Source organism: Onychomys torridus, chromosome 4 (assembly GCF_903995425.1).
Source record: "Onychomys torridus chromosome 4, mOncTor1.1, whole genome shotgun sequence".
NCBI lineage: Eukaryota > Metazoa > Chordata > Mammalia > Rodentia > Cricetidae > Onychomys > Onychomys torridus.
Genome location: NC_050446.1, coordinates 3,294,390 through 3,438,568, shown reverse-complemented (window position 1 = coordinate 3,438,568; position 144,179 = coordinate 3,294,390). Strand labels below are relative to the sequence as shown.

At 45.8% G+C, this 144,179-nt stretch overlaps 3 protein-coding genes across 7 annotated transcripts in view; all 3 read right to left on the bottom strand.

Moving 5' to 3' along the window:
* The window catches only part of LOC118581307 (N-acetyllactosaminide alpha-1,3-galactosyltransferase-like 1), a 14,034-nt gene extending 10,762 nt beyond the window's left edge, over positions 1-3,272 (bottom strand). Inside the window, exon 1 of the mRNA XM_036183328.1 lies at positions 3,268-3,272. Coding sequence (XP_036039221.1) covers positions 3,268-3,272 — 5 coding nt within the window. The remainder of the gene's footprint in view (positions 1-3,267) is intronic.
* A 12,020-nt stretch (positions 3,273-15,292) lies between these two features.
* On the bottom strand, positions 15,293-26,679 carry LOC118581170 (N-acetyllactosaminide alpha-1,3-galactosyltransferase-like). The gene is made up of 5 exons (XM_036183136.1): positions 26,603-26,679; positions 25,662-25,694; positions 22,711-22,761; positions 21,896-22,039; positions 15,293-15,986 (listed from the first exon to the last, which is right to left on the bottom strand). The coding sequence occupies exons 1-5, from the start codon at positions 26,677-26,679 to the stop codon at positions 15,293-15,295; spliced, it is 999 nt and encodes a 332-aa protein (XP_036039029.1).
* A 21,683-nt stretch (positions 26,680-48,362) lies between these two features.
* On the bottom strand, positions 48,363-116,089 carry Ggta1 (glycoprotein alpha-galactosyltransferase 1 (inactive)). 5 transcript variants are annotated; one of them, XM_036184816.1, is made up of 8 exons: positions 115,802-116,089; positions 77,899-78,003; positions 68,673-68,761; positions 66,377-66,412; positions 63,180-63,245; positions 61,678-61,779; positions 54,766-54,903; positions 48,363-50,207 (listed from the first exon to the last, which is right to left on the bottom strand). In XM_036184816.1, the coding sequence occupies exons 3-8, from the start codon at positions 68,750-68,752 to the stop codon at positions 49,514-49,516; spliced, it is 1,116 nt and encodes a 371-aa protein (XP_036040709.1). In that variant the 5' UTR covers positions 68,753-68,761; positions 77,899-78,003; positions 115,802-116,089; the 3' UTR covers positions 48,363-49,513. The 5 variants fall into 5 exon arrangements, with proteins under 5 accessions (XP_036040709.1, XP_036040710.1, XP_036040711.1 ...); XM_036184817.1 differs by lacking the exon at positions 115,802-116,089 and adding an exon at positions 115,502-115,774; XM_036184818.1 differs by lacking the exon at positions 115,802-116,089 and adding an exon at positions 114,602-114,757.
* Between the last annotated feature and the right edge of the window lie 28,090 nt (positions 116,090-144,179).

The following is a 144,179-nucleotide window of genomic DNA, read 5'->3' as shown; positions in this document are numbered from 1 at the left end:
AATAACTCAATGGATGGGAAAAGGAGCAGGGTTGGGGGTTAGAAAACAGTTGAATGGGTTGGCTCAGCAACAGGGTAGGGGTAGAAATAGTTCAATGGGTGGGCTCAGCATTGGGGGATTAGAAATAACTCAATCAGGTGAGAAGTACACATGATTTCTATGCAACTGCCTGTGAATGATAGTTATTTTGAACTAGAATGGATGGTCATAAAGAGGGCATCCTGTTATTTTCAGAAGAGTCTTTAAACCAAAGATATTCCTTTATATGATTTCCCAGGAATGAGCTTTTTCAACAAGTTAACTTTGCCTAAAGTTATTAGAATGTGCAATGACAAAGAAGTTTTGTTTTGGTTTGGTTTTTTAAGACAGGGTTTCTCTGTAGCTTTGGAGCCTGTCCTGGATCTCTCTCTGTAGATCAAGCTGGCCTTGAACTCAGAGACCCATTGCCTCTGCCTTCAAATGCTAGGACTAAAAGTGGCATCCAGCTATTTATATTTTTAGGCAACATGGTCTTGAAATTATTTTTTCTATTTTTCTTTAATTGAAATAGATTTTAGGCTGGGTAGTAGTGGCCCAGGCCTTTAATCTCAGAACTCAGGAGGCAGAGGCAGGGGAATTTTTGAGTTCAAGGCCAGCCTGGTCACAGACCAAGTTTCTGGACAGCCAGGGTTATATGGAAGAACCTTGTCTTGAAAAACCAAAACCAACCAACCAACCAACCAACCAACCAAACAAACAAACAAACAACAGCAAAAAACCACCCCAAAAAAGAAAATAGATTTTTTTCATATAATATATTCTGATTATGGTCTCTCCTCCCCCAACTCCTCTGAGTTCCTTCCCACCTCTCCACCCATCTGGATCCACACTCTTTCTGTCTCTGGTTAGAAAACAAACAGGCCCTTAAAGAATAATAATAAGATAAAGCAAAAACACATCGGAATAGGATAAGACTAGCAAACAGAAGGAAAAGAACCAAAGAAAAAGCACAAGAAACACATCTAGACACAGAGACACTTTTGCACACATAGTGATCTCATAAAAACACAAAACCAGAACCTGTAAGGCAGAAAAGGAGTCCACCTTTGTTTTTTCAGTTGCAGGCTCCTACATGGTTGTGAACAGTAGGAACTGGGCTGATAACAGGGCTCTGTCACCTTCTAAAGAAACTCAAGGCAAACATTGTCCTGGACAGGGATGCTTAAATTTAAGTCAGAGGCAAAACCGTTCTATGTTCAGCATCTTCATTAGGAACCACTTTCCCTCCACCGCTCTTGGAATAGTCACAGGACAGACTCTTACCAGCAGACATATATCTTCTGTAGATGATCCTTTATTCTTTAAGTAAATAAAAAAAAAGTCAATTTAGTTTTAAATCTGAAAAAATGCCTATAACTAATAAAAATGGCAAAAAATCCAACAGGTGAAATTCCTCCTCCCATCCATTTGTATGCACTAAACACACACTCTGTGCCAGACTTAAGGTTCCATCAATGAAACACATAACAAATGCAGGCATGCTAGCAGCTTGTGGGTCACTATTATCTTAAAAAAGATAACATTAAGACTATAATGCCTGGCTGTGAATCTTCTCCATTAAAATACAGTAACTCTGGAAGGTAGATAACTGTAGCTTAGGGTGCCAAAGCAATAAGGTTCACTTGAAAGACTTTACTCCCCACACAGCTGCTTTTCAAAGGGCATTTGGTACCAGTGTGTCTCTTACACTATGGAGAGAAGGATATGGAGGAGATGAGAATTTGCTTTTTTCTGTATGATGGGACATTATCATGTTTCTCTAGTGTGGCCTTGTTTCTCCAGCAGGTTGCTATTTTAGTCTGACTCACAATGATTGGAACTTCAATTTTTTTTCTTAAAAAAAACAAAACACTAAACTAGCAGCCATTGGAAAAGGTGTTTCATAATGCACTGAGGTGGTGGACGAAGAGAAATGCAGGGTGAACTAATTTCAAGATAGTGTAAAGTTAGCAGGGAATGTGGGTTTGGTTTTGTTTTTGTTTCTTTGGTTTTTTTCTTTGTTTGTTCGTTTTGTTTTGTTTTGTCTTTTGAGAGAAGGTTTTTCTGGGTGGCTCTGGCTCTCCTGGGACTCTGTAGACCATGCTGGCCTCGAACTCATAGAGATCTGTTGGGGGGGCTACCCCCCATCCCCACATTTCCCCCAGAGTGCTCTTGAGTAGGAGCAGCAGGAAATATTAGATAGAAGGATTAGAGGGGAGAGAAACAGACAGAAAATACAGGAGAGCCTCGGGAGGGCCTGGATCCCAATCCACCTGGCCTCAACTGTCTCCTCCCTAGAGTTTTTAAAGGAATGCAAAGGGGTGGAGCAAAATATCTGCCCAGCACAGCCAAGTGCAGACCATCTCAGACACCTGCACTCAGGCCCATGATCCAATCATCCTCTCTATGCAGACCTGCTGGGTGAAGCCACTAGGAAACCCAAGGGGCTCCACAGAGATTCACCTGCTTCTGCCTTCCAAGTGCTGGAATTAAAGGCATGTGCCACCATGGCCTGGTATTGATCATTACTCTTGTAAGTTGAAAAAAATGAAAGAACTAATGTATATGTTCACCAAAGAAAAACTGATTTCTCTTAAATTAAAGTGTACTTGAATGTTTTTGGGTAAAAGCACAGCATTTTAGGTCAGCTATATCAATAGCTGGGATGCATCAGGGTTTCATATTTACCTGGGGTGGTGCTTATATAATGCCAGCAATAAAGCAAGCAAGATTAGCAACAGCATTTCTCTTTTATAATTCATTCTCTCCTAGAAATAAAGAACAAAAAAGAAGAAAAAGAGATTTCAGTTAAAGATTAAAAACAAACAAACAAAAAAAACCAACCAAACAAACAAAAAACCCCAAACTTTCTTTAGTGTCTTCCGACAACAAATGAATTTGTAGAAACTTGGCCACCAACTTCAATGTCTGATTCCAGATTGTTCTACTATGGAACAAAGTATATCACAATGATAGTAAAGCCTGTTATAATTTATTACTACATGGGGGACCCAAGAGTATCCTGCGCTCACAGAGAACCATGCTGACATGCTGGGCAGATGCAGCAGGGAGTTGGTGGGTGACTCACTCCATGCAGGCATGGCAGTGGGGAGGCAGGTGGACATTCACAACCCAGAAGCTGTATTCACGTGGAAATGGTTTGCTATAATGAGGGATAAAGAGAAAGATGGGAAAAGATGAAAGGAGAGGGAGAGAGAAGAAGAGAGATGGGGGTTCGAGGGTGCATACCTCATGGCAGAAGAGAGAGAGAGAGAGAGAGAGAGAGAGAGAGAGAGAGAGAGAGAGAGAGAGAGAGAAATAGGCAGAGTTTTTCCTTTAAAAGAGATTTTTACCTCAGGACACAAGGTGGCTCCAAGGGGTGGGATCAGAATATTAGCAAAGTCAAAAATAGGCTCAAAGACCTCAGGATAAATCACCTCAAAATACATACACTGACAGGTATATGAGACTCATAGGTATATCCTTACAAAGAGTGAACATCTAAATAAAGGTACATTGAGTGTACACCGGCAGAGTTAGATATCTGCACACAGACTGTGTTTTAGCAAGTATCATTCAAAAGTAGGTCTTGCCATTGGGTACTGGAGAAACACGGAGGTTTAATTTTTTTGAACATTTATTAAATTACCAAAAGTTTTAGGTATGTACCTTGTGCAGCAGCCACCAGCCACCTGAGCAGTGAGTCTGTGAACCACATGATCTAAAAAGAGGAGTTGGAAAACAGAGTACAAAAAAGAAAAATGTGCAGGGCATAGTGGCACACATCTTTAATCCCAGCACTTGGGAGGTGGAGGCAGGCAGATCTCTGTGAGTTTGAGGCCAGCCTGGTCTACTTAATGAGCTCCAGGACAGCCAGGGATACATAGAGAAACCCTGGAGGGGACAGGGATTCAGGATATTTTATTTTTATTTTTTTAGTATTAATCAAAGTTGAAATAAAATTTTGGAAACATGGGTAAAAGAAAATATTTGACTAAAGTTCCATCTGTTTCTTTTTATCACTTTGTAGTAGTGTATCCCTTCAGATGTGTAAGGTCACATGTGACCTACATTTCTATTGGGAAGTTCCTTTGCAGAGCATACCATAGTGGGGTGCAGGTGGACACAATGCCATGTCCCCAAAACAAAGTGAAATATTCACTATTTAAATTCAAGGTCAGTTGGGACAAACTTGAGTGAAGTAAGCTGGAGGCTCATTTAGCCAGATGATTTCCTGTCTATGTGCCAGTAATGACATTATTCTCAAGTCAGGAATACATTGCTATATTGCCTATTGTTCTGTACACTATAGTTTTTAGGCCAGCATTTGGGGATGATAGCCAGCTATTTTTACCATGATAATCTAATATTTTATAATGCCTTTCCTGAGAGTCACTTTACCTTTAGTTTTGATAATGTAAATAGGAATGATGGGACAAAACAAAAACAAAACAAACAAACCCCAAGTTAGGTACTGTGTGCCCTTCTGTTGCCAAGTCTTCTTGTCCTGCTGACATCACCAAATTCTTTTGATGACAGAAACATTAGAAGCTGCTGTCACAATGATACCTGAGGTAACATGGTGTACTTGTGTGTACCAAAATCAGAACTTTATCTGATCTGGAAAACTTGAAAAATTTTTGTTTTTAAACATTTCTGATTTGAATTTCCTTTGCTGTTCTTCTTGCCTTTCTTTATAAATGCTACCTACTTATGGACATGTATTTTGAATGATGTGTGTATATGGATGACAGAGAAAAATTACAGCTATTTCCCTGTGTATTTTAGACATTGTTATCTCAGGCAGAGCTAGTCCTACCTTATTCCTTTTTAGGCTGTGTGGTGATATAATTGTGTACCCCAAAAAGCTTGCCTGGGACCAGAGGACAAAGACAGCCACTATATTAAACATAAAGGTCAGGCAGTGGTAACATATGCCTTTAACCCAGCACTTGGGAAGGAAGTAAGATGGCAGGGCATAGAAAGGTATATAAGGAGTGAGTAAACAGGAAGTCTCTCTCTTGAGGCTGAGGATTTCATAGAGGTAAGAATGTGGCTGACTTGTTCTCTTTCTCTGATCTTTCAGCTTTCACCCCAATATTTGGCTCTGCTTTTTTAAATTAATAAGACCTTTTAAGATAAGTGTTATATCTAGTGACTCAATGTTTGTGGCACAAATTCACTAAAAAGCCATTTGTGGCCTTGCATGCCCCAGCCTGGGCCTGAGCTGCATGTGGCAGGAGTCTCCACCCCATGTGGGCTGGAGTCTCTTTGGCTTCTTCTCTCCTGTTGGGTTGTAGGCTCTCTCTGGATCCTCATCTTCGACTACAACCACACTAGGTAGCCTTGAAACCTGCTCAGGCTTCTACTATTCTACAGAGAAGCAGTCAGCCTCACATCTGAATCATCATAGTTGGCAAATTTGGTGAGTAAATTAAGATATCTTGAAAGGAGAAATTAGTTAAAAGAGATTTTTTCCCAAATTAAAAAATGGGAGACATTTTTACAATGGATGTTGTTTGGTCTCTGTTTGATAACACATTAAGCAGTCTGAAAACAGAACAATTAAAGGAGAGGATAATTAATGTTGATAGGATAGATGTAATGTCAATTAAAGTATTATGTTTGATCATTTCTGTTTTATCATTTAAAAAGTTGATTAATGTGAGTGCCAAGATAAAAAAACTTGTTAAAACAAATTGTAGAGAAATTCAGACCCAGATAGAAGAATTTAATGGTGAACCAATCTCAGCATTACATTAAATGGTTATAGACAAACAACCTAAGACTTTCAAATAGTCAACCTTAATCTATCCAGTAATCTTACAAGAACTGCCAAATGCTCAAGGCTATGTATGAGCTGAATGGACTCCTGTGCATCTCTTAGATTTGAGGAGATTCAAGGAAGCTATAGTTTCATATGGTATTCATTCTCCATTTGTAAAGCAGATGTTAAACTTATGGTCAAATTACAATAAAATTATCTCTCAAGACAGGAAAGATTCGGTTACAGCTGTCCTAGAAGCTGGTCCACAGTTATAATGGAGGACCTGGTGGAAAGATGAGGCTAAGACAATTGAACAATGATGTAGGGCTAGAGGTATAGAAATTTCCCAAGATGAACTTCTTGGAAAAGGTGATTATGCTGATATACAAAGACAATCTTACATGATGACCACACCCTACTTTTATGCCAAATGGCAGCCTTGTGACAGAATTGAGGAAGTAGGAAAGAAAATTGAGTCATTTACAAAAATTATACAGGGCCCAAATGAAACCTTCAAAGATTTCTTACCAAGGGTGTCTTCAGCAGTAAATAGAATGATACCAAATTCAGAAGCTAAGCAGATAATAATTGAATCTCTAGCTTTTGAAAATGCTAGTGCACAATGCAAAAGGGTAATTAGTATTATACAATTAATATTGAATCTCATAACTATGATGATACTTGGATAGGATAGGTGATTTTCAGAGGTTTGAGGAAAAATGTTAATGTTAGGTCTTTCAATTGTGGTAAACAAGGTCACCTAAAAAGGGACTATAAACATGGCATTCCTAGAAACAATGATTTTTCAAGGAATATTCCCAAGAAAACACCCCTCCTTTCTGGAATGTGCAGAAGGTATGGTAAAGGCAAACACTGGACTAACAAATGGAGATCTACAAGGAACAGACAAGGTAATCCTTTGCCTTTGCCATTGGGAAACTCCGTAAGGGGGCTCTCACAGTCCCCCATGGCAAATTCAGTTCAGTCCTTTCCTGCCATCATAGAAGAAACTCCTTCTCAAAGCAATTAAATAACCAAATGCCTATTGTTAAAAAACAACAACAACAACAACAACAACAACAACAAAACATACTGCTCAGAGTGATAGAACAGCTATAGCAGAGAACAGGAAATTCAGGAAAAACCATAAAGCATTTTTTGGCAAACTTCTATAAATGAACAAAGACCAAAATTAAAAACATGAATAAATGACATTCTCATTGAAGATCTTGTAGATACAGGTGTAGATATAACTAACGATAATTGAACCAGAATCTTGGCATCCAAATTGGCCTCTTCAGGAAGACAATGTTCAGCAGTTAGGGGTTGGAACATTATCTCAAGTAAAACAGAATGTGAGATGGGTTGAATGTATAGGGCAAGAAGAACAGAGAGGAGAATTAAAGCTGTATGTGGCGAATATAGCTGTGAATTTATGGGACCATGATTTATCACAACAATGGAATATTCAGATTAACATTCCTCCAGTCTCAGAAATAAACTATAAACTAACATTTGTTTCTGAGAAAAATATTAGAAGGTATTATAAAGAATGGTCATTGACCATCCAGATTGTACAAGAACAGAGCACAACAGCTGCTCATCTTTCAAAGACACCAACAGCCCAATCTTTAAAATGGTTAACAGACAAGCCTGTACGGGTTCAGCAATGACCTTTAACAACAGAGAAACTATAGGCCTGAGAACAGCTGGTACAAGAGCAGTTAAATACTCAGCATATTGAAGAATCAAGCAGCTCTTGGAATTCTCCTGTATTTGTTATTAAAAAGAAATCTGGTGAATGGAGAGTTGTAATCGACCTAAAAGCAATTAACAAGGTAATTCAGCCAATGGGCTCTCTACAGTCCAGAATTCCTTTGCTTACTCTGTTACCTGAAGGATGGACTCTTATAGTTATCAATTTAAAAGACTGTTTCTTTTCAAAACTCTTATGAGAAAAAAAGAAAAATTTGCCTTCAGGGTGCCTACTTATAATAACTCCCAGCTGGTTAAGAGATATCAATGGAAGGTTCTCCCACAGGGAATGTTAAATAGCCCAACCCTGTGCCAATATTTTATATGACAGCCACTGGATGGAATATGTAAACAATTTCTTAAATTTATGATTTATCATTACATGGATGACATTCAACTGATTCAAATGTGGATACTTTAGAAAGAATGTTTGAAGAAGTAAAGAAAATTTTGCCTTGTTGGGGATTACAATTGCTCCTGAAAAGATACAAAGAGGAGATTCTGTTAATTATTTAGGATATAAAATAGGTCTACAAAAAACTAGACTCCAAAACGTGCAAATTAGGAGAGACAGATTGTGAGCTCTTGATGACTTTCAAAGATTATTCAGAGACATTTCCAGTCTATGGAATGTTGTTGGGACAAAAAAATTGATGCACTGAGTAATTTGTTCAAAAGCTTAGAGGGTGACAAGAACTTAAATAGCCCAAGCAAATTATCAGCTGAAACTGAGAAAGAATTGTTTTTGGTAGAAAAGAAAATACAGGATGCACATGTGGACCATGTGGATCCAAAGCTGGATTGCATTTTGGTTATTTTACCCTCTAAGCATTCTCCTACAGGAATTTTAATGCAAAGGGAAGATATTATATTGGAATGGATATTTCTACCAAATAAACAGAAAAAAAAATTAAAACTTATATGGAAAAGATCTTCAAGTTGATTTTAAAAGGAAAATTGAGACTTTGTCAATTAGCAGTAACAAATCCAGCAGAAATTATAGTACCTTTACCTAATGATGAAATTGACAAATTCTGGGCAGAAAGTGAACATTGGCAAAGATCTTGCAGTAATTTTTTTTGGGAGAGATTAGCAACAATTACACCAAAAGCTATAGAATTAAACTTAAAGAGAGTTAACTGGATCCTACCTCACATTGTATGGGAAACACCAATATCTGGAACCCTACATTTTATATATATATATATGCAAACAGACAAGGAAAGGTGGGTTACAAATCAGAAAATTTGAGTCAAGTGGTTCAAATTCCTTATAATTTGGTCCAAAAATCAGAATTACAGACTATTCTGATGGTATTTTGGAACCTTTCAACATAGTTACTGACTCTCAATATGCTGAAAGAGTGGTCTTCCATATTGCAATTGCAGAATTTATCCCTAATGAGTCAGAATTAACTTCATTATTTATTCAGTTACAAGATATAATCAGGTATAGGAATCATCCTTTATACATAACTCACATCTAATTCCTTATGTGTCTGCCAGGCACATGTAATGATGAGATTGATAAACTATTGATAGGAAATGTGCTGGAGGCCTCAGAATTTCACAAAAAAAACATGTCAATAGTAAGGGTTTAAAAAAGGATTTTTTCATAACCTGGCAATGAGCCAAGGAAATTATAAGGAAATGTCCTACTTGTTCTTTTTACAATCAGACTCCATTAGCAATAGGATGTAACCCAAAGGGCACTCAGAGGAATGAAATCAGACAGATGGATGTGTTTCACTTTGCAGAATTTGGAAAATTGAAATATGTACACCATACCATTGATACCTGTTCAGGATTTCAATGGACAACTGTTCTGAAATCTGAAAAGACTGATTCTGTAATCACTCATTTGCTAGAAATTATGGTCATCATGGGTATACTTGAACAAATTAAAACTGACAATGCTCCAGCATATGTCTCTGGTAAAATGCAACATTTTTTTGCTTATTACAATATAAAGCATATTACAGGTATACCACATAATCCTACAGGTAAAGTAGTTATATCCATTGAACTCTAAAGGATATGCTAAATAAACAGAAAGGGGTAACAAAACCCCCAGAAATAGATTACCTAATGCTCTATTAGCTTTGAATTTTCTCATTGCTAGTGAGAAAGGAACAACAGCTGTGGAGAGACATTGGATAATAGAAAAAAAAAACTACAGAATTAAATCAGCTGATATACTTTAAGACCTGTTGGAGTGGAAACCAGGAAATGTGTTATGTTGGGGATGAGGTTTTGCTTTTGTTTCTACAGGAGAAGAAAAGCTATGGATGCCATCAAAATTGATAAAGGCTCAATTTGAACAAGACAGATCTCTTAATTAGAAGAGGTAATAGTTCATCAACCAGCATGACCATTCAATTTAAACTATTTTATACCACTAACAAAGGCTTTTTATTTAATCAGATATAACTTGCAAAAGGGAACCTTCCCAAAGTTAGGGTTGGGGAAAGGTTTTTGGTTTTGTCCTTCAGGAGAATGAAGGTTAAGGAATCTGAAGAACTCTGGACAAGTGAGCCATCTGAAAAAAAAAAAAAGGATAAATCATCCAGAAAAAACATCCTAAGAAAAAAAGTAAATTGGTCTATTGGTAAATCACATATCTAACAGGACAAAATTTTTTAAGTCTTTCTTAATGTTTGTGTCTGCTGTCCTCTACAGACACATAATGCAAATGGTCTTTATGTAGTTCGAGTTCAATTAAAAATTAAAGCTGGGGTTGGGGATTTAGCTCAGTGGTAGAGCACTTGCCTAGCAAGTGCAAGGCTCTGGGCTTGGTTCTCAGCTCTGGAAAAAAATTAAAGCTGGCTTTGGAGTTGGAGTGTGGCTCTCTTCTTCTCTAAACCCAAGAATGCTTGTAAAAAGAAAATCTCGGCATCATGTCAGAAGAGCCATGTGATATGAGACAGAAGAAAATCCAAAATTAAGGGACTATTTTATTGCCACTAATCTCATAATTCTTTGGCTTCATTTGACTCTTTAAAACTTTTGTTGAGGTATGAATTTTATATCAAAATTAATAAGATTAATATGTAATTTTAAACTTTTGCCATGATATTAATGGTCATATAGAGTACTAATTCTAGGAAAAAGACTTCATCTAGCTTCCCGTACATGATTTTGGGTTTGAATCTCTATCAGTTTTCTGCAGGGAAACATGATCATGCCTAACAGCAACTTTGAAGTCTCCAAACAGATGATGGGGCTCCACAAGGATGATTCCACATGGACAATAATAATACCACTAAGCTGACAAATACCATCCAAAGATCAGCTTTGCACTACACACTGCTCAGGACAATTTCAAGATGGCTAGCTGAGATGATCCAGCCTCACGGACTCCTCAAACAAGGACTTCCCATTATGGGAAGACTGGACAAATGACACAGCTAATTCTCCCAGGACTTGATAATTTACCCAAAATTTTCTTGTCAGGATCCCTAAAGATGCCTACACCCCCAGACAGCAGGAAGTAATTTTAAGAAAATGATGCCCACATTCCCAAGAGGTGGGGTGGGTGGTTTTTGGTTGTTCAATGGCTTATGGATAATTGTTATTGTTTAGGATGGTTGGTTGGTTATTAAGTTGTTAATTGGTAATGGTCAGGGGAAAAAAGCTAAACAAGGAGATAGATTCAAGGTTCTTGTTTAAAAAAAAAAGAGGATATAGATAAGAGGTAGATTATTGACTCTACTCTGAAAAAAAAATATAGAAATGTTGGATAAAGAGTAGATTACTAAATGTACTCTGAAAAGAAAAAAGAGAATATGGATATGATAAGTTAAAAAGGTAGATTATTGAATCTACTTTTAGAAAGCATCTACTAGTTTTAAATATCTTACATTGGATTGGATTTTTGTATATTGTATACAAATTATGTATATGGATGCAAATTTTAGATTAATTTTGTTAGAAATACTGTACATATATTTCTAATCTTGTTCAAGGTATTGTACCTATACAGTTCATTTAACAATGTAATGCAAATTGCTAGTCCTTGAAAGTTGTTATTACCAACTAATTAGGATATAAAGAAATGCAAGTTAGTATTTAGTCACTTATTACAATCAAACTTGTAGTCATATTAGGTATGTTTTCAAGGTAAAACAGAAATATATTTTAGATAGACAAGTCATCTTCAAACACTTTAGTGATCTACAGAATATGGCATTTAACATAGATTCTTTTTTATGACTATGAGACATATCTGCTCCTGGCAGCACCAATCTACTTCAGAGAAGATATGGGCATCAAAGAAACTCTTTATGGAATTTACTTTCATTGTGGCAAAAGCTAGCCACTGGGCAAGAAAGTGCCCTTGCCTTGACTGCTGACAGTTTGTTGTTCAAAATGGATAAGCAGGATACAAAAGAAAGGACTTCCAAACCTTGCCAAGACAAGGTAGAATAGCCTTTCAGAAAACCCTGCTTCACAGATAAGTCTGTCAGATATGCTAGGCCTGTAGCCCGAAGATGGATGCCTCAACATTGCAGAGGAAACTTGGGTGACTGTCCAGGCAGCCAGCTGTTTCTGTCATAACTCACATTTTTTGGAAATTGCTTATTTGCTCTTCCTCCTTACTCAATTAATTATTTCTTGGGTCTCTGAGGGAGTTGGAGATTAGATATAGTTAGTTATTGTTTTCCTTGTTAACAAATTCAGAACATAAACTCACTAAAGAGGTGTAAAGTGTATAAGTTTGAAAGACATCAAAAGATAGTTTTGGTTGATAATACAAGTTAGGATAGAAAGTGAATTAGGTACATTTTGGACTCACCAAAATAGGATAGATATATAATGGAGTATTTTCACTGAATTTGTCAAATTCAGACTAGACATTGTTGATATGTTTATTGCCTATATATAATAGTTATTATACTTATTGTATATAGTTTTTCTTATACTAGTTATAATCTTCTATTATTTTAGACAATAAAAGGGAAATGTGGTAATAGATTGTGTACTCCAATAACGCTTGCCTGGGGAATCAGAGAACAAATACAGTCACTAATTATTAAACATAGAGGTCAGGTAGTGGTAGCACACGCCTTTAATCCTAGCATTTGGAAGGTAGAGATCCACCTGGATCTCTGTGAGTTAAAGGCCACACTGGGAACAGAGCCAGGTGTGGTGGCACATGCCTTTAATCCCAGCACTGGGAAGGAAGAAAGATGGCAGGACACAGAAAGGTATATAAGGCATGAATAAACAGGAACTTACTCTCTTGAGGCTGAGGATTTTATAGAGGTACTAATGTGGCTGGCTTGTTCTGCTTCTCTGATCTTTCAGCTTTCACCCTGGCTCCAGGATTTTTCATCTGGCTCCAGGACTTTTTTTTTTTTTTTATTAATAAGACCTTTTAAAATTCATGTTACAAGGATGTTTTCATGGTACTTATTTTCATGATTATAGAAATAACACATTTTCAGTCCATTAAATTTATCAAGTGCATAAAAGCACAAGGAAAAGATGGTAAATGTAGTCACACTATTATATTAACTGAGATAGCCACACACAATTTGAGGTTATATATACCTTTATTTTCCCATCATATTTAAAACTAATTTTGCTTTTGTTACTGAAAGAGATGCCAACATATGTATATGTATGTGCACATGATAAAGAATTCCAATATAAAAAAGGAGGTTTGATGTACATTGAGTCATCTTCTGCTTAGCCCCTGACCCTTGCCATTGTCCTCTGTCCCAGAGGGATAGTGAGGACCAGACACCATTATGGGCTTAATGGGTTTTATTCTGTGTTTTCTCTTTGTCCAGACAGGCATGTGTATTTTAAATACATGGCTTTTTTTTTTCCCACAGGGGGCTACAGATGTTTGCCTAGTTACTTTCACTTTCTCATTGGCATAGTTTGAAGACCATTCCATGACACCTCATAAGACATCCCTTTCTGTGAGTGAGCCATATTTCATTCACAAATATAATTATATGCTGGTTTTCTATCGCCAGACATTCCTTCCATGCCTCTACTGCTCTAAGAAATGCCATGCCAGGGTAAACGTTCTCTGTGACTGTCACACAAATCTGCAGAGCTAGTTTCTAGAGTTGACACGCAAGATAAATGACATCATCTTTGTAACCAATCTTAACCCAGAAACCCCCTTTTTAAATGTCCAGATGTCCTGGCCAGACCTGGTCAGATCCTGAATAGTATAGCTCCTAATATTATTTTATTAAAACTGAGTCCTGGATATTTCCTTCTTCTGTATTAATAGTTAGATATGGGCTGTTGAGACGGCCTAATGGCTAAAAGTGCTTGCCATAGAAGCTTGACAACCTGTTTAGTCCTGGAACTCACTGTGGAGGGAGAGAACTGCTACATACATGTATTGCATTCTCTCTCTCTCTCTCTCTCTCTCTCTCTCTCTCTCTCTCTCTCTCTCTCTCTCTCTCCCCCTTTCTCATGCGTGCGCGTGCACACACACACACTAAACAAACAAATAAACTTGGGGTCCCCTCTCATCTCTGCCCTCTCTTTCCACCCTTTCCACATTTCCTGACAAACTTGGAGGCTAAGGCAGAGAACAGCATCTCTGTCATGTCATTCTACTACTATAACCTCTTGTCTTTGCAGGTCAGTTCTTTCCAAGCAGACAGCTCGGCCTCAGTCACCTGCGTCATCACACAGCAGAGGCCAGGGAACAGTTGCCTTGGTATGCTTGTACTCTCATTGCATGCATGCTACTTCCCATCAGCCACTTTCAGGGCACCCCCATATTTTCACAGCCAACCCCAATCATCGAGGAGTCATACCATTCTGCATCACATGAAAACATCCACTCTGGGCTCTCCCATCACTGACACTCCTCCTCAGCCTCAACTGCATGTCTTATTATCCATTGCAAGGGCTACACAGTTGCCACTATAGTAAGAAAGTATACCATCACATACCACATAGAGATACTCCTTCAGAATAGTCCCTGAAGACACTCCACCCTCAGATGGCTCAGGCTCAGTTGTATGTATTAACCATTGTAACAGGGGCCATGCAACTGTACCTCCAAGACTCATCTTTGGTTCTAGTGTGTTCCTATCAAGGTACCAAGTGTTACAAGACTTTTCCCAAAAGTCTGCATGTAATTCATCCCAGATAAAGGAGATAAAAACAGACCAAAGAAATTATTCTATTCCAGTCTTAATGAATCAAAGCGTTTATTGCTGTTACTTAAAGAAGCATGGACAATTTATGGTCTAGTTACACTGACAAAAAGCCTCTTTCTTTTTCAGCAACTCTTAACCATTTATGTATGTTCATGGAGGCAGAGAGGAGCCTCACGAATCTCATGAGCCCTTCCCTCCTCCCATGAGAGAATGTTAATAGGTCCTGTCTTGTGAGGCCCCCCTCCCCCCACAAATGACCAAAGCTTCTCTGATTCAAGAGAGCAATGACCACAAGACCAGGTTCTCATCAACTGGGATATTTAGTTCACTTTTCTAGTTCCAGAATCTATTCTGTTCCATCATGAGCTAACACATTATGTTTGCAACACCCTCTCAAGATGTGAAATTACACCTCTCCATCTGCTTCCAGTGGACTCTCTGTGACCACTAGAGCCCTTATTACATCATTCAGATGAATGTGAGCTGAAGATGAGCTCACTGTTGGTAGCTTGCCATTTGGTAATGAATTTTTATTTGTTAAAATGTGCCAGGTACCAATTTTCCAAGGAAACTGATACTCCTAAACTCACAAATATGAGGAAAAGGCTATAAAATTATACTTGATGTCTAAGGAATTCATAATTCTTAAAATTCCAGTAGAGTTTTACAGCCTCAATATCAGGAGTCTTGTTCTTATGTAAGTCCCAGCAAAATTCTGGTGACAAGAGTTTAGTGGGTTTGTGGAGAAAGAAGTACTTGTTTAGATGGCTTTCGTCATGCCAAATTGCTTCAATATTATGTTTCTTATCATTCATAATTCCTTTGGCACACTCCTTAGTAATCTTCAGAACCTGAGTGGCTGTGCCTCCAAAAACAGCAGCGTGGTAATAAAAATCTCCCTCACCCAATGGTATATAGGCTTCTGACAACTCATTTCTCTCATACGGTACTTTGTGAGGGCTTTCCTTATACCAATAAGTATGTAACTGAGCTATGGAGTCTCCCAGGGCCTCCAAACCATAGCTGGCTTTGAATATTTGATCCACATCCATGCAAAAGACATAGTCAACCTCATACTGTATGTGATCCGCAATGTGTTCACTGATGATCTTCATGCGCATCATACTGATGTCTTGCCATCTTCTCTCTCGTTTAATTTTAAAAATTTTTAATGTCCGGCGGCGATTCAAACTTATAAATGGCATATAGGAAAAGTCATCCAACATGACATAAATGATGACCCTCTGGTCGACCATGAAGAACGTATTAGCAGATATCAGGAATTTACCCAAGTAGTACCAAAGGTATCTGCAAAATAAACAAGCAGTAGTTGAGTTTCCTCCTCTAGTTCTGGGGAACATCCACAGTCTCAATTGCCTGGCCTAGCTTATCCAGCAATGCAACTAAGCAACCAGCTAGCCACTGCTCTCTTCCAGCAGGATAGAGGAAAGTGGCATTAACAGGCTCTACAGATCATGGAAGAGGGGCTCTTCATGAGAAGGACTGGAAGTTAGTGAGGTAACGAGGCTCATTCTGAGCTGTGTGCAAAGTGAGAGACATTCAGGGTTGCAGGGAAGATGAGGGGGTCTCCGCACAGGCTTCTGCAGCGGGGTTGCTATGTGGTTGGCTATGCATACAACATCATGGTGGTCGCGGGCACTATTGCTTGCATTGTTCTGTAGTGTGAGCCTTACTGTGTAGCAGAATCACTGGGCCGAAAACATTTTCTCATCTCCACTCTTGGAAACCAAGAAGAGATTCTCGGGGTAATGAATGAACTCATTTGAGTTTGAAAGAGGAAAGGTAGCCACTTGGGGCTCCCCTCCAGTAATGCTTATGTAATCCTTAGAAATAAGTCCTGGATCTTGGTCTATGTTTTGAGAAACAGGCTAATGATAAATCATAACTAATGATCAGGAGAAAAATGTTGTAGTTCATTACATCTAATATTATTTGTATAGTATGAAAAATATTGTCGAAGTCATGGTACTGTGCTACGTGCTGTCACTAAAATCCGGGGAGCCCAAGTTGCCCCTATGTCTTATGGCACATTTCAGAAATCTTCATGCCCTATATGAGTATGAGTGTGAAAATATTCTCTTATGTCTTCTGCTAGCAGCTTTTCTTTCAGCATTGCCCATTATCTGTTTGCATTAATTTTTCATATGAAGTGGTGTTGAACATTTTTTAATTATTATCTATTAATCACTGAAAAACCTGATATGGTATCTGCTAAGAAGGTGTAGTCACCCAGTCTCATTAGAAACTACCCACTGAAAGCCAAGTCATAATCAGAGACAGTCTTAAGGTCACACACACATGATGTCTGTCCTGTCTCCCTGGGATCTTTGCAGTATGCTTCACTACCTCAGAACAACTTTTCCGCCCTCAAAAAAAAAAACAAAAACAAAAACCAGCAACCAAGCTGTTTTAGGCCATTACTGCCATTCACGGTGACCTTGGAGTACTCTTGGAAGCAAGATCTTTCTATTTCCCATTTCTACCTCAAGTTTTCTTTGTCATTTACACCTACAAGCATGTTCACTTCCCCCAGCACATCTTGCCCTCCCATGTGCCCATCTTCTCTCTTTGCTAACTGTAGAACAAATGTTTTCCAATAAAGCTGTCTGCGTTTGAATGTTATTCTGCTGACAGAAAAGCTCCACTGGAGGCTGGAGCAGCTCCCCTCACACCACCCAGCTACCCCGCGCCCTGTGCTTTTGTCAACCCAGGAGATAGTCCACTTAACATCCTGTCGGCTAAACTACAGATTTCACTCTGACTGTCCCAGCTTCATTTCTGAAGAGTCATCTCAGGTGCCGTGATTTATCCCAAGACACACAATGGCCTTAGTAGCTGCTTGCTCTCCTCTGACATGCCCCAGTTCACTTCCAACACTGGAGGTTCTAAAGATCTTCATCAGGTATTTATTACCATCTTTCTTAAGCTGTTTCTTTTCTCAAGGGTTTGCCAATCTTATTGACCTTTTGTAAAGGACTAATTTTGGTTTTAACTTCACTCCAATATTTATTTATTTTGCTTGTCTTAGGTTGTTTGCTCTTCTTTATCCAGTTCCTAAAAATGAAGGTTAGGTTATCTATTCATATCTACATATGTGTATGCATGTGTGGCTCTGGGGTTATGTATTCATATCTACATATGTGTGTGCATGTGTGGCTCTGGGGTTATGTGTTCATATCTATATGTATGTATGCATGTGTGGCTCTGGGGTTATATATTCATATCTACATATGTGTGTGCATGTGTGGCTCTGGGGTTATGTGTTCATAACTATATGTATGTATGCATGTGTGGCTCTGGGGTTATATATTCATATCTACATATGTGTGTACATGTGTGGTTCTGGGGTTATGTGTTCATATCTATATATGTTTATGCATGTGTGGCTCTGGAGTTCAAGCCCAGGGACTTATTAGACCTCTAACTTTTTTTCCCAAGACAGAATCACATGTAAGTACTACTAATTGAGCTACAATGCCAGTTTTTACCTATCAGGTATTCAAGAGTATGTCATTCAGATGAATGGACAAAGAAATATAGTTGGGTATGGTGGCGCACACATAAAAAGATTTGGAAAGGAGGACAAATGGGAAGAGAAAGGAAAATAGGAGGGAATGACAGAGAAGAGAGATGAATGTTGCATGTTTATTTCATATGCAGAATTAGAATGCAGCTAGGTAGGACGGCAAGACAGAATAATGGGAGGTGACTATATAGCACAATGACATACATGTATGAAAGTGTCATAATGAAATCTGTTATTTTGTAAGCTAAATAAAAAATTGTGTGTTCAATACAGTGTTCACATATTTGTGAATTTTCCTCATTTTATCCTATAATTGATTTAAAATTTTTTATTCCAATGTTATTATAGAACACTACCAGTAGCCATGTCAGAAGTGTAGCAGTTCCTGAAGTTCAAGGAGACCACACCCTGGTGGGCCAATCTCAGATAGGCAAGGCCCCCTGAGACCACAGACCCGGAATGTCTTTTGTTTCTGCTGCAACTTTACATGCTTGCTGTTGCTGTCTTTCTCTGGTATCAGGCATGGTTGAATTGGGTGTGGGGAGATTCCCCACTGCCTGTAATGTAATATGCTTATTTCAGGGAAACATCCCATTCCACTGGACATTTTAAATTGTGGATTAATATGAAGACGATTTCTTCTTAAGCTGTACTGTCTAATTAATAACAATAATTTAGCTTATTATTTTGATAATCAGATAAATAAACAGAATTTTGATGAATAAAAATAAATATAAGGAAATGTTACATGGCTAGAGCCTATGAGTTTCACTTAAGGAGCTGCCTAGATTGTAGCTCAAGTCAATGATTAAGAGAAACAACTGGGCGGTGGTGGCACATGCCTTTAATCCCAGCACTTGGGAGGCAGAGGCAGGCGGATCTCTGTGAGTTCGAGGTCAGCCTGGTTTACAGAGCTAGTCCAGGACAGGCTCCAAAGCTACAGAGAAACCCTGTCTCAGGAAAAAAAAAAAAAGAGAGGGAGAGAGAGAGAAATAATTGAGGCCCAGGAACCTCAATTCCTTTAATCTTAATGCTTAAAGATGCAGTCACAGGTTTCAGTGAGCATTGTTAGCTGAAACAAAGTGTTTTTACCTTTATTCTGTAGGAATTTACAGAATCACTGTATGGGATAGATATTAGAATGAACAGCTGGTTTTTTTTTTAGAGGTACCTTGATGTTGAAGAATCCTTGTGGAAAACAGTGATTGTTAGTGGTGATATTTTATTTGTACTGAAATGTGATTTTATTTGTATATTAATAAAGTTGCCTTGGGTCAGAGCAAGCCATAGCAGAAGCTGGGCAGAGAAACAACTGGGCGGTGGTGGCACATGCCTTTAATCCCAGCACTTGGGAGGCAGAGCTAGGCAGGATCTCTGTGTGTTCAAGGATACAGCTAGCATGGTGACACATGCCTTTAATCTCAATACCAACCATAGAAGACCTGGAGGTCTGTACAGACAGGCAGTGATGAGGAGATCATGTGGCTGGGTTTACAACCAATGAGAAGGCAAAAACAGAAAGTCTATATAAAAGACAGGACACAGGAAGTAGGCCTCTGGCAGAGAGGAAAGACAGAAGAAGCAGTGAAGGGTAAGGTTTTCAGCTCTCAGCTATTGCTCTGACTTCTTGGCTTTTGACTCTGCAATTGGCTCTGTGTTTCTTATTTAACAAGACAGTTACATCTACAATTGTTTTCCTGAGGAGGCCTTGCAGCCATCCCATCATGACTGGTCACAAGACACCTCAGTCACACCTGAGGTTCTCATATTATTGTGTATTGCACATGATACATAGTAAAGGACTAGAGTCATGGAGGCATGTGATGGTCTCCCTCAGTAAGACTGTAAATTAAGATTAGGGATCTTGGTACAAAGAAATACTTTGTGTAACAATCAATCAATATGCCTTGGTATAGCTGTTTGGAGTCCCAGTCCAGTCCAGTCAGTCCAGTCAGTCCATCAAAAGAGACTGGATCTTCCTGCTGTCACATAGACCTTAAAGAACACAGAAGAATAGAGAATAAAGAAGAAAATCTACAAGAGAGTGAGTGAGTGTCTTTTCCCTAACCCCTCAGATTAAAAAAGTCTAGTTCATGCCACCACTGTAGATTTTCCCTTTGTGCCCTGTGCTGCCTGGAGGCTGCCCCTCAGGCGGCATTAGAAAACATTTGGTTCAATTTCAGCTTTATAATTTATTTAAACTCTTGTGGTCTAAACATGGTCTATTTCATAAGAGAATATTCCACACATATAGAAAGAATGCTTGTTGATGGACTGTTGTACATAGGTTTTTGTGATATTAAATATGTACACTAGAAAAGAGGCTGTGAGAAGGACGAGACACTGGCATTGCTAAGTCACAAAACTGTTGAGAGACCTGCTAGCCTTGAACAGAGATGCCAAGACTGGGCCTGTCTCTCCTGAGCAGCACTGCCCACATGGAGTGGCACACCCTAGCGGCTGCTTCAGAACTCTTCGCCACATGTCGAACATTCGGTTTACACTGTGAAGTCTGAAGACTGCCTACATATGCCCAGCTTGACGTCTCTTATATGTGGTCTGCATTTCGTGTCTGTCAGATGGTCTGTGAAGTGTGTTTGCACAGAACCCAAAGCGCTCGCTCTCTCTCTCTCTCTCTCTCTCTCTCTCTCTCTCTCTAACACACACACACACACACACACACCCCAATATTTATTGTCTATAGCATTTCAGAAGACAGCAGATCAGTGCAGTGTCCACACTGTTTTATCTTTAAATGGAAATATTTCATTGCATTTGTTTCCTTTTTTGAGCAGTCTACTTTTATGGCTTTGGTTTTCTGTTTGGTTAGGAATTCAGCCTTTGTTTTAAAATTACTGGATGATTTTTCTAGTGTGTGTGTGTGTGTGTGTGTGTGTGTGTGTGTGGTGTTTTTGGTTTGGTTTGGTTTGGTTTGGTTTTTCCAGGATTTCTCTGTGTAACAGCCCTGGCTGACCTGGAACTGTCTCTGTAGACCAGGCTGGCCTGGAACCCACAGAGATCCACCTGCCTCTGCCTCCCAAGTGCTGGGATTAAAGGCATGTGCCACTACTGCCCACCTATATGCTTGTTTTTAACATTATGATTAGTGGTCAGAAAATGTAGCACATAAAAATCTTGCTGCATATAATTGCAGCTACCTTATTTGTTACATTCCTCTGGGAGTCAATATGCAGTGTTAAGTGGGATTTCCTCTGTGTAGTTCCCCCCCCCCCCTTTTTTTGAGCTGAGGATCGAACCCAGGGCCTTGTGCTTGCCAGGCAAGCACTTTACCACTGAGCTAAATCCCCAACCCCTTAAGTGGGATTTTCTAAAGGCAGTTTTATCACCTGGGGGTACATAGGAGACAGGAAATTACTGGATTAAATGCAGAGATAATGAAGAGTGGTTATAACAGAGGTATAAACTTGTATTAAGATAGATGATTGGTAAAAGAGCCATGAAATCAAGTTAATATTGGAGGGAAGACCATGACAATCAGGTCATAGAAGGGAGCTGAGGAATTGGGATGCTTTTGTGTGGACCAACTGGGTGGTGGTATTTTTTAATTATGGCAAGAATTGGCTTAGAAAGAATAATTCTAAAGTAGCTTATCTCCTACTTTCTACAATGAAAACCCTGAATGTAAAGGACACTTGACATTATTACCTACCTTCCCACTGCAAACACAATCAACCCCACAGAAACTGGATGCTTTTTATAATACTTTTTCAAGAGTGACTCATTGTAAGTGTCTGTCCACACGATGGGAGCTGACCAGTTAGTAGCTCTCATGCGCACATGTGTTGAGTTCACTCTGTATCTGTAAAAAAGACAGAATTTTAAAGTAAAATACATCATCCTAACATCAGTTACTGCCAATGTCCAAAGCCTTGTGTCTGGAGGCAGCGCCCCAGGGTGTCTAACCCAAAGCCTTGACAGTTCTGATAAACCAGAGAAGCATCATATTAGAAATGGCCAAATCATCAGGAGGATGAAATAACCGTGAAGTCAAGGTTAGCATGGGTCATCCTCTTGATGACTTTTTGTGTTAGTTTTCACTTTTCACGTAAAACCTCAATCTTTTAAAAAATATTAGTTAGTCCTCTTACAAGCTTAGAAAACAGGATTAATGACCATAAATGGGCTTATTATTTTACGTACAAGTGTGTTTCTCACACAATAGCAGATATGTCTATTTCAGTTGATGCAAACAGCTGTAGATGAGGTTTTAAGTAGAAAGACTACCCTAAGTTGGGACTGGGATGATGGTTCAATGGTTAGAGCATGTGACGCTCTAGTGGAGGACTCCAGTTCTGTTATAATGCAGCACCACACGGTGGCTAGTGCTCACAACCAGTTCCAGGAGACTCCATGGCCCCTTCTCGCCTCCTAGGTACTAGGCACACACACTCCCAACAGTACCGCTGGTGCCACCTATCAACATTTATGAATTTAACCACACAGATGCAAGGTTTGCATTCTTACGTGGAATTAAAGCAGTTTGGTAGCTGTAGTTCAGGCTCATTTTTCAGAGACCTAAAAGAGAGATATAATAAGATATAAAATTTACTTTAAGCAATACTGATGAACTCCAATAGGCTTAGCACAGAAACTGTGCTGCCCAGCAGCCTTCATGGGTTTCCATAGTGCTCCTGTGCATTCATCTAGTTCAGGGAGAATTGAAGTTCCCTCAGCTTCCTGCCATCTCACTTCCAAATTCAGCCCTGCTCTGAATTGTTTGGATTGTTACTTGTTTTGATTGAGTCAGGGTCTTACTGCATAGTCTTGGCTGGCCTCCAGCTCTCAGAAATCAGGTTCCCTAGCCTGTTCTGCCTTTTCTTGTTTTTAATGGTGGAAAGTGATCCATTTCCTTTCCTCGCTGAGGAAACATCTTGTTTGCTGAGGAGTCTTCATCTGAGACTTGACAGTAATTTTCACGAGGGCTTCTCCAAGGCCCCCTGTCTCCCCACACAATGTTTTCCTGGCACTTGACTGCTGCTTCTGGTGTTTACGTACAGCTTGAACTTCTCCATGAACTTAACACTTGAACATTCAACTGCCTTCTGGAGGTCTTGAGTATTTTACACACCATCCAGTAAAGTGTTTACATCATCATCTCACCTCTAAGTTCCTCCTTCTCCAAGATTTCTGTCTCATTAAACCTGTCTGCATTGGCAAGTCCTAACAGTGGGGTCGTTCCTGGAACCCATCATCAAATCCACCATCAAGTCCTGCGGTCAGCCAGCTCCACCCCCTGCCACCAAGTCTTCAAGCCCTGGTTGTCTCTTTCTGAGCCATTGGCAGCTTCTTAATTGCCTCACTTGCGTGTGTGTTTTGTCTGGTTCGGGGCAGTGTCCACAGCCTCATGCTTACTAAATAAACACCCTCCCTTGAGCTATCTCCCCAACCCAGAAGACTTAAACATTTTCATAGGATGAAAAAAAAAATCTCAGAGGAAGTAAATGTGAAGAGCAGAATACAATGATCTTCCATATGCCCATCTTGCAGAATTAGCAGGCTGCTCCCTATCTACCTTCCTTCCATTCAGTCCCCAGATTTCTGCTTGGCTTCTTGTATTATGTTTCATAGTGTCAGTAGCTTCAGAGAGTTCATATGAGCAGAGTTGGTGAAGGGATTGGGCAACCAGGGAGCTGGGTTGTGCCATAGATTGTATCAAAGGTAGGGTGTGACCAAGACATGGTATTCAACTCTAACTCTGACTACCATTGCCTTCAAGTGGTGTGAATTGGTGTGCTGGTTAAAGAATCCAATTCTGGGAGAGCTAATGATAATAGAAGGAATTATTGTTAGAGTGTATGAGAGTAAATACATTTGCCAGGGTGGGGCATGGTGGCTCACACTTTTAGTCCCAGAACTTGGGAAACAGGAGCAGACAAATCTCTGAGTTCAAGGCCAGCCTGGTCTACAGATTGAGTTCCAGGATAGCCAGGACTACACAGAGAACCCCTATCTAATAAATAAATAAATAAATAAATAAATAAATAAATAAATAAATAAAGGAAGGAAGGAAGGAAGGAAAGAAAGGAAAAAACAAAAACAATACTTTACATGCCAGGAACTCTATTAGCCCACTCACTGTTCCACCTTCTTCTGAGTGGACACTCCTTGAACGCTCATATCTTTACCAGGGTTAGGGTTCTGCTGCATTTGAGTAGCTGAAAGTTACTGTCCTCTGTTAGCCCTTGCTATTGAGAGAGGAAATATGCTTTTCTTTTTTTATATCCCATGCTGGCCTTAAACTCACTATGTAGCTAAGTAACACTGAACTCCTGATCTTGCTGCTGAGCACCAACTCTCTTCCTTCTTAGTATGTTACTTTCATGCATGGACCAGGTGGACCTGGTCCTCTAAGATGTTATAAGTCACAGAATCATTACGAGACACAGCACCCAGGCCCAGTAAGCATCAGAAAGTAAAGCTGCTGCTCACTACTGTGGGTTCCATGACAGTCATGGAACCCCAAATCCACGATTCTGTGGCTTCTGCAATCTCCTGACAGCCCTTTATTATCATTATTATTTCTTTTATTTTTGAGATTATATCTAGCCAGACGGTGGTGGCACATGTCTTTAATCCCAGCACTCAGGAGGCAGTGATAGGCAAACTGTGAGTTTGAGGCTAGCCTGGTCTACAGAGTGAGTTCCAAGGTGGCCAGGGCTACACAGAGAAACCCTGTCTCAAAGAGAGAGAGAGAAAGAAAGAAAGAAAGAAAGAAAGAAAGAAAGAAAGAAAGAAAGAAAGAAAGAAAGAAAGAGAGATTATATTCTATATCATTTTCTGTTTCTCCTTCTTCCCTATATACCCCTTTCTTGCTCTATTTCAAATTCATGGCCTCTTTTTTCATTAATTTTTGTTACATGCATATATATAGTCCTAAATATAACCTGTTTAGCCTGTATAATGTTACTTGTATGTATGTTTTCAGGGCTGACCAGTTGATATTGGATAACCAGTTGGTGTCCTCTTCCCTAGGGACTAACCTCTCCCACTCTCGGCATTTCTTATTTGTGTGTGGTTTTCTGCATAGGGTTGAGGCCTTGTGGTAGTCCCTCCCCCCCATCCTGCCATGTCTATTGGTGTCGTCCATGTTTAGGCAGCCATGTGGGTGAGACTTCATGGCTGTGGCTCCTGGTGGTCTTTAATCAAGCCTCATACCTGTGTGCTTGCCCAGAGCTTTCAAAGTTCCCAGGGCCTAAGTTCTGCTTCCTGCTGATATATTCCCCCAGCAATCCCCACCCTCCATGAGATATGGCACTCCGCCCATATGCTTTTTCTTTGATATCACCACATGCATTTGTAAAATGGCTCTGCTTTAATGTGACTGAAGGAAACATGGATTTATGGGTACTCCAAGCCTTTCAACTAACTTTGTTCTCAAAGGATAGGTCATACCATATTTCTAAATAAAAACTTACCAGCAATGATATGACATCTGCAGTTTCTTTGTACTTTGGAGAAATGAAAAAGCACTGTATTATTTTGAAATACATACAAAAGCTTTCCACAAGTCATCTGCTTTTTTATTAACTACTGTTGCAAAATATGCTACTGGAAGTGCATTCTTGATTGTCCAGATAATGTAGCGAACATAGTAGGGATCTTTAAATTGGAGCCTCATGTCCTGTATATTCATTTTTTCCCCCTGCCATGCTGGAGACTGGACTCAGAGACTTGTTCATGCTAGGCAATGTTTCACCACCAAGCTAGAATTTCCTACATCTTAAGAAACAATGTGTCCACTACCTAATAATTCTTAGAGACAAATAAATGAGATTAATTTCTGTCATTAGGAGAAACTTGTTGGTTAGCTAGGAAGTCTTTATATTTGTTTCACATTTATGGAGTGAATAAACATTTTGTCTTACAAATGGCGATTCAGTCACCAAAAGTAGTATCTCTCTTTAAAGATGTCGCCTGCTTCTGAATAGCAGTTTTTCTTTATCTGGTTTTAGTGATCATCACACTGCCACAGTAGGTTGTAGCTTCACACTGCTCCTCCTACAGGGTTTTGTTTTGTTTTGTTTTTTGAGACAGGGTTTCCTCTGTGTAGCCCTGACTAACCTGGAACTTGCTCTGTAGACCAGGTTGGCCTCCAGCTCAGAGATCTGCCTGCCTCTGCCCTCCGAGTGCTGGGATCAAAGGCGTGCTCCACTATGCCTGGCTGTCTGAGCATTTTAAAAAATCTTTGATTTAATTAGAAACTAAGGATCGGGACAGAGGGGTCTATCTCTGCAGAGCCATTTGGGTATAAGTTGTAATGTTTAGATTGATTTACTTAAGGGGCAATCCCAGTAACTTTCTGACTTACCAGGTTCTTATCAAATATAAGAATTCAATATTAAGTTTTCACAATTACCTGAAATGGTATTCTCTATACAGGGCATAAAGAGAAATTAACATCAGTAGCAACAGGATTAATATTTTGTATCTCATTCTTTTCCTGGAGGAAAAAGAAGATGAAAGTTGGATGAGTATAGTGCTGTCTAAAGCGTAGATACAGAGCAGTGGGGACCCGTGTACGCAGAGTAAGCCGTGGGAACCGCGTGTACGCAGAGTAAGCCGTGGGAACCGCGTGTACGCAGAGTAAGCCGTGGGAACCCCGCGTACGCAGAGTAAGCCGTGGGAACCCCGCGTACGCAGAGTAAGCAGTGGGAACCCCGCGTACGCAGAGTAAGCCGTGGGAACCCCGCGTACGCAGAGTAAGCCGTGGGAACCCCGTGTACGCAGAGTAAGCCGTGGGAACCCCGTGTACGCAGAGTAAGCCGAGGGGAGTGTTTAAGTTGGAAGCCTCTGCTTAGGCCTCACTTGCCCCCATTCAAACCCCGCCCCCTCTTAGAAAGCCCGCCAAGCCGGGCGGTGGTGGCGCACGCCTGTAATCGCAGCACTCGAGAGGCAGAGGCAGAGGCAGATGGATCTCTGTGAGTTCGAGGCCAGCCTGGTCTCCAAAGCCAGTTCCAGGAAAGGTGCAAAGCTACATAGAGAAACCCTGTCTTGGAAAAAAAAAAACAAAAAACAAAAAACAAAAAACAAAAAGAACAAAGAAAGCCCACCAAGTGGCTCCTTCCCCAGGGCTGCTCGAGACTGTGCCTACAGGATCTTTAAACTGCCTTCTAGAGAGTGGCCACGTGTTTTTATTTTATTTTTTCCCATGTCCTCTCCCTGTCTTATCTCTGGAGGCCAGGAAAAATCACCCGGGAGTTTTTTGCCAATAAACTTGGTCGTTTATTTTTTAATGCGACTTGACATGGGAAAACCACCCTCTCTTTACACCCACTCTCCAACGACTGGGTCGGCTTTGGGCCTGCTAAGTTACCACTCCAAGTCACTGCTCTAGGAGTCCAGGACCCCTCTCGACTTTTGGGGAACCTGCCAGGGCAACCTGACCCATTTACAGAGCAAAGAAGACGCTCTGCACAAAGGCACATCCCACAGGACCCAAAAGCCAGCTGCAGTGGACACATTATTTAGACTTTGGGTTCCAGCACAGGCTTAGTGAAATGGGCAGCTTTGGGTCTAAGCCAGACCCCCAAACACCCTTTGGGTGTCTTTTACAAAAATCTGTTCAAATTGGGGCTATCTGATACCATATGTCCTGAGTGCTTGGCTTCCCCGTGCACTAAGGCCTGGCCACAGTAGGTTCTTGATAACCAATCAAGATGGCCACCACAGGGAACGTTTGAATTTACCATCGTCTGTGATCTTGAAAATTTTTGCTGGCATGGAGACAAATGGTCAGAATTGCCCTTCATCCACAGTTTCTAGGTTCTGAGCTCCTGCCCTTCAGTAGCCAGTGTCCCATGGTCCAGGTCTTATTGTCTAGGGTCATGGCACCTTCAGATTCCCACTCATCTGTGAACTGGGACCCTGAACATTCATTCCATCCTGACCATGCTGCCGGAGACACTGGCTCCTCCCCCACTCTCCCCCCACAACCCTGCCACCCATCCCCCTCCTACACTGCCACAAGCTCTATTCAATGGCCAACATTCCTCCCTTTATCCACCCCTCCCCACTTCCTCCTCCTTATCCACCTTCCTCTCTTCCCCTCCCTCCCACTGCCCCTCCCTACCCTTCAGTGTGACAGCCTATGCCCTGGTCCCCATCCACTGGCTACCCCTCCCCCCAACCCTCTCTGGTGTCTTCTTATACCAGGTCTTGGCAGACTCCTGCCCTCCTCAGCCCCCTCTGAGAGGTGGCTGGAAAGGAGGGAATTGTTCAAGTCCATGCCCCCTTCTCCTTTCAGGACCTCTCACAGATAGAGAAGGGTTGAGTTCCTTCTCTGCTAATCCTTCTGTTTATATCAAGGAGTTTTGTTATCTTTCCTCTATGTTATCCAGGCCTCCATTCTCACTCCTGAGGAGTGAGGTCAAGTTCAGGCAGCAGCAAGACGACATGCAGACCACACCCACCTAGTGGACAATACACTCCCTGGGTGAAATGGCAGTGGCAGCTACAGAACCCTCCTGGGACTATCAGACAGGTCAAAACTGCCACTAGAGGAAGGACCTCATGGTCTGCTGCGTCCTTCAGGGTATGGAAATGGTCTCAGACAAAACTGTTCATTTTGATAAGCTCTAGGAGATTACTCATAGAGCTGACAAAAATCTGGCCATTTTTCTAAGTTGATTACAAGAGATCATGGTTCAATATACTTGCCTTGACCCAGCCTCCCCAGTGGGAGCCATGGTCTGGCCACCCATTTCATTTCTCAGTCAGCATGAGATATTAGAAAGAAACTAGAAAGGGTGAAGGAGGGTCCCCAAACTTCACCAAACAAGAATTGGTGAATATGGCTTTTAAGGTTTTTAACCTGCATGAGAGGAGGCAGCTGAGTCTTCTCACAGGCTCAGCTACAACAGAAGGCTGCTCTCCAAGCCCACACCTTGGCAGCTGCCTTGAGGCCACTGGCACCCCACAAGGGGGACAAGGAAAGCCCATGAGGCTCTATTCCACCAGAGCTCAGCCTAGGTCAACTCCACCAGGAGCCTGCTTTAAATGTGGCCAGGAAAACCACTGGTCTTGGTACTTGCTGGATCCCTGGCTGCCAACAAGGCCATGCCCTGTCTGTTGGCAGCCTGAACACTGGAAATCAGAATGCCCTATTGTTAGGATTCTGCCACTATCCAACTGCATGACCACACATGCACAGTTCAGGAGTTAAGCAAAGGGTCTTGCGTCTTAAGTCATCAGTGTGCGCTGACGACTACATATGTGCACGCTGCATGGTCACGCAATCAGCGCATGAGTGGTGTAGCTCCATAAGCCCGCCTGTGCATGTTCACCAGGAACCCTGAAGAGCCGTGACTCAGATCTCACCCTTTCTCTCTGTTCTGTTCTGTCTCTTCCCCCACCATCTTTCCCTCTCTCTGCACATGCTCATTTCCCAGGCCTGGTTCTTTTGCGCCCCCACCCCACCCCTTCCTCCTAATAAAGCTTTGAAATTGATACTGGGTTCTGTCGTGACTGTGACCTTTCTGCACAGTAACCAGCACTGTAACCAGCGCCACTTATCATTACATTGGTGCCATGACTCAGATTCGGGAACTCAGTGTTGGAAACCTATATTGCGGTTCACTGGACCTGTAACTATCTGCTCTGCTTTTTTCACTTGCCCAGCTGCCAGACCGCTCCGCACACACCACACATGCTGCAGTCCCTCACCATTTCCCGCGACTGTAGCCTGAGCTATATTCCTTGCGCCAGACCCCCGCCCCCACCCCCCCCACCCCGGGGGGAGGTGTCATTGGCTGCATACCACCACACATTCTATCTTGACAAAGTATTGGAATGCTGTCTGGGCTCCCAGGGGTCCTCCGGGGGACCAGGGGGTACGCCCCAGCTCTTACCCTTATCATGATGGCAGTTCAGGTAATTGGTGCTGTTAATGCCGGTCCACAGACTGCCTATTCTCAAGGAAGCTTGAAATAGGAGCCTGGGGATCCTCTTTGTTACTTTAATTTTTTATTTTTTCTCTCTCTGCTGCAGCCATGGGACATGGGTGCTTCCCTCTCGTGGTTCCACGCCTCCTCTGACAAATGCCTTAAAATATCCCCAGATACCAGTAAAATTGGCTGCATAACAGCTGCTCCAACCCTGATATTTCACAGGAATTATCTAACTTCTGCCAGCGAACGGGCAAATGAAAAGAGTCACCTTATCCCCAAGCTTTCTACCTAAGCTCTGAACCCTTCTCCATTTCTGATTCTTTCTTAACCTTAAATTATCACCTCTGTCTTTTGCCTCTGGATTTTTTCCCATTCTCTTACTTCTGTAAATCTTACTGTTACTCTGTGGCTTGCTATGTAGTTGGCTGGCCCCTGGAGTCCTCCTTCTTCTCTCATTCCTAGATCTCTCTTCCCAGATTTCTCCTTCTGCCTATCCTTTCTGCCTGCCAGCCCCTCCTATCCTTTCTCCTGCCTTGCCATTGGCCATTCAGCTCTTCATTAGCCCATCAGGTGTTTTAGACAGGCACATAACACAGCTTCACAGAATTAAACAGATGCAACATAAGCAAAAGTAACACACCTTAAAATACTATTCCCCAACACCAAGTTCTCCATTGAACTCAGGTTGTCTTGGCCCTCCCTCCCGCAATGGCCCACCTCCAGGCACCCCACACTCTCCTACAGGACTAAGCCCTTTTGAGCTCCTGTATGGAAAGTCCTTCCTCTTCAACCATCACCTCCCGGCCCAGATGCCTCCACTGGCCAGGTACCTCCCTACCTCTCCATTCTGAGGTTCTTTCTCTGTCCACATGCTGATAGGTATTTCCCTGCTTCCATGCCAACAAACCCAGCTGCCCCTGAGCCCACCCCACTCTCCTCAAGGGACTCAGTACTCCTCAAACTGCTACATCCTGAGTCTCTAGCACCCTGATGGACAGGACCTACACCATAATCTTCACCACCCCTTCATCTGCCAAGCTCCTGAGACATTAATGCTGGTACCATCTCTCTAGGCCCAAGTGGTCACCTATCCAGAGTACATGATCTTTTCAGCAACTGGGACCCCTGCCCTCCAGTTTTCCAAATTGTCCCAATGAAGGCCTGACTGCTCTTCTACCTTGCTCATTCATCTTTGTCAGTACAACCAGGGCACATCTCCATTCCATTCCTACTGACAATCTCCATTCTCCCCATGGCTAGTCCCAGTAATAGGGCTAGTGACAACAAACAATGCTCCCAGGTGATTTTTCCTGGCCCCCAGAGATGAGACAGGGAGAGGAGAAAACACGTGGCTGCTCTCTTGGAGGCAGTTTAAATACCCTGTAGGCATAGTGTTGAGCTGCCCCGAGGGAGGAGCTACCACTTGGCAGGCTTTCTGAGAGGGGTTGGGGTTTGAAATGGGAGAGAGTGAGGCTGAATCAGAGCTTCCAACTTAAACAGGGAACCCTTTGTATACAGAGTAAGCCATGGGGAGCCCTGTGTATACAGAGTAAGCTGTGGAAAATCCTGCTTCTCTTTGGCTTCATCCTAGTGACATTGACTAGTGGTTAAAGCACTGTGGCTCCTTGAATGTCTATCTACATAAAAACACAGTGGCATCGGTGGACATGCATACTGGTTGTTTTTTAGTTAGCTACAAATTAACTGGTTTCATCCGGCCTCAATGCATTTGTATTTTCTAAACTACAAGAGCTTTATCTTAGAGAAAACAAAAGTTAAAATCCTACTTCTCAGCCTAAGTCACACTGTGAGGTGTCAGTCCAAAGAGCTATTTATGAAAATACTTAGGTATATTAGGTTTGGGCCATGCTCACCTGCAGCAGCCTCTTTCTCTTTCTACTCTCTCAGCTTCTGTAAATGAAACAACAGAATACCCATACTGTGACTGTGACTCTGTAATATTTACTTCATCAAAAGAGGTTTGCCAAGTATACTTAGCTAAAAAGGGCTACTGGTGGTACCTACCGTATGATGGGTCCACATTAACCAAGAGGCCAACTCTTTCCCCTTCTCCTTCCTGACTACACCCATATATTATGAGCTACTCACATGTCATAGGACCTCTGAAGTCTGCAGAAGGGCCCCCCTACACTGCTGTGTGGGCCTGAATTCTCCTCAGAGTCCTTACTACGCTGTATTTCTCTGACATTTACAACTATCCTAACGTCTTATCTCATTGTCCCCCTTGAATCCTGAATACTGAGACTTTCCAACTTTGAATCTATAGACTTGTACACTTATAAAGGAAACTGTTAATTTGTTTTAGTCATGGTATTGTGATGATCACAGCAAGAAGGGTACAGAGACTGATAGCACCATACGATTTATGCTCCTTCTCAAGAGTAATTGAATATAAAATTGGTTTAGGGTACTGCCTGGAGGCTCAATTATAATGTATGGTTATCTGTACATTCACCTTGGATTTTAGCCTGCAGTTTACAAAACCCAGCCAAGCATGGAAGGTATCCCTGTGACCCCAGTGCTCATGGAGGCAGAGGTGAGATTATCAATACAAGCTTGAGGCCAGTCTAGAATCCACAGTGAGGTCTCAAAAAACAATCAAAAAGGCCTATACCCGAGTTCAATCTCCAGTACTCACATGGTAGAAGGGGATAACCATTCCTCCATGTCGTCTTCTGACCTCCACATATGTATGTGTACACATACCCCCCCCACACACACATGCATAAACAAATGTAATAAAATGCTCCTCCTTTTTAAAGACAGCCTCACTGTGTAGCCCTGGCTGGCCAGCAACCACTATGTATACCAGGATGCCTAGAACTCAGAGAGTTCCCGCCTCTGCCTCATGAGTGCTGGGATTAAAGGTGTGCGCCATCATGACAAGTGTGAAGTCTTTCTTAAAATGTTACAAAATTATCTTGTTTAATCCACCCCAAATAAAATTATCTGTGTACAGAAAAAAAAGAGCTAGCTGTCACTCAGTTCAGTTGACATTAAGAACAACCCCTCAACAATTATTTTGCCCAGATCATGAAATAATTCCATACAAGTTCTTCATCAGACCCTTCACATTCATGGAGAAGACAAATGGAGAATCTTAAAAGAGAAGATGCTTTGAAGTGTTTGAAAGTTAACCCAGTATGTTAGGTTGTCACTCCATACTTTTGCATTTTGACTAGTCCAGTCTTTGGAATGTGGAGGGTTTTGTTTATTCCAGTCTTTGTAGGTGATGATGCCATCAGTCTCTTGATGATGAAAGAATCAGGTGGTTGTGATCTTAACAATTCATGTGCTAGAGTTTATTTTTCATAATCAGAAGACCAGATTTTGACTGTTTGTATTTAAATGTATTTGTTTGAGAATTTCATACATAACTACTGTGTTTACATTGTTCCACCCCTCTAATGCTTTCTGTCTCTCTCCACTCTCCCTCTCAAATTTATAATCATCTCTCCTATAAATAAACATATTTACATATGTATGTAAAATCTGATTCTACTTAGTGTTGCTTATGTATACATATGTTTATACATGTATAGGGATGACCAGCTGGAATTATATAACCTGATCCCTGCAAGAAGACCGCTCCTCCCTCTCTCGCAGCTATCATTGCCTCTGGCTCTTCTAGGGGTGGGATCATGGTGGAATGTTGACTGGTATTGTCATTATATAGATCTTGTTCAGGCAACCACACTATTGAGACTTCATGGGTGTAACTTCCCTGTCATATCTAGAAGACATTTATCTTGAAGCAGGCATCCCAGTCCTCTGTCTCTTATAATCTTTCTGTCCACTCATTAATAAAGTTCCCTGAGTCTTGGGTAGAGCAGTTGGGGCTGGGTACCATGGTGTATGTTTTGGCCCATTGTGCATCTCTGTAATAACATCTGTCTGTTGAAGAAAGAAGCCTCTTCAAATGGGTGAGCTGCATTTATCTGTGGGTATAAGGATACACATCGAGAATATAGTTAGAAATTAGATTGCCTTGGGGAAAATGGCCTTAGCAAGTTTTCCTAGAGGGTCCATGACCTCTCCAGTCACAGACAGGTTTACAGAACCAGGCATGAACTCTCTCTATTGAGCAGGCCTTAAGTCCAATTAAACAGCTGTTGATTGCCCACAAGGTAAAAGTGCCACTATTATACCACTATTATACCAGTGGGAGTGGTTTATTGTCAAGGTTCTCTAAAGAACAGAACTGATAGAATTGTGCGTGTGTTCATCCCATTGGTTCCATCCCTCTAGCAAACCCTGATTGTCTAAGTCAGTGTTCTAGTGCTGTGAAGAGACACCACAGCCACTGCAACTCTTACAAAGGAAAGATTTAATTGGGGCTGGATTACAGAAGTTTACTCCATTATCATCATGGCAGGAACATGGGGGTGTGCAGGCAGACAAGGTGCTGGAGAGACAGCTGAGAGCTACATTCTGATTTGAAGGCAATGGGAAGGGTGACACTGGGCCTGACTTGGGCTTTTAAAACCTCAAAGCCTGGCTTCAGTGACGCACCTCCTCCAACAAGGCTACACCTCCTAATCCTTCTCAAATAGTGCTACTCTCTGATGACTAAGCATCCAATGAGGCCCATTCTTGCTTAAACCACCACACTGACTAACATACTTGTCTTTGTGCCTCTTTGAGTCAATGTGCTGTTTCATTCAGAAAACTGTGGATAAGATTTTAGAGAGAATAAACAAGGACTTTAAAAGCTTTACTAGAAAATATTGTTAAAATGAATGAACAAGTAAGAATTCCCAGCCACGTAACAGAAATTACAAAAACAATTGACATTCTAAAACTTTAAAGTATATATTTGAGCTAGGCATAGTGGTACATGTCTGTAATCCCAGCACTTGTGTGCTGTGGCCTCTAGAGGATTACTATGGGTTCTTGGCCATCCCGGACTACAGAGTAAGTTTTAAGACCAGCCTGGGCTACATAGCAAGACCCCATCTTTCTCAAAAAGAAAACAAATCCAAAAGTGAAAAAAAAAATATTACTGGGTTGCTACAAGCCACAAAAATATACAAGTAGAATTTCCAGTATGACAAAGCTAATACCTGGAAGAAGCCAAGGGCCTTCCAGAGGTCAAGCTGAGGCTCATGGAGCCATGGTGATATTTGGCTTTTGATTATCAGCCGTTTCCTGCTATGAGTTTCTTGTGCGCTATTGTAGCTTTTCCATCATTTATTGGGCACCATTTCCCCTCTACTAATGGAATATTTAGATGACCTGTACTGACAGCTATACACAGCCAGAACCCCAGCTCAAGCCTCCCTGTAATTATTGTCATTGGCAGCATGCAGCCAGGTCCATCCCCAGATGGAGGAAAGCACCTTATCAGAGACACCTCTGTGCTCTCTAAGAACAGAGTTAAGCATCCAGGCTACCTGTTTGAGAAGGCCTGGCCGGTGTGCCAATTAAGCTTAACTTCCTCCTTTCCCAAATCTTACCTCTAGTTCCAGATCTCCCTTTAACTATCACCAGAGGCATCTAGCTGTACACAGGTTGCCTAGCGACCGAGCACACTTTCTCCCACCCTGCAGAAAAATGGCAGATAGCTTGAACAGATAGGAGCCACAGGAAAAAAGAAGGCAGTTTTATTTTCTCCCATTGACCTAGCAACTTACAGATTCTTAGCATTTTCTACCAATCACATTTAAGACTATAGTTGAGCACATAAGATCCCTCTTCTTAGATATTACCTGAATTTAGCCTTTGGTTAATTCATTTCCCCACTGGTCACTTTCCTTTTGGGTTGCAAATGATAATTAACTATTATTGCCCCTCTATGTGATTCTTATCACACCTCCATTTGACCCTGGAAGCCTGGCTTTGCACTGCCAAGGGACTACTGCTTGCAAGTGTATATATACTGGGATTCCTAGGGCACGGGAAGACAGATAAGATTTGGAAGAATAAATGACTAGACTAAGAGCCCTGTGTGCTGAGATTCTATTTCCTGAAAATAGTCCTCGCCATTCGCAGTTTCTCTCCTAAGCCCCTGGAATGTGTAATACTAAGGCTGGACCCTCTGATATTATATAAGACTGGGTAGAATTACCAACTGACTGAGCCACAAAGAACAAGAGATCAAATAAAAGGTCAATGCTAATCATCTTACATTAAAAAGAGGAAAATAATTGAGAAAATAACTAAACAGAATTCCTGATCTAAGAGATAATTATTAAGAAGTGTAGCATATATGTAACTGGTTTCCTAGAGAAAATGGAATGGGCCAGAGAGATGGCTCAGTTAGTATGGGTGCTTGCTGCTAAGTCTGAAGACCTGAGTTCAGTCTCTGGGACCTACATGGTAGAAGGAGAGAGCTGATTCCCCCAGGCTGTCCTCTGACCTTACAAGCACCCACACAGATACATAATAAATATGATAAAACAATTGTTAATTAAAACGAGAAAATAGAGCAGAAATCAAATTTAAGCACTTTTTTTCCAAACTTGTTTATTCTCTTTAATTGTACATGTTTTATTAACATAATACTTTTATTTATTATTTGGGAATTTCACATCATGAACTCCACCACACTCACTTCTCAGTCCTCCCAGGTCCACCCCACACTTGTGACCCCCCCCCCAAAGAGGAACCTCATTGTCCTGCAGAAAGACACAAACAGAATCCCGGGCCCACACCAACACTAGATCAGGTCCCCTCAAGTGCCAGCAGAAAGATCCTTCCATTGCACCAGAGGGTGATTTGCAACAGGAGCCCTCCAGTGCTTATCTGCAGCGGATACTTCAGCAAAATCCACTGATAGAAAATTTAAAATATATAAAAAAAGGGAAAGAATAGAATGTAGAGAAGAGAGATGATCCCCTAGCCCCCCCTTTTTACTTTAGCAATATATGTTTTTAAGGTACTATGGTAGTGTTCTACTATAGCCTGTCCTTGAGGGTTATAAGGAATACCAGTCTTATTAGCAATAGAAAAATCTTGGCAGAATTTTGAAAATCCCGTACTGCTGTAGGCAGGACCATTATCAGTCTTTATGCATTTAGGCACTCCCATATAGGCAAAGGCATGAAGACAATGATTCTTTACATCCTTAACCTTTTCCCCTGAATGGGCAGAGGCAAAAATTAGAGAGGAATATGTATCAATAGACACATGGACATATTGTAATTTTCCAAAGGAAGGCATGTGTGTGACATCCATCTGCCACACATGTTTAGGTAAAAGTCCTTGAGGATTAACTCCCAAATAATGAACATGTAAAAATTCAGCACAAAAAGGACATGATTGAACTATCTGGATGGCTTGTTCCCGGGTTATGCCCGTATGATGACGGAGAGATCCAGCATTAAGATGATAACGTTGATGCAACTGAGTAGCCTTTTCAGAGGCAGAACAAATTAATGTGACAGCCATATGAGTAATGGCATCAGCCCTCTGATTACCTTCACTTAGAGGTCCAGGCAATCGGGTATGAGCTCTAACATGGCCACATAAAGGTTATGTCAGCAGGACCATATGAGTCCTTGCACTTGAAACAAATATTCATGAATGGAGAAATGGATGGTATGTAGGCTGTTGTCTCCAAAGGCATCATTGCATGTGCCACATATTGGCTATCAGTATAAATATTTACACACTCATCAGAAAACATCTGTAAAGCAAGCAACAGTGCCTGTACCTCCATCTGGGCAGAAGTGCCTTGGACTTTCATTCTCTTCACTATGTTACCAGAAACTACCACAGCAAAAACCCTGTGAAATGCCATCAGTAAATGCTACACGGGCCTGAGGAATAGGAGTCATCTGTACTATCTTGGGAAATACAGCAGGATGCAATTTCTAAAAATTGACACACATCATTGGAGGGGTAGTGAGTATCAAACTGACCCTGCATGGAGCATGTCAATATGGCCCAATCATTATCATTAGCTTGCAACCATGCTATTTGAGACTGGGCGTATGGGTTCACCACAATATCTGGCTCCTTACCAAAAGTTTGAACACTAATCTTGATTCCTTTAAATATAATCTGAGCAACAGCCTGAGGATAAGGAGTGATGTTTTTTGCTGGAGAAGCTGAGTAATGTACCCATAGAACAGGACCTGTCTGCCAAAACACTCCAGTAGGTGAATGAGAAACACAAAATATCAAATACAATAAGGGAGAAGAAAGATCTATATATTGCACATGAGCCTGTTCCAGGGCCTCTTGTGCACATTGTAGGGCTGTGTTGCTCCCATGAAAAGCATGGTTTTATTTACAGCTCTAAGATCCTGTAATAGCCTCCATTTTCCTGACTTCTTGTAAAGGCCAGTTGGGAATCTCAGGATTCTTGTGAAATTATAGATATATCCAGCACCAGAAACCAATAATTTTTCAATCTCAATCCCATATAATTTTATTTTTAATTTAAGATGTTTATCATTGATAACTGTTCATCAAAACACCTTTTCTCCTGCACTTCCAAAGCCTCCAGTTCTACATATAGGCACCATTTTGCATTTAAAATATGAAAGCAATAATAACTGAGCAATTCTATCACCAGCTTCTATTTCCATAGTCCTTTTTACATATGTCAATTATAAAAGCATTAAATACAATCTCTATAGGATTTGAAGAGATAACTTTAGGTAATACTCTGGAGTATTTTTATCCTTTTTTATAGGTTCCAAGTAACACATTAATGTAAATTGCCAATTATTAACAATGTGGACCAAACAATTTACCTGCATTTTATTTACTGGAAAAATAATTTTGTAACCTTTTTTTATCAGTAAGAGATTTTTTTATGAGTTTATCTTAGCAACAACATTATTTAATAAGCTAACAACCCAATCCATTTCAGGTGTTATTTCTATAGAATTCTAGAAAGCAACTTAAAGATCAGAGCCAAATTTTCAGTAATGATCAATAGACAAGAGCATACTTAATATATAGTTCAAAATTATGAATCCTGTTCCTTTAGTTTATCTACCATGAAAATCAAACATTCATCCAAACATTTATTAAGACAATCAAAAGAACAGAACATCCTTTATACAATAGATGATTAATATCCATGGAAATTCAAACAGCATTGCCTTAGCATTCCATATCCTGACCAAAGTTGGGCCCATTTAAACTTTTAGCACCTGTCCCTCTTCAGGCCTCTGCTTGCTTGTCCGCCTGCTAGTCCCTTCCCCTTGTCAGCCTTGTGGCTCCACCTCCCTCCTGTGGGTACCTGCCTGCCCACTGCCCTGACTATCTCACATGCAGTAGCATGAACCTTTGTCTGCTGTGCTGGGCACCCGTGCACACTCACTCCCGTTTAAACTTCTTACTCCCATGAAGGGACTAAGATGAGTTATTTCCACCATAAGGAAAAACAGAAAAACATTTCCCTAAATATTGAATTAGTCCCACTCTGAGAGAAAAAACAAAAAAACAAAAAAACATTTAAACCAAAATTAAGCAAACAGACAACAAAATTTCTAACCTCTGGGCTTGCTTGTTCAGCCAGCAGCAATGAGGCCCACCTGCCGACTTCCTGCAATTCAGATGCTGCCACTCTGCGCTGGCAGGCAGAAAGATCTCAGAGCTCTAGTTATCCTGAAACTTCTACATCAGAAACAGCCCTTCTTCCTCCATCGCCACTGGGAAGAGGCTTTTCTCTTTCCTTCATCCTTCCTCTACAGGGCCCCAAAAGCTTTAGGCCTAGTTTCAAAATTTGTCCCCTTTTTACCAGGAAGATCCTTTTTTTCTTGATTAAAATGTTCTCCCTTTTCTAACGGGAAACTTCCTTTCCTTCCCTCTTCTCTATTGGGAAGATTTAAAATCTTTAGCTGTCTTGCTCTTCTTAACTGTGGTGCCCTCCTGCTGCACCTCTATCAAATAACCCTTATCTTCTGTTTTCTTTTCTTTAAAATGCTGGCCAGCCTTACCTTTGGGTGTCCATCAACATGTCCCTTCTTTCTCAGATCCCGGTGGAACCTCCAATTGTTGCGGTAACACCCACGCTACCACCACCCCTTCACCATGTCCAAGCAAGAGGCTGTGGATCAAAAAACAGAGACAAGAGACAGTGGGTCATTCGCCTCAGCAGAATGCCAAATGCTGTTTATTGAAGGAGGGAGGAAACCTTAAATACAGGCTTACCGCACAATGGGAGAACCCCGGAGGGCAGAAGTTCGCTACTGATGTTTCCAATCTTACATCTAAGCTGTTAACACCCAATATGCAGGATTCACAAACAAGGAACTTCCCTTAAGCATTCAGGAGGGTGGAAACTGGCAGGGAATCCGCACGGGGAGGACATCTGGTCTAGGCCAGCAAGCAAGGCAACAGCTACCCAAATGCCGGCCAGGGCCCTGCACGAGTCCACACAAGCTCCAGGCTGTTACGCTCTACCGTAGTCTTCTCTCACACCAGTCATGTGTGATGCATCTCTAGTTCTGCTTCTCTCCACTGCATAGCTACTCATCTCTTCCTCCACCTCTCCATTGCATATTTGTTCATCAAAGTGGCACTGGAAACTGCAATGTGTCACACACATATTTTCCCAAATGGTTTTACATGCAAATATTCATTGCAATGAGTCACTGGACTGGTTCAAGGTTTCTGGTTGCTGAAGCACCATAAACACTGGACCATTGCTGATACTCTTGGATATCCTGCCATTGCCCAGAGTCAGAGTGATCTTGCAGCTAGGCGGGGCTACTGGAGAAGGCGGGGAGCAGGTTCCATTTGAGCTCCAGGCTACCACATACCTCACATACCTCCCTTCCTTGACATTGGCTGCCCCAAGGCTCAAGACATGATCTCTGCATGTATAGGCTGCCTGCAGCATCATTGCAGCACTCTTGGTCTCCCAGCAGGGCAAGCATCTCAAGCTGCAGCTGGGGCAGCTCCATGATGGGGGCAGCGGTTGGGCTGTATGGCTGGCCCTATTCCATGATGACCTGTTTCTGCGGGAGCTCCAGGCCACTGCACATTTCCCTGCACCTGGAGCTCATCCAGCATGACCTCTGTGCTTGCCACCTCTGGGCTGAGGCCAGCAGCAAAGTGTTTAGTCCGTGTTCTCCACTGCATACTGCTCTGTTCTGTTATCTTCCCTTTCAATTTTGTGAGTCCACTTTCTTCTTTCTTTTTTCTTTTTTTTGTTTTTTTGTTTTTTTGTTGTTGTTTTGTTTTTTGTTTTTTGTTTTTCGAGACAGGGTTTCTCTTTGTAGCTTTTCACCTTTCCTGGAACTTGCTCTGTAGCCCAGGCTGACCTCGATCTCACAGAGATCCACCTGCCTCTGCCTCCCAAGTTCTGGGATTAAAGGCGTGTGCCACCAACCCCAGGCTGTGAGTCCACTTTCTAAATGCGACTTCCCAACTGGGCGGTGGTGGCATAAGCCTTTAATCCCAGCACTTGGGAGGCCGAGGCAGGAGGATCTCTGTGAGTTCGAGGTCAGCCTGATCTACATAGTGACAGGCTCCACAGCTACACAGAGAAACCCTGTCTCAAAAAAACAAAAACAAAAAATTTAAAATGAAAAAAAAAAAGCATCTTCCCATAAGACTTGGGTTTCTTGTTTTGTTTTAAGTTGTTTCGGAGCCCTGCAGACTCCTTTTCCCATGCTGTGTCTCCCTTTGGAGACTCCTGAGAGGCCCCTAAGACTCCGATGCTGCTGAGCCAGTGACCCCGCCATCTTTGTTTTTAACAGTATACTATTTAAAAACAGCCCAAATTTGATTTATAAGAAGTTATTGGCTGAGAAGCTCAAGAATTTTAACAAATCTCAAACAATAAAAATACAAAGCCTGAAACAAAACAACAAAGCAAAACCAGAAAATGCACACAGAGAGCAATCACTGTAATGTACAGGCAGTTCCTTCCCAAGCATCCCAGCATAAGGGAATCACACAGGAAGGTTTTAAAACTCACGATGTTCAAGTCCCACCCCAAGGTAGCTGAATACCAATCTTTGGGGTGAGACCCAGATATAAATATTAGCAATCCAGGAAATTCCAAGGTGCAGCCAAGTTTGTAAACAAATGCTGAGTGTCCTCTGTCACCAAGAAAGACAAAAACTCCCTTGGGCCATCTTTGGATTTTGGAGGTAGCATCCCACAGGTGTGAATGTCCAACTGCTTTCCATCCACCAATAAACATAAAAGGCAGCAGACCCAGGCTACAGACGAGTTACCTTGGCCTGGTGGATGCTGATGGTAAGCATTGCCTACATAGTTGAGTTAGGTTTGAGGTCAATGGAACGGGCAGTTGAAGGCTATGGCTCACCTTGGCAGAACACTTGAAGCAAGGACCACTGAATTCCAGTTCACTTCTTTAGTGCTTGCTTCTCAGTGTATGCATTGCTACCACACAATATTGGAGTCTGGGTGCTCTACAAAGGAAAAAAATTGTGGCTTCTAGTTCCAGAAGTCCAAGAGCATGTCACTGGAATCTGCTGAGTTTCTGGTGAGAGCCCTGCAGAGGTTCAACTCACAACACTAAATCAGACGAACTTTGTGTGGAAGAACATAAGTTTGAGAGATGGAGGGGAATTGGCAAGGTTGCTCACTAACAACCCACCTCATAGAAACCGCTCTCCAGAGCAATGGCTCACTCAGAGAAAGGCAATAATCCCCATTCAAGACCCAACATAACTCAACACTGCCCCACTGGGCTCAGACCCCAATGTGAGCTTTACCTTTGGAGCAGAAGACCAATATGTCTCTCCTTTAAATCAGCATGGCTGTGATGGTCTCCCCTTTCCTCTATGCCTTTTTATTAACTGTAGTATATTTAGAAGTGACTTAAGCTTACTGTTCATGTCACAAACTACAGAACACACCTGCAGCTGTCCAAGCAGGGCACATGGGCCCCTGCCTTTGACCATCAGACTTCTGAGACAGTGCACCCTAAGGAATTGGCACATCCTCCATAGGAATCTCGTGTTGAGAAAATAAAAAGGCTGAAGACTGGTGCTCACCAGAGGAGGAACCATCTCCTGGAAAGAGATTCCCCATGGTTCCATAGCATATCAGGGCAGGCTGGAGCAGGGACGCATGACAGTAACACCTCACCGTGGCCAGGAGTACCTAGTCATGCATACCCCTTACTTTCTCTTAAACATAAACCTCATATCAGAACTCCTAAGAAGGGCTTGAGGGTGGCTGTCACTGGCACTCTTTATTTGTTCCTCTTCCTAATGTGGCCACATTGAATAAATCTCCTTCCTGTGATTTTACCATGACCTGTTCCCTCAGTGGAGGGGTGAGAAGATGTGGTGTCAACAACACAGACATTGGGAGTGTCTTAGAAGCAAACAGCAGACTCATTTATTCAGTAATGGGGAAAGCCTTAATGACCTATTTCTTTAATTAGGCTAGTGGGGATATGTGGCCAAGCTTAGCTAGCTGGACCTGCCAGAGCCCAGACCTCTAAGAAACCCTGATCTATCTGTAGGCATCCTGTATCCTGCTGTGCGAGGGGGCTGTTGCTGAAGTATCTGGGTTCACAGCCAGAAGTGGCAGCCACTTCTCAAGGGCAGACATCCAGTTACAGCCATAGAGCTGGTGGTCACACCTACAGCAGCTCTCTTAGGACAGACATCATTGTTTTCAGCTTTGAGACCCTCCACGTCCTTGGTTCTTGCTCATGTCCTGGTTATAGAGATGTGATTAGGAAGTGTTCACAAGTGATACAAAAAAATGATACAAAAGAGAGAGGAGGGCAAAGGAGAAGAAAAGTGGCTTACTGGCTTGCTGATTTCTATGAGGGCTTCAAACGCCACAGTGACATCACCAATCACCGGCTCTCACAAGCATGCTAGTCACCTCTCCCTTGCTTCCATAGATCACTGCACCAGTCCTCCAATCATCTCCTGTGGGGCTTAAACAGATCAAGGCTGCTCCCGGTCTTCATAACCAAGCTGTTTAGCCAAGACCATAACCTCTTTGCCCTCTGGACAGTTATAGCCAAGTCATTGTAAATGTGTAGCTAGAGTTTTCCTGCCTGGCCCACAGTCAGGACAAATCTCTCTTACCCACCAGTCCCACAGTCGCTCAGACCCAACCAAGTAAACACACAGAAACTTATATTGCTTACAAACTGTATGGCCGTGGCAGGTTTCTTGTTATCTACTTCTTCTATCTTAAATTAACCCATTTCTGTTAGTCTATACTTTGCCACATGGCTTGTGGCTTACCAGTACCTTTACATGTTGTTTTTCATGGCGGCTGCTGGCGGTGTCTCTCCCCAGCCTTCTACTTCCCAGAATTCTCTTCTTAAGAATTTTTCTTTTTTGCTATGACTATGAGACATGACGGCTCCTGGCAGTACCAATCTACTTCAGAGAAAATATGGGCATTGAAGAAACTGCATATGGAGCTAACTTTCATTGTGGCAAAAGTTAGCCACTGGACAACAAAGTATCCTCAAATCAACTGCTGACAAACAGGACAGACAGGACATGAAACCAAGGACTACCGATTCTTGCCAAAACAAGTGTGGTTGTGGCTTTAACAAAAGGCATCTTCTGAAGCCAGGACAATATGGCACCATCCCTGAAGTGAGTGACCTTTGTAATCTGTAAAAGGTACCGTGCCCTTTTCTTCAAAGGCAGCTGAACAGGGAGTGGGCCAATGGCTTCTGATGTGCAATGGAACAGCAGATGAAACAGTTATTCTTGAAGAATAACTAAGCTCACCCCTCTCAATAGTAGACTGGTGTTTAATAGAGGGATGTGGAGAAGAACAGGATGTCAAGATGAAGCCACATATACACAGCCAAGAAAAATGGACAGCTGAATTGAAAAAAACATCAATAATTTCCAGAATTTAAAATCCTGAATCATGACATGACACTAATGGAATTCAGGTGTTTCTGGTACATGGACTGCTCTCACCAAATGTGAGGTCAAACTGTTGACCCTGTATACATCCTAGTTCACAAAAGTGTCTGTCAGATACGCTAAGCCTATAGGCTGAAGATGATGCCCCAACACTGCGGAGAAACCTCAGGTGACTGTCCAAGCAGCTGGCTGTTTCTGTCAACTCACATTTTTTTTTTGGAAGCTGCTTGCATGCACTTCTTGTTTTTATTTTTATTAGGTAGTATTATTTCCTTCTTGGGTCTCTGAGGGAGTTGAAGATGAGTTAGTTATAGTTATAATTATCTTTGTTAAGGATTTCAGAAAAACTCACTAAGAGCTGTAAGTCTATAAATTTGAAAGACGTTATAAGACAGTTCTGTTAGCTATATAAGTTAGGATAAAAAGTGAATCAGGTACATTCTGGACTTACCAAAATAGGATAGATAATGGAATTATTTTCTCTGAATTTGTCAAATGCAAATGGACTAGACATTGTTTAGGTATTTATTGTTTGTATATATGGTATATATAGTTATTGTACTTTTGTATATAGTTTTTTTATATTAGTTATAACTTTTTCCTTTTTTTCTTTTTATTAAAAAAAGAAAAGGGGAAGTGCTGTGGATATCGCTCTATGTAAATAAAGTTCTGATTGGCCAGTGGCCAGGCAGGAAGTATAGGTGGGACAAGAGAGAAGAGAATTCTGGGAAGTAGAAGGCTGGGGAGAGACACCGCCAGCAGCCGCCATGAAAAGCAACATGTAAAGGTACTGGTAAGCCACAAGCCATGTGGCAAAGTATAGACTAACAGAAATGGGTTAATTTAAGATAGAAAAGGTAGATAACAAGAAACCTGCCATGGCCATACAGTTTGTAAGCAATATAAGTTTCTGTGTGTTTACTTGGTTGGGTCTGAGCGACTGTGGGACTGGCGGGTAAGAGAGATTTGTCCTGACTGTGGGCCAGGCAGGAAAACTCTAGCTACATAAATGTTCTGATTTTTGCATACTTTTCACAGCAACATCCCTTAAGCTTGTAGGGCTAGTTTTTTACAAGCAGAATTAACACCATTTCTACAAATATGCCACCTTCAATAGCACCAAACAGTGTTTTTAATAATGTCAGAAACTGGTTATCTTTGGAACTCCTGCCCTCTGGTGCCCATTAGAGGGAACCCCTCTGTATGTGCTCTAGATTCTAGGGAGGAAGTGAGCGCTCCAAGTCCTGAGGCTTAATCAGGTAATTTCCCACACAAACAAAATATTTCTGTTAGTGAAATCTGAGACTGGCACTAACGATGTTTCTTGGGGTGGGGTTCACCATCCTGTGCATCTGTGCATTGTGAATCATTTGCAGTGTCCCTTGTATCTACACACTAAATACCAGTAGCACCCACACTCACAGACCAGTTGTGACAAGCAAAAAATGCAGATATTGTCACTGCCAAATAGTTGTGAGGGCAGGGAAAGGAGCGAGTCCCAAGCTGAGAGCCACTGATTTGCTGATGGGCAAATGCATGCCTACTGTTCCCAAATTGTCACCAAAATCTGTCAGCTCCAGTGTAGAGCCTCAGCCTGAACATGAGCCACAATCCTTGAGCTCCTCACCTTGTGAACCACAGGAAATGGGTTCTGTCTGTCAGACTGTGAAGGAGGAAGTGTGGCAGCAGGGACATGAGGTGGCTGTCACACTGTACCTACGGTCAGGGAGCTGCTGGGGCTCCACCTGCTTTCTTTTTGTGTTGGTTAGTCAGTCTTGGACCTCATATTGACAGGTGCCATCCAGTCTGAGTGGGTCTTGTTACTTCAACTAACCCAATCTAGTAACTCCCTTATGGACAAGCCCAATGCCTTTTACACTGGGAGTGTAGGGGCCGGGGCATGCCTCGGCTGGGAAAATGGCTGAGTTTATAAATTTGATTCCGGAGAGCCCACATAAAGTATCTGGGTGTGAGAACTTAAAGATAGGGGAACTGAGGAAGATAACAGTATCAACCCCTGGTCTCCAACACACACACACACACACACACACACACACACACACACACACACACACACACACACACACACACACACACACACACACACACACACAGACACAGACAGAGCTTTATAACTTGAGAGTGACAGTTAAGCCTGCTGTTTGTGGCCCTGTCTCTGTAATAGGGCAAGTCCAGGAGGTGATGACGGCTTTTCTAAGCCTAAAGTCCTAAAATTCTTTATCATTATAGACAATCAAAATTGATGCTTTTGAACATCTCTGGGAGAAAATGCATAATCCATGACCAGACCAGAATATACTGAGAAAATAATTTATTCAATTGTAAACCAGAATTTTTATTTTAAAAATGTTTAAAACATTACCTTTAATAACATTCCAAATTTACTTATTAAGGACTTAAATTTAGATGAATTTTTAAAAATCAAGAAATTCCCTCAAAATTTCTTCAGCCTTTTGCCACACTTTCAGTACAGATCATTTCTTTGGTTCAGGACTTCACACATCAAAATCTCCCTCTTCAGTCTGGATCCAGCACAACCTGAACGACAGGGAGGTGGGATTCTTAGCCAGTGTGTGGTCTCCACTTCCTTTTAAAAAGCTCACTAATTCAGGAAATTTGTGAGGTTTTTTGTTGCTGCTGGGTATATGACATTTTTTTAACAACTGAAGAGTAAGAGGTGGTGTAATTGGACAAAATGTAAGACCGTTTTTTATTGAAGCCCTTCACACTATACTATGAGGGTGCAACAGCTTTTTAAATAAATTGCTTGAGAATGGAAACAGACGGTACAACTGGAAGACAAACAAAATAAATATGCACATATGGAAATATAAATATATGCATACATGGAAATATGAGCCAATAACCCCCTTACACCGATTTGCTTACGTTACCATATAGAGCAGTGGTTCTCAACCTTCTTAATACTGCTATCCTCTAATATAGTTCCTGCTAGGGGACCTCTTTCTGTATGCTGTGAATAGATGTTGTTCCCATTGGTTAATAAATAAGCTGCTTTGGCCTATGGTAAGTCAGCTTAGGGGCAGGTGGGAAATCCAAGGAGAGACACAGGAAAGAGGAAGGTGGAGTGAGAGAGCCTGCTGCCCACGGAGCAACATGCCAGCAGACCGGTAAAGCCACAAGATAAATGGCAAAACACAGATTAATAGAAATGGTTAATTTAAGATATGAGCTGGCTAGCAAGAGGCCTGCCATAGGCCACATAGTTTGTAGAAATATGAAGCCTCTGAGTGATTATTTTATAAGCAGCTGTGAGACTGTGGAACCGGGTAGGACCAGAGAAACTTTTGACGACAAGTTCCTCATGTTGTGGTGGCCCCAACCATAAAATTATTCATTGGTACTTCTTAATTATAAATTTTGTTGTTATAAATCATAATATAAATATCTGATATGCGACCATTGTAAGGGTCACGACCCACAGTTTGAAAACCACTTACAGAGATGTTAAGCTTCTCTCAGAGAAGGGAGCTGAATGTTTAGCAGCTCCATTATGGTGACTGGGTAGTCAGTTACTATATTGCTATACTACCCATTGCTATAGTCAGTTACCCATGTTGTCCTGTACATCTGTCTGGCTATCACACTAGCATAGTGCAGACAGAGCCGGGGGAAACAAGGTCATATGATGGAGGGCTTTCTCTTCATGTCAGCCCTCCAGGCTGGAATATGATGGGCTGAGGAACTTTGTGGTTCAGAGTAGGTGGTAGGACCAGATGATGGCCGAGTGTCTTCCAGCGGAAATCGGGTCTTCTCCTTCCATAATGCCACCAACTCACCTTCTATTCCATTCCTGCTATTAGTCATTGTCAAGAACACTGCCTGTATTTGCACCTCAATTCAGGCATCAACCCCCATGCCATGTCCCTCCAGCATAGCACAGTCTCTAAGTGGTCAGCCCCATATTTACTGGGACTCTGGACATGTGCCACCATGACACCTACCAGTGCTCTCTACCTTCTTCATGCACAGAAGCCAAACAATAGCCTAATGGGGTCTGGGCTGCCAATGGCCTGATGCCAGCAGCTGTAAAAAGCCTCTGAGGACCACGCTGGTGTCCTTACACAGTTCTCTTCTGCAAAGTCTCTCTGTGTTGCTTTAGAATCCCCACAACCAGGAAGGCAATGAACCAAGGGGACAGTGCCCCCCACTCCAATCTAGCCCATTTTGTTCCCAAATATTTCTCTTAGCACTCTGTTCTCCAGTAAGCTATCTGGCATACTGGGCAGAACGTTCTGGCTTTTTCTTTACTTATGGCAAATCAATTTTGATTTCAGATTATATAGTATTTCCCCCAAACCCAGAATATATAAGAAATTACTGAGAATTTACATCTGATTACTTACCATAGACTCTTTCTCACATATTACAAGGCTCAAAGTTATGAGGAGAAATAGTATGTGTTTGCCATGTTGGTGGGTTTTGGTTTTGATTTTCAAGTTAAAAGTTAACTGTTACTACTTTTTTGAGGAATTAGCCAGAATAATTCTGTCAAATTTAGAAATCTACCAGCACAATTTGAAGTCAGACATTACTTCTAACCAAATTATACTCCTTTGTCTGCCAAGCTATCTTGACATTTTTAATTTCTGAAGGCAAGCCTATCTGATAGTCCCAACAGTACTCTGGGGATAAGATTTTAGTGGGTTTGTTGAAAAGGAAATATTTGTTGAGGTGGCTTTCATCATGCCACTCGGCTTCTATGTTGTTTTCCTTGTCCTGGAGGATCCCCTCAAAGCACTCCCGGGTGAGGTTGAGGATGCGGATGGGTGTTCCTCCAAAAATGGCTGCATGGTAATAAAAATCCCCCTGTCCAAATGGGATGTACGCCGCTGACAGCTCCCGCCTCTCATAGGTAAACTCGTCATGATTGGCCTTGTACCACCAGGCCTGGAGCTGAGCTACCAGCTGACCCAGAGTCTCCACACCAAAGTTGTCTTGAAAGACCTGATCCACATCCATGCAGAAGAGGAAGTCGACTTCATGCTGTATGTGGGCCAGGATGTGCTCCCCGATGGTCTTCATGCGCATCATGCTGATGTCTTGCCACCGCTTCTCAGATCTGATCTCAAACACTTGTAAGGAACGCAGAGGACTCAGGCGTACAAAAGGCATTTTGGAGGTATCATCCATCATGACATAAAATATGACCCTGTGGCCAATCATGAAATGCCTGTTAGCAGACTCCAGAAAATCTTCCAAGTAATGCTCAATGTACCTGAAAGAGAGGGACATATTTAACCGTGTGCTATTACACTCAGACGGTCTGTATTTTATGTTTAGGAGGGAATGACTTCTCCACGCACCAGTTATGTGTTCTCATGTAGAGGACACGTTAGTAAGCACCCTGGCTATTCTCCACCAGCTGGTCTCCCAGTCCTTGAGGAAAGTGGAGTAACCTCTTCTGCTGCCAACTTTGTAAGAACTGGGCAGGCACAGCCCTGTCCTCTTGCTCTTGGAGGCCAGCCAGTCTGAGAGTGTATTCTCAACTACTCTGCTTTGCACTAAGCTCCATGCTAAGGCTCTGTTCTCCTATTTAGAAGCCTGATGACAAAGAAAGTGCAGCTCTTGAATAGCCAGAAATGGCCAGTGTTGCTACTCCCGGGCCAAACACAAAGTATGGTGCTCAAGTTTACTGAGGATTCATAACGTCCTTATCTTCTCTGTGTTAGGTAAGTCCATCCACCAGCACTGTTCCATGCCCCTCTGTGATACAGGGAACAGTGCATAGAATGTAGATCTACTCCCACATTGCATGGTCATTCTACAAACCTCCCATTGGTTGCCCCAAATGCCAGTGTATCATCCAGACAAATATGAAGTTATGAATCCATCCAAATACTTGAACAGTTTCTGATTTCACCTCCTTTTAACTTTTTTTTTTTTTTTTTGAGACGAGTTGTCGTGTATACCAGGCTAGCCTCAAGCTCACTATGCAGCCAAGGATGGCCTTGAACTTCTCATAGTCCTGCTAGGATTACATGTGTCATTGCATCTGCAGTGCCTGGGATTAAGCCTAGAGCTTTGCATACTTCATGCAGTCAACCATCTAAGCTACAGTCTGGCTGTATTTTAACACTTTCGTCTTTTTAAAAAAGCATTCTTGAGAACAATTTTGAATTCTGAGCAAAACGGAGTGTCGTCCATATACCTCCTGCCTAGACAGCCTTTCCTGCTGGCACCACCCACGCTCCAAGAGTCGGGTCTGTGGCGACTGTTGCTTCCACACCGATGCATAGTTTATACTAAGGTTCACTTTGGGAAATGTGCAAAAGCACAATGTCAGGTGTACCCACCACTGTGGTATCATTCAGAGTAGCTTCACTGCCTTAAGAATCTTCTAGGCTCTTCTTTTTCCCTTCTCTCTCCCCCAGCTCCTCAGTCACCAATCCTATTCCTGACACTATAGTTTCACCTCTTCCAGAATCAGAATCAGAAGCAGGTCAGAATGGACCTGTCCTAGGGTTATGTTGCTCTGGTAGAACACCAAGAACAAAAGCAAGTTCAGAAGGAAAGAGTTATTTGACTCACACCTTCACATGGTAGCCTCCAGAAGCCAGGACAGGAACTCAAGCAGGGCAGGATCCTGGAAGCAGGAGCTGGTGCAGAGGCCATGGAGGGGGGCTGCTTACTGGCTTGCTCCCCATGGCTTGCTCAGCCTGCTTCTTATAGAACCCAGGGCCACCAGCCAGGGATGGCCCCACCCGCAGTGTGCTGGGCCTCCCCCATGGACCACTAATGAAGAGAATGCTCTACAGCTGGATCTGAGGAGGCATCTTCTCAGCTGAGGCTGCTCCTCTCTGATGACTCCTGCTGTTACAGGGCCAGCAGTGCCAGCACAGGAGCCTTTCCAGATCGGGTTCTTCACTCAGTGACAAGTGACAAAAATTTCTCCGTGCTTTCTGCGGCTTCACAGCTCACTTTTCAGCACTGAATAACATCCTGTTGTCTGAATTGACCACAGTTCATTTTTACATCCACCTGTCAAAGGAAAGCTTGTTTGCTTCCAAGTTTTTAGCAATTATGAATAAAGCTCCTAAAAATATCTATGTAGGTGTTTGTGTAGACATGTTTTCAACTCACTTGGGTCAATACCAAGGAATTTGATCACTAGATTATGATAAGAGCGTGTTCAGTTTTGCAAGCAACTGCCAAAATTTCTTCCAAATGGCTGCACTGTTTTGTATTCCCACTAGCAATAAACAAGGGTTCCGATTACTTCACATCTTTTCCAACATTTGGAATTGTCAGGGTTTTTTTTTTTTCCATTCTAATAAATGAGACATGTCAATTTAACTATTTACTCATTCAAGTGACATTACAATGATGCTTCTACGAGCTCAAACTACTTCCCAAGTCACACCAAGGAGACTGCAGAGATGAGAAGCATCACCTGGGCCTTTTCGAAACCTCGAACTTACACACAGAGAATACAGACCACAGTTAGTTACTGAGCACACAACTAGCCAATCACAACGTTCTGAATGCAGTAATGACTGGCATTTTTTGTTTTGTTTTGTTTTGTTTTTCTTGATGCTTGGGTTGCTCTTTGCCATTGAAATAAATCGCACTTTTACTGTTGGCATTGGGAAGCCCCAGGGTTTCTAGTACTGATTCTTTACATGAGTTAATACAGCTCAGTGGTAAAAGAGGACATGGCTGGGGGTCAGGACAGACTTCTGTACTCTGATCTTTAAGGAAAACCAGTGTGCCCTGAAGCTTAGGAAACAATACTTAGGGGTGTGTGGGGTGGTGTGACTGTGACACCCAAGGATGTTTAAGAGGTTAAAGTACCACAGTTAGCTCTAGGCACTGAAATACAAACAAAGCAAATCTCACACCTCCCTGAAGGTCTGGATGCATTTCCTCTGTGATTCACTGTTGCAGACTTGCCTAGCAGGGAGCACAGCCTGCCTAGCAGGGAGCACAGCTTTCACCAGGAGGTGGGAGCACAGCTTTCCTAGCAGGGAGCACAGCTTTCACCAGGAGGTGGGAGCAGCCTGCCTAGCAGGGAGCACAGCTTTCACCAGGAGGTGGGAGCACAGCCTGCCTAGCAGGGAGCACAGTTTTCACCAGGAGGTGGGAGCACAGCTTTCCTAGCAGGGAGCACAGCTTTCACCAGGAGGTGGGAGGGACTCAAGGAGCTCTTTTGTTGTTTTGTTTTCCGTTTTTCTGCAATGTTGTGATGGGATGGTGGGTAGTATCATGGGACAGTGGGTACATTCTGTTCTTTGGGGAACACCAGGCAGGATCAAATCAATGTGCAGTGTGGCTGTCTTATCCCTTCTGTGATGAAAGCTTTGCTGAGTGGAGCCCTGAATCCCACTCCAGAACAACACAATCTTATTCTTCTAGTGAAATGTCCAAACTGCATACCACCATTCCCAATGGCATGCCATTAGGCTCGGGGTCTCAGCACACGGAGCAATGTTGGAACTTCCCAAAGACAGCCATGGGCACTGGGAGTCCTGTGACAGCCTCATGGTGCCTTCTTTGAGGTCCTTGTCAAAGCCCAAGCTCAGGCCAACCTGCCCTTCTGCTCCATTTGAGCATGGCAGGGGGCTGGGTGTCCTGCATACTTTGTGGCTTTTTCAGAAGAGGCATCAACACAGAGGCCCAGAGGGTAGATAAGGAAGCACGTCCAGCAAGCGTTCCCAGTACATAAAGGTATTTGCTATCAAACCCAGACTTGAGTTGGATCCCAGAACCCGCACTGTGGAAGAAGAGGGCCGACTCCAGACAACTGTCCTCTGACCTCCACAGGCATGATTTTTTTAAAGCACACGGTGATTCTCTCAGAAGCCCACCCCCACACTCTCCAGCATGTCTTACTTTGTTGCTAGCTCTCTCATAACTTCACTCAGCCTTTCTTAAAACTTGGGCGTTGGTGGTGCACGCCTGTAATCCCAGCACTCGGGAGGCAGAGGCAGGCGGATCTCTGTGAGTTCGAGGCCAGCCTGGTCTAGAGAACAAGTTCCAGGACAGCCAGAGCTACACAGAGAAACCCTGTCTCGAAAACAACAACAACAAAAACCCTTAAAAATGAAACTCTGCCTCAAGAAAAAAAAAAAGAAAGAAAGAAAGAAAAGAAAAAATTTAGAAATTAAACCTAATGTTTTATTTTAGGGGAAAACATTTAATTCACTAAGAAAACAAAATGGGTTATACTGTAAAAGCGATGATTCAACTCAAGCTTAGGTAAGAATGAGTACAATTTTCCTGCATCACATGTTCTGAATAAGGAAACAGAAGCTGGGGCAGCCAGAACCTGTCCAGTCTTAGCAGGCTCTGCCCACCCAAACACCAGGGTCAAATCCTCCAGGATGATCAGGTAGACAGGACCAGAGGAACCCATGGAAGAGCAACATCCACACATCGGCATAGAGGTCACGGTGCACAGAGCACACTCCTGGAGCTTATGTAAGCCCCTGTCCATGGCCCTGGGCGTTGCGAACACAGGAGGAACACTTACATCCCAGCCAGCCAACAGCTGGCACCTGCCGCCTCCCTAGGAAAGCCCTGGAGGTCAGGGAGGAGGGAGCAGTAGGTATGCTGTTGGCTCTGGGTCCCAGTGGTACTGAAGACAGTTTCTCTTCCCTCTGTGGTGGGAATGGGTGGACTCACCTACTGTTGATTTTGTCCTCAGCCTTCATCAGAAAGGAGATAGAAGTCTCCTGTCTAGTAACTATGACAAAGTAAGGCCTCTGTGTGGCTGTGGGCCCCTCACCAAGACTTTGATGGTAGAACAAGAAAAAAAAAAGAAAGGCTTTGCTTACTTTCCCACAGCAAAAACTGTCAGCCCCACGGTGATTCTCTGTCTGGCATAATACTTTTCCAGCACGGCTCTGTCGTAAGTGCCTTCCCACACGATGGGTGCCTTCCACGGAGTCAACGACAAAACTTCCGGGCGGTTCCTGGAGACAGAACATGCAGCACCATGAATCAGAACCTCTAGGGATGGTAAGAGGCTGGCCAAGGAGGAGGGGGCCAACAAGGTCCATGGCCACCGGCCCTGAATCCGGAGTGAAGCTTCTCCTCAGTGCCTGAACAGGTGTGACTGGGCATGGGAAGCACCGGGCACCTCTGAAGGCTGCTTGGGAACCTTCTCGGATTCTTACAGTCTAATGTAACCAAGGCTGACCTCAGACTCCCTATGTAGCCAAGGATCACCCTGAACTACTGACTCTCCTTTTTCCATCTTCCAAGTGTGGGATTACAGGCATGGACCACCCCTTTAGGAGGTGCCAGGAACAGAACCCAGGTTCTGTGTGTGCTTGGTAGACACTCTACCAATTGATGCACATCCCAGACACCTTTGTGTTTCTCTCCAGCCCCTAACTGACATGTTTGGGTTTTTATTTGTCAGATGTGATGCAGGGGGATGAGTGAAAGCAGTCGGAGCTGAGAGAGAAAGGCCAGGAAGGGCCCCAGACTCGGGATGCTGGTGTCACTGTCCTGTAGGATGAAGAGACTCCAGAGACTGCGCGTCCCCTCTCTTCAGCTGGCAGGCTATTGAGACAATGTCCTTTGAGGACCGGGGACCTCAGTCTCCTGCTGAGGGAAGAGAGAAGCCCAAGCTTGTACGGGGGGGGGGGGGGGGGGGAGACTGTCTCATTAGGAAGAGGTCTCACAGTCCTAACCACTTGTGAAACCACACCGCAGGACAGGCTGCTGTGGTGACAAGGACGGGTCAATGCTGGGCAGTTAGTTATGCACACCACTTGCCAGTGCCTAAACCTAGGCAGTCAGTGCCCCAAAGGCAGAGCTGGGGGTCACTAGACCCCCTTATGTGTCCCCCTTCCCAATGGACACAGCAAATGATGCCTCTCCTCTCATTTTCACTGTTCTCTCACTTCTTCAGAACTTTAGAAAACTGCGTGTGTGGGATGCATGTATTCGCATGTATGTAAGTGCAGCGAATGCACACTTAAGGTTGATGTTGGGAGTCTTTATTCGCCGAGACCAGCCTCTCAAATGAACCTCGTTTGTCAGCACAGACTAGACTAGCCAGTTAGCTTGCTCTGCAGAATCCACTCTCCAGCTTCGAAGCGGTGGGATCACAGGCAGCCTGCCACACCCACCTGGCATTTTACATGGGTGCCGGGAATCTGAACTCAAGCCTGCAGAGCAGACCGAGCTTATCCACAGGCCATCTCTCCACTCCCTTCTTGTCTCTTTAACTAGTGTATAGTCAGGGTTGCCCTGGGGTCATGCTGGTGTTTCCAACTTCATTTTATAGACAAGGAGGCAGAAGTGCTCAGAAAGGAAGGACTCTGGAGCACAGCACAGCCAAGGCTGGAAAGCAGGATTCTAAAGGTCCTTCCCCTGCCCGCATCGTGTCTTTGCTAGGAACACAAGAGGCTTGTTTTCATTACTCAGAAAGCTTGAATGAGACCCAGCAACACCAACACAGGGAGCCAGGCAACAGAGACTCTGAAGGCTGAGTGCAGGAAGGGCAGAAAGCAGCAGCCGAGCAGGGGCGGAGTCTAGGCAGGGGTGCAGACTCATACTGGGTCTCCAGTTCACGTGGGACAGACTGACCCACCAAGAGGGTAGGCCTGGCTGGGTGGAACACACTTTGACCAAACTTACATAGCTTTGCACAGTGTTCGTCTGCTATTTAAATCTAAAGCTCACTGGCTCCCATGCTGGCATCCCGCCATGTGGCCCGGCCCTTCCTTCTGCTTCACAGGGGAAAGCCACCCAAGCCGGGGAGGTAAGTGGGTCTGCAGGGAGACTGTGACATTCTGACCCTCCCTGCTTCGAGCATGTGGCCCTGCTATGAGCATGTGCTGCTGCTGCTGCTGCTGGGAGCTAAGAGGAACGTCCCCTGCACCTTCCACAAGCTGACGGGCAGAGTGGAGAAGGCATCCATCACCAGGCTCTGCTCTGACTCTTGAGGTGATCCTGCCCCCTACCCTGTGTTGCCTCTGCCTGGCCCCTTTCTTCCCAGGACAGCTGGAAATCTCTCCTCTTGGTGGAGTGGTAGGGTAGGGAAGACCTACTGGCCACCTGCTCTCCTGGCCACCTGGTGCCTTGGGGCCAGCTGCTTGGAGTCTCCGACTGAGACTCGGCTCCATCTTTTGCACACCAGGTGTGCCTGCTGCAGTGTGGGCACACGTGCTCGGGCACACGTCAGTCATGAGAGGTGCCAACAGTGGACTCTGTACCAACCCTAGCCAGGTTTGTCCTTTTCACGTGCCTGTGACATGTTGTATCCATTATTTAGGCATGAAAATCAAGGTTCAGGGAACTTATTAATTTGACCAAAGATATGTCACAGATGTTGACAATTACCTAAACGATCATGGAGCACTTCCTGTGAGTTTTGGTACCATGTGTTCTTCTGAGACAGGGTCACATCTGAAGTCAACTGTACCCACTATCTCATTAAGCAATATTATCTGCCAGTGCCCTGAACCAGAATCTACAGAGGGTTACCTTATGTCAAAGTCGTGTGCAAGTAACTAATTGATTCCTAGCTAATCAATTAAGAACTTGTAACAGGAAGGCTAAGTAATTTGCCTGAAGTCACACAACTACTAAGTTGGAGAACCAAGACTCGAACCCGAGAGGCTTTCTCTGGAGGCCAGTGCTTTGAGCCCCAGTCTCTACTGCTCTTTAGATGGATACTTGCTGTGTTAATAAAATCATGTTAAACCCCAGATTTGTCTTTGTCCCTTCAGTAGTTACTGTGGCATCTCGTCGGGTTTTAGGTGATCGCAGGCCCAGCTTTGTGGGTGCTCACTTGTAGAGCCTTGCCCTGGATGCACATTTAGTCCTGTTGCACTCTGGCTTTACGGAATGACGGGATTTCAAAACAAAAGGGGAAAATAAACATACACACATTCTATTTCTCAAAAGCAGCATTTGTGAGCTTCACCTCCCTCATGTATCAGCCAAACTGAAGTTAAACAGAAATGACACCTAGTCCTTCCTTCCCCTTGAGAACCTCTGAGTCCCAGTGGGTGTTACAACCTGCCAGCACTTCTCAGCTGCATGGCCTCTCAGGCCCTGTCTTGTGGAAACTGAGTAAGAATCCCAGCATCCACTGGTTACTTGAGCAGGAAGATAAAACGGCACTATTAAAAATTAATGCTAAATTAAAAATTGAAACATTCCATTTCCCAGCAGTTAATTGTTCAGTTCCATGGACAATCCCAGCATGTTGGTAACCCTGACTGAGAAGCCAGAGGACAACCTGGAGTGCAGGTACCAGGAGGTGGGAGGGAGGCTGGGGGAGACCAGCTTCCAGGAGCAATCTGTGCCTGAAGCAACTGAGTCATCAAATCCTACCCCAACCCCCAAGGAAGCCGCCGTGATAGTCAGCTGCCTTAAAAGAGTGTCATGATCGAGCTCCAAGGAGGGTGGAGAACTGCCAGCCAAAGGCCACTCAGGCGGCTTCCTTCTGAATGAGACTCAGCTCTGTGCGGCCGACCTCCGGGCGCCCGGACCCACCACACAGGACAAAAGCTCCTGGAGTAAAGCTTCTGGGTCTCTAGGTTACTAGGAGTTGGTTTTCAATGGTATGTCCGTATGCACAGGTACATTAATGGTATCCAAGGGCTAGCTAGAGGAAGTATTAAAATTCTGTGAATTAGGCCAGCAAGAGGGCTCAGCAGGCAAAGGCACTTATGGGAAACCTGACATGTGAGTTGATCCCCAGGACCCACCCAGTGGAGGGAGAGAGCCATCTTCCGAAGGTTGTCCTCTAACTTCTTCACGAGTGCCTGGTCACATGCACACAAATGAATAAGTTAACATTTAAAATGTTAACAACCGCACACTAGACTGAAGGAAAGATGTGAAAACACACCCCACCACCAAAGAGCTGATGGCAATGTGAACGGGGTGGCGGCTGCGGAGTAGAGGAAGGATGTGGACAGGATTTGGGAGCAAGAATTGATAAAAGAAATAAGACTCGTTGGACAAAGGAAAAATTCTCCCAGACTGCTGAGACTGAACTGTTTGCTGAGACTGGAAGTGAGAAAGAACAGGGCGAGGAGGAACTGAGGAATCCGTGGGTCGGAAAAAGCACACAGGGATGTCAGGCAGGCGGGCAGGCTGGTACAGGTCAGGGCTCAGAAGAAGCGTGTGAGCGAGACTCAGCTGGGAGAGTCAGCCTCTCCATGCTGTCCGACCGAGGCATGACAGAAAACAGAGCAAAAGAGGAGGCGCTGCTTGGAAATGCCCGGAAAGTCCCGGGCAGGAAGAGCAGATGCCCTCGCTGAGACTGAGAGCAGAGAACAGCCCGGAGGCCAGAGGGCTGAAAGCGGGGAGCACGTGTGGAAACATGCGTGCACTGGCTCTGTGGCAGTTTACGGGAAAGGACACGTTCATGGGACATAAAAATGCTTCTTTGCTCATCCATTCCTTCATGGCCACTCACTCAAGAAATAGATTTTGGTGCCTTCAGAAGGCATCAATGTGCTTCAAACCAATACTCTTTATTTGTGTATGCGTGTGTGTGTGTGTGTGTGTGTGTGTGTGTGTGTGTGTGTGTGTGTAGACCAGAGAACAACCTTGGGTATTTTTCCTCAAGTGCCAATCAGATTTTTGTTGTTGTTGTTGTTGTTTTGAGACACAGTTTCTCACTGGCTTCAAACTCACACATTAGGACAGAGTGGCTGACCCTTGGGATCGCCTGTCCCTACCTTCTCAGGGTAAAATGGTAAGTGAATGCCACCACACATGGTTTGGGTTTGTTTTGGTTTTTACATGTAGTCTGGGGACTGAACTCAGGTCTCCTGCTTGCAGGTAAGCACATTACTGACAGACATTTCCACAGCCCTCAGGCAGTGCTCTCTATCCATCTACCTGCCACTCCTTTGGAAGCTGGGTGTGAGGGACAGTGGAGGAAGTGACAGCTGGTGGCTGTGGCCTGTTTCTTCTCTCAGCCCACAGTCATTCACAGTGCAAGTGCTACAGTAAAACTGTCCCATCCTCTCCAGAAGGGTGCTCAGCGGCCATCCCTGGCTGTCCAGCCCTGGCCCTCATCTTCATCTAAGAGACATAGCAAAGAAGTGGTGCTTGCTGCCAACTTTCTACACTCATAGTGTCTCCCAGGCGGCTACCCCACTGCCCAGCCTATCAAAAGACACAGACTGGCTGGAATTCTCAGTCCTACACAGTGGGAACTTTTCCTATTCCAAGAAATAAGTGGACTTGCCCAAACAAGCCCAAGATCCTTCCAGAGGACAAGGCAGGCTTCTCCCTTCCTCTGCAGCTCCTCATCCTGTTCTCCACCATCTCCTCCAGTGCGAAGACAGAACAGATCTGTTCCCAATCCTTCCCCTGGATGACCTCAGCTAGGACTGCAGGTCCTTGTCACCTGGACTCTGACAATACCTCATCCCAGTCTCCAGTTGACACCTTCAGCCAAGCTCAGGAGCCCCTGAGAGTCTCCATTCATATGCCCCTTGACACATAAAGCATACAGTGCCACCCCTCAATTCCTAAGCCTCTGTCCTTTTCCTAGACGCCACCATAACCACTCACAACTCTCCCAGGCCCCGCGGTCACCCTGGGCAGCTCTGTTCTTAGTCACTAAATGACAACTTTCCAGTCAGTTGATCAAGTGACCTTAATAATTGTGGCAAATACTAGTTTTACATCTACTCCACCTTCTCCCCACTTCCTGCCCTTCCCCTCCCTCCTTTTTGTATCAGTACCTGGGATTAAACCCAGGGCCTCATGCATGCCAGGCATTCGCTCCACTACTGAGCTATACAACCCCAGGCCCAACACAGAAACTTCTTAAATGTATCATTGTCCCCAACACAATGCCTGCCACAGTATTTTTGTAAAGCCATAATTTATGGTGAGAAATACAGATTTGGTTGTGACCAAGTGGAGAAATAGTTTATGTTATATACAAATACATACATATATACACACAGAAACAAATTCCTCTTATTAGTACTCATCTTTAGTGTGATGCACTTTGATAGTCCATTTCAATCTTATGTGTACACGTCTGTGTGTGATGTGTATGTACTACATGGGCATGCACACTGCACGCACCCATGTGGAGATGGGCAGCACTCCCCGTTTTTGAGGCAGGGTTGTTGTCCCCGCTTCCTCCACCTGGCTGCTGGCCCATGTCCTCCCGGGAATCCTCTTGTCTGTGTTTCCCATCTTGATGTAGAGCACTGGCGTCACACATGCATGCCAGTGCACCTGGCTTTGCATGGCCACACCCACACAGCAAGCCCTTTATCCACGCCGACAATGCCTTAGTACTTACTTCATTTTAAAAGCCAGTTTAGGCTAGTTTCTGAAAACACTGGTAGGTAATGACCAGAAGTTCGGGGAATACCCAGCTAACATATCCTAATTTCTGATAAACATTTGCTGTTTGCTTGTGTAACAAATTCATTCACAGCCCTGAATCTCTTAGCTCCTGATTCGTACTTCATGGATGAGTTAGTTACCTGAATCTAAAGTTTTCTTGGCCACTCCAGATCATGCAGATTTCCACAGCATCTTATGTGGCCTGTGTGCTTTACCTGCCACTGGCCACATCCTGTTGCAATTCCCATAGTGCTCAGTCTGTTTGGTTTCTCAGCCAAAGCCCATTGATGAAGAACTAACAGATGCTAAGACACCCCCTTTCCCACAGGTGCCGCACTCAGCATGCCCCAGGGTGCCTGCCTCCCCCCAGCTCTGTGCTTGGTCTCGGTCCTTACTTTGGATTAAACCAGTCCCACAGCCGAAGCTCCTCAATGCTGTCTCCATTTTGTTTCTTTTCTCTGCCTCTTCCTACGCCCCCTTCTCGGGAACTGTGGGACCTGAGTACAAAGAGAAAAGAAGCTGGATGAAGCAGTGGCCAGGCAATGACTCTGTCTCGGGCGGAGATGCCTTCTCCATCGCTTACAGCACTAAGCACCGATTCTACATTTCAGGTAAAGGCAGCATTTGCCTCTCTTGCCACTGTGCAGGTCAGCAGTTAGGTTCCAATGACCCTGTAGCCCTTGGTTATTCCAGGACATTCCTCCAAGGAATAGCCTGCTGAAATGTCTATTCTGAAATTTAAACTCCAGCTGAACTTCACCCTTAACTGGGGAAGGGCTCAGGAAGGAGGAGGGAGCCGGGGAGACTGACTCAGAATTCCACTTAGAGTCCTCTGAACTGGAGAGACTTCAGAGACACCGCTTGTCATGAAAGCCTCAGAATCTGAGTTTAATTTCTAGAACCCACAGTGGAAAGACAGAATGGTCTCCCGAAAGCTGTCTTCTGGCTTCATCTGTATGCTGTGGCACACATGTATCTGCATGCATAAACATATCACACACACACACACACACACACACACACACACACACATCATATATACGTACATCACATTCATATCACATATACACATTATACACACATACACATATCACACACACATCACACATACATATGTCACACACATCACACATACACATATCACACACACATCACACATACATACATCACATACACAGAGTAATGGAATTTTCCCAAGTCCCTGCCCTGAGAAAATTCCTCCCAGTGTCCCAGGGAAGATGCTACATCCAGCATGGGGTATCCGAGGGAAAATAATCTACGCACACCATGCTCTTTGTCTGTTAATTTTATTCCTCTATGAGAAAATTCTGTCAACACAGCTTCAGCTCATCTCTGTGCCCAGTTTTCCTGTCCTCATAGTTTTTTAATTACCTAGTGGATCAGCATTTGAGAAGCTTACACTGTTCGCCAATACGGTCTAGCAGTGTATGGGCCCACAAAAATTTCACAGCAGAAGACAGCTGAAATATTAAAAGCTAAATAACACCAAATATTCCACGATAAATGATTTCCTGTAGAAAAATACCTTGAAATTTCTAGGTATAGCTTTAATACATAGCTGGATCTCTATAATATATTCCTTGTGGCCTGCAAGAAAACAGTACATATACCACACACACAACACAACACACACACACTTACACACCACACACAGACACACAACACACACACATACACATCACACACAAACACATCACACACATACATATACACCACACACAGACACACAGCACACATATCACACACACACAATAACAATAGAAATTAAAAATGACAACAAAAGAGACTCCTTAAATGAGTTCAGTGAGGCAGAAAGAGGGAGTGAGAAGGCCGTGGCTCTGAGTCAGGGGTGGACGACCCCGCCCTGACCCCTTACCTGTTGCTAAACCAGCTTGGGAACCACCAGTCCTTCTGCCTGCTGCTGTCACCAACCTCTGGAATTCTAGGAAATGAAAAAGAATATAAACATTTCTAGAAAATGAGGCAGTCCCCAGGGGGAGGGAGGGAGTTTCCAATGCCTTTTTAAGTATCAGATATGACACTTGGAGTGAACCTCATGCTGCCAGTTCATAAAACAAGGAGAAGCATAAGCCTGAGCTAAGAGGGAGCAGGCAGGCAGACCTGACGAGCCTCAGCCACCCCTTCCAGGAAGCCCCCAGCACCCGCCTCATCCCGGACTCCTGAAAGATGAGGTGCAGGAAAAAACAATGATTGGCCTTCAGACACATAAGCCTGCGGTCCAGAGCTCTGCTTGCTAGTGACCAATGAGACAGCTGACACGTGAGAGCTTGGTGAACTGGACATGGCTGTAGTGCGGGGTGATCCTAATAAAAGCAAAACCCAAACCAAACCATTCACCTTCCTGAGAATGATAGTGTGAGCGTGTGTGCGTGTATATGTTACAAGGGCCAATCTGAGAAAAATTTCAATCGCCCAATCATTGACAGCTTTGGGAAGTCTGAGGACTGCCAAAGGAGAAGTTAGAAAACTAGTTAGAAGCCATCTTAGCCCCAATTTAAGATGGTTTGCATGCTCTGCCATTGATGAGTACAAAGGGAGAGGTTGGGTAAGGTGGCAAGGTAACCCTGACAGAGAAACAGTATGGGGAGAGGGTCCTGCTGTGTAGCTCAGGCTAACCCTCCCTCTTGGCCTTTGGCTGAGATGAGAGGCACACTCCACCACTCCTGGCTAAGAAACCCATTACAAAATTCATCTGGAAGTGTCTGAGATGATTCATGAACCAAAGGTGTGGTTATAAGAGGGAAACAACCTAAGAGTAAAAATCACAGGAAATAAAAGAAAGGCCAACACGATGTCTCAGTGGGTAAAGAGGGGCTTGCCACCAAGTCTGATGACCTGAGTTCAATTCCTGGAATCCATATGGTAGAAGGAAAGAACCAAATTATTCTTGGATCACCACATGTATACACACACACACACACACACACACACACACATTTTTATAAAAGGAAATATTGGTGGCTAGGAATACCACTCCCTAGGTAAAGTCCTTGTTTCAGAAGCATGAGGCCCTGGGTTCAGATTCCCAGCACTCACACAGAAGTCAGGGAGAATGGTGGACATCCAGAATCCCAGGACCTGGTGGGGAGGTGGAGACAGAGGATCTCGGGGCGGGCTGGCACGCCAGTATAGCCAAAACTGATAACTCTGGGCTCAGTGGGAGACTTTGTTTCCAAAATTAAGGTAGAAAATAATAGAAGATACTCAAAGCTGCTTCTGGCCCACACTGTACACACATAGGCAAGCATACTATAAATACATGTGCATATACCACATACACACACCAACCTCCCCCTACACACACTGATTGGGTAACCCCAGTATGTATTTTCACATGACTTTGGCCATCCCGAATAAAAGTGTCATATTTGTTCTCATTTTTACAGTTGAGGTAAGGGCTTGGTGGGTTTAAGCATGTGGCCAAGGTCCCTCAGCAGGTAAGGATACAATTCAGAATCAACACCTGGGAATGGATTACATTCAAATGAAGGCTAAGCATGTTACAAGCAATTAAGAATTTGTTCTGAGCTTTCTGGCCACCACACCAAAGACAGGAACACAGAGCTTAACCTAGCTCTTCCCTCCACCCCTCCACCTGAATCACAGGTGTGTGCTCCTCCCTCAGCCCCTCTACCTGGATCACAGGTGTGTGCTCCTCCCTCAGCCCCTCCACCTGGATCACAGGTGTGTGCTCCTCCCTCAGCCCCTCCACCTGGATCACAGGTGTGTGCTCCTCCCCTCCATCCCTCCACCTGGATCACAGGTGAGTGCTCCTTCCTCCATCCCTCCACCTGGATCACAGGTGAGTGCTCCTTCCTCCATCCCTCCACCTGGATCACAGGTGAGTGCTCCTTCCTCCATCCCTCCACCTGGATCACAGGTGAGTGCTCCTCCCCTCCATCCCTCCACCTGGATCACAGGTGAGTGCTCCTCCCCTCCATCCCTCCACCTGGATCACAGGTGAGTGCTCCTCCCCTCCATCCCTCCACCTGGATCACAGGTGAGTGCTCCTCCCCTCCATCCCTCCACCTGGATCACAGGTGAGTGCTCCTCCCCTCCATCCCTCCACCTGGATCACAGGTGAGTGCTCCTCCCCTCCATCCCTCCACCTGGATCACAGGTGAGTGCTCCTCCCCTCCATCCCTCCACCTGGATCACAGGTGAGTGCTCCTCCCCTCCATCCCTCCACCTGGATCACAGGTGAGTGCTCCTCCCCTCCATCCCTCCACCTGGATCACAGGTGAGTGCTCCTCCCCTCCATCCCTCCACCTGGATCACAGGTGAGTGCTCCTTCCTCCATCCCTCCACCTGGATCACAGGTGAGTGCTCCTTCCTCCATCCCTCCACCTGGATCACAGGTGAGTGCTCCTCCCCTCCATCCCTCCACCTGGATCACAGGTGAGTGCTCCTCCCCTCCATCCCTCCACCTGGATCACAGGTGAGTGCTCCTTCCTCCATCCCTCCACCTGGATCACAGGTGAGTGCTCCTCCCCTCCATCCCTCCACCTGGATCACAGGTGAGTGCTCCTTCCTCCATCCCTCCACCTGGATCACAGGTGAGTGCTCCTTCCTCCATCCCTCCACCTGGATCACAGGTGAGTGCTCCTCCCCTCCATCCCTCCACCTGGATCACAGGTGAGTGCTCCTTCCTCCATCCCTCCACCTGGATCACAGGTGAGTGCTCCTCCCCTCCATCCCTCCACCTGGATCACAGGTGAGTGCTCCTTCCTCCATCCCTCCACCTGGATCACAGGTGAGTGCTACAACACCCAGCTGCCCCATCAGTCAGGCAAGAATAATTCCCAGGTGACACTATTTGAAAAGAGTCCCCTGATCAGAAATGCCCTCAAAGCATGTTGCTATTCTATAAAGACCAGTCTGGGGACTGGCAGAGTACACCCCTGACCCCAGGACTCTAGGCATTTGCCTCCCTCTCCTTGCTTCTCTCCTTCTCACCCCCATACTGTGGCCTGAGCACCCTGGTGGCTGGCACATAGAGAATCAAGTGCAGGTGGGAGACATCGGTAGATACAAGGAGTTCAGACCACTTACTTCGTGTGACATATCCACAAGAAGGAGCCTTCAGGGCTAAGGGCAAACAAGACACAAAAACATGTCACTTGATGTTTAATTCTCAAAGAGACTGTCTGGTTCTAACTCTTCCCAGGCTCCACCTTCCCTTGAGACCAGCGACAAAGGCCCTGGGGTTCCCACAAGCAACGCCAAGGAAGGGAAGGGACATCTGACAATCTCAATTTCTGTTTTTTGTTTGGGGGATTTTCCCCTCTCTTTCTCTCTTTTAAGGTTGGTCAGCTGTTACAGACAGGAAGGCTCTCTTCTACCACATTCTCAGATGCTGGCCAATGAGGAAGGTGGGATCATCCAGGTCAGCCATCCCACGCTGAGGATTTATCTTCCCCCAAGAAACAGAGCCTGGGACATCAGTCCCCATCAGTCAGTCTGGGGTGACCCAGATCCCTTCTGCAGAGCAGACCCCAAGGGCGCTGCTTTAACCAGCCAAGGCAGTGAGGCTAACTTGATGCCCAGAAGGCTAGACCAGGGACTGTAGAGCGTGACCTCTAAGTACTTGCTGGGCACATCCTCCACAGGGAGTGAAGGGACTCTCTGCAGGCCAGGGCAAATACTGTCCTTACCCATGAGGGCTATACAATGTAGCTGAGAAGGCAGGCCAGTCACACAGCTACTTAAGTCCCTAACCAAGGGTGAAAGAGAGAGAGAGAGCATAAGAAGAAGCATAGGCCCTTCTCAGGAGGACCTGGCAAGCTTCCTGGAGAAGGCAGTGTATTCTGAAGGATGAAGAGAAGTTTACCACAGTGAAAGGACATGAGAGAAGACTGTTTCAGAATGAAATAGCGGGACATCCTGGAAGTGGTTACATGTCTGTCACACCTTGAAACTCATTATCTTTTGCATTCTGACTGGAGGTTGCCCCTCCTGTGTCTGTACCTAAGGACACAGTTTCTTTTTTGTAGCCAGGACAGGTTTGCCGGCTCATCCAACTTTAAAATTCAAAATTCTGAAAGAGATAAATCTGGGGACTGGAGAGATAGCTCAGAGGTTAAGAGCACTGACTGCTCTCCCAGAGGTCCTGAGTTCAATTCCCAGCACCCACATAGTGGCTCACAACCATCTGTAATGAAATCTGGTGCCCTCTTCTGTGTACATAATAAATAAACAAATCTTTAAAAAAGAGAGAGAGAGAAATCTGATGCTATCCCAGACCACCAGAACTCTTGGGCCACTAAAACATTTCCACTGTGAAAACAGTCATCTTGGAGATAGCTCCTACAGTTATCCCTTCTTAGGGACCTGCTGGGGCTGTGCTATGGAGCTGTATCTCCTCCTGAGGCCACTGACACTGGAGCTTCCAGAAGCAGAGACGCAGAGACGGCACAATAGATTTTAATTCACAGGTGAGTTTGATGACTGAGAAACATTTAATTCATCCTGCTCTCCAAAGCCAAAGGGAGCAAGGGAGAGCAAGGGCGTTTCATCCAGGCACAGATGAATCACTAGTAAGACTTAGCATTTCTGCACCAAAGCCAGACCCTTGGATGGCTCCTCTAAACCCTACAAAATATTCCAGGACTGCACGACTTAGGACTGGCTTCTTGTGGAATTCCTATTTGAATTTTATTTATTTCTCTTTTGTCCTTCATTTTTGTTGTTTTTAAATTTTATGTGTATGAGTGTTTTGCCTGTGTGTCCTGGTGTGCACCATTTGTGTGTCTGGTGCCCATGGAGGCCAGAAAACAATGTAGGATCTCCTGGAACTGGATTACAGGTGTTGTAAGCCACCATGTGGGTGCTGGGAATCAAACCCGGGTACTCTGGAAGAGCAGCCAGTGCTCTTAACTGCTGAGCCACCTCTCCTGCCCCCCCCTTTTTTTTGAATCAGAGTCTCCCTATAAAGCTGTGGCTGGTCTAGAAGTCACTACATAGACAAACTTGTAGGATCCTCTTGTCTCTGCCTCCCACGTACAAGAATTCCATGCATACACTACACCCCTGCCTGACTTGAAACTTCTTGTATCTGCCTATACAAATTACTTGAGACAGTTTTTGGCTTAATGTGCCTTCTCTCTGGGTTTAGCCTACAGAGAAATGCAAGGTACTAGGAGCATGCAAGAAGGAAGAATTACTTAGGCAGAAGTTACCTGGATGGTCTGTGGTTTTAACAACCATCCAGGGCTGGGGAGTACAGGAAGGGTGGAATCTTGTTTACAGCTCAGTTCTCTTCAACCCTGCTTGGTCACTCAGCTGGCACAGTCACACAGAATGGAAACAGCCTTTCCATCTTCACAGTTCTAGCTGGTTTCATAATTACCTGTTGACATATTCCCAAAACACGACAACCACAGTTGAGACCACCAGCATCGTCAAGACTACTTTTCCCTTGACATTCATTCTTTTCTCCTGGGGAGGGGGAGAAAAAGGGGAAATAGATGAAATAAATTCATTCTGGAGTGCGAGATGGCTCCTGGGGCTGGAGAAGCAGCTCAGTGATTAAGTACACTTGCTGGTTTCAGTTCCCAGCATGCAAATGGTATTTACAGATGTCCGTTGGTAACTCTGGTTCCAAAGGATCTGATGCCCTTCCTCTTCTGGCTGGCCCCCATGAGCACCAGACATACATGTATGGGTGGTGTACATACATACACAAAGGTAAAACACTTGTACACATAAAATATTTAAAATAATAAAAATAACACAAGGCCTCTGCCTACGTCATTTCTAACAAGATACATTTATGTGTAATTCACTAGAGCTGAGACGTGTGCCCCTGATCAAGGGCACAAACTAGTCACGGCAAATTAGGCCAACATAGTTAATCAGACTGCATGCTCTGGGAAGAATGCTGGAGCTGCAGTCCCGGCCCATCCCTGCCCCCCCCCCCCCCCCCCCCGCCCCAGCCCCAGCCCCAGCCATATGGGCGTCCTCAAGTGAGGAGGTAGGTGTTAGTACTGTTAACTGTTAGCTCCATAGAATCCCAGTTCCCTCAGATTCAGAGCACCTCTGACTGGGGGATGCGTTCCCATTCCCCAGCTCTCTTGTCCCTGGAGCACTGACCACACATTCTGATGCCTCTTTATAACCCAGGCCTGGCCCACTTTCCAGCCCCACCCAGTTCACTCCACCACACACCCACAAGCAAGCAAACAACTAGGACTACAGGAGGGAAATTGTGAAAGAAAGGGAAGGGGTGCTGGCCAGGAAAGAAGAGGCTGGAAAGTACTTCAGCGTGGTGGCGAGGAAAGGTTAGAGGGGCAGGGACGTGAAAGGTGAGCGTTGGAGATGAAGACAAGGGGTGCCGCTAAAGAGGTGAGGGCGTCTGTGGAACAGCATCCATAATGACTAGCCAGAGAGGAAGCTTTAGAACATAAAACTGCACCCCCAAAATGCTGCACAAGAAAGAAGAGGGTGAGCAGGGGCAGACAGGGCTCTCAAATGTCCACCAGGAGTTTGGGAGGTACCAGAGCCTTTGGGGTGGTAAAGAAGAATTGGATCTATGCCCAGAGGACCTGTTCACCTGCTGAGGGGCCGGGGGAGGGTACCAGAACCTCAGCATTTGTGGAGAAAGTCACAGACTATTCTAATGGCCAAAGAGAGGGAGCAATTGTATTGTACAGCTGCGTGTTGCTGTCCCTCTATCAGGCCGTTCTGACATAACACTTTTAATACCTTACAGCACTCACCTGTGTCAGGAGAAATGTTCCTGCAGAATTGCCGGCTATCTGAGATTCCAAGAGCTCAGACAGGATGTGCCTTTGACCCACAAATGAGCCAGCCACTCAAGAGCCAGGCCTCCTTTATCTGGCCCATGCACCTCACAAGGCAATAGGATCTGGCCTTATCACCCAGCGTATCAGACACCTAACCAGGCCTGCCAAAAGCACTCTGAGCACTTAACTGCTCGCTCTGCCCTCCTGGCTGTTCCTGTAGACCCCAATTTCCAAGTCTCAGTATCACTGTGGTGGGTAGTGCTCCAGAGACCCCAGGAAGAAAGGCTAGGTAGGAAACCTGTAAGAAGGCAGGCTGAGCAAGCCATGGAGACCAAGCCAGAGCAGTATCCCTCCACGGCCTGTGCATCAGTTCCTGCCTCCAGGTTCCTGCCTTGAGTTCCAACCCTGACTTCCCTCAGTGATGGAGTGTGCCCTGAGAGCTGTAAGGGAAAATAAATCCTTTCCTTCCCAAGTTGCCTTTGGTCACGGTGCTTATCACAGCAATGGGAACCCACACTAAGACAGAATTGAACCCAGGTCATCAGGCCTGGCAGCAGCACCCTCTGAGCTGTCTCGTTTTCCTTAGTAGGTGGCTAGGAATAAGAGGCCTTTCGCAGCACTTGTTTCTTAGTGAGCTCAACACAGGCATAATCTGTGAGCTTATCTCAGAAGAAACATCTGCAAACCAGCAGAAGGCTTCCAGGTGAATTCTAGAAGCGAACACAGAGACTAGATCTAAATACTGTAAATTAGCTGAGTTTAGCTCAGAAGCCTTCCTCCTGCACATGAGCACTGGGCCGGGCCTTGAGCACAGCTTCCTGTAATACAGTTTATTCACTGTAAGTTTAGCCCAGAGGCTGTGGATTTTAAAAGGCCGAGTGACCAGGACAACAGCTGGCCGCAGCCCTTACCATGATGACAGCTGATTCACAGTCCTCATTCTCATCACCTTACCCCACCCAACCAGAGACCCCACACCCACCAGGCAGAAGCCTGTCCAGGGACTCCTGGTTTACTACAGGCTGGAGCCTAGCAGGCTCAAGTGCCAGGCATAAAAAGCCCCCACCAAGGCCAGGCTGGCCCTTGTCTTCCGGTCCCCCTTACTTTTCAGGGGGCTGCTTTTCTACTTCTAGGAAGCTCTGCTTGTTCTCCTGTGCATGAGATAATGACTTGGGTGACCATGGAGTTTCCCAAGCCTTAGTTCTCTGAGCCAAGCCCACCCACACCAAGAAATAGACTTCATCATACTCAAGGATGCCCCACAGCAGAGCGAGAGCCAGAGAAGTCCCAGATCAAAGGTCAAAAAGATCTGAGGCTGTGGCAGCCAGGATTGAGTTCCTCGGTCCTCATCCACATCTCTTTACACACCTTGGAAAACCAAACATCCTTTTGCAATTGAAGAGGCAGGGCAGTCCCAATAGATACAGTGTACCTCTGTATCTATCCCATTCGAACATTTCTATGGATAAATATTACTATGTCCTGTTACTTGGTTCAGCTGCATGGGAATGCATCAGTGAGGCTAAGTAATCCATGCGCCCCCAAATCTCAGTTCAAACTCTCTAGGCCCAGAGTTTCATTCAGATTAGGGACTGGGGACCTGGGCTAGACCAAATTAAATTGGTTTCCTTGATTTGACAATGGGGATAACAGTGATGGGGGAGGATGCAAATTTAAGGCCAGCCTGGGCTACACACAGCAAGACCACCTCAAATCACAAATAAGGGCCAGTGAGATGGCTCTATGTGTACACCAGCTGAGAAAGCCTGTGACCTCAGCCTGACACCCAAAATGTACCATGGAAGGAGAGAAATGGTTCCTAAGTGTTTTCCTCTGACCACTACATGTGCATTCTGACATCAAGCCACCACACACACACACACACACACACACACACACACACACTCACACACACACACACACACATACTCACACACATCTTTAATCCCAGAACTCAGGAGGCAGAAGCAGGCAGATCACTGTGAGTTCCCGGGCCACTTAGTGAGACCCTCTCTCAGGAGAGAGAGAAAAACCTAGTAATGACTTCAGAGCAGTGGCCATAACATAGGACAAATGCTTTTTCACAATGTCAGTCTTCATCACTGACGTTCATAAAGGAGGCGGCAGGGGGCTCTGCTGAGACTGAGAAAATACTCAAAACATTTGGAGGGAGGGAAACTCTGGAATAGGAATGGCCTATGCAAATGACACAACTCAGGGTTCACCACCTGTCCTGGCTCAGCCTGGGAGCTGCCCCAAAGGGAGACTAACTTCTGTCTCCTCTAATCAAGTCCTAGGACACCTGTGCTTGCAGAGCGGCAAGGGTGAGCGTTGGCTTCCAGGCTCAGCTGTGCCAACCCCACTCACCAAGGGTCAAATGCGAAGCCTCTCCCAACTGGAAGAGGTACAACACAGAGACAGGGTCACCTGTGCCACCAGAGGCGGTCCAGACCAGCATACCTCCCAGTCCCCACCGGCACACCTCCCAGCCCACCACCAACATCCTGGTGGGTGTAGGTAACTTTTTTAGACTACAGGAATTCACATCAGAAGTGACTCTCGGAGCACACTTCTTTGTGGGCTTCACCAATGGCTTGAAACTACCTGCCAATTGGCTGTGCTAATCACCCCGCTGGCGAGAGCCTTGCAAACTGAAAAGCTGTGCAATGCTAGAAATGGACACAACATGCTTCCTGGAATCTTCCTAGAAATCCAAGTCCCCAGGGAGGGAAGGGCTGGCTGGATGGCCAATTAGTCTTTTAAAACCATTCTGTATTTCTCTCCGAACCAAAATGAGACATTTGGCAGACAATGTGGCCTACAAATCCTTCTCTGTCCCTCAGAACTTTCAAAACTACACTTCTGAAGTGTAGTGGGTGGCAGAGTTCCCTGCCAGGTAAGAAATGAGTTTAGCGGGGTGGGGATTTAGCTCAGTGGTAGAGCGCTTGCCTAGCAAGCGCAAGGCCCTGGGTTCGATCCTCAGCTCAAAAAAAAAAAAAAAAAGAAATGAGTTTAACTTGTTTCAAGTCTTGACTCCAAGATGACCAAAATGAAGGAAGAAGAGGAGGGAGAGAAGGAAGAGAGGAAGGGAGGGGTGGAGGGGTAGATGGAGGGAGGGAGGGAGAGAGAAGAAAGGAAAGATCGAACCAAAAAGGGTCTCAGGCATGTGCAGCCAAGTTACCACACAACTGCACCCGGTGTGTGCCCAAGGACAGGCCATTAAGAAGTTCGTCACTTAGAACACTGTAGAGGCTGCTGGCATCAGGGACATTTCCTAAGCAAGAGTCTTTGAAGCATATGTGCTTCCCAGACTCTATGTCAAGCTGCATCACTGTGTTAGCTGTGCCATTCACAGCAAGGTGGTCAGGAACTGATCTCATGAAGCCAGCCTGGAGAACCAAACACCCCACCATGATTTAGACCTGCTGGTGCTGCCCTAAACCTCCACCAAAGCCTATGTGGTGGCTTCAGATGGGCAGAAGAAAAAGCATCTGAGAAAAATTAAAATGGAAGTTATACTTAAAAAAAGAAGAAAGAAAGAGAGAGAGAGAGCAAGAAAGAAAGAAAGAGAGAGAGAAAGAAAGTAAGTTTGAATCATGTGGGAGACCCCTGGGTGATCTTGGCTGGCCCAGTAGTCCAGCCTGTGACGGCGTGGGTCCCTCCTGCCACCTCTGAGACCCTCTGGCTCAATGCTCTTGTCATCTGTCGCTAACTCCATCCTCTGGACACTCCCAGACTCAACCCTGCACAGCAATGCTCCTGCCTGGGTTCTTAGACGAGCACCTGCACACCAACTCCTGGAACATATGGTGGTGCTGGTGGTATTTCACAAGGCAGAGCCATGCTGCGAAGCCTCCACCTTCCCGGCTCCACCTCACTATTCAGTGAATATCCCTCAGAGAACCTCACTGAGACACACCAACCAAATAAAAACATTCCTTCCAAACAATTCCTCTCTGGAGGGGACGCTGGGCAATTCTGTTTTCTCCATCTCATATCAGGGTGAAAGGTGACCCTCAGCTGGAAGCTGGATGCAGAAGGGCCCTGGAAAAGCCATTATCATTATTGTGGAGAGCAGGGGACAGGCAGAGAGAAAGCACTTGCCAAAGAAACAAACCTCCTAGGAAGCACAGGCCTCCCTGCCTGCAACCCTGCCACCATGGCCTGGAACCTGCTCTTCTTCCCCAAAGAACAGCCAGGCATGGTGAGTCCAGGTTATCACAGGCCCGGCAGGGTACTTGGTAGATGCACCCATATGTTTGTGAAGTTAATAAACCAATGAGAGCCAGCCAGACCCATTAACCACCATGGACTAGGCTACTGGGGACTAGTGTGGGTTCCTGAAAACAGAGACACATCAACAAACAAGGACACCATGGAGCTTCCATTCCAGAGAGGTAGGCCATGGAGTGTCTGGTAGTCTTACAAAGGCAAACTATTAAAGTGATAAAGTGACAAACTGGATATTGCCCATGGACACACACACACACACACACACACACACACACACACACACACACGTTGCTGGTGCAGAACACCACACTTCACCACTGTCTAATCCTCTGCTTAAGACACCATCCTCTCTCTGGTTCCCCCAAGCCCTCATTTATAACCAAAAGTATTAATCCAGCACTACAGGTAAAGAAATTAGATGAGGTGGAGACTGACCCTGGCAAGGTCATATCCCCTGGGGAAGCTGCTTTAACCAGAGGTTCTATCTCATGTATAATATGGAGACACAACATCTTCCTTGAGGCTTGCAAAGGCCAGAAGTAGACCATGCCTACAAAGCTCACTGGGCCAGGCAATCAGTACATACTCCACAAATGGTAGTCGTAACCATGACAATGTTCTTTAGGGAGAGGTTCCAGCCATGGATGCAGAGCTGTGTTTTCACCAGAGACAAGAATCTTAGGCCCATATAATAAGCCCTCACAGAGCAGTTGGGATGAACCCAAGACCCCAGTGCAAGCTAAGGGAAACCTAGCTATGCCCAATCTGGGGCAAGTTTGTAGCCAAACATCCCTGCTGGTTCTCATGGATTCCCACATTAGGCACTTGCCAAGATCAGGCAGGAGAAGTGGCCAAGGCCCATCTTTTTCAAAGACCAAGGGAGGCAGAGTTTCACAGTTGAGAAAGAAATCTTTAGACTGGCCTTCTCCTCCAGGCTTTCTCCTCTCACCCAGGCCTTGAGAAACCAGTCCCAGAAGAGCTCACCCTGCTGCCTTGGTTCATGTGCTTTGCCTAGAGAATCAGATGATCGGATCATAGACTCCTTGGCCAACCAATGTAATACAATGAAATACAGAGGCGGGCTTACCAGGCCTCATGAAGCTTAGGTCTCCAGGTCCGCTCACGAGATGGAGCTTTATTCCTATCAGAGTACAGGCAGGAGAAAACCCAAGCACTTCCTAGAGTAGGAAGAACCCCCTAGAGTCTGGAGGAGTCCCAGGCTAGCTCTGGCAGCTGTAGGAGGCTGCAAGAGGTGTCAAGGAGCTGCCCCCATTCACCTACCCACTGGGGTCCCAGAACCTTGTATAGCACCCAGGACCCACCTTCTCCCTGCTCAGGGGTCATGATGGGCCAGGCCTCAGTGCCTCCCAAAACTGGCACCCAGACCTAGCTGCCCTACTGCACTATCTATCAAGAAACAAAGGACTACACTCTCTGGAATCTGCCTGAAGCCACCCCGGGAAGCTGTCCAGACCATCCCAGGTGTGGCACCACTAACAAACTATGGAGCCCAAAGCAGTTCTGTCCCATGCTTAGTAGTGAACAATGATCACTAGTGAACTATGATGGAAACCAAATGAACTAATCTGTCTTTTAGCTTTCTTTCTTTTTTTCTTTTTCTCTTTGGCCTCTCTACTGAGTTCCATCCCCAGGCAGTAAAGAGTGCACACTGCTCTTTCAGAGGACAGAGTTTGGTTCCCAGAACCCACATTGGGCCATTCACAATCACTGTAACTCCAGGGATCCAACACCTCTGGCTTCGGAGGGCACCTGGACTCATGTACACGAAACTCACACAGACACACATGCATGGACTTTATTAAAAGTAATAAAAATATTTTTAAATTTGCAGCCAAATATAGCAAGTGTGTCATGCAGCTCCACACATCCCATCCATTTTCCAGTTTTTCTATCTATTTTATTATTGTTTTCTAAATGTCGTGTTTGAAGGATTGGCCTTTTTTACCTACCATGATATCCCTTCTCATAGTCTACACTTTCGTTTCCCTACCTAACACTGTATCTACAACTTTAAATCCTTTTTCTTAAAGCGCCCTGCCCCCATCGAGTCAGCTTCTAGACTACAGAAACCTGCATCCTTCCTGAGCCAGGCCAGGCCAAGCTGGGCTAAACCATTCTCCAGCTGTCTTTCAATTCCGCCTCAACAATCCTGTCATGTAACTCTATTATTAATCCCATTTTGCAGAAAAGAAACCAGGCTCAGAAAAGTTAAGCAACTTGCTCCTGTGCTCAACATACAGTGGGAACCTGCCTCCAAGGCCCTGTCAATCATCATGGAAAGACTCAAGTCTCTTTTTGCCACTCAGGATTACCACGTTGTGACTGACCCCCAACTGGCCAAACACCACCTCGGGTCAGCTTCTCCTCAGATCAGCTGGGGAACCTGACTGGACCCCTCTTCTGCCACTAGCCAGGGATCTCCTGTGTGTTCCTGGTGTGGGGCACACTCACTTGTCCCACCTCTCCACTTGACAGTGGCCAGTGGTCACTGTGGTGACAAAGACTCTGCTCTCAGGCTGAGACCAAGCCTGAGTGAAGGGGTGGCTGGCATGAGGTCACTGGACATGCTCAGAAGCAATGGATCTTAAGGTCAGAGTGTTTGCCCCTAGGCCTTGTTCTTGGCTGTGGGGAAGTGTCAGGGTTGGGGGACCATTTTATTATAAAATTCCCCACGGGGAGAAACATGATACAATTGATGGGGAAGAGAACAGAAGCCAGTTTCCAGTTCTGCTTTTCATGAAGAAGGGTGGGGTCATGTCTGGGGCTAGAGAGACAGCTCAGTGGGTGAGAGGCTTCCTGCTCTTACAGAAGGCCTACAGCTTGGTTCCCAGCACCCACATCATAACTACCTGTAACTCTGGCTCCAGGGGATCCAATTCCCTCTTCTGGACTCTGTACCCTCACATGAACACATGTGTGCACACATACGTGCACACACACACACACACACACACACACACACACAGAATATTAATAACAATAGGGTCAGAATAAACACAGATTCAGGAGAATGAGAGCCAGGTCTGCCTATCCATGGTCAGCTATTACTGCAGGCAGCACACATATCACAGGCAGTACAACCTTACTAAGACATACGTATCTCACTGACTACACCTCAGTCTCCTTCAGGAAGCCCAAAGCCAGGATCCAGCTACCATTTTTTCCTGGCTGCCCCAATCACTCATCAAAGCTTTTCTACAGCAGGAGACGTGCTAGGGGAATGCTGTGCTGTCCCAAGCAGGCTCAGCACTGTCCCAAGGTGCCCTGCCCCCACACAGAGCTCAGCTCCTGCCCCTGCACTTTCACAGAGAACTCCGGGCTACAGTCTTGATTGGCACAGCACTGAGCCCTGACAAGAAAAGCAGATGAAGAGGGACTTGCAGTCAAGTCCCTGAGCCCAGTTCCACCAGCCCCTGCTTCTAGCCACTGACGAAAGGACACCAAGCTACAGAGGGGGCCAGGGAAGGGTCCGGGAGAGAGCGAGGATCCCCCTTAGGTGGGACCATTTGGTGGCATGACAGTAGCTCCTGGTAGCCCAAGGCTGGCAGACACAAATCCTTTCAACAAAGCACGTACCTCATTGTCCACTGTGTTCCCTCCGGAGCGAATGGCAAAGTTCTATTGAGCTCCGGCCTGCGGGAGGCAGGGCCCAGAGGAAGGGAAGGTGCAGGGTTCCAGCTCCTGTCAAAAGAATAAACAGCTGTTTCAGGAAGGGGGGGGGGGCAGACAGATCCCGCAGGACAGCCACTGGCTTTGTTTCCTCAGCCCCGGGAAATGGGCTGTTGACTCAGAGCTACATGCCAAGGCAGAGCTGCTGCTCTGGCCGTCCTGACTCCCTCGACAAGAGAAAAACTACAGGGACCAAACCAAGCCAGGAGTCACAGGAGAGGAGGTCACCACCCTCCACCTCACCCACTCCTGGGGAAAACCGGGAGCCGTGTGGAGTGCAAACAACCTCAAGTTCCACCTCCCAAGGAGAGCGTATGAGACAGCCCAGAGCAGAGGCCCGTGAGCAGACATTTGATGAGATGTCTAAATGTGATTCTGAGAAATTCTGAGAAAGCTCTTGGTCCACAGCCTGACTCTGGAAGCCAAACTGTTTTGTGGAACCATGCTCTAGAAAATGATATGAATCCCCATATAGGAGCCCATACTATATAAACTTGGAAAGGCCACAGAGGCCCACACCTGCTCCTGAAGGGACAAGGCTTCTCACCCCACTGGAGGCAATTTAAGGAGGGGATTTCTGGCTAGGGCTTTTTTCTTTCTTTATTTTCCCCTTCTTTTCAAGACAGGGTCTCAAGTAGCCCATGAACGCACTATGTAGCCAAGGATGGGACTGCTGGCCTTCTTGCCTGTCTGTCAAGAGTACTAGGATGATAGGTGTGCACCCCCACATCCAGTTCCGTGATTCGAGGGATGGAATGCAAGGCTGTGTGCATCTGGGCAAGCCCCCATCAGCTGAGCTTTCCCAAAGCGCTGCAGATGGCACACATTGACTCAAGCAGAGAGTTGATACTCAAGGCCCCTCCTTCATTCCCTCCCCAAGTGGCGGGGACACTGCTGGGAAGCCTGGGGACCCCAGACGATGGGAAGGGACCAATGCCAGACAGGAAGGAGTCAAGGCCTGGCTCCAGGTCACTCAGCCTCCTCCTCTTGTTCTCAAAAGGAAGTGTCACAGCTTCCTCCTCTGAGGGTGGGAGCCAGTTGACCACCACCTTCAGGAACTGGAAGTTCTTCCTAACAGCTGGCTTAAGTCCTTCTGATGACATCCATCAGACCCACAGGAACACAGGCCTGTGACAGTCATTCTGCTCTCAAATATACTCCCAAGCGAGGAGCATCAGAACACAACATACTCCACACTGGACCCAAGGCCCATCAGAAAGGTAAGTTGCCACCAAGTGCCACAATGGCATCCTATCTGTAACAATGAGAACCAGCAAGCTGCAGCCACATCCCATCACCACTCGGTATGCAGTCAAAGGAACTGACCCATAAGGATACACCCAGGGTCGGCCATGGAGGTGCATGTCCATGATCCCAGCACTTGGGAGGGTAGGGCAGGAGGGGCAGGGTTCCAAGGCCAATCTTCACAACATGGTGTGTTTGAGGCCTATAAGCATCGCAGCTCAGATGGAAAGGTGTCCTGGCAGCCAGGAGTCCAGGACTACCATAATCACACCACACAACAAACCTCACACAAGAGATTTAGTGGGAGGGAATAAAACCAGGAAGGTGGCTGCCTCTGTTCAGGAGAGAAGCAGCAGCACACTGAATAGGATACAGAGCTTATGTAGAGTTTCTTGGGAAAGGGGTGGAACTTTCCAGGGTGGAGATTGGTGGGATTTCATGTTCAGAAATTGGGCCATTTTACTCTGTAGGGTGGAGAAAGGGTCCAACAGTTAGAGTATTCTGTGGGTGGAACCTGGCAGTTAGAGGTCCTTGGGGAAGGGCCTAGCCACTCATGTGGCTCCAGAGGCTTACATTCCCCTCTTTTTGTTTATTATTGATAAACAACTAGGTCACAGGAAAGGGAGTCGATGTTATCATTAGACTACTTCCTAATCAGTGAACTGGATCTTCACTGTATAATCCGGAGTCACTGGCCTCTGGTTCTGGAGCAAGGGGCTGGTCATCCTAGAATAGCAACTGATTACAAGTCTGGTTAGAGATCTTTTGAATCTGTTGCTGAAATCTAGACAAGAAGTTTACAAGGCAGGGTGCAACTAGTAGGGTTAAGAAAAGCAGGAGAGAGAAGGTTAAGAAGGGTAGTGTCTAAGTCCATACTGGACTGTCCATGAGCCACTGGCCAGAGGCATTGAGCTGTTTCTTACATTTTTGGAGATCCAACTGGAGTTGTCGGATCTTGCCTTTTACTACACCTGTCTGGTTGATATAGAAGCAGCATTCCTCCCTGAGGAGGAGACCAAGACCACCTCTCTCTGCTGTTGGTGAATCTAATCCTCGCCAATTCTGTAGGAGCATAGTGGCCAGTGAGTCTATTTGGCCCTGGAGGGTAAGAATGGTCTGATCCACCCGTTGGAGATGCTGGATGAACTGAGAGGAACCGATGGTAAACAGCAGGAAAGTGTTAGAGCTCTGGAGGGAAAGGTGTCTTGTCACACCTGTGTGGCTGTCTTAGTAGAAGTAAACAAAGCAGGGGGTCTGTAGTGACTCTCACCCAGTAGAAGGGGAGAGACAAGTGTTTGAGCAGGTAGAAGAGGAAATAGCTGGGAAGTGCAGGTGTTTTAGTAAGTAGCATTGCACACGAGGTGAGGCCCTGAAAGTTGCTGTGGGGAGCATGCCCAAAGGGCATAGAAGATTCTTTCTCAAAAGTTAGGAGATAAGAGGCTTAATTCCCTGAGGCTATGGAGAGAGAGTGGGTATTGATCCTGGGTGATACGTTTAGTGGGATTTGACGAAGCTGGTAAAGCTGTGACCCTACCCTGACAATAGGGGAACAAGAAGATGTGGGTCCCTAAAACTCCATCAGGACTAAATAGGTGGCCCCAGTGTCCAGAGGGAGAGAGATGGATATCCCTGTTATGTGATGTCTACCTGAGGCTCCCAATGTGAGATGGTGGTGGTCAGGTCAAGGGAGCCCAGGGCCCTCAGTCTAGGTCAGCTGAAGGGCCATCTAGGCTTGGTGTCCCCATGCCACAGGGACATGGGAGCAGTCAACATCCCAATTCCCCCCCCCCCCCCCCCCGAGACAGAATTTCTCTGTATAGCTTTGCGCCTTTCCTGGAACTCACTTGGTAGACCAGGCTGGCCTCGAACTCACAGAGATCCACCTGGCTTTGCCTCCCAAGTGCTGGGATTAAAGGAGTACGCCACCACCACCCAGCCCTGATGCCCTTCTTGATGGCACTTTGTATGTGGTCTGAGTGGCTTAAGAGGGATCAGACCGGCCTGGGCTTAGAGACAGGCAGGAAAATCCAAGCAGATATGTGGAGCGAAGGGCAGAGTCGATAAGAGATGCCATCCACTACCTAAGGAGCAGTAAGATGCCATCAGACTGGTAATGCCATGGCCACATAGCAACTTTTAGATTAATAGAATGGGTTAAGTTGTAAGAGCTAGCTAGCAAGAAGCCTGAGCCATTAGGTCATACGGTTTGCAAGTAAATATAAGCCTCTGTGTGTTGATTCGGTCTGAGCAGTCACGGGACCCGGCCGGACATAGGAAAACTTCCAACTACACAACTTCTGAGAGTTGGAGGCACCAGGAGGGCGGGAGCTTGGCAGACTGGCCTCTCTGCCCATTTCTTAGTCTCCCTTTCAGCAGACACCATGTCTCCCAGGGCCAATTCCTATATCTTGATCTTGCTGTCTGAGTGCTGGGCCCCCAGCTGGCCAGCAGCATGGCCTTCTGGATGACCTGAAGGGAATAAGCCACATTCACCTTCCCAGCTTTAAGTCTCCCAGGCTTTTAACTTGTCAGTCCTCTTAGGCTTCTGCTAACCTTCTCTCCCAACCTTGCTTTAAGCCTTCTAGGTATAGGGAACTTGCCAGTCAGCTGCATACCTGTTTTGACCCTGAACTGTTTCTCAGAGGGAAGCCACTCTCTGTAAGTTCAAGGCCACCCTGGTCTACACAGCAAGTTCCAGGCCAGCGAGGGTGACAGGGTGAGACCTTGTCTCAAATACTTTATGCATGAGTGTTTGCATTTTATATCCATGGGTGCAGTACCTGCAGAGTCCAGAAGAGGTCATCAAATGCCCTGGAACTGAAGTTAACAGATGGTTGTGAGCTGCTGTATTGGGGCTGGGAAGCAAACCTAGTCCTCTGGGAGAGCAGCAAGTGCTTTTAATCTCTGAGCATCTCTCTGGCCCCAAGATAACCTGAATGATGGTCTCCCTTCATCTTCACTGCAGCCAGTGGGCAACCTTCCTAGTTCCCCAGGCAGAGAAACTGCAGCTCAAGGTTGGGTAACATTGGTAAGACCCCAGAGCTAACAACTCCTTATATCCATATGAATGCCTCCCTTCTCACTGAATATAACAGCTCCTTTCAAACAGACAGCTCCTTCCAGACATACTTCAGGGACACCTGCAGTGCTGGCCAGTTTCCTGTCAACCTGACACAAGCTAGAGTTATCTGAAAGGAGGGGCCTCACTGGAGAAAAACTGAGAAAATGTCTCCATAAGATCCAGCTGTAAGGCATTTTCTTATTTAATGGTTGATGGGGAGGGCCCAGCCCATTGTGGGTGGGGCAATATTTGATCTGGTGGTTCTGGGTTCTATAAGAAAGCAGGCTGAACAAGCCAGAAAGCAGCACCCCTTCATGGCCTCTGCAACAGCTCCTGTCTCCAGGTTCCTGCCCTGTTTAAGTTCCTGTCCTGACTTCATTCAGTGATGGAGGTGTTTCGGAAGTTGTAAGCCAAATAAACCCTTTCCTTCCCAACTTGCTTTTGGACATGGTGCTTCATCACCCTGACTAAGTAAGACACTTATCCACCAGAACCAAGTCCATCCACAGACATGAGGTCCTTTCCCAGACACTGGGTGGTATCTGAGTGAGACAGACCCAGAGTCCTTCTCACTCCCTGCCTGCTTTCAGTGTGGCTGGCTGCTGGCAAAAGTATTCTGGGTGCACAGGGATGCTAAAGGTATTTGTAGACCTAAGTTCCCACCAACCACTGCCCAAGTAGAGTATGGCCAGTGGGGGATGGAGGGCCCCCACAGTACCCACTGATGGGCTCAGGACTCATCTCCTGTGCTTTGCCTGTGGTGCCCTGCCTCTCTGCAGCAACCCTCCAGTGTGGGCAGGCTACCTTTGTTTTATAGATGCAGGGTAACCCTGAAAATCAGGATGATTGCATGCCCAGAAAGGCTCCAGCTAACTGCACAGGCTGTTCTTGCCTATCTTGTGACTCTGTAACTTGCCTGATTTGATGCCTGAAGAGGGGAGACAAATAAACTCAAAGGAAGCTGTGCACAGCCCAGGGGTATTTAAATCTAAGGATTTACTGGAAAATCCTGAGATTGGACTGCATTGGATTTTTTTCCTTCCTATTAGATTTTGCTCAATCTCTTATAATAAATTGATTCAAGCATAAAAACACTTTCAGGAATTTGTATGTAATATAAGAGGTTCTATCAGGAAGTTAAAAAAAAAAAAAAAAGACAGACAAAACCTCCCAAACCAACCAATTCAGGTCACGGGAAAATGTTTTTTCTGTCTGTCCTTGGAATGAGACAGCTCTTGTTCAAGCACCAGAGAGGCTCTCGTTTCTTCCCCTGTGACCCTGGACATCAACCTCCCTGAGCCTCAGATTATCCCTACGGGTGACAGAGTGTGGTGAGACGTTTACAAGCCTGGCATGAGTGAGGTCCTGAGGTGGATCCCTACACTACAGAAGAAGCACAACGGGCCAATGGGGGAGGGAGGAGGGGCAGGAGGGGGAGGGGAGTGAGGAGGGGGGAGGAGGAGGAGGACAGGACCGCTGCCTCAGCAAGGCTCTGTGGCTCATATCTCTAAACACAACAGCTAAGGAAAACGATGTGTTGATCCCAGGGATTCAAGGCCACTTGGGCAATTGCAGTAAGACCCCACACCCAATTTTTAAAAATTATTTAGGCATTGAATTATCAAGATCAACACATCTGTCTGTAAAGTTCATGGAACCTAGAACATACTTAGGAAATAGTTGTGTTACAGTCCCTAATGCCTAGGGAACAAACTGTCTCCAGCTCTCCACAGCCCGAAGACAGAGCCCGCATCTACAGGAGAGTCTTGGGGATTCACTGAATGACCTTGAGCAAGTTGGGCTTCTAAAGACTTGCTTTCTCCTGCTTGTACAATGAGAGCAGCAAAGCCTCTCTCTTGGGTATCACCAAGAGATGATACCCATGAAATGTGTGGCAGAGTGCCGTGTTAACAAATCCCCAGTAAGCAACAGTTTCTCAGTTCCCGGTGATGATTATTCCAGAACTCTCCTCACAGGCTCTGGCACCATTTGCTCTGTGTAGCCAGAGTCCACCATGTACTTGTGGCCTGAAAACAGTCCTGCCTTGGCATGGACAGAGCAATTCCCAGAACACTTCTGAATCACCTTTCCTACCCAGGCCTTGACCACAGCCTTGGAGGCAGGGCCATGGCACCCTCAGCAGGGTGGCTCATCTCCTGTGACTTTCTTACCTCCTCATATCCCATAAGAAGTGTGCAAATGGGCAGTGAAATGGGTTAGTAAATGGTGGAAGGGGAAAGCCTTCTCCCACAGGTTTTCCCCTGAACTACACATACAGGCCACACCCATACCCAAATATATTCAATCTGCGAGAAGGCTAGCCATAGAGCACAGTGGTAGAGCACTTGTCCAGCAAATGGTAATTAAAAAAAAAAATCTGTAAGCCTGGCTGGAGAGATGGCTCAGTGGTTAAGAGCACTGACTGCTCTCCAGAGGTCCTGAGTTCAATTCCCAGCACCGACATGGTGGCTCACAACCACTTGTGATGAGATCTGGTGCCCTCTTCTGGCCTGCAGGGGTACATGCAGGCAGAATACTGTATACATAATAAGTAAATAAATCTTTAAAAAAAAAATCTGTAAGCCACTGGTCCAAACCCGAGGAAGCGAGCTGTTCATATGTTTATGCATTTGTTAGGTGCCTAGAGAGTGCCAGGCATTATGTGGGTCTACAGTGGTAGCTTCTGTCCCAGGTATCTCGGTGCCCAGTGGAAGATGGGCCTCGAAGCCAGCCATCTCTCTACTAAGGTGGGCGTCCTGAGACAGCAACAAGCAAGGCTTCATTGCTGGCACCTTCGGTCACCAGTTTACTTTGAGCCCCATGGATTTCGAGAGGATTCTGAGGCCACCTCTGAAAGCCTCTGCTGTGGGTTCCTTCCCTCTCAAGCTTGCTCCAGTTTTCTGAGCTACATACACTGTTTTCCAGGTGAGGAAACTGGGCATCAGAGAAGGGAAGTGACGTATCCAGTGCAGCATGAGGTAAAGAAGCTGGCTTCCATCCAGGCATCCAACAAACCTCCCAAGAGACAGTGAAGGAAACCACAGAAATCAAGGAAAGGCCTGGGGAGTATCCTCAGACGTCTTCCTAAACATGCTCAACTGTGTCTAAAACGCCCAGGAAACAGCCACATCGTTCTGCTCCACCCAGCGCCCTCCCTATTCCAGAACAGTTCTGGAACACGTTACATTGCTTTGCTTCCCCATGCCTTTTCAAGAACGGTTCTGGAACACATTACATTGCTCTGCTTCCCCTGTGCCCTATGAAAGAATGGTTCTGGGCTCCCTGATGAAGGTACAGGCCGCTTCAAAATTGCGCTTCACCTCCAGGGAAACGTGGACAAGGCAGGTGAGGCACTGTACTGGGAGAACAGTCAGCCCATGCAAGCAGAACACTGCTTAGACATACAAGAACCTGAAGAGGTGCTCCATTCACCAACCACAGCACAGCTGGGTCTACAGAATCATCTAGAAACCCAGCTCCATCTCCTTGCTTCTGCCTTCCTCACAGGCCCCTCAAGGAGCCTCAAGCAGGTACCATTGTCCCCTTTGTGGTCACCTCTTTCTCCTGCCAGCTTCAGGCTTCTGTTCTTCAGAGACACCAGCAGACAGCCTTGAACACCCTTTCTTTCTCTGCTAAGTGGTGTCTTCAAAGTACAAAGCCCACAGGCTGCTGTGGGGGACCCAAGGCGGTATTAGCTTCCTCAGCTGTTTCAGCAAATTTGGCAAGAAGGGAACACACAACCTGAGATCATTTTTTTTTAATGTTGTTTGGCTAGGGATTTCCAGCTCTCTTCGTCCATGGTGAGATTTTAATCCCTGGCCCTTTGGAGTTGGTTGGTAAGGCCATGTGGCTAATCTGACCAATAAGATGGGAGTGGGCTCGAACACCTGACTGCTCACACAGACCTTACTGGACTCTGTACCACAGAGAGATTCTTCACCTGGGAGTGAGCGCAGCCCCCAGCTGGCCCGGGATGACCTGCTGATTTAACCTGCTGATGGGGGCAGTGGTGGGGGCACCTAGTACCCCTGAGAAGCCCTTCGGTCAGCCTCATCTTACGGAGAGGACAAGTCCAGAGTTCACTTGCCCACACTCAGGGTCAACGCCAGAACCAATCCGAGCCTGGTCACAGGGAGGATTCACCCCTACACAGTTTTCTTCCAGCCAAGAGGTAACTTCCCTCTCTGGAGACTTCCTCTGCCTTGGTCCAGGCTTCTCTTCAGCGTCTGCTGTGTCTTCCCTCAGTGACACCATGCCGATGTGTCTCCTCCCCGGTACAGGTTGTATCACCTTTCACCGAGGACTGTAGCCCGTCTACTTCCATTAGTGTTGATGACAACCACAACTGCATATGTTTCTCACTGAAGACGCGTACGTTGCCAGGCAGGGTTCTGGGCACATGACTCTTCCTTCCTTCCACTCCAATTTTCTGTGAAGCATTGAGATCACCCCATTTTACAGATGGGGACCCAGCTCAGTTCTACCAAGCTGAGAGACAACCTCAAGAATCAGAATCAATTCTTTCCTTTGCTGTTCAGTATACCTCAGCTCCTCTCTTGGCCTGCCTGCTTTATCTTTATATGTAAAAGCAATCTCAGAAGAGGCCAAAGGAGCCTAAGGCCACAGAGGATTCTGTCCTCTTTCAACCCCACAGAATCCAGAGTCTCTGGCTGCTCCAAGGTAAATGATTCTTTGGTCATCTCTACACAAGAGGGGAGGGTGGGGTCAGTGAGCCGGCTCAGTGGGTAAAGGCACCTGAGCTTTACACCTGGACCCACACAGTGGAAGGAGAGAACCAACTCCTGCCAGCTGTCTTCCGATCTCCACGTGCATGCATCCCATGGTGCCTGCGTTTGTGAACATGTGGACACACACACACAAAAAGTGTTTTCCCTCTCATGGGGTCATATGACAATTATAATTAGATTTTACAAGTAAAAAGATTCGTATACACGCCAGCAAATAAATTCAACTTTTTAAAACTTCTTTTCTTTTTCCTGGCTGGCCTGGAACCCATTATATAGACCACGCTGACCTCAAACTCACAGTCTACCTCTGCCTAAGTACTGGGATCAAAGGCAATTTTATAAAGAGCAGAGACTCCTTCCTACTCAACCCATCCACACATCAGGCTGACCTTGAACTTAAGTAATGTATTCCATTTGTAACATTCATCATAATTAACACATTCCATGTTTCCCCAATTAAAAACAAAAACCTTCAGCATTCAGTGAGTTCACTGGCAAAGCCCCAGGTGCTGAGTCAAAGATGGGGTAGTGCAGTGCTTCCAGCAGCCACTGCACTACACAACACTAGCAGGGCCCATCGTGGAGTGGGCATCCTTGAAGACAGGAAGGCGACCTTTGTCTTAGCATCCGTGTGCTGGCTCGCCTTGGTGGCATTCACATGTTAACTGTCCCATGTCCTTTATACTAAACTTACATAAACTGCAGGTGCCCAAACGGAAATACTGAATCTCGGGCCAACAGCACCCTATGGCTACTAGGAAACCCCTGGCTGGGGCCAGCTGCTGTGAGATAATCCCAGGACAGTGTTCCCCAATCTCACCAGACAGCTGCTGGACTTGTTAGACAGCTGAGTGCTGACCAGTGCTGACAGCTGAGTCCCATGACCCTCAGGTACCCGAGGGACCATATGACCTCCACACCTGCCTATCTGGCCAATCCTATCCTCCAAATACTGGAAATGTATCAGATCCTGTTCCAATCAATAAACAATTATAAAACACCTACTGTGTGCCTGGCCTTGTGGGAGATGCAGAGACTCGACAAACCCCTCACGTCTTCCCCTAAAATGCTAACACTGTGGCCAGATGGCAAGGCCTAGAAACTAAAGAGACTGAAGGCAAGGGGGTGAAGGGTAAGCTATGAGAGCACAGTGGAAGAGGTAAGTCTCAGCCTGTGGGAAGACAGCACACTTCTGCCTGACCCCCCGCACTCACACGTCCTACAGTGAGAATGTATGACTTCTGTGACCAGAAAAAAATGTATTAATTAAGTTAGGAGGTTCTCCGACACTCAAAAAGTAAAAATAAAAATAAATTTAAAATAACAGCGCAATGTTGACTTTGCATGAATTTAAGCCATATTTTCTGTTGTTCATTTGCAAAAGGAGCCAAGTTCAAGGACGCCACTTGAAACACAGTCCAGGCTGTTCTAACAACAGAAATGAGTGGCAGGCAATGTGGTCTTAGTTTATAAGAATCCGGTTCTCATCTACATTTTAAATAAATTTCAAATACAAATGGAACCAAACTAAATCTTCTGAGGAGCCACCCACAAACCCAAGAGAAAAGGCTGAATGAAGGACAGGGACTGGGTGCCGGGGGTTCCTTTTCCTCTTCCTCTTCAGGACAAAACTCACCGCAGCTTGGAAAGTGTCTCTGTCAGTCACTTTCCGGCCCTTCTTCTGCAAAGATCCCTGTGTGGGGTGGGACCCCGGGAACCAGAGCAGACCCCACCCCTCCAGCTGGCTTCATGCCACATAAACTCTGAGCACATGTTTAGCGTATTGATCTGAAGGACAGCCAGCATGTCTGCTCATCAGGGTGGCCTTGGTTCCCAACCCCAGGGCTCCACCTTGCCTGCCTCCTCCATGGCCTGCTCAAGGACAGACAGGAGAATGAGGAAGGGTTTGGGGTGCTGCCGGGAGCCACACCTATCTCCCCACTCCATCGTGTGGCAATGTCCTCGAGCTCCAATGGAAGAGGGGTGCCAATCCGCAGGACTGCAGTGAGGACTGCACCCGGTGGTACTCCTTTGAGACAGTTTTCACGGGTGACCAGGGGAAAGGGAAGCTGTAGTCAGAGTCAGGTGACAGGAAGTAAAACAAGAGGACAGAGAGGAGACCCACATATACACTCCTCGAGACTTGGCTCAAGGAGCGGGGCCTACAGTCCAGTCCCAGGTCCTGCTCATGTGTTGACTTGCCAGCAACCTTCACAGAGGCCTCTGTTCATCAGCCAATTCACAGAGGCTCAAGTACTTGTTCAAGGCCACAATTAAGAGACAGCCAGCCTTAGGGACTCCTAACACATGTGTGCGTCATGCGTGCGTGCATGCGTGCAGTGTGTGTGTGTGTGTCGCTAGTGCAGGACACCACCTTGCATGAGCTCTATATCTGAGCTATCTCTCTCACTTGCTTAAGGGTTTTTTAACCCTACTTTGGCATGAGGAAAGAATGTTATTTTTTAGCACCCCAACCCTTCTGGCAGCACCCCTTTAGCTATGTGATTACCTTAAATCAGAGCGAGGAAAGCCAGGAGAGGACCGAGCTGGCCCTGGCCAGGCCACTGTTTGGACATGGGTAATTGATTGCTTGATTAATTTCCACCCCCAGTGGTAGATATAAACTGCTCCTCTGTCAGCAGCCAGCAAAGGAGGCTTTCAGCGTGTTTGCTGTGTGTTGATTTGAAAATAATTTGTTCTCTTGGCTCAATGTGAAAATCTTCTCCCGCCCAGACTGGACACTGCCAGCTTCACCTCCTTAGCTATGGGATGCAGAGAAGTGGACTACTCTGATGGTTTTAGACTCTCACATCATACTCCTAATTCATGACTTCTGCCAGACTATGTGAGCAGGGACAGATTCTCACATGCTTCTCCTCAGTTTCTCTGTTTCCCTATCTACACAAGGAAAGTTTAGCTCATTTTATGCTCTTTCCACCTCCAACTGGTACAGTTTGGGTAAGAAGGCTCCACCCACCCCCTTGCCCTTCACCCAAGTTTCCACTTGGGTCCCAAAGGCAAACAGGAAATGTGACCTGAGCAGCAAGCCAGCAGCATGTAGCTGGAAAGGGAGTTTCTGAACTACCTCTGCCCCAACCATGTGGAACCCAAGTTCCTTTAGGGTGGAGAGTGCCTCTGTCTGGAGGGAGCTATGCCTCACCTCCAGGGCATGGGAGGTGAAGAGCAGCAACCCTGCCTCTCTGCTTTTCAAAAGGAGTATCTGCAACTGGGCTGGACCTCTGCTTCTCCCCTCAGACTGAGGAGCCTCCATTCCAGAAGCTTCTGGACTTAACAATGGTTGACTTAAAATTTTCAACTTTCTGATGCTGGAATGCCATCCATGTGCTGTTGAGACCACACTTTGCATTTTGGATTTTGATCATTTTCAAGTTAATAACATGCAGTAAGACAGTCCTGCCATAACGCTGGGCAGTGGTGGGCCCCAATCCCAAAGCAAAAACCCAAGACCTACACATACTACACACCTTACACTAAGCAAGGACATTCCCTCCAGCTAGGTGCTCTCACTGAAATTTTGATTTGTGATATTTCGAGTCACTATGACTTTATCCCAGCACAGCCCCATCATAAGTCAGGCAGCATCTGTTATACCCGTGGGTGAGAAAATGAAAGTGAAAGGCAGCTGTGTCTCCCAGGACAGTGGCTCTCACAATGTGGCCCACAGAACCCTGAAACTTTTGAGTCATTTTACTGTATATGACCAAAACACCAGTCCCCTGAGTCCCGGCGGGGGGTGGGAGTGGAAGGTGGGGCAGAACTGTGCCAAGATGTAAGGTGGGGTATGCAAATGAAGAGTAGGAGTATGTCCCCACTCTTGGTGACACCCCACTGGGTCCTAGCAGGCACCTAGGCTGTTCACCCTTCCCGTGACCCTACCATATCACACCTAGAAACAAAGGAACATCCACACACTTTCAGCTGGCTCTGAGAAAGGTGTGCTCAGCACTGTTCAGGGGTTGCTCCCTCTGCATGTAGCTCAAAAAGCTAGGCCAGGACTACCCATGGGCACCCGAGGGAAGCCTCTGGTAACCACAGATAAAAATGGACATTCCTGAGGACCAGCATATCCCTGCTCCTTGAAGTCACTCGATTGTGGACCTCTACCTCTATCACGTTGTGTGCGAGAGTGTAAGGATACCCATTTTCCCCTGGGGCACTGGACAGGTGTTACACACTGTTCAAAGAACCCACCAAAATCCACAGTGCTTCTAAGTGCCTTCTGCTACACTGCAGGCATTTCTTCCGATCTCCTGCTCCTGAACAGAAACAAAGTCCTTGATTCTCTAATCACCACTGTCAGACTCTTGCTGCCCTGGTTGCTGTGAACATTAACCAGCTAGACTACCTGTATCCAGCAGCCATCACCTTCAAAACTCCATGGGATCCTGGAGATGACTCCACAGTAAAGACTACAGTTGACTGGTTCCTGGAAGTACAGCCTCAGCCAGGGATGTTTGAAGCAGCCTGTACCAGACCTTTTGCAAGCACAAGCTTTGATGAACTCTAGATAACCCTGCAACCATTTCCTGGTAGGCCAGATGTGGAGCATGTCCCACAGTGGTTTAAGCACACAGCTTCTTAAGCTGTGGTCTTCGGCTCCACGTATTGGCACGTTACCGAATGAATGAGCAGAAAAACCTTTGCAACAATGAGAGGCTAGGAACATGAAATGACCAAAACCCAACTTAAAATCAAACACGGAGTGAATCTGAGGTGCTCACCCAGGTTGCGTCTCCACTCTGGCCTATTCTGAACACACAACATACAGTTTGCAGTGCCATCATCACACCTCTTGCCCCACTGACCCCTGACTACTATGGCTGCTCAGCTGTCAAACCCTGGAGTAAATAAAGGTCCGAAAGCACACCATCAAAGAGCTGCTCCTGGCAGGCCCTCCGCCTGTCACAACCAGGCACAGCGGCGTTTCACAGCTGAAGGAAACCCAAAGATCAATTCTCCAACCCTCCTTTTTTACAGATACACTACAGCTCAAGGAAAGATACACCTCACAGCAAAGGTGGGAAGGATGAGAAGTCCAGAAGGGTCCTTACATCAGTCAACCATAATTTTGAGTGCCTGTGAGCTACAGGGCAGTACCAGGCTACGCATGGGATTCAGTGCTGAGGCCAGCAGGCCAGCTGTCTGTCCTCAAGGCACTGACACCCAACTTGTCAAGTGTTAGCTTTCTAACTAATAATCAAGATATTCAGCTTATAAAGAGAATGCTTGCTGGGTGGTGGTGGCATGCACCTTTAATCCCAGCACTAGGGAGGCAGAAGCAAGCGGATTTCTGTGAGTTCAGGGCCAGTCTGGTCTCCAGAGTGAGTTCCAGGACAAGCTCCAAAGCTACACAGAGAAACCCTGTCTTGGAGAGAGAGAGAGAGAGAGAGAGAGAGAGAGAGAGAGAGAGAGAGAGAGAGAGAGAGAGAGGGAATGCTTTAGTTCATGCTTTTTGAGGTTTCAATACAGAGTTGATGACCTCTGGGGATACAGCCATTGTGATGCTTTGGGGACATGGGACAAGGCAGTAATTTATGTCAGAAAGGAATGCTGCTTCCCCCTCATGGCCAGGAAGCAAAAGAAGAAAAGAGGAAGAGGAGAAGAAGCTGGTCCTGGTAGTATATATATATGTATGTTCCCAGCATGGAAGAAATGAAGTCAGCTCTACAAGAGATTAATACCAGCCTTGGCTATCTAGGGGGATTTTGGGCAAGCCTGGGCTATGAGAAAAAGAGAAAGGTCTGGAGAGACAGCTCAGGGCTTGAAAGTATTTGCCGCTCCTGCCAACTTCTGTTCCCAGCACCCACACCCACTACCACCCATAACTCCAGCTCCAGGGGATCTGATCCCTTTTCTGGCCTCCATGGCACTCTCACACACATGTATACAGTTAACTAAATTTCTTTTCATCTAAAACAGAGGAGGATGGAGAAAAGGGGTCTACAGGAACCCACTGCCCCCTTGAGTGCATGCTTCCTGTAACCTGAGACTTCCGTCTGGGCCCCACTCCTTAAAGTTCTCACCTCCAAATAGCACCACTGTGGAAATGGCGCCTATAACACATGGGCTTTTAGGTCCATGGTTCTCAACCTTCCTAATGCTGCGACCCCCTCATGCTGTGGTGACCCCCAACCATAAAATTACTTTCATTGCTACTTTGTAACTGTACTTTTGCTACTGTTACGAATCATAATGTAAATACCTGTGTTTCCCATGGTCTTAGGTGACCCCTGTGAGAGGGTCACTCAACCCCACCTTTAAAGGAAAGGGGTTGTGACCCATGGGTTGAGAACCACTGCTTTAGAGGGGTGCTTAGGAGCTGACCTAAAGCTGTAAACAAGGGGTAAAGACAAGGAGACAGGTGTCAAAAAGAGTTACAGAGCAAATGAAAGGGAGGGGTGTGTGCGCGTGTGTGTGTGCGTGTGTGTGCATGTCTGTACGTGTGTGCGTGTGCATGTGCGTGCATGTGTGCGTGTACATGTGTGTACGTGCGTGTGCGTGCGCGTGTGTGTGCATGTACGTGTGTGTGCATGTGTGTGCGTGTACGTGTGTGTGTGTGTGTGCGTGTGCATGTGCGCGTGTGTGTGCGTGTGTGGTGCGTGTGTGTGTGTGTTTGTATGTGTGTGTGTGTGTGTGTGTGTGTGTGTGTGTGTGTGTGTATGTGTGTGTGTGTGTGTTTAGACAGGGCCCCCATAGCCCAGGTTGGCCTCTAATTTAACGTTGGTGAAGATGGCTTTGGACTCCTGCTGGTCCTTTCTCCTGCCTCCCAAGTGCTGGGATTACATGTGTGTTCACCACTCAGCTCCCACTCCAGGCTCAAACAGAAGCTCTCGATAAAGTGACTCAGGACAGGGGAGGGTCTGACCTGGAGCTCTCAACAGCCCCTTCAGTCAGAGGATGCCCCAGACAAGTGATCCCAACCCAGGCAAGAGCCCCAACGCGCACACTAATGAACTTGGTGGGTCGTTTTCATAAGTGTGTACATAAGTGTGTGGCAACAATCAAGACTAAGAGACCATGGAAAATGAAGTTCAGTTGACACGGTCAGAAGTCTAACCAGTCAGCGGGCCGCACTAAGAAGGAAGGAAGTGGCAACACCATCCTTCCTGACCATCGTGTTAGCTACCCTCTGGGTTTGCTTTATCAACTGAACGTAGGCAGAGTGGAAAACACCATCCACTCTGGTTCTTCAGGCAGCAACTGGAAATGGACAGGGTGGAAATATTTACACGGTGGAAACTGGCAAACATCACCACAGCAAAGTGCTATGTTTGGAAGAGCCAGTCACCAAAAATCTGTTAAGACCATAGTCCTCTAAGCCACCTGTGACTGGAGAGGCTGCGTTTCCCTGTGGATGAGGAAGGAGTCCTTAGTCCCCACCCCAGGGAAGATGGTAGCTGCTGCAAGATGAGAGAATTAAGATAGAACTTAGAGGGGACAGCAGGTAAATGACAAGAGAAGTCAGGCAACAAAGGAGCTAGGCACGAGAACAGAACTGAAGCTGTGTAGACAGGATTTTATCCCAGAGGAATAAAGTAGACGGACCAAGAGCCCAGTGTTCTCAGATTCATTTCCCGAAATTAATTCTCGCCATTCACAGCTTCTCTTCTGGATCCCTGGGAAGAAGATTATTAAGGCTTGTCCTTAGTAATATTTGAGACCTAGCCCTTAACATGTGGGCATTCAGGGTGATTTGGTAGATCTATTTGCTTAAAAGAATATGGTTCTTTTTGATGGAAGTGGTGGCTCACACCTTTAATCCGAGCATTCACGAGGCAGACAGACAGATCTCTGAGGTCAAGGCTAGCCTGGGCTATACAATGAAATCTCATGGGGTGGGGGTGGGGTCTTCAATAGTTTCCAGGTCTCTAGTATCCCAGGATAGCTATGTAGCCAATGCTGACTTTCCAATCCTCCTGCCTCCTCCTTCCAAGTGCTTAGATAGCAGGCCTGCACCACCATGCATGCCCCATTTATGCTGTGCCGGCAGCAAAACCCATGTCTTTGTGCATGTTAGGCAAGTACTCTACTAACCGAGCTACATCCCAGCCTTTTTCTTTTTGATAAATTAACCCTCCGTATTCAAAGGTTGGGAACATAGCTCAATGGCAGAGTGTTTACCCAGCAAGCCCTGAGTTCCTTTCTCAGAACCAGGCCAGGACTAAAGGAGGAGGTGGTCCCCTTTTTAAGCACATCAGAGAGGTTACAATTGGAAGGGGCCTCAGAGACTCTTGCATAAGGCTGCACAGAAAACTCCAGTTCCTCCAGGCCAGCAGTTCTCAACCTGTGTGTAGGTCGTGATCCTGAGCAAGTCCCTGTGTGTTGTCCAGACCTGACTGGTTCAGTAGCAGCACATATCCTTCCGGGCATATCTCATCTGCCCCAGGATGCTGGCATCTCCCTCTGCTGTCTATACCCACCATCTCTGCAGATCCACCTTCTGGAGGGACTTGGTGTTTGGACTCAGAGTCACTGAGTACCTCCCAAACTCTCAGTACAGCTGGCATTTCAAAATATTATTTACCTTTCCTTTGCATGGTACTGGCTAACACACAAACAGATGTTCCTAAGGATCCACAGCATTCACCAGCAACCCCCAGACTGTCTCCTACCCGTGGGAGCCAGGTTCCCCCAACCCATTGCTACTTTTGTGAGTGTTGTGGCTTCTCCCCAGCCGATGGCAGTTCCTCCTAAGGGACAGCTGGCCCGCCACTCATGGACTTCTAGAAGCAGGAAGAAGGCAGGCAGCTGCTCCCTGGGTGTGACTCACACTAATTTACCCCTCTGAGCATCTGAGTGGGTACCAGGCTCGCTCCCTCCTCTGGCTTCCTTTTTGCCTCCAGCCAACACTGCTCTCAGCATTCTGGAGCAGCTGCAGGGAGGGTGGGAGGGTTGGTTCTCACCAAGGGTTCCTCTGTCTCAGATACTTCCCTCTTTGCTCCCAATGCAAAGGTCACATCTGCGGGAAGTGTTCCCAAGTCACCGCAGTCAAGATTCAGGCTTGTCTCTTATGTGGAGACTCAGTGCATACTCAGATGTCTAACCACTGTCTCAAAGGGAGATTTCCACCTCTCCGCAGGCTGGTGTACAGTCTTAGTAAGAGCTCCATCAATCCTGAATGAATTAACAAATTTAAGAATGGATTGAGGGCCGGGCGGTGGTGGTGCACACCTTCGATCCCAGCACTTGTGAGGCAGAGGCAGGTGGATCTCTGTGAGTTCAAGGCCAGCCTGGTCTACAGTACAAAGTGAGTTCCAGGACAGTCAGGGCTACACAGAGAAACCCTGTCTTAAAAAAAGAATGGATAGTGGGCAGTTGTGCAAATGTTGCACAACTAGAAGATTGTGGGCAGTTGTGCAAATGCTGCACAACTGGCAGAGTCACGGGAGTCTCCAGGCAGGAACATCTGCAAAGCCACTTCTTGGTGTCTAAACTGTCAAGAGAGAGCTGACAACTTGGGACTCCTCTGGGAATAGCAGGCACCTCCTCTCTTCGGGTTTTACTTTGAGAATTCCTGTGGGTTCGGATCCTTCCTTTTGGCTAGCTGTGGATATTCAGGCAGGTTATCTGATCAAGCTGGGCCCCTGTGCTGTCTGACTGGCAGGGAGACTGAGGCTCACACACCACTGTAGCCAGAAGCACTAAGCTAGGGGGACATGGTCACCTCACTTTCAGTCCACAACCCTTTCCAGTGGCCCAGCCTCAGAAGAGCCCACACCAAAGCATCAAAATCAGTGGTTCTCAACCTTCCTAATGCTGGTGACCCTGACCATAAATTCATAACTGTAATTTTGCTACTGTTCTGAATTGTAATGGAAATATTTGTTTGTTTTTTCCCGCTGTCTTAGGCAACCCCTGCGAAAGGGTCATTTGACAGCCCCCTGAGAAGGGGCCCACAGACTCCAAAGAAATAGTCTTGTTACTAGCAAACCCTAGGGTCAGGGCTGCAGCTGAATTGGTAGAGTGTTTGCCCAACCTCCAGGAGGCTCTGGGTTTGGTCCCCAGCATCTGATAAACTGGGTGTGGTGACTATAATCAGGCAAGAACATGAGGCCTTGTAGGGGTGGGGGGCAAGGACAAGACTAGTCCTAACGCCTCACCCCGCCCCTTCACGTTTCCAGCAGCTGCCTTTCTGTCTCTCTCTGTCTCTCTCTGTCTCTGTCTCTCTCTCTGCCTCAGGCAAGAGCCTTCTCTGATTTCCTAGGACCCAGCAGCTGCCTCCAGAACACTTTCCCTAGTCGCTCCCAGGACTCCCAGGCACACTGCTGGAGTCCAGTATCTACCTTCTGTGACTCAGCTGTCCCATCTCACTCTTCCTTCTGGCCCAGCCTCAGTTTGCCTGCGGGTAAAACAGAGAAACAACTCCTGTCCAGCTGTCCTCCCAGGATCACACAACCTTGCTTCTCGAGCTAGCCACTGTGTGGACAATCTGGTCATACCAATTCTGTGACTCCTTCCCACTTTCCCCAGAATCCTGCCATCGATCACCCCATAGTCAGGGCCTGTCTCCCTCCCCAGCCTGTAAGAAGAGCCAAGCCCTCCCTCCCCTCGGCTTCCCGCCTGTCTGTCTACATGCTCCCCTCCATCTTACTCACTCTGTGTGGGGCCTTGCTTCCACAGGAAATTTCCACAGCTTCTCTCAATTTCATGTCCCAAAGCTCTACAGCCTTCTCGTGGAGACTGGGCACTAAGATAAGATCAGCCCTGGCCAGAGACCTAGACGATTCATTGTTACTTCCTCTTTTTAGATCGGAAGGATTCTCAAAAGTAATTCTGGGTAAGTATGCTAAGTGATGGCTGCCTACAGTCCGGCCTAAAACTCTCAAGGACTCTTTCACTTTCCAAATGCCTCCAGCCAGCCTCCTCTCAGGAGGGAAGGCAATGTTCCCAGGAGCCCTTCTATGGAGCAGAACTCAAGTGAGATAGCCATTAAGGACTGAAGCATGGGACTGGAGAGGTGGCTCTAAGGTTAGAAGCGCTTGTTCTGAAGGGCTGGGTTTGTTCTCCACAACACCTGGTTCACAACATCTGGAACTCAGGTTCCAAGGGATCCAATGCCCTGTTCAGATGTCTACAGACACCATCACTCACACAGTGCACATATACACATGCAGGCAACACATTTATACTCAAAATCTAAAGAAGAGAGAGACAGGGAAGGAAGGAAGGAAGGAAGGAAGGAAGGAAGGAAGGAAGGAAGGAAGGAAAAAGGGAGGGAGGGAGGGAGGGAAGGAAGGAAGGAAGGAAGGAAGGAAGGAAGGAAGGAAGGAAAAACGGAGGGAGGGAGGGAGGGAAGGAAGGAAGGAAGAAAAAGAAAGAAAGAAAGAAAGAAAGAAAGAAAGAAAGAAAGAAAAAGGAAGAGAAAAGGGCCCCAGGCAGTGTTCCCCACCGGCCACATCAGCCACCAGTGTGTACCAACCAGAGAACTCTGGGTTCTATAAAGCCAACTGTGAACTCTCCAGCTCTGTCAGGTCCCAGAAGGAAAGAAATAACAGACCCTGGCAGCCATGCAGCTGAGGCTCACGCTGCAGGATGCCCAGGGGTCCGGTGGAGAGGGAAGGAATGCCTGACCCACCTAGGACACAACGAAGAGACTGACTTCAGAGAAAGGGCCAATGGGCCTTGAAGAATGAGTAGGAGTCTGTATAGGCCAGACTTGGGAGGGAGTGGGGGGGTTCTAAGCAGGGATAAGAGGGTCCCAGGAATTGCAGTAATTTCTGAGACTGGAATAGAGATTGAGGTATGTGGGGGTGAGGTCAAGGCCAAGGCCAAAGTGTAACCCTTGCAGCTGTTCTGGATGTCACATAAAGGAACATGTGCTTGGAAATATCACAACACTCCATCTGCTTGCTATCTGGTGAGAGGGCTTTAACTGCACTGTTGTTAACAGCACAACAGTAGCAAAAGCTCGCAGTTACACACTGTAGACGTGAGGTAACAAGTCACGTCATGAAGATGCACACACACACTAGGATAAGGGGTTGTGAGCAAGGGAGACTCAACAAGGCTTCCCTTATCTTCTACACCTAGATTTGGGGGAGTTGGGGGCTCTCACTATGTAGCCCTTGGCCTGGAACTCACAGAGATCCACCTGCCTCAGCCTCTTGAGTGGCTGGGATTAAAGGCGTGTCCACCACACCCAGCATGAACCTAGATTTCACTCATCGTTCCCTCTAAAGCGCACCTCCCTGAAGCTCCTTATTGTTTAATCTCTTTCCTGGGTCTTCTCCAGTAAACATCTTTCAGATCTCTGGCTTAAGAAGATCGAATCATCTTAAACATACCAAAAACAGTGAGACTGCAGCAGTAATTAATTAAGCCTCCTGGTAGGCGTTACAGCCATGAGGCCTAGAGGAGCTGTGGCATTGTAAGCGGCTCCGGCAGGGAGGCTGGAGAAGGCAGGAAGGGTCCAACAACCTGCTTTGGCTGAAGTTAACTACAGGATTACAGTTCCAGGGGAGGTGAGATGGGGTCAGGTGAAGAGGGCCAGCTGTAGCCTTAAAGACTGTGGCTGGGAGGTACTTATGCCTCCAAGAGCACCAGAGGGTGCCAGACCCCCAACAGTTCCTTCCTCACACTCAGGGAAACATCTAATTAATGGCTGTTGGTGGTAGATGGGAGCCAAGTGATCCCTGAACCAGAGGTGAGTCTGTTTCGGGTGAACTGGAGATGAGGGATGGGTCCCAGTGCAGCTTAGACCCTGAGGGGAAATGCAGGCACTAGTGTCCAGGCAGCCCAGAGCCAAGGACTACCACAAAGTCACACAAAGTTCTCACAAGAGATTTACTGGGAGGGAAAAAAACCAGGAGGGTGGCCACCTCTGCTAGGGTGAGATACAGCAGCACACTGAATATAGGATATAGGGCTTTTACAGAACTTCTTGGAAAAGAGGTGGAACTTTTCAGGGTGGAGCTTTACAGGGTGGAGATTGGTAGGACTTCATGTCCAGAGATTGGGCTTTTTACTCTGTAGGGTGAGAGCAGGGTCCAGCAGTTTAAGTATTCTGTGGGTGGAACCTGATAGTTAGAGGTCCTTGGGGAAGGGCCTGGCTTACACTCTTCACAATGAAAAACTCAGGACCATACAGATTCATTGCTGAATTCCAAACTTACTTTTAAACAATGTTTTTATTGTCTTAATTTAATTTATTTGATTTGATGACTATGAATGTTTCTGCCTGAATGTATGAGTACCACGAGAATGCAGTACCTACAGAAGCCAGAAGAGGGCATCAGATCTTCTGGGATCCTCTTTGATCCCCTGGGGCTGGTGTTACAGATGGTTGTGAGCTGCCAAGTGAGTGCTGGGAATTGAACTCTGGTCCTCTGGGAGAGCAGCCATCTCTCAGCCCCAGATTTCACTCTCTAAGGAAGATCCAGCAGCACCTCTCAAACTATTCACAAAACAAAATAGGAAGAGACACTGCCAAATTCACTCTATCCAGCTAACATTACTAATACCAGAGCAGATAAAAACACAACAAAAAAGAAAACTATAGCTCAATTTCCCTGATGAACATAGATGCAAGAACTCTTAACAAAATCCAAGGACACACCAAAGGAGCTGGAGAATTTTCCTGCAGGGGTGCAGGTTTGCTTCCCAGCACCCACATGGCAGCTAACAACTCCAGTTCCAAGGGTTTGATACACTCTTCCATCCTCCAGAGGCACCAGACACACACATGGTGCATATACATACATGAAGGCAAACAACTCATACACATAAGTTTTTTAGTCTTAAGATTAAAAGAAAAAATCAAAACATCATGATCAATCAGTTTCATCCCAGGGATGCAAGGCTGGTTCAACATATGTAAGCCAGTAACTGTGACATAAACAGACATAAGGGCAAAATCACATTCACCTTGATACGGAAGGACAATTGAAAAGTTCAATATGCTTCATGATAAAAGTATTCCAGAAACTAGGAACCAATGGAATATATTTCAACATAAAGAAGGCTTATGTAATAAACCTAAAGCAAAGATTAGATGGGAAAATTGAGCATTTCCTCTAGACTCCGGAGGGACACAGGATGCCTACTTTCTCCACTCATATTCAGTATACAGCTCAAAGTCTCAGAGCTGAGACAAGAAGAAGATGTGAATGGACAAGAGTAGGAAAAGTCAAATTGCTCCAGCCTGTGAATAACATGATTCGATTCTACACTTAAGACCTTACAGACTCCACCAGAGAACATTTAGATCTGATAAACATTTTCAGTAAAGTTACAAGAAAGAAATTATATATATATAAATTAGGTTTTATATGTACCAAAATGAACTCACTAAGGAAAAAATTAGGGAAAACATTCCATTCTCAATAGCTTCAAGATAAATAAATAAACAATACGCCTAGAAGCAAGCCTGAGAGAGGAGATGAAAACCTCTATGATGAAAACTTTAAGTCACTGAAGAATAAAGACAGTGGAAAAACCTTCTGTGCTCATAGTTTGGCAGTACTGAGAATGTAAAAATATCTATACTAATATTAGAAGTATAGAATTAATCTACAAATTCAGTGCAATCCCTATCAAACTTTTAATGATGTGTGTGTGTGTGTGTGTGTGTGTGTGTGTGTGTGTGTGTTTTGAGACAGGGTTTCTCTGTGTGGTTTTGATGCCTGTCCTGGATCTCACTCTGTAGCCCAGGCTGGCCTTGAACTCACAGAGATCCTCCTGGGTTCTGCCTCCCGAGTGCTGGGATTAAAGGCATGCGCCGCCGCCACCACCACCCAGCAGAAGGTTATTTCTGATCATTGTTTTACACATCAGTATTTACACCTTTGACATGCTGTCTTTGTCACTATGGCTCATTGGTATAGTTTAAGTTCAGGAATTGTCTTCAAATTAAAAGGAAAGAAATAAAAAGGAACGGAAGGATGAAAACATGCCAAAAACAAACAAATCTGCCAACCAACAAGTGGGCCAATGACTGAATAGTCCTCAAAAGAAGAAACTCAACTGGCCAATGCTTTGTTTTTTAAAACATGTTCAACATCCTCTACCATCAAGGAAATGCTACTTAATCTGGTTTAGAGACTCCATCTCACCCTAGTCAGAACGGCTGTTGTCAGGAGAACAAAGGGCAGCAGATGCTGGCAGGGGTGTGAGGCAGGAGGCGTCCTTACTCACCACTGGTGGGAGTATAAACCGGAACAGCCACATGGAAATCTGTGCAGAGGTTTCTCACAAAGCTAAAAACTGAACTGCCACATGACCCAGCTCTACAACTCCTGGACTCTATCCTGCCACAGAGATCCTTGCCTGTCCATGTTAACTGCTGATCTAGTCCCAATAGCAAAGAAATGCAGCCGGCCTTGCTTTCCATCCTCTGGTGAGTGAATATAAAAACGCAGTATATATAAACACACAGGGGATCTCATTAAACCACAAGTAAAAATGAAATGTGCAGGAAAATGGATGAAACTGGAGGATATTATATTGAGGTAACCCAAGTTCATCAAGATAAATATCACACATTCTCTCTCATTAGCTGATCCTAGCCTTATTTACATATGTGTGTTATGTGGTTATACGTTAGTTATGTGAGTGTGAGTATACGTTATGAAACTATGAGAAGAGAAAGGATCTCAGGAAAGGGAATGGGGAGGTGTTGGGGGTTTGAAAGAAAAAGGCCCCATTGGCCCATAGGGAGTAGCATTATTAGGAGGTGTGACTTTGTTGTGTACTGTGGAAGTGGACTTTGAGGTCTCATATGCTCCTTTATAAGAGTTGCCCTGGTCATGGTGTTTCTTTACAGCAATAGAAACCCTAACTATGATGGAAGTTGGCATCAGAGACTGGGGTATTGCTGGGATAGGCCTCACCATGCTTTTCTTGGAGGAATGTAGACTATGGAAGTTTTGGTTAGGAAAGCAATGGAATGCTTTAAGCACTGCTTAACAGGCCAGACAAGTAGGAGCACAGAAGACAAGGGTGCTAAGGGCGACTTGAACTGTAAGTGGCTTTAAAGGAGAAGAATTTTAACATGTGGCCTAGAGACTGTTCTTGTGATATTTTGGCAAAGAAGGTGGTGCTTTTTGCACTTATCCCAAAACTGCCAGAGATCGCAGTGAGGAGTTTTGGATTAATTCCGTTGGCAGAGGAAATCTCAAAACAGCCTAGTATAGAATCTGCCATGTGGTTATATGTTATGGAATGTGGGATGACTCATCCCTAACTGGCTTGAGGGCCAGACGGCTCAAACAAGTAAAACAGATACTTTCTGAGAACCAGCCTGGGTCTGCCTGATGGTCTTAGCAACAGCAGCTGAACCATGATCTGGAGATGACCTGGCCAAAAGGAGGCAGCCATGTCACACCAGCAGATGCATATTCATCAGACCTCCCCCCAGGGTGGGGTGGAGGGTATCTAAGGCTTGCCTCTTCCTGAGTAAACTGAGCTTGTTGTTTTGACATTCTCCAGGAGTCTGTATGGTTTGACTCTGCACCTACTTGGCCCCCGCCCCCAAGGGAACAGCAGCAAGGACCCTGCTACAATGGAATATTACTTCTATGTAAAGATGTGTTACATTTGTTTATGCTTCATTTGTTCAATTATGTAAAGATGTGTTGCTTTGCCTGCCTAAGTACCTGATTGGTCTAATAAAATACTGAATGGCCAATAGCTGGGCAGTAGAGTGATAGGAGGGGATGGTGAGCAGAGAGAATAAATAGGAGGAGGAATCTAGGCTTGAGAGAATGAGGAGAATGAAGAAGAAAGGGCCAGCCAGGCAGACACCGGACAGACAGACGAGTAGAACATATAGAATGAAAGAATGAAGGGAAAAGCCCTGAGACAATCTCCTGAGATGAGAAGAAACAGGTTAAATTAAGTTATAAGAGCTAGCTAGAAATAAGCATTCATAACTAATAATAAGTCTCCAGGTCATGATTTGGGAGCTGGTTGGTGGCCCAAAAGAAAGCCTGCTGCAGTTATAAGTGTTCACGCATATGAAGACCTATAATGAAAAGGTGCAAGCAGGACAATGAAAAATACAAAACATCCAATTTGAGGAGAAAAGGCACCAGGAAGTGGAAAGGAGCTAAATTCTGTGTTCAAGGAGATAAAAAGGTTTAAGAAAAGTGGGTATAAAATGGAATAAAGGGAGTGGTGACCTCAGGGCAAGATCCCATCCAGCTAAGCTTCCAACTCGTGAAAAGGAATTAAAGAAAAGCTTGAGAGGCCAGGCATGGTGGTGCACACCTTTAATCCCAGCACTCAGAAGGCAGAAGCTGGTGAATCTCTGAGTTTGAGGCCAGCCTGGTCTATAGAGCAAGTTCCAGAATAGCCAAGCTTAGGCAGTGAAGGAACCATCAAAAACAGAAAGCTGATAAAGATGTAATTGAATGAGAGGGCCATGTTTCAGCCCCAGCAAGCAGCAGAACTTGGCAGCTTCAGCCATGTGGTTCTGGCTTTACAGACAAGAATAGAAGAGAGGAGCTATGGAATATCCCTCCACAATTTTGGAAAGCTGCTGAGGCCAGGCATGTGCCAGGGGTGTCCCTGTGTGGAGGCCAAGAGAGGCCATATGTGAAGCTGTGAAGGTGAATCCTGGATTGCCTTGGAGACCCCAAAATGTTGAAGCTACCAGAGCTGTGGGATGCCTGCCAAGAAGAGCTGCTAACAGGGAGTGGCACCAGCCCAAGAGAGAGAAGTGTGTTGCAGTCAACAAAGCTAAAAGGATTTGGAGATCTGAAGAGCACCTTGACATCAGACCTGAGATGCAGAGTTTGGAGTTTGCCCTGCTGACAGTTTCAGAGGTTTAGTCCATTATCAGCATGGCAGGAAGCATGGCATCCCACAGGCAGACACAGTGCTGGAGAGGGAGCTGAGAGTTTCGTTCTTGCTTTGGTCCAGTATTTCCTCACTGTGCTCGCTTTCCTCCCTTTTGGAATGGTAATGTACATTCTGTGCCATTGTATGTCAGAAATGTGTGATCTGTAACAGGGCCCCAGACCTGAGTAGGCTCTAAGACCTTAGCACAACTGACTCCATGATGGAAGTGCCATTCAGGCTGTAAAACTCAGCACATGAACAGCACCACCTGCCAAAAACAAAAACACCTCAGTGAAATGAAACATCACAGTCCACAGTTCTGGGAAAGTCTTAACGTACTAACCTTGGTTTTAGGTTTCTGTAGTTCCTCTTCTGGCTAACTGTTCTTGTTAGTGGAAGTATGTCAACCTAGAACATGGTTTTTGTGCTTAAAAGCTCACCCTGAGAAAATCCCGAACACTCAGCGTAGTCACGTTATAGATAGACAATAAAGACTTTCTATTGGCTTAAGCCCATATCCAAGCAGTCTTCTGTGGTAAATACCCCACAACATGAACAGCTTTTTTATTTTGATTTTATAGGGGGCTGTAGCTAAGAAATTGCCTTGATTCTCACAAGAGACTTTGAACTTTGGACTTTTAAACAAGTATGAGACTGTTGTAGACTATGGGGACTTCTGAAGTTGGACTAAATGCATTTTGCATTATGATATGGCCATAAACCTATGGGGGCCTCAGAGTGGAATGTGGTGGTTTGAAAGAAAATGGCCCCACAGGCCCATAGGGAGTGTCATTAGAAGGTGTGGCCTTGTTGGAGAAAGTGTTACAGGGAGTGGGCTTTAAGGTTTCATATGCTCAAGCCATGCTCAGTGTGCCTCACAGCTTACTTCCTGTTGCCTGTGGATACAGATGTAGAACTCTCAGCTCCTTCTACAGAACCGTGCATGCCACTATGTCCCGCCAGGATGATAATGGACTAAACCTCTGAAACTGTAAGCTGACCCCTCATTTAAATGTTTTCCTTTGTAAGAGTTGCTGTGGTTATGGTGTCTCTTCACAGAAGTAGAACCCTAAGACAGGAGGGTGACGAACACAGGAGGCGTAAATGTGAGAAGGGTTTCTACTGGGGGCAGAAGCAGGGAGCACGGGAAGAGGGCAAGTGAAGCTCAGCATGAAAATTCCTCAAAAATCGCTGCTTTGTGTGCTAATTCAAAAATAAGGGAGATACAAACTGCCCACTGACCTCCACACATGCATCATGGCATGCATGTGCCTGCACACATACACATACAACAAATAAAATTGTAATAAAAAATGTCAATGCTTCTTCCTGGCTAAGCTTCCATGGCTCTGGCTTGCTTACCCTCCTCCCCACCCTCCACTCTTGGTGTATTTTGGTAATTTATTTGCCCAGCGGAACCTCTGAGTCCCATCCCGTCCTGCCCCCACACCCCACCAGCACTGTTCTGCAGCAGTGAACTCAATTCACTCCCTTCCCTGATGCAGACACGTGCTATAGATGACACATTTAAAGTCAGGAACATTCTTGAATTTGCCTAGATTATTGACTACAAGAACCAAGTCTGAAAATCCCAGTTGACAACAGAGAACAACTGGGAGCCCAGGAGTCTCTGTGGAAAGCCACTATGAGGCAGGCAAGCACGGAAGACAGCTCGTAATCAATAATGCGTTTGGCTGCCTAGCTCCTTCACCTGCATGCACATAGTATACACACACAGCCCTGCAATATGGCAAAACTATGACCTTTGGCAACCTTTGGGGAGAATCCCCTAGGTGTACATATGACTAAAATCAGATATATTATAGGAAAGGACATGTGCAATAAGAAAAATGAATATGACCTAATTTGTCAATTGATAAAGAGACACCCATCGGTAACCTGGCCCTCCTCATGAAAGCTATAAAAGGAAGCCCGGAAGAAAAATAGGGCCTTTGGATTTGCCCACTCATGTGGCCTGCTTTCAATTTTTTTGATGTTTTATTTTTGTTTTTAATTAAGTATACATGTGTGGGGTGGGGTGGGGTTCCATATAAATGCAGATACCCAAGGAGGCCAGGAGAGGGCAGTGGGCCCCTGAAGCTAGAGCTATAGGCAGTTGTGAGCCACCTAATGTGGAGGTGGGAACTGAACTCTGGTCCTCTGCAGGAGCAGCAAGTACTCTTAAAAGCTGAGTCATCTCTCCAGATGCCTCCTGCCACCCCATCCCCACTGTCAATTTTATCTCAATAAAATTATCCTGATTCTTTTGTAAATGTCAACTCTTTCTCTTCTTTTATTTGTATTGTTTTTAACAGGATCTCACAATGTAACCCTGGTTTGCCTGAAACACTCAGTGATCAGCCTACCCCACCCACCACCTTGCCCCAAGTGCTGGGATTAAAGATGTACGCCACTGTGCCAGGCAAAAGGCAGGGGTTTGATGTGGTTTTTGTTTGTCTGTTTGTTTGCTTTTTGCTTGTATTTTATTTATTTGTTTATTTTTGAGACAAGGTCTTACTATGTAACCCTGGCTAGCCTTGAACTTTCTGTATAGGCCAGGCTGGCTTCAAACTCACAGAGATCCACTTGTGAATCCTAGTTTTCAATTCTTTGGATGAGTTGTCAAGAACCTGAAAATAGCCAGGCAGTGGTGGCACACGCCTTTAATCCCAGCACTCAGGAGGCAGAGGCAGGCAGATCTCTGTGAGATTAAGGCCAGCCTGGTCTACAGAGTGAGATCCAGGACAGGCTCCAAAGTTACACAGAGAAACCCTGTCTCAGAAAGACAAAAACAACAGCAACAACAACAACAAAAGAACCTGAGAACACCCAGCCTGTGCCCCTGACCACCAATAACAACTAGTCAACCAGCAGTCCCTCCAAGCCATGGCCCACAGTGCACCTGCACATCACCAGCTTGTTTCATGTCTTGTCCCTGCTCATGTTCTCATCTTCAAAACCCAAAATTCAACAGTTAAAAAAAAAAAGGCAGTGACACTATCACTCAGTCGCTCAAATGGCAAAAGTCAGAAAGCCCATCAGCACTGAATACTACCCACAGCAGTCGGCCAGAGACGGCTCAGTGGGCAACTGCTCACTGAGCAAGCATGGCGAGCTAAGTTTAAAGTCAGGGATGACGGTGCATGTCTAGAAGCCCAGTTCTGGGGACCAGGCAGAGACAACAAGGAAGCTCCTGGGGGCTTGCTGGCCAGTCAGTCTAGCCAAGCTGGGGAACTATGAGACCCTGTCACCAAAATGTAGGTGGAGAGTGATGAGGAGGAGGACACCTGACATCTCCTTCTGGACTCCAGATGTGCATGAATGGACCAGCACAACCACACACGCAGGGCACGCGCGCACACCCCCTCAACAACTCCAGTTCTCTTGCGCTGCTGTGGGAACATACAGATACCCAACAATTTCACATTTCACTCCTGGCTGAACACCAATGTTCTAAAAAGGCTTGAACAAGAATGCTTACATGCGGCCTGGGGTTTTTAGCTCAGTGGTAGAGCGGTTGCCTAGCCAGCGCAAGGCCCTGGGTTCGGTCCTCAGCTCCGACAATTAAAAAAAAAAAAAAAAAAAAAAAAAGAATGCTTACATGTTAGCCTCACCCTGGAAGGGGCTAACCTGACCTTTAGTGAGAGAAGACATAAACAAATGGTAGCTGTGAAACAGAATACGACTTAACAACAGCAACAACCAAATTACTCATTAGCACACACCAATCTCAACACATTGTGTGAGTGAAATCAACCAGGTATGTTTGATTCTGTTTACATGAAGTCCAAGAACAGGCAAAATTAATCAGTGCGCATCCAACTCAGGAAATGGTTGCATGGGGGTGGGGGCAGGGGAGAAAACTAATATCTTCTAGGATAATGACAGTTTTTTAAGATTTATTATTGTTAATGATGTGTGTGTGTATCTGTCTGTATGGGGTGTTGCACATGCATGTGGGGCACTTGGAGGCCAGAGGAAGGTATCAGATCCCCTGGAGCTGGAGTCAGAGGCATTTAGGAGCCATGTGACTTGCCCTGAGTGCTGGAAATAAACCTCAGGTCCTCTGCAGAACGCACTCTTCAGCTGCTGAGCAACCCCATGAGGCCTGCTGAAGATATTTTGTCTCTTTTTGGGTACTTTCTTACATAGGGGATGGAGCTCAGTTGCTAGTGTCCTTGCTTGGCATACACAAAGTCCCAGGTTCAGTCCCCAGAGATCACATAAGCTCGGCACAGCAGTGCACCCCTTCACTCCTTAGCACTCAAGAGTGGAGGCAAGAAGTCAGAAATCCTAGATCATTCTTAGCTATATATAATCTAGATCTGCGTGAGCTGAATGAGACTCTGTCTCAAAAAATTAAAATAAATAAATAAGAGGCAGTTGCTTACATTTCACTGTCTTCTTGCTCTTCAGAGTTCTAACACAAAATGTCTAGCTGTCCTTCCCTCTGGCTCTGGCTCTTCTTTGGGAAGCACGCTCGTTCTGACCCCTCTGTGCATCAGTGTTTCTCTGTAGAGCCTCCCTCTGGTACAGCTGCTCACAGACCTCCACCACCGAGCCCATCTCTCTCCCACTTATGGGCTCCTTCCTCCCGGCTACTAACAAGATTTATGGCTTGCCTGCCCTGTTGCTGTTCTTGCGAATTTTCATAAAATGGTTCCTGAGTTTCCTTCTGAGTCTGTTTTAAAATTCTTTTACCAACAAGACTAAGCCCCTGCAGAAGAGAACCATGATTCTTGGGTAACATATAGGGGAGTCATAAACAAGGACAGACCAGGTGACACACTAGCAACTCAGGGAAGCTCCTGCTGATGGCCCACCAGCAGCTACCCTTTGGCTAGACTCCGAATTTGACCTCCAGGCTTTCTCTCTCTGTCACTGTGGGTCTTGTTTTGTTTTGTTTTGTTTTTCGAGATAGGGTTTCTCTGTAGCTTTGGAGTCAGTCCTGAACTAACTCTGTAGACCAGGCTGGCCTCAAACTCATTAGAGATCCGCCTGCTTCTGCCTCCTGAGTGCTGGGATTACAGGCATGCACCACCACCGCCCGGCTTCACCGTGGGTCTTAAGGCCTTTGCTTTGGTGGTAGCTGGCACTTCTCCAAGAGAATATATCCATAATACCATGAGGTGATATTTTAGGTCTTTTTACCTAAATGTACCAACTGGGTCCTAAGAGAACAGAGACTCTCCTGGAGCCATAAGCCACCAACACACAGAAGCTAGAATAAAAGGCTTGAGGATGGCCTCCCAATCACGCTGTATTCTCCCAGGAAGGAAATTAAAGGCATATATATCTAAGAGGCAATTACATCTTTACTGTGTGTGTGGCAGTGTGTTTGTATGTCTCTGTGTGTGACAGTGTGTGTGTGAGATAGTGTCTGTGAGTGTGAGAGTCTGTGTGTGTTTTTGAACATGAAAGTATATGTGAGTGTGTGTGTGTGTGTGTGTGTGTGTGTGTGTAAAGCTTGGTCCCCACTGGTCAAAGCAACTTGTGGATTCTGACCAGCTGGGAACTTAGACCCTGATAACTAAAGTAATTTCAGGATTCGGGGGAGCATGTACCCTAATTCCCAGTAAACTTTGGGCCTTTACTCTCTTCAGCCAATGCAGCTCTGGAATTAGCAGTGCATGCTCCTGCCTCACTACCCCTGCTCTTCCTTGCAGACTGGTTCTCACCAAACGCAGTCCCTAAGATTAGGACAAATTTGATCCCCAAGAAAGAAGCGAACTTGTCCCTGCACAATGTCCCTCAGAGTATAAGTCAACTTGTTAGAGAGAGTGACCGATCATTGGTAATTTAAGCTTCAATATCAAAATAAATAATAGTAACTATAAATTATTTACCATCCTCCTCCTTGTAAAAGGTAAAAAGTGATCAGATGTGCTCCATGTCCAACCTCCTCTTCAAAGCTGTTCTAACAAGGCTTCTGGGGATAGGGGTAGAGGTAGGGGTGGGGGTAAGGGTAGGGGACGGGGGAGTGGTCAACAATCAAACTTGGACTCGAGCCAATGAAGATACAGGGGCTAAAGGAACAGCCATTATTTTACACCCTACCCCTGGTTCAACCAGGCCCTAGGGGATGATGGGACAGTTATCCTAGGGTCCTGACAGCCCTTGCCAAGTCACCTGTCCTCTGGATTAGAGGAGCCCTGAAGAGGCAGAGGTCGGACCTAACTATTGTACATTTTGCAAAGAGGAGGGTCAACACACAGAGAGAGGCCCTTAGGACACCCAAGGAAGACAACATGGTCAACAAGCCCCCGACTTACCCCAGCGGATGGCAAAGCCAGCAGGCAAAGACCAGGGACCCAAGGGGCCCCTGGAAGACCCGGGAGTCAACCTGAGGAACTCCAATAGACCTTAACAATAAAAAGAAATTGAATACATTTTCAGGTACCTACATGGTCTTAAGCACCCAGCAGGAAAGTACGGCCGAAGAGCTAAATGACTAATAAAATACAAAATAAAAGAGGTGAATATACGGATGCATCAGACCTTTCAGGCTCCCAAGGCCTACTGGCTTTTCCTAACAGTAAACGAAACACTGTGTATCCTGATAATTCTGATAAATGATTCATCTGCTTTACACAATCTACTAAATCAGATTCAGGCTATGCAGACGATGTCCAGATTTCCGTGGCAGAAATGAGGTATTTCTGCCATAACCTTAGTAACAATCTGTTCATCTCAGAAGCCACACAACTGTACATCCTGTCGTTTACAGTGGATCCACTCTCTGACAGACTTTCTCCTATCTAGTCCCCGGATTACCTTTCCAGGGCCTAAAAGTCAGCAGGAGTGGAGACGCCAAACCCTTCTGTGCCTCCTTTTCAGATGGAAGTACCCAGATCCACTAGGCAGCCATCTCCTAGATGTCAGGTAGCTTGACAGTCCATTAACAAGCACGGAAGCCATTGAAGATGGCCTCTCCCATAGATGGGGCTTTATTAGGACTATGTTGAGATCCATTAAGGAGAAGCTCCTTTCTCTGGGTCAATGGAATCTGAGTCCTATCTATGACCTTGGGAGACATGGCTTATTTTTTTTCTTTGAGACAGGGTTTCTCTGTGTAGCCCTGGCTGTCCTAGAACTTGCTTTGTAGACCAGGCTGGCCTCAACTCCATTCTAATCAGTCCCAAAGATAATATTACACACTATTGTCCTCTCCCTTAAAATTAATCCAACTGGGCCTGTCAATCACCTGGCCAGGAGATCCACCTAAATTAAAGTTGACACACCTGAATATATGTTAAGGCCCTAGAGGGGAACAATTATCCCCTTAACGAGATCATATACTCCCCAGGAAGACCGCTCCCCGGGAAGACCACTCCCCGGGAAGACCGCTCCCCGGGAAGTTACTTACACATCTTCACCACCAACTTGCCTTCTGAGTTCTCATGGAAAAGCATAACTTCTCCTCTCATCTCTTTTGGTCTCGTCTTTGCACACCGGTGTAGGAGTGCTTGTGTTTACCCCTGAATCACCACCCCAGTATGCAGCAGGGAACTGCTAGGTACCTGCCCCCCAGGTGTGGCCGAAGGGGGACCCCTTAAGACCTGGAATGCATATGTGCTCACTTGCTTGGCTAACTTGTGGTCTTGGATGCTGGTGCTGCATAGGAAGGCAGTGTTCTCCAAAGAACCGTGTTGGACCATGCCCCACCCCTCCAGGATCCTGTGACCTATGTTATTGTGAGTTAACCCAGAATAAATCCCTTTTATTATCAGACAGACTGCGTGGAATTGCCTCATTTCACCTGCTGAAATCCTAAGCATGTCTGCCCTGATCTCTGGGATTCTGATTCTCCAAAGATGCACACGCAACCACGCATTCCAAAAAGCTTCCAGACTTCCATGAGCCTGCCCTTGGACCACAACTCAAAAACTCCTCCCAGTCTCTGCCAAGATTTGTGCTTGCCTATCTTGCCATTTTCTTCATATTCTAATAAAATGGTCTTGAGACTTAAAATACAAAACCGAAAACAAATGCACACTGAAGTGTATGAGGAGAGGTGCATAGGGTGTGGAAAAGTCCCAGGTTCAAATGTCCCCCACCCCAAACACACAGCTCAAGACTGTTGTCTAGTCTCTCCTCCTAGATTAAAACATTCCACCCTTCAGGAAAGTTCCTTAAGCAGGGAAGTAAACGACAAGAAAATAGCTTCACAGCTCCCTAAAACTGACCCGATTCACTAGGCCCCTCCCTGCCAGAGTAAGCAATAAAAGCTGAGAGACCCTCTCAGCCAAGGAGCTTGGGCTGCAAAGACTGGGACCAGAGCAGCAGCTGCAAGAGGTGTAGACCAGAGTCACTCAGAAAAGACACTCTCCAACCTGTTAAGCTGCCTGCAGGCTGTGCAGTGTGCTCCAGGTTCCCAGCTTTTGTGAGCTGTCACCTGTGCTCAGATGGGCATTGGTGATGCAGTGTCTGTGAGTCATTTCTGCTCCTGTAAGTGACCCCTCACCCACATTCCTGTAAGTGACCACAATAAACACTCATTGGCTCACCAAGCTGGACTTTGGTGGTATGTCACCTATGAGTGACATATGTGTTGCATCTCCCCAAGATAAGTTTTGTTCACACAAGACCTCAGCCACTCCACCAAAAATGACCAGCCTGGACCGAGGACTGTCCCTCCAAAAACCTTCCAACTCATTGAACCAAAAATGCTTATGACTTGTGGATTTTAGTGTGTATAAATTTACAGTGTAATTAAAAACTAGAAAATCAAACTTAAGTATCTAAAATAAGCAGAAAGCACAGAGCAGAAGCATATTCACTTCAAATGAGATAATATTTGTACCTGACTGTACCTGTTTAGATGCTCAGCCCCCACGGGAGGCACCCTCCCTCCCACTCTCCCCAGCCCTTCCCCCACAGCCGTGGCAGAGGTCCTTTAGCCATTTTCTAGCCCTGGTGGGCAGTGCTGAAAGCCCACGAGCTGTATTGACTGACTAGAACGCATGCACACCTCAGCTTTGATTTAATTACCGAGAGCCCATAAACCAGTGACTTGGCATCTCTGAACTCTGATTTCCTTCTCTATAATTCAGGCCAATGGTGCCTAGCCAGGGTAGGGAACTGAGAGACCCATTTACACTAGAAGTCCCACTAAAGACTCAGGAGTGCCCAGGGAGTAAGACTCATGGTCAGCCCCTGGCCCCGACGTGTCACAGAGCTGGGGAAATGGCTGCTCAGAGCCAGTATGTCCAGAGAAAGGCCACTCCTGATAAAAGTTCAGCCACTGGGGGACGGGATTGTAATCAACTGATCTCCTTACACCCTCTGATCTCAGGCATTCCACCAAAACCTGGCTCTATCACAGGGCTGGTGATGGGAGGACTCGCCCCAAAACATCCTTTGGGGAGTTGCTAGCAGACAAAGCAGAAGTGAACTGAACTGGTTCTATCTGGGAAGCTTGGAGGAGCAGGAGCCCGCTGGGGCTTCCAGGTACCCCTCCTCAGCTACTGGGGCCTGAGCCAACATATCTCAAGGCCTCCGGGACCAGGTAATCCCGAGGGAAGCTTCCAGTCCCTCCTCATTTAGTTCCCGGCACCTGTTAATTGCATCAGATACAGCTTGGACCCGCATCCGGCTCCCATTAGGGAGGAAGCAACTACTCCCAAAAATAACTGTGGTAGAAAATAAAGGAAGGTAGAAAGTGTCTAGTGCCACCAAAAGGCAGATGCTCCCATAGTCCTGATACCTCAGGCCCTACACAACCCAGCCATGGGCGAGCCCCCTGGCCTTTGCCTACCTACAGCCTGAGAGCGAGGTCTCCAGCAGGACCCGAACTTCACATTCCAAGAAAAGTCTGCCAGGGAAGGTGTCGCCCAGCTAAGCAAAGGCAAGACCAGGGCTCCACCCAGAATCTGCCTCCTGAGACACACCTATCAACCTTCAGGCAAATGAAAGAGGCAATCGCATCTGTTCTGAGCGACACTGTCAGACAAGCAAAACCACAAAAATAAGAGTCCCTGGGTCTCGGGCCCTTCCTGGGGGAGGAGCAAGTGTGGCTGACACATTGCCCTCCTCGCCTTGCTCCAGGCCCCTCCGCTGCCGCCCTCCAGTGGCTCTGCTCTCCCCCACCTCCACTCCCCAGCCCCAGCGCCCTGACAAAGTCCCCGCTTTGCTGTTTCTTGGATGCTTTTCAAGAGTTTCTGTAATCGCATATATATGAAAATACCATAATGAAATGCATTACTTTGTATGCATTTTATGCTAACATAAAATTAATATAAAATAGTAAAACATGTGTGTGCTTCTGTTCTGTTGAGCAGGTGTGTGTGTGTGTGTGTGTGTGTGTGTGCGCGCGCGCGCGCGCTTGCTTCTGTTCTGTTGAGCAGTTTCTTGCCATCTTCAAATGCTGGATAGTGTCTGTTTGCAGTGGGACTGAGGTGGTTTGAAAAGTTGGACGGGATTACCTCCCATCACCACCCGCAGCAAAGTTAGTGCCGAAGACTTTGCCCAGGCTTGGTTTTGGCTTTGTCCTTCCTCATCTGTTAAGAGCGTGTCTGTCTATCTGTCTGTCTGTTGAATTCGGGAGCCCCTCACTTTACCCCTAGCTGAACCCCTTTCCCATTATGTCCGGAGGAAGAGCCATTCCGCCCTGTCCTACCCCCAGCAGGAAAAGTACCTCCTGTCTTTAAAGACTCACTGGTTAGTACTGGTGGTCCGGAGATTCTCTGCCCTGCCCAGTCCAGCCCGGCCATGCTTCTCCGATATAGAGGGAAGGGGACGACCCGGGCCCGCAGCCCAGCAGGCCCCAGTCTGCAGCGACGCGGTACAGGGTGGGACAGAGTCTGGAGATCAGAACTGGACACAGGAAATGATCAAGCGACCAGGACAAAAACAAGGACCATAGTAGGGTTAGGCCGGAGCAGCGGGGCTCCTCGCTCGCTCACACCGCTTCCCCACGCGCGGCTCGTGGTTTCAGTGTCGCGCCCGCGGGACCCACCTGATCCGCAGAACCAGGCCCGGCGGGTGCGGTCGGCCACGCTGGGAGCAGGACCGTGCTCGCCAGGCGGCGCCCTGCCTTGCAGGAGACCCGGCCGCTGCTCCACCAGGACGTGCCCGGGTGTGCCGGGCGGGGTGCGCGCCTCCGTCCCCCGCGGACGCCTCCCGGGGCAGCGCGCCGGGGCCGGGGTCTCGAGCAAGCGGCGTGCACCGACCCGGGGGTGGAAGCCTAGCTGGTCCCTGCCCCTGACACAGCGCTGGGCGCGAGCGCACGTGTGTCTGGCTGAGGGAGGGGCGATGTTTGTTTCATCTCCACTCAAGCAGAAAAAAGCCTGAAACCAGCAAAAAAAAAAAAAAAAAAAAAAAAAAAAAAAAAAAAAAGCTCCGGGTCAAGGCTGACTCTGTCTCCTTTGACTTGCACGAGGTGGCGTGGGGGATGTCACCCTATATGACGAGGAAGGGCCTCAGGGTCACTGGCTTACAGTCAGACACCAGTGGATGGCTGCTAGTCGGTAGGTCTCCCATCCTGAGTTCTGGGGGTGAAAGGCTGGCTGGTCATGAGGCACCTAGAGCATGGCTTGCTTGCTTGCTTGCTTGTGGTCTTCCAGCCCTGAGTGTTCTCTGACAGGGTTATACAGGGATGTATAATATAAAGGATGCTGTAATTATTAAGAAAAGAGAACAAAACAATTGTGGCAGAATTTGTGCCTCTACGCCCAACAGGCACATCTGTTCTCATCTGGTTTGCTCCACCCTCGGGCTGTATTTTATCCCGAGGAAAAGTTAAATTTTCCTTTGCTAAAATATTCACCACATAACAGTTTTCTTTTGGGGGGGGGGGGGGGAGAGAGAGAGAGAGAGAGAGAGAGAGATTTGTTTATGTTTTAAATTTTGGTTTTTGGTTTTTGGTTTTTGTTTTTTTAATTTTATATGTATGGGTGTCTTGTCTGCATGTATGTACCACATGTGTGCCTGGGTGCCCCAGGAGTTCAGAAAAGGTTTTTTGGATCCCCTAGATCTGGAGTTCAGGATAGTTTGAGTCACTTTGTGTCCTCTGTGTAAGCTCCTTGAGGCACAGAGCCAGACCCCTCCCCTGAGGATTTCCAACAACCAGGTTCCACCCACAGAAGACCCTTCCTGCCCCAAGGGCCAGAGCCAGCCCGTCCTACAGAGTAAAGCCCAAGCTCTGGACTTGAAAACCCACCATTCCCCATCCTGGAAACGCCATATAAACTTATGCCGGGTTCTCTGCTTCTTCTTGCCCTAGCAAGGCAGCCACCCTCCTCGGTTCTTCCCTCCCAATAGATCTCCTGTGTGAGGTTTGTTGTGCGGTGTGACTTTATGATATTCCTTGGCTCAGGACTGCCAGGTTACTTACTGTCCCTTTCAGAACTGTAACAATTTGGGGAGAGCTTTCCCTGTGGGAACAGAACTGTTAGCATTTGCAGTGGGGAAACCTTCCCCCATCCTAGAGCAGAACTGTAACACTTCCATTAGGGAAGCATTTCCCCCTCAGACCTGTGACTCCAATAGGCTCTCTTGGTGCCTGTGTTCCCCTTTAGGAGGCAGGATCTGAGTGCAATGGGACCCTGTTCCTCATCTCCAGTGCACCAGCAACAGACCCACCTTCCAGCTCACTGATTGCTCAGTACCCCATCCACCAGCAGCACTAAATTAAGTAACTTTTCCCTTTGGTCGGTGTAAATGGTTCCCTGAGTCTGAAGAAGTACTGTTGAGTGTCTGTACCTTCTGGTACTCTTGGAGGCTGAGGTACCCCCAGGCACCATCTTTAAGGCTACAGCTGACCCTCTTCAACTGACCGCACCCCCACTGTTGGAGCTACAGTCCTGCAGTTTACTTTTTTTTTTTTTTTCCTTATCTGGTGTATATTCTCAGCAGCTTCTTTTTTTTTTTAAACAAACATTTATAATCATTATTTTATACAGATACAGATATGTAAATACAACACCAAGTTCAGTGGTCCTTCAGCATTTTCCACTTAAATTTTTTTAACATAAAAACAGGTTATAATTCCAAAGTCCAGAGTTATTTGAAAGTGAAGAATATTTTTTTCCGTAGAAAATAGTAAAAATGATAACATTTCTCAAGAAGCCCCTTTAAGCCAAATAATAGCTGAATTACACATATAAATATTGATTAGATTTTGGGATACAGAAGAAACCTATCTTCATCTGTTCTGAGAGTGATGTTTTACTTAAGTTGTGTAAGTGAGATTCCTATTTATCTTCTCCTTCACTGTTTGATTTACAGCAGACATTTTTCTATAGGCTAATCCATAATCTAAAAAGATTTTAGCCTTCCCTCCTGAAAGTAGAGCCAGCATATTCTTTCGTCAGCTTGATATGGTACAAATTCTTACCCTAAAAGTGAAATGTTTCACTAAAGCATGCCCAGTGATTGGGCAAAACCAAAACTTATTATAAGCCACAGTCATCCTAGGGTCCCCCAAGCTATATATTTATAGCTTCCCTGGATCTGTGGGTTACAGTCTGATTGTCCTTTGCTTTATATCTAGTATCCTCCTATGAGTGAGTACATACCATGTTTATTCTTCTGAGTCTGGGTTACCTCACTCAGGATGATATTTTCTAGTTCCATCCATTTGCCTGCAAATTTCATGCTGTCACTGTTTTTCTCTGCTGAGTAGTACTCCATTGTGTATATGTACCACATTTTCTTAATCCATTCTTCAGTTTACGAGCATCTAGGTTGTTTCCAGGTTCTGGCTATTATGAATAGTGCTGCAAACATAGTTGAGCATGTATCTTTGTGGTATGATTGAGCATTCTTTGGGCATATGCCCCAAAATGGTATGGCTGGGTCTTGAGGTAGATCGATTCCCAATTTTCTGAGAAACCGCCATACTGACTTCCACAGTGGTTGTACAAGTTTGCATTCCCACCAATAGTGGAGGAGTATTCCCCTTGCTCCACATCCTCTCCAACATTTGACTGTCATTAGTGTTTTTGATCATAGCCATTCTGACAGGTGTAAGGTGGTATCTCAGAGTCGTTTTGAATTGCATTTCCCTGATAACTAAGAATGTTGAACAATTCTTTAAATGTCTTTCAGCCATTTTAGATTCTTCTTTTTGGAATTCTCTGTTTATCTCTTTAGCTCGTTTTTCAATTGGATTGTTCAGTATTTTGATGTCTAGTTTCTTGAGTTCTTTATATATTCTGGATATCAGCCCTCTGTCAGATGTGGGGTTGGTGAAGATCTTTTCCCATTCTGTAGGCTGTCGTTTTGTCTTATTGACTGTGTCCTTTGCCCTACAAAAGCTTCTCAGTTTCAACAGATCCCATTGATTGACTGTTTCTCTCAGTGTCTGTGCTACTGGTGTTATATTTAGGAAGTGGTCTCCTGTGCCAGTTCCTGAAGTTTCCTTTGGCCCTCTTGGCTTTTGTTGACTCCATTCTCCAACCCTTTCCTGTGGATCTCTCTCTCTCTCTCTCTCTCTCTCTCTCTCTCTCTCTCTCTCTCTCTCACACACACACACACACACACACACACACACACACACACACACGCACACACACACTGACTCAATTTTTGTCCTGCCTTACCTTCTGACCTTCAGAAAAGCCCAAGTACCAGGTGCTGAGTTTCTCCTCAGGCTTAGCCCCTACCCCCATCAAGTGAGGTGACCACCACTGAACTGCTTGGGTCTTCTCTGGTCTTCCCTGAGTCCTGGGGACACTTTAGCCTGTGGAGACCCTTTTCCTCCTGGTTCCTTCTCTCATCCATGGTAATAGTGTCTTCCATACCCTCTCACTCCCCCTTGGGGTGCCTTTTAGAAAATCTTCAGTCTCTCCAACTGACACTGACACCCTAAATTTTTTCTCTTTTACAGTCAAATTTGGCCTCAATGCACCTTAGATATCTGATCCAAAGGGCTACCTAACGACATCCTATATCCCAATATTTGGGACCTTTACAAATACTTCGAGCTATAGGGAAAATGGAAAGAGATCCCCATTACCCATTTCTCTTTATTCTGCTCCAAGCCCTGTTTGTTTTTGTTTGCCCTACCTCAGACAAACTGTATGAATGTCCTGTTTTTTAAGTTTGGGTTGATGAATCTGTAACTTTGTTATACAGTGGGAGTGGGAAGTTGGACCCAGCATGAGGTGGAGAACACAAAGGAGTAGGCCAGCAGCAGCATGCACACACCCTGCACACACTGGCTGGTGCTTCAGCTCCCTCCTGCAGCATCCTCTGTCTATAGCCAGAGCTCAGAAATAACCTGTTCCCAAGCTTTCTTTGTTCTCAGTTTACTGGATTCTGTTTTACAGGGACTCGGGTGTCTTTTAGGGGTGAGTGGCATCAGACTGTTTTATGCTGTCCCACTTGCTTTAAAAGCTGGCTCTAGAGTTAGAGTATGGCTCCCCTCCTCTAGACCCAAGCATGCCTGTTAAAGGTTTCTTCCAAAACCTCTGTCCCATATCAGGAGAGTCATCTGCTGTGTGACAGAGAAAGGAGAGCAAAACAAAATAAGGGACAGACCATTCCCACTGGGGACCACTGCTGCTCAGCTCTTACACCTTTGGCTTTGGTTTAACTCTCTAAAACTTTTGCTAAGGTATAAATCTTACCTCCAGATTTGTAAGCATATTGGATATGATTAAAAATCTGTAAAATCTGTAATAAGAGTTAGAGTTGTAACACCAGGCTTGATAATTAAAAATCTATACGTAGGCAATCTTAAAGGAAACATGTGACTTGTTACCACCTTAGCTGCTGTCCCCCATTGGGATGTGCTCCCATGTGGCTGACAACCGTCTTTGCTGGGGTTGGAAAAGATGGACTAAATTTACCATATGACTTCATTCTCATCTTGATTAAAAGTGACCACATGGCATAAGCCAACCAAGGGAAAAACTGTAACTCCTAGCTCTGAAGCCCAAACCAGATGATTCCTCTCTCATTTCCATCATGCTCATCATGAGCCTCCTCACTGGCCTCAACCTATGGTCCCTTCTTACCCTTTCTTCCTCCACAGCCATAGGCTGCCCAAATCAACCCTCTCAGGTGCCACTCTGAGCCTCCTGGCAGCCCTTAGTCCTCCTGCTCTGCCATGGGACCCCTTTACCTCCCCCTACCTGGCCTAACCCAGTTCTCCCTTTGAGGGAGGGTCACAGGGTAGATGTCCCCTTCTCATGAAGCAAACTCTCTCAGATAGAGAAGAGATCAGGGTCCTACGCTGCTACTTCTTCTACCTTTATTAAAGAATTTCAGTATATTACCCAATCTTAAGCCTTACCTTCCGTGATGTTTATATGATTCTCACCAACAATCTCCCCAAGGAGTGCACGTAAGTGTGGAACCAGGCTAGAGCACATGCAGAGGAACTCCACCAAACTTATGCCACTCACCCAGTCCATCCACCCAGTCCATCCACCCAGTCCAGCTGTGGCAGTTCCTGACTGGAGCCCTGAATGGAACTACAATACCCCAGGGGGCATCCTTGCTAGGGATCAGTTGGTAACTTGTCTTCTGGCTGGTCTCCACAGGATACCTTAAAGTGGTAAATTATGAAGAAATCCAAGAGGTCGTCCAGAACAAACATGATTAACCATCTCAATTCCTAGACCGCCTCACAAAGCTCTTTTACAGTATACCAATGTGGATCCTGAGACCCCAGATGGAGAACAACTTCTTATGACCTACTTCTTCTCCCAGAGTTTCCCTGATATTGGGGCCAAACTTAAACGTCTGGAGAAAGGACCCCCGACTTCACAGGCAGAAGTCCTAGCTGTGGCCTTCAGGGTGTACCATGGGAGATGAAAAAGCCTCAAAACCAAAATGCTGGTTAAGGCCTTCCAGCTGTCAAAGCAGATTCCTGTGCTCCCAAAGCCTGAGAGCCTCTGGGTCCCTGTTTCAGATGCGGTCAAGAGGGTCTGTCCAAACCTTCACAACCATCTGACCATGACCACAGTGCCATCAAGAGGGACATTGGGTGGCTGACTGTCCTCATGTCTATCAGGGTGTGAGGGCATCAAGCCCAGATCACCCTCCAGCAGACCTCCTAAGTCTGGCTATGAATGACTGAGGGGGCCCAGGCTCCCTTGAACCGACCACCACCATCTCTGACAGTATCAGGATGATACAGTGCCTTCCTTCTGGACACCGGAGCCACTTCAGGGTCAGGATTGAGTTTTGGGGACCCACCTCTCCTCATTCCTCTATTGTCAGAGTAGAAGGATAGCTTTACCAAGCTCACTACACCCCACCACTTAGTTGTATCTTTAGGGGTATTCCCCTCACCCACTCTTTCCTAGTGGTACCAGCCGGTCCCATCCCCTTGCTGGGAAGGGACCTCCAAGCCCACAAGGGAATCTATTTCTTTTGCTCCCCCATCCGCTTGACCCCAGGCTCTCCAACCGTTCCCCTTCTCCTCCAAACCACACAAACTGACACACCTTTTCTTTACTGGCTTCCCAGGTAGATCTCTGGGTGTGGGACACCCAAAACCCCTCCATAGTCAAACATCATCCCCCTCTCATCCAATTGTAAACCCCGTTCTTTCATCTCTTAGTTAGGGTTTCCATTGCTGTGAAAAGACACCAGGACTACAGCAACTCTTATAAAGAAAACATTTAATGGAGGCTTGCTTACAGTTCAGAGGTTTGGTCCATTATCATCATGGTGGGAAGCAAGGCAGTGAGCAGGCAGACATGATGCTGGAGAGGAGCTGAGCCCGCCTCCACAGTGACACACTTCCTCCAACAAGGCCACACCTCCTAATAATGTCACTCCCTTTGAGCTTATAGAGGCAATTACATTTAAACTACCACAACTTCCATCTGAGACAAAAGATGCGATATAGCCTGCCTGTCTGATTCTGATTGTTTGGAAAGTTTTGTCTGTTTTCTATGTGCAGATGGGTCTGTTTTCTGGTGTATCGGTAAATGTCATTGTAAACATGGGAGCTGAGATGGAAATTGGTCAGGCTGAGTTGAATGTAGGAGTGATGGTAGCCACTGCATGTTTTGCTTCTATTGGGTCTTTTTTGAGTGTGTGAGCTTTTATGCCTGTGTTTATTGGGTTGGGTTTTGTTTTCTCTGCTGCTGCCAGGCGCCAGCCACCACTGCTAACGCTACTTGTTATGGCCTGCTTTGATGGCCAGAGCCCAGAATTTCTCTCTGGACTTTCTGGTCGCTGGATTCAGTTTATGAAAGATAGGATTTAAAAACAGTGCTTATTTTTAACTTAAAAACAATGCTTGCATTAAAGCTACACCTCCATATATTCATATACAAGAACTGGCAGCAGCTGAACTTAAACTCGAATCAAAGAAGCTAACCTATCACTGTCTTCTCTCCTCACCACCTGACCCACCTAACACACAAGGGTCTCCAAACACTACCCCTTCCCGAATTCCCTCTCTTCAGGCAGCATTGGTAGAGGATGCCATACTACCTTTCAGCCATGCCCATGTCTCAACATTTCAAACTGACTCACATTGCTGATTTGATTCTCTAAAGGTGTGTACTGATCACTTGTTTCTGCTGGCTTCTGCCTCCCAGCATATTTAGTTACAAATTCTAGAGTTCACCTCTTCAACCACCTCTTCCCTCCATCTGGTATTCCTTGGCTCCAGACTGGAATCTTTTTTCCAGAACTCTAACACTTTGTGGAAACTTCCCCCAGTCCTATCCTGGAGCAGAGCTGACACTTCCATTCTGCAGGAACAACAAGGGCTCTTCACTGCCGAGTCATCTCTCCAGCCCTTGAACATCATTTTTATGGACTAAGAAATAAACTTTCTAAGTACAGCCATAGCTGGAGTTTTTCTGGTCCAGCATGGTCCACGGTCAGGACAAATCTTTCTCACCTGCCAGACCTGCAGCAGACCTGCTCAGACCCAACCAAGTGAACACACAGAGACTTATATTGCTTACAAACTGTATGGCTGCAGCAGGCTTCTTGTTATCTACTTATTCTATCTTAAATTAACCCATTTCTATTAGTCTGTAGGTTGTCACATGGCTTGTGGCTTACTGGTATCTTACATCTCGCTTGTCATGGCTGTGGCTGGCCTGGTCTCTCTGCCTCAGCCTTTCACTTCCCAGAATTCTTTTCTCTGCTTCTCCTGCCTATACTTCCTGCCTGGCTACTGGCCAATCAGTGTTTTATTTATTAACCAATCAGAGCAACACATTTGACATACAGAACATCCCACAGCACAGCCAAGTTGTAACCTGAAGATGACCCACACTGTTGAGTGTCTTTTGCTAAAGGAAAAGGAACAGAGGACTGCTTAGATTCCTGAGGGATGCACAGAGCCATCACACTCACAAGTGCTGTTGAAGAACTTGGGAAACCCAGTGGAATCACAGGCCCCACACATCAGCTCAGGATGAGGAATGTAGGCAGTTGTGCAATCTCCTTTTATGTCAGTTTGACACAAGCTAAAGTCATCTGAGAGGAGGGAGCCTCAACAATTAAGAAAACACCTCCATAAGATCAAGCTGTAGGCAAGTCTGTAAAGAATGGTGATTGATGGGGGAGGGCCCAGCCCCTTGTGGTGTCATCCCTGGGCTGGTGGTCCTGGGTTCTATAAGAAAGCAGGCTGAGCAAGCCATGATGAGCAAGCCATGGGGAACAAGCCAGTAAGCAGCACCCCTCCACAGCCTCTGCATCAGCTCCTGCCTCCAGGTTCCAACCCTGCTTGAGTTCCTGTCCTTCACTGATGTGGAAGTGTGAGCCAGACAAACCATTTTCTTCTCAGCTTGCTCGTGGGCATGGTATTTTCTCACAGCAATAGTAACCCTAGCAGAGTCAGCAGCCATTACAATGGGCCCTTTACTGAAGATCAATCTTGGCATTATTGTCTTGCAAATGTACTCACAGGAGCTCTAAAATTAGTAGCCACAGTTAAATCAGTGAACTGATTTTCCACTTCTCAGTATCACATTGGAGAATATACTATTTGGATTGTTCCATCCATGATATAGGATGTGATTTTGTTTTTGTTGCTTTGTTTTTATTAAAATAATGTTTTCGTACACTATATTCTGATCATGGTTTCCTCTCTCTGAGATCCTCCTACCAAAGCCTTTTGGTTTGTTTGAGATTATCTTGTGTAACTCTGGTTGGCTTTGAACTTGTTATGTAACTACAGCTGCCCCTGAACTCCTGTCTCCACCTCCCAAGTGCTTAGAATTACAGGTGAGCACCATTACACGCTGCTTGAGGATTTTTTGAGGGCCAGACATGGTGGTACACATCTATAATCCCAGCATTCAGGAGGTAGAGGTGGGAGGATCGCACCAGATTCCAAGCTAGCCCAATCTACACAGCTAGGGACCCTGGCTCAAAATCAGAAAACAAGAGCTGGCCAGGTGGCTCAGTGAGTAAGTTTACTTGCTGCTGAGCCTGAAGGCCTGAGTTCAATCCCCAGAACTCACATGGTAGAAGGAGAGACCTGACTATAGCTGCTTGTTCTCTGACTCCACACATGAGCTCCTTCCCATCACACTAAATAAATAACCGTTAAGAAAACAGTTACAGTTTTACCAGAAATTTGAGGAAGTCCCAAAGGAATTACCACATGTTAAAGGGGAAATTGAAGTCCCTTTGTGGGCTCTTAGTCTAGTTAATAAAAGAATTTAAGAACAGACTCAAAAGGAAACTTGAGGACATTTTGTTAGAGTTTTTAAAAAACTCCAGGACATGTGTCTTAGGCACTGTTCTTTTGCTTTGAAGAGACACCATGACCAAGGCAACTCTTAAAAAAGAAAGTATTTGTCTGGGCATGGTGGTGCACACCTTTAATCCCAGCACTATACATGCGCGCGCGCACGCCTGCACACACACACACACACACACACACACACACACACACACACACACGCGTGCACACACACACAGAGGTGGAGGGGTGGGCAGAGGGAAGGTGGATCTCTGTAAGTTCAAGGACAGCCTGGTCTACAAAGTGAGTTCCAGGACAGCCAGAGCTGTACAGAGAAACCCTAGCTCAAAAATCAAAAAGAAGAAAGCATTTAACTGGGGGCTTTCTTGCAGTTTCAGAGGGTGAGTCCGTTATCATCATGGCAGCCAACATGGCAGCAGACAAACACTGAAGCAGTAGCTAAGAGCTACATCCTGATGTGTAGGCAGGGAGAGAGACTCTAGGCTTGGCAGGATAAAATTAGGCAGGAAAGTCAAACTGAGAATGATGGGATGCGGAAGGGTGGAGTCAGAGGAGTTGCCAGCCGGCTGCCAAGGAAACAGGACATGTAGAAAATGAGGTAACAAGCCGTGAGCCATGTGGCAAAGCATAGATAAGAAACATGGGTTAATTTAAATGTAAAAGTTAGGTAGTAACAAGCCTGAGCTATTGGCCAAGCATTTATAATTAACATAACCCTCTGTGTCAGTTATTTGGGGACTGATAGTCAGTCGGAACAGGAAAACTCTGCCTACAGAAACCCAAAAGCTCACCCTCAGTGACACACTTCCTCCAACAAGCATTCAAATATATGAGCTTATAGAGACAGTTCTTATTCAAACCACCATAACAGAAACCTGTGAATCTCTGCATCTGCCCAGATGAAGAAGGGGGAAGAGAGGAATTCTGTCATCTGAAGTAGGGATGGTGAGGAGGTTAGCCATCCAGCAGACAAGCAGCCATACAGCAAAGAGGGAACTTTAGGGAAAAGTGAAGCCCAAAGAACTAAGGAAAACATGTTCAGAAAACCGGTGGGTGGAAAGGAAAAGTCATGGATTTTGGAGTAATTCAGAGATGTGGGCTTCACAATGGCTGCATATCTGCAGCTCTGTACACAGGTGCACAAGGGGGCAGGAATTCTGGGTAAGAAAAGTACACTATCTCATTAAAGGGATAATTATTTCTCCTATTACTTGAGTGCCAATTAAGGTGGATCTGCCTTCCACCTTAAGGTTCCTTGGCCAGGTCATTGACCTGCTCACCTGGAATGTTAGGTCTCTCCCAGGACTAGAGATTCTTTCCCCTTAACTTAGAAGGAGTTTACCTTTTTATGGGCCTGTGTTTTTATTGCATTTTATTTTTATGTAATATTGAGTATGATTGTTAGGGCCAAAGTGGTCCCCAAAATGGCAGTACTAGCGCCAATGTCTCTGCTTTGTTTACTTCCTTAGCTTAACAGAACAGCGTCGTTGCAGAACGAAATGCTTTACTTCTTATGAGAATACCCAGCAGCTCCCCTCCAAAACAGAGGGGAGGGTTTGGATCATAGGGAACATTGCTTTTGATGAGTTATCACACCCTTCACAGGCTTCTTTGCTTTGTATATAAATTTGGGGTAGAACTAGATGAGTTGGAGAGAAGAGCTGGACCTGACCAACACTGGCCACCAGGTAGAAATGGTTCCAGGTGTCTTTCATAGATGTCAACTTGTCTAACTTACCTACTCGGGCACTAATCACAGTTGGTTTCCCAGGGGAGAGAGGAGGATGTAAAAGGTAGGCACAGTAACTTTGTCTGCCATCCCTGCAGATATGGACCTTCACCCTAGGCCAGAAGATCTTCTCTGAGTGCTCACTTCATTCTGTCAACAAATATTTATTGGGGCCACACATGGAAGAGACCAGGCCAGACAGTGTCACAGCCGGAAGGAGGTGGCATCCCAGGAGGAGGCAGATGGTTAGTTCATCATGCCAGGACAAGTGCAGTCAATGTTGAGAGGGAGAGCTTTGAGGACATGGGTCTCCTGACGAGAAAGCTGAAACCCAAGGAGGTGCAGGTCAATAGCCTGAGAAGAACTTAGGCAGAGGACAAAAACAAACAAACTCCTGGCAGTGGGAGGGGAAAAGCTCCTCACTCCTGCTAGCTGAGAATCCAGAAAAATCTCACATAAGATAATGAGCCCTGTTTATGTCAAAATACACACTTTGACTGTGAGTGTCTTTCAGAAATACTGGATGAAGGAACGCCCACACTTCTGTGGAGCCAGAAAGCCCCAGATCCCCAAAGATGGCCAGGTTTGCCCTCATAGACAAATATAGAAGTGAGATCTAGGTGGGGATCTAGTTTCATGAAAACTGCAGGCTTGGGGTTTCCAGAGTTAGGTTTTGTTCCTGGGGCCTTTCCATGCCCCTTAGCCAGGGACAGGTGGGGAAACTCCCAGGTCCAGCGTGGGTCAGGAAGTATTTCAATAAAGATGCAAAAGGGATGGTGTTACTCCATAGAAGTCCATGGTAAATGTGAGACCCACTAGGAAGAAATGGGGTGAACAGAGCATTGGAAAAGGGTTCCAGGCAAGGGATACTTAGCCATGGTACCGTGGAGGTGGCCTAGGTCCCTGTAGGAGACAGTGGGCGAACAGCACAGCTGAGGGTCCTGGTGGAGATGTTTACAGAAAAGACCAGGGACTCACATGTCAGCTCATCCTTGTTAGGGCATCCCCAAGAGGGGAAGGTGGCATGATGGAGGTTCTGTTCAACAGGATTCTCTCATCCTAACCATCAACCATCGCTGGAAAATGGCGTCAGAAGGGAAGAGAGACAGAGGGACATAAGAAGACAGAGAAAGGGAGGGGGAGGCCAGAGGGAGGGCGTGAAGGATGATGAGAAACTGAACAGGAAGGAAAGAATAATGCACCAGGCTGTGTGAGCGCTAAGTTCTGCCACGTTGCATAGCAGTGAAACCTACAGGCTGCCCTTGTCCTGAGTGACCCTCTGTAGCAGCAGCTTGCTGCATTTGGGGTGCCAGTGCTGAGGCAGAATGAGTCTATATTTTACTTGGGCCAATTCTGGGCCTGTAGGATGGCTTGGCAGGTAAAGGTGCTTGCCGCCAAACCAAAGGACCTGAGTTCAGTCTCCGGAACCCACACAGTAGAAGGAACAAACTCCGACAAGTTGTCCTCCAATCCCCACGTGCCTGCATCCTGTCCCCACACTATCTGTCCAGAGTGAATCATGACATCTTGAGTAAGTTACTTATTTAAGCAAATGAAATATTGCCTCTGATGAACTTATCTATCGAAATCTGGAACACATGCACACATGGGTATATCAAAACCACACCAGACAGCCCACCACAAACTCCCCCAAACCAACAGATCAATGAACGACATGATTACCCTGACATGAGTGATAGAAAATGAAGGGAAGTGTATTAGTTAGGGTTCTCTGAAGGAGCAGAACTGAATTAATGGAGTTTGTGTGTGTGTGTGTGTGTGTGTGTGTGTGTGTGTGTGTGTGTGTGTGTGTATTAAAAGGAGGTTCATTAGAGTCACCTACAAGCTGTGGCTGTGGTCCAGGTAGTGAAACCATGATTATCTTCCAATAGAAAGGCAAAGAGCTGTTCAGTCTCTGAGACTAGATATCTCAGAAGTCTCAACTGGTACAGGAGTGCCAGGGGATTCCTAGAGAGCTGCTGGTCTTCAGTCTACATTGGAATCCTGAAGGAGCAGGTTCGAACCCCAGCAAAAGAGTGCATTAGCAACAGAACAGATGAACCTGCTATCGGGAGTGAAGGCAAGCAGGCAAAAAGCAAAAGCTTCCTTCTTTCACGGCCTTTTATGTGGGCTATCACCAGAAGATTTAGGATAGAGCTTCCCATTCCAAATGATTCAATGAAGAAAATCCCACATAGATGTGGCCAGCTGCTTGGGTCTTAGTTGATTCCAGAAGTAGTCAAATTGACAACCAAGATTAGCCATCACAGGAAGTAACACTGGGAATAACCATCTACCAACCATCATCAGGCTGTCTGGTGCATATAGCATGGGGTTCACAGATGAGACCTTATGACTCTGTCCCCTGGGTATGGGAGTCAACCACTTGACCTACTGTTATCCATCTGGACCCAGGAAGCCTGGAACCAGCCCTCTGCCTTGAACCTGTGCTGGCCTTTGGCAGGCTGGGGCCACAGCATGTCTGTGACCACATTGTTGTGTCAATATTGTGACCCATGGGGACTCTGCTTCTTCATCAGCTCTCTGATCTTGTCTTTTTTTCATTTTTTGTATGTGGAGCTGAGGATCGAACCCAGGGCTTTGCGCTTGCTAGGTGAGCACTCTACCACTGAGCTAAATCCCCAACCCCCTGATCTTGTCTTTAATAAGGCACCCTTGAGCCCTTCAGCCTCCTTAGCCCTTTCTCAGTCATTCTGTAACATATCTCATTTGTGCAAGTGTTACATGTGACCCGAGAGTGAACGGGAACAACTGAATTGAGACAGAAGAGCCTGCAGTTGCCAGTGGCTGTGAATTCCAAGTGAGATCCATAGTGCTTGGTTAATTGAGGCCAATGCAAGGGACCTAGCATGTAATTGTATTATGTGCGATAAACTTTGACATCATGGAGAGACGTAAACACATCTGTCTAGCCACTGGACAGTTCACTCACAACAGTTAATGGTGCTGGCAGGATTCCATCCATTCAAGAAGGAAGCTGATGAGTAAATACACTGCTGGCAAAAGTAATTGGCAATACATGAAGATTTATTTTGTTTTTTTCAAGTAAAATAAACCATTTGGTGATAGAGATCAAATTGAAACCCTACCAGATTCACATAAACAGACTCGAAGCATGTAACTGTTACCTAAATTCACACTGTAGTATAATCTAACACCGTTCATGGTAACACTTGTCTCAGGTGCTGGATGGAGGTGGGAAGGCACCCTGCCCTCACTATGGAGGACTGCAGCTTTTAAGGAATTGGTTGGCAAAGAAGTAGACCAGGCAGCAGGAAGAGATGCAAGCCTCATCATGTATCGAGGATTTTATAGGTAAGGTGGGCTGTCACCAGGCCTAGTGGCACAGACCTGCAATTAGCACTCAAGCACTGAGGCAGGAGGATAACTGTGGCTTGAAGGCAAGCCTGGGCTAATTAGTAAATTCAAGATGGGTTTGGGCTATGTAGCAAAACTTTGTGTGCATGCATGGGTGCACACACACACACATACACACACACACACACACACACACACATACACACACATATACACACATACACACACACATACACACATACACACACATACACACACACATACACACACATACACACACACATACACATACATACACACACATATACACATACACACATACACATACACACACATACACATATACATACACACACATACACACACATATACACACATACACATACACACATACACATACACACATACACACACATACACATACACACACATATACATACACACACATATACACATACACACACATTCACACAGATACACACACACACTCACACATACACATACACACAGACACACACAGACACACACAGACACAGACACGCACGAAAGAGAGGGAAGGGTGCGATATACTGTGCTATGCTAAAAAGTTATTTCAGTAGGAGAGAAGAACAGCTAGGATGGGTGATGGTGACACACACCAGCACTCTGGAGGCAGAGGCAGGTGGATCTCCAAGATTGAAGCCAGCCTGGTCTACAGAGCGAGATCCAGGACAGCCAGTGCTACACAGAGAAACCCTGTCTTGAAAAACAAAAACAACAACAACAGCACAAAAAAAAAAAAAAAAAAAAAAAAAAGGAAGAAGATGGAAGGGAGGGAGGGAGGGAGGGAGGGAGGGGGAAGAGAGGGAGAGAGAGAGAGAGAACAGCTAGGAAAAACCTACCACAAGCAAGTTAGCTCTTCGAAGAAAGACATTGCACAGTTGCACAGGCTGAGGAAAAGTAAAGGCTCTGAAGGGGTCCTGACCTCTGTCATCCATGGCACTCAAAGAGAAAGAAGTTAGGATAAAGAGAAGAGAGCAGTCATAGTTCCAAAACACATAAATGAGATTTGAAGGATCCTAATAGTGTAAACCCATTAATACATGGAAGCCAACAGAAGATCACCTGGAACACTGTTCAAGGGGCCACAAATTGGTCACAGTGGTCACGAGGACAAAGAGGGCTGAAGAGTCAGAACTGTAAACTGACGCGTCCTGACTGCCCGCCTCAGCCCCAAGTACCGACTCAGAGGCTGGATATGAATTACAGATGCTCAGCCGATAGCTCAGACTTGGCACTAGCTAACTCTTACACTTAAATTAACCCGTGTTTTATGTATGCTTTACCATGTGGTTCATGGCTTGTTACCTCATTGTTTTACATGCTTGCCCAGAGGCTGGCTGCTGTCTGTCCTGACTCCAACCTCCTTCTTCCCATCATCCTCAGTTTGGTTTTCCTGCCTAACTTCCTGCCCAGCTACCAGCCTGTCAGCATTTTATTAACCAATGAGAGCAATATATATTCATAGTGTAAGGATTGTTCCATAACACAGAACACTCCCTCCCCATGCTTGGTGACTTGCATCCCCACATAACATAAAAACTGTGAACAGCCGGACAGTGGTGGCACACGCCTTTAATCCCAGCACTCGGGAGGCAGAGGCAGGTGGATCTCTGTGAGTTTGAGGCCAGCCTGGTCTACAAAGTGAGATCCAGGAAAGGCGCAAAGCTACACAGAGAAACTCTGTCTCGAAAAACAAAACAAACAAACAAACAAACAAAAAACCAAAACAAAAACAAACTATGAACAATGCAATGAGATGCTGGTGGGGCCACAAGGGACCTATCCTGAGGACCTGTGGGATTTTAATGATCCCTGTAGAGTCCTTTGTGGCATGACCAACTAAAACTATAAAACAGCAATGATTATAACCATGGACAGACAGCAGAAGACAGAGGAGGGATGAACTTCAAAACTCTTCAATAGATGTTGTATCGTGCCAAAAAAGACCACAGATGTTTGAGTGGCTTTGACACGGGGATGGAGGCTCAGATATTGTAGTCTTAACTATCTTCAGAATGAATCAAACATCCTTTTTTAGCTGAAAACCTAAAGCACAAGCTACTAAGTAAGTCTCACAATTAATCCTATAAACAGAGCTTACTCCCTACAGGAATAAAGTGTGAAGAGTTGGGGCGGGGAGATGGCTCAGTGGTAAGCGATCACTATGCAAGCATGAAGGTTGGAGGCTGGGTCTCCAGAACCCATAAAAAGCCAGAAGGGCATGTTGGCCCATCTGTCATCCCAACCTGTGGGAAGCAAAGACAAGTGATCCCTAGGGCAACCTAGCTAGTTAGACTAGTCAAATGGGGGGAGGGAAGACTAGGTTCATCAAGAGACCTTGCCTCAGTATACAAGGTGGAGAAGGAGCCAACATCACTCTCTTCACATATACCAGTGCACCCCACACACATGCTCTAGTACATATATGCACATATCCACATCTCACACACACACACACACACAAATTCTGGAGAGCAACAAATCCCTACTGTGAACCCACAAAATTTATAGGTAACTTAAAATGGATGACTCTAGATCAAGCCATTAAAAACACCAGAAAGTGGGTCATAGCAAAAGCATTATTCAGGGTATCACAACATGTTCGTTAAACAAAGTGTCGTTAGCCAAAAGTGGCTCACACCTGCAGTCCAGCACTTGGAAGGTGGGGGCAGGAGAATCAGGAAATCAAGGTCGCCCTTAGCTACAGAATGAGTTTGAGGCAGCTGGGCCGAAAAAGACCTTGTCTCAAAGGAGGAGGGGTGAGGAGGGAGGAGGAGGACAAAAAGAGGAGGAGAAAAGGAAACCCTGCTAACAGACTAACAGCCGCACCACTACATCCAAGTCTCACTCATGCCAGACCATGCATGACATATTAAATTGTTGTCAGAACTGTCTGGCTCACATAAGACAACTCATGACAAGACTTCTTCCAAATCAGGGCCACATACAGGTCAATTTTTTTTTTTTTCACACCTAACACTAAGACAACAGTCATCTAGTCCCAGGTGCACAATATAGTTTAAGGTGCAACTACATAGAACTCCTTTACAAAAGGTTAACCCCACCTATGGAGAATAAGACCACTACCACACTTTAAAACCACATTTGAAGCAACCTTTAATTAAATACTGGCCAGGTCCATCTCTAGGTTTCTAGAAGATGGCCCCAAATCAGGGTTTACAGAGACTTAAATATTTCCCATCAGGTCCAGTTAGGGCAAGCATACATTGTCATATTTCCTGTCTGTGAACCTCCCACCATTTGGGGGAGTGAAAACATGTCTAATACAAAGAGCCTACCAAGATAAAAATTAATCACCACAGTAGATTAATAGGACACATTAAACAGGACCAAAGCACCCAGACCATTCTAGGGACGTAACCCACAGGACGGAGATGGCTTCTGGGGAAGATTTCTCTTCCCTTGAAGAAATCAACAAAGAATCATGCCAAATGATACAGTTAGAAATAGCTATTCATGGCGGCTCACTGGAATCCTAGAACTCAGGAGGCTTAGGCAGGAAGGCTTCCCAGAGTTCCATGCCAGCCTGAGCTACACAGTGAGTTCAAAGCCAGCCTGAGCTACACATTGAGTTCAAAGCCAGCCTGGGCTACACAGTGAGTTCAAAGCCAGCCTGGGCTACACAATGAGTTCAAAGCTGGTCTGGGCTACACAGTGAGTTCAAAGCCAGTCTGGGCTACAGAGGGAGATCATGTCGTTTGGAAAAAAGAATAAAAGAAAGATTATGTTTGGGGAAGAGGCCCCACCATTTCTGAGGATCTCTAGGCAGTTAATGGTGCCAGTGGAGGAAGGAACATGTTATTCCTTGGTGTGGCTGTTAGTTATTTGGCGCTCTTACCCTGTGAGGAAACGTCCCGAACACAACAAACCCACAGAAGAGTTGTTTATTAATATAGGATAGGAAGAGACAGACGTGACAGGCCTGTGGGAAACACACACATGGTCAAGAGAAAGGGGAGAGAAGAGGAGAAGAGACTGGTGCAAAAATGGCGCCCTCTTTTTAAAGAGTGGGCTGCGCATGTGTACAGGAACACATGTGACTACTCCACGCATGCGCGTAGATTACATGGCTGTGCATGCGAGATGTTTTGACCTGGAAATGGCTATTTTGAACAGAAAATAACTAGGAGGTCCATTAGGCAAGCCCAACCGTGTGGGCATGTTGTGACTTCATATCAGTGGCTACTGGTAAGGCACACATGATCCTGTAAGAAACCCTGATTAAACTCACCCTACACCAAAACAAAACAAAAGGCAATATGAACGTAGAGTGGGGAAAGTTGGTAAGAGAGGGAAATGGGTGAGGAGCTACATGGTTAAGAACACTGGCTGCTCTTTAGAGGACTTAGGGTTCAGTTCCCAGCACCCACATGATGGTTCACAATCATCTGTAACTCCAGGTCTGGGGGATCTTAAGCTCTCTTCTGGCTTCCTTTGGTACCAGGCACATACATGGCACAAAGCTAAAACATCCATACATATAAAAATTTTAATTAAAAAAATTGAACTATAGGCTGGGCATGGTAGCACATGCCTTTAATCCTGAGCAGAAAGGCAGAAGCAGAAGGATTTCTGTGAATTTGAGCATGTGAACCTTTGTGCCCTCTATATGTAGACCATATATGTATACAGGGCACAAAGGTTCACATGCTCACAGATAAACACTGAAGAAACCAAGGATTTTAATCAGGCAGGGGTGTCTCCTCAATGGAGGAAATAAACTCCTGTTTTCCACCCAAAAAGCTAAGAGTGGATGTTGTTAATTACCCAGCGACCTTTGCAATCTATAGAGGCAGACCTCACCCAAATCCCCCAGAACCTTTAGCCTAGACTCTCCCTCACTAAACCTTTATGCTCTCAGTCAATAGAACCCATCCTTGAGGGACTGTCACTTGTACTTTATAACCTGCTGACCTCTACGCTATCTTCAGATGCCAGGCCCTTAAGCTATAGAACCCACCCTCATGGTCACATGTACTTTTGTGAGAGCCAAAGTTACATTTAAGTTTTAATTACTATGCCTTAGAGCCCCTTGCCCCAAGACTGATAGTTCCTGAAATGCTGGAGGCTATTGTTTATGGGAGACAATAAGCCACATGTTTTCACTCCCCCAAATGGTGGGAGGTTCACAGACAGGAAATATGACAATGTATGCTTGCCCTAACTGGACCTGATGGGAAATATTTAAGTCTCTGTAAACCCTGATTTGGGGCCATCTTCTAGAAACCTAGAGATGGACCTGGCCAGTATTTAATTAAAGGTTGCTTCAAATGTGGTTTTAAAGTGTGGTAGTGGTCTTATTCTCCATAGGTGGGGTTAACCTTTTGTAAAGGAGTTCTATGTAGTTGCACCTTAAACTATATTGTGCACCTGGGACTGGATGACTGTTGCTTGGAAACTTTCTTTTTCCAAATTGTACTGTGTTTAAGTATTCTTACAATAAACCTCCTGGTATTTGACTCTAGAACAGTGGTTCGTGACCCTGTCACTAAACTGTAGGTAGTAACCCTGTTGGGGGTCAAATGACCCTTTTATGGGGGTCGCCTCAGACCATCAGAAAACACAGTTATTTACATTACTGTCCCGGGGATCTTCAGCAGAGACCCTAGGAGGGGGAATGGCGAATGTAAGGGACAAGAGACACCAAGAATTGACAGCAAGACAGTATTCTGATCAAGCTGCAGAAGTTTACTTTTCTCAGGTGGGTTTTATAGTAAGCAGACCAGGAAACTTTCTTTGGGAAAAGATCAGGGGACTGTTGAGTTGCCAAGCAACCTAACCACAAAACATTGTTACTAATGGTCACTATAGCAGAAAGATAAGGAAATGTTGTTATTTTCTAATAACTCAAGACTTGTCCAGTCGTGTCAAAAGTTTCTGGTTAGTGGCTCAATACTGGACAACAGAGACTTAACTCAGGCAGGCAATATGGCATGGCTCTTAAAATTGTCCTCGGCATCTCCTCCCTTTATTTTATTTTATGAGGGAGTGTGCCCACCTGGACGGTGGTAGACCTTAACCAGCGGGGGGGAGACATTGACCTGACTCCTCCTAGAGCCGCTGCGGGCTTGACAAAAAGGTTGCCTTTGGGGGAGGAGAAGGCTTAGGCATTTTGGTGCCTCTAGATACCAACCTCTATGCAAGTCAGGTTTGTCTCTCAGGGAATCCAAACCAAGGGCTATTAAATCAACCTTCCCCTGCAGTGCTTGGCCTTGCACCCAGCGGTGTCCATACCGGCTGATGCCAACAAGCATAGGTTCGGAATTCATGCTGCTCCTGAAAGGCCATTGTAAGGGAAACAAAGCCCCCCCCCCCCACTAGCTCTGCTAATTGCAGATTCAGTAGAAAATACTGCACTCTGCCCCCACGCCCCATATCAGAAAAGTTAGCCCATCATGCTATGCTAACAGGATGCTTGCAGGATGACCCCTGGGGTTGTGTTTGCAAGATAAATTGCTTAAGAAAGAATGCTTGCCAAATAACCCCTTGCTAGATAAGCTTGGAATTCGTTTACCTACCCAGACTCTGAGAAAGGCCGCAGAGACATCTGGCATCCAGGTGTCTGCACTCGGGGGGACCCCACTCCCCTGCCCTGGTAGAACTGCCTCATAAAAGGCCTGTGAGCCTCAAACTCGGGGTCACCAGCTACTCCTCGCGCTGGTGTCCCACGAGCTCGTGTTAAAGTAAAGCTTCATTTGTGACCCAATATCGGAGTGGAGCTCTCTGTTTTGAACGCCAACCCTAACATCTGGAGGTCCCACCGAGATTGATAAGGATGGTGGTGAGTCGGCAGGGAAGCAGCTGTTCAAGCGGCCCGTGAGGACCCTTGGACGGTGGGGGACAGACGTGTCCTGAACCCGCAGGCTGCAGCTCTGGAGGACGCTCTGGAGTGTGGGGACCCTGAGACAGGGGCCCCATCTGATTCCCTTTTGTCTAGGAGATTTTTCAGATGGCCCGGGCCAATAGACAATCTTTTGGCTTCATTTTCCCTACCATTTTGCCGGCTTGTCTTGTTTGTATGTTATGTCTCTATCTTTGTGTCCTTCTGTGTCGGTTTCTACTTGTTTGGAATGGGACAGTCAGCCGCCAAGTCTGCCTCCACCCCTTTGTCCCTAACCCTCTCTCATTGGTCGGCAGTGATGGACAGCGCATTGAACCTGGCGGTTCGGATGAGGAAAGGAAAGTGACAGACTTTCTGTTCGTCTGATGGTACTTTTGATCTTAATATAATCAGAACAGTCAAACAAAAAATCTTCATTCCAGGTTCACATGGGCATCCGGACCAACAAGCCTACATCTGGGTCTGGAAAGATTTAATGATAAACCCGCCTAAGTGGGTCCGGTCATTTCAGGTCGGCCCATCTGCACCACCTACTGATTATACCTCTCTCCTTCTAACCAAAACCTCTGATTCGCCTAAATCTTCCCCTCCCCCATTGATCCCGACACCTGCACCCCTGCCAGAGTCTCAGGTTGATCTCATTTCTCTTGACCTAGACCCCCCACCGCCTTACAGATCGCCGCTGCCGCTGCCAACGGGGGCAGGATCCGGACCGGCCCAGGTCTCCCCTTCGGGGCCTGCACAGGGCACCCGCCCGAGAAGGGCACACCCTCATGATGAGGCGCCCAACGTGGAATCCGAATACTCCGGAAGGTAGGGAGCATCTGTCCCTCTATCGCCAGACTCTAATGGCGGGTCTCCATGCGGCGGCCAGAAGGCCCACTAATTTGGCTAAGGTAGATGAGGTTCTCCAAGGGCCTGACGAAACCCCCTCTGCCTTCCTTGAAAGGCTCATGGAAACATATAGGAGGTATACGCCTTTCGATCCACAGTCTGAAGAACAGAAGGGGGCGGTAGCGATGGCCTTTATAGGACAGTCAGCTGCAGACATAAGACGCAAATTACAGAGATTAGATGGTTTACAGGGACTGAGTTTGAGAGATTTAGTCAAAAACAAAACAAAACAAAACAAAACAAAACAAAAAAGATCCAGCTGACTACAAAAGATAAGACCCTCTCCCCATCTAAAAAAAAAAAACAAATAACAAAAAAGATGGTAGCTGCTTGCCGGGCCGGCCAGCAGATAAATACATATCCTGGAAAACTGGCCCCCGAAAAAAGGCTACGAGGAACCCGCCCTGGCCAGCATTGAGAAGCAGACTTCACCGAGGTAAAGCCAGCTAAGTATGGCCTGAAGTACCTGCGACCGCAAGTAACCCACATCAACCAGTGTCTCAGACTTGGCAGGTTATATCAGGCCAAGGGAAAATTGTATGGGAAATTACCTCTAATCAGCACCCACTGTGGGGCTGATGGCCTGACTTGCACCCGGACCTCTGCCAGCTAGCAGCAGGGTCAGATGACTGGGATATCCCTACAACTGACCCTAGGAACCCTAGATCGCCAGCCGTCTGTCAGGATGGAAAGGAAACTTGTAAATATAATGAAAAAAAAAATACGGATGTAATAAGGGATGGTATAATCAATCCCCATGGCTAACTCCATTATTGTCAGCCCTCACAGGACCACTTGTTGTATCAATTCTTATCCTCATGATTGGACCATGTATCCTCAATCGAATCTCGGCTTGTGTACGATCCCAGGTAAATGGGGTTAAGATGATGGTCCTGAGACAACGGTACCAGCCGGTATCTGGCAGTGACCTTTAGGATTAAAGGCCGGCACAAGAGAAAGGGTGGAATGAAAGGGCCGTTGTAAGGGAAACAAAGGCCCCCCACTAGCTCTGCTAATTGTAGATTCAGTGGAAAATACTGCACTCTGCCCCCACGCCCCATATCAGAAAAGTTAGCCCATCATGCTATGCTAACAGGATGCTTGCAGGATGACCCCTGGGGTTGTGTTTGCAAGATAAATTGCTTAAGAAAGAATGCTTGCCAAATAACCCCTTGCTAGATAAGCTTGGAATTCATTTACCTACCCAGACTCTGAGAAAGGCCGCAGAGACATCTGGCATCCAGGTGTCTGCACTCGGGGTGACCCCACTCCCCTGCCCTGGTAGAACTGCCTCATAAAAGGCCTGTGAGCCTCAAACTCGGGGTCACCAGCTACTCCTCGCGCTGGTGTCCCACGAGCTCGTGTTAAAGTAAAGCTTCATTTGTGACCCAATATCGGAGTGGAGCTCTCTGTTTTGAACGCCAACCCTAACACTCCTAAAGGAGGAGAGGTCTGAGAAATACCATAGGGATCACATCCTCGACCCAGCATTCCGAGCCGATGATAATGAACCTGTATAGGTTTTGATGCCAGGGAGTCTATCTGTTTTTTGATGAATCAGATTAGCCTGCCAATTATAAAGGGACCCAAAGTTACAAATAACAAAAGGCTGACTAATGGTCCTGCAAGAGGCATCAAGAGGGAGAAGATGGATGATCTCCACCAGTCATCTGCTGCAGCAGATAATTGCTGCTTATGTAGCTCTAGGCTAAGTTTATGTAGCTTATTTATCTGGGTTTCTACCATTCCAGACTCCAACATTCTTCCCTCAGAAAAAGGTATGTCCCACCCTTCTCTGCTGTCAGCAGGTCCAAGGCCCGTCAGTTTTGTAGGGCAACCTGTGCAAGAGAGGTTAGCTGCCTCTGGAGGGACAAGGACACTGCAGAAGCCTCAATTGCTACCTGAAGTTGCTCGGATGGGTGAGCTGTTACTATGAGGGAGTGACCCAGGCCTCCTCCTGCCAAGCCTGCAGAGACCAGAGGTGACAAGGGAATTTCCGGCCACAAGGGGCAAGAAGACAGCTCTTTTTTGCTTGGACTGGGGGTGTCCCATCCCAAGAACTCCACTGGGGTCCTGAGCATAAGTTGTGGGACCAGAGTGACGGGTAGGCAGAACATGTCCTGTGGGAGAGGGATGATCAAATTTTTTGATAGAGTACCATTGCACCAAAAGAAAAATCCAGGGGGTGGGGCGTGGGGACAAAATGATGATTGGGTAATACGATCTGGTTGCAAAAGGGAAAGAAAACACTGGAAATGCAAAAATCAAACTTGGAGTGGCCTGGGTCAAGAAACAAGGGTACTTCAGGGATGGGGTGGAAGCCATGGGAATTATCAGTGGTGGTGCAATTAAAGATCTGAGGCAGGGGCACTGCTATCAGGGGAGGATGTCTCAAGGCTGAACATAGGAAGCACTGTGAGAGATTCCCAATACCAGTAAAATGGCAAACATAAGGCCTTCTCGGAGGAGGGAAAGCCAAGAAAATGGAGAGGAGGGGGATGATAGTTGTGTCATTACATTTTTTTCTTGTATAAGGATATTATGATGAACTGTAGATTGTACTTGTACATAAGAGCACCAAATATAAAGTCTGGAGCTAGACCATGTGGCTGTTTGGACCGTATACATGGCTTCTTCCACTGGACTAGTCCATTGTGAGTCCCATGGGTCCCAAACCACTAGGGAGTATCCTGTAGATGTCTTATAAAATTTAGGGCCATTCCATTCTCTCCCAATTACCTGTCCCTTACCAGGAGGAATGGCATCATGAATTTTGCAGTAAGAATATGAGCATCCTATGCTTTTCTCCTTCAAATAAGTTTAGCAATTCTGAACAGTCTGATCATACAAAAAAACAGATAGCAGGAGCCACCTTGCCGGGGCGATTATGGAAATCAGTGAAGTTGAGTAGAATGGGATTCTGACAAAGGCAAGGGGCAATCAGCAGTAGCCAACAGGTGGCCAAAGGTCTGTGTTTTAGCATAATTAGTTCAATTTTCAGTCCAATAAAAGCACCATACAAATGGGGATGTGTCAGCCCGTCTCTGGTTCTGATATGAAGGTACAGGCAGCAGCAAGATCCAGAATATCCAGGGAATTTCTCCCAGTTCTTTCTTCATCAGCCTCTGTAAAGAAGGAGAAGGAAAGGGAAACAACCTCAGGGGCTATCCTTCTCCCTGGGTGATGGGTTAGAGTTGACTTGTTTAACTAATCTATCGGGGAGCCAACAAGGGCCTCCCTCTGTTTGGTCATAGATGCATGCTGACCCTCAAACCCCAAATCAAGACTGGGTCGGGCCCTTTCCACTGGGCAGTTAAAGGGTCTCGCCACATGACCAATGCTTGGTGGCTTTGAGTTTGTAGATGCCAAAAGCGATCCGCTGCAGACCTTTCATTCTTGTCCAAGGTAAGGAAATTAAGGACAGAAATTGGGCATGATGGAAAAGATTTCGGGGGTTGCCTTGCGGATCATACAGGCTTCCCTTCTTTAATTTATGAGGCATGGATTTTAGAGTCTGATGAGCATGTTCAACGATGCCCTGGCCCCGGGGTTGTAAGGAATGCCAGTGGCATGCTTAATCTGAAGTTGTGGGCAAAAAGATTGAAATTTTTCCAGTATATCCTGGGCCATTATCAGTTTTTATAACTTTAGGCTTTCCTAGGACGGAAAAGCATTGTAAAATATGGGAAATAACGTTTTTGGAGGTCTCTCCGGCCTGGAGAGAGGCAAATATAAAACCACTGAAGGTCTCAACTGTAACATGTATGTATTTAAGTTTGCCAAATTCAATTAAATGAGTAACATTCATTTGCCAAATTTCACTGGGAACCACTCCCTGGGGGTTAACTCCCAGATGTTGAACCGGGAGGGAGACGGCACAGTCAGTGCAATTTTTAACAGTTTCTCGGGCCTGTTCTCGGGTAAGCTTCAACAACAAACGAAGGGAATGAGCACCTAAATGGTGAAGGGAGTGTGCTTGGGCAGCCTGGGAAGGGATCCTGCAAGAACAGGAAGAACTAATTGTGTGGCTGCATCAGCCAAGGCATTTCCTTCAGGTAGAGGAGCAGGCAATTTTAAATGGGCCTGTAGATGGCCAATGAAAAAGGGGCACTGTCTAGCCATAATCAAGGAGCGCAGCTGAAGAAAGAGTGGAGCTGCATTGGTAGAGGGCTTAATAAAGGGAACAGTTTCCAATAAGGGAACGGAATGGGCAACATAAGCACTATCAGTATACAAATTAAGGGTTGAGAATGAAATAGCTGAAAAACTTGAATGACTGCATAAAGTTCAACAAGCTGTGCTGAGGAATATGGGGAGAGGCAGGAGGAAGCCTTTCCATCCACACATAGACAGCAATCCCACTGGCTGAGCCATCTGTCAATATCAGGGGAGCCTCCCTATAGGTTGTGAGGCAGTTAATTTGGGGAAAACAAAGGGATGAATTCTGGCAAACTGTAACAAGGGATCACTAGGATAATGGTTATGGATAGTACCAAGAAAGGAGGAGCAGGCAATGGGCCATTCATCATTTGTTTGAAGCAGCCAATCTAATTGTTCTCGCATATAGGGGATGACTATGGAGTCAGGATCTTTTCCAAAGTATTAGCGACTTGTTTCTCTGCCCTTAATAATTAGCTTGGCCATTAAAGATGGATAAGTGGCCAGCACCTTTGAGGGAGAGGTGGGTAGATGGACCCAGAGTAAGGGATTCCCTCTTTTTTCTTCTCTGATGGTTATTTGTTGCCAAAAGACTAGACGTGGGGGGTTCAGGAATATTAATACTGACAGAATGACAGATAAAGGTGGACAGGAGGACTCTCCCAGGGCTTTTTCTCCCTCCTTAATTAATTTTTGAACATCAGGAGAATGATTATAAGTTTTTAAGACATCATTAATTAAATTCCAGTAGGAAAAGGTTTGAACGGGGACCTTTTCAGGACCAAAGGTCTGGTAAAAATCATTTAAACAGTCACTAACTCATCTCAAGTGTTTTTTATCTATGGTTCCTTCTTGGGGAAACCAAGGACAGACATCTCCAATATAGTCAAGAAATTGTTTTAAGTCTTTCTTTTTAACCCTAGTTCCTCGTGTCTCCTGTTTACTAAATGCTTGTCCCATGGTAAACTTACCTTGCGTCGTCACATTGCAATTCTTCCAGATCTGTCTCACAGCCGGGTGTTTCCGTGGCAATCAGTGACCAGACCTTCGCTTGTGGAGCCTTCTTCCACAGTGGTCCAACTCTTAGGCAGGCCTGCCTTGGTGTGTGACGACGTTCACCACTCCTCCACGTCCTCGAGCCTCATGCTGGGCACCAGATGTCCCGGCCAGAGGGATCTTCAGCAGAGACCCTAGGAGGGGGAATGGCAAATGAAAGGGACAAGAGACACAAAGAATTGACAGCAAGACAGTATTCTAATCAAGCTGCAAAATTTTATTTTTCTCAGGTGGGTTTTATAGTAAGCAGACCAGGAAACTTTCTTTGGGAAAAGATCAAGCAATCTAACCACAAAACATTGTTACTAATGGTCTCTGTAGCAGAAAGATAAGGAAATGTTGTTATTTTTTAATAACTCAAGACTTTTCCAGGCATGTCAAAAGTTTCTGGTTAGTGGCTCAATATTGGACAACAGAAACTTAACTCAGGCAGGCAATATGCCATGGCTCTTAAAATTGTCCTTGGCATATTACGAATTCATAACAGTAGCAAAATTATAGTTATGAAATAGCAACAAAAATAATTGTATGGGCAGTGGTGGCACACGCCTTTAATCTCAGCACTCAGGAGGCAGAGCCAGGCAGATCTCTGTGAGTTGGAGGCCAGCCTGGGCTACCAA

Bases quoted from the DNA above. Each gene is read 5' to 3' on its own strand.
- LOC118581170 (XM_036183136.1), bottom strand. From the start codon at position 26,679: ATGAGATACAAAATATTAATCCTGTTGCTACTGATGTTAATTTCTCTT. The intron at 25,695-26,602 runs GTAATTGTGAAA...ATTTCTCCAAAG, and splicing joins TATAGAGAATACCATTTCAG to TACAAAGAAACTGCAGATGT. The intron at 22,040-22,710 runs GTAAGAATGCAA...TTACAGATACAG, and splicing joins CCAAACTGCTTTAATTCCAC to AGTGAACTCAACACATGTGC.
- Ggta1 (XM_036184816.1), bottom strand. From the start codon at position 68,752: ATGAATGTCAAGGGAAAAGTAGTCTTGACGATGCTGGTGGTCTCAACT. The intron at 66,413-68,672 runs GTAATTATGAAA...GTTTGCCCTTAG, and splicing joins TTTTGGGAATATGTCAACAG to CCCTGAAGGCTCCTTCTTGT. The intron at 54,904-61,677 runs GTAAGGACCGAG...TTCTGTCTCCAG, and splicing joins TGGGACTGGTTTAATCCAAA to GAACCGCCCGGAAGTTTTGT.